Source organism: Podarcis melisellensis, assembly GCF_964234715.1.
Source record: "Podarcis melisellensis genome assembly, chromosome: 15".
NCBI lineage: Eukaryota > Metazoa > Chordata > Lepidosauria > Squamata > Lacertidae > Podarcis > Podarcis melisellensis.
In genome coordinates this window covers 1693376-1812012 of record NC_138532.1, presented here as the reverse complement: position 1 = coordinate 1812012, position 118637 = coordinate 1693376, and the positions used below count along the sequence as shown (strand labels likewise).

The following is a 118637-nucleotide window of genomic DNA, read 5'->3' as shown; positions in this document are numbered from 1 at the left end:
AGAGGCGCCTCGCACCTCGCGGGGAGGGAAAGCGCCCAGCTCTGGCTTTTGCTTAGAGCCCAGCCTGCTTTTTTAAAAAATAATATTTATTAACAGTTTAAAAGTTACAAAAAGAAGAAGAAAAAATTAAACAAGACAATACGATACATTACAAAAAACAAAAACACTACATAAAACATTGAATTAACAAAACAAAACAAAACAATTAAAAACACATCCAATAATTTCAAAATCTTATCTTTCATTCACTTGTTTCAGCGACCTCCTCACACCTCCCTTTTTGTATTGCACTTCAGTTAACTGTTTCAGCAATTCCTTTCCATTTTCCTCTATTTTCTGTCCTGTATTTATCTTAACATATTCTAAACTTATTTTTCCCTTTAATGCATTACAGTAACAATCTATTTGTACTTAATTCCTTATAACATTTCTGCTAAAGCCATATAACTTCATTCCAACATTTTTCTAACATTCATTGATTTTACAGTATTTCTGTAAATAATCTTTAATTTTTTCCAGTCTTCTTGCACCAACTCTTCTCCCTGGTCTCGGATTCTGCCAGTCATTTCTGCCAGTTCCATGTAGTCCATCACCTTCATCTGCCATTCTTCCCGGGTGGGTAAATCTTGTGTCTTCCAGTACTTCGCAATGAGTATTCTTGCTGCTGTTGTTGTATACATAAAAAGAGTTCTATCCTTCTTTGGCACCAATTGGCCGACCATACCCAGGAGAAAGGTCTCTGGTTTCTTCAGGAAGGTATATTTGAATATCTTTTTCATTTCATTATAAATCATCTCCCAGAATGTCTTAATCCTTGGGCATGTCCACCAAAGGTGAAAGAATGCACCTTCAGTCTCCTTACATTTCCAGCATTTATTGTCAGGTAAATTATAAATTTTTGCAAGCTTGACTGGTGTCATGTACCACCTATAAATCAGTTTCATTAAATTCTCTCTTAAGGCATTACATGCCGTAAATTTCATACCTGTAGTCCATAACTGTTCCCAGTCAGCCATTATAATGTTATGTCCAACATCTTGTGCCCATTTAATCATAGCTGATTTCACCGTTTCATCCTGAGTGTTCCATTTCAACAGCAAATTATACATTCTTGACAAGTTCTTAATTTTGGGATCTAACAATTCTGTTTCCAATTTTGATTTTTCCACCTGGAAGCCAACTTTTTTGTCCAAGTTATATGCCTCCATTATTTGATAGTAATGGAGCCAGAGCCCAGCCTGCTTTTACATCCCTGATGCCCTCCAGGTGTGTTTTTATGGAGGGAGAGAGAGAGAGATTTATATTATTATTATTATTATTATTATTATTATTATTATTATTATTATTATTATTACTATATTATATTATATGCATATAATTTTTTATTAAGTTTTTGAAAAATTTTATACATATAAAACAAAACCATTTCAAACATTAAAATACTATGGTACCTCGGGTTACATACGCTTCAGGTTACATACACTTGAGGTTGCAGACTCCACTAACCCAGAAATCGTGCTTCAGGTTAGGAACTTTGCTTCAGCATGAGAACAGAAATTGTGCTCTGGTGGGGCAGCGGGAGGCCCCATTAGCTAAAGTGGTACCTCAGATTAAGAACAGTTTCAGGTTAAGAACGGACCTTCGGAACGAATTAAGTTCTTAACCCGAGGTACCACTGTACAGCGTTCTTTCGAACCCTTAGACCTCCTTCCCTCCCTCCATGGTTCTATCTTTAAGATTAAATTTACTGAATCTTTTACCCTCATCTACCTATTATATAAGGACGCAGGTGGCGCTGTGGGTTAAAGCCTCAGCGCCTAGGACTTGCCGATCGAAAGGTTGGCGGTTCGAATCCCTGCGGCGGGGTGCGCTCCCGCTGCTCGGTCCCAGCGCCTGCCAACCTAGCAGTTCGAAAGCACCTCCGGGTGCAAGTAGATAAATAGGGACCGCTTACCAGCGGGAAGGTAAACGGCGTTTCCGTGTGCGGCTCTGGCTCGCCAGAGCAGCGATGTCACGCTGGCCACGTGACCCGGAAGTGTCTCCGGACAGCGCTGGCCCCTGGCCTCTTGAGTGAGATGGGCGCACAACCCCAGAGTCTGTCAAGACTGGCCCGTACGGGCAGGGGTACCTTTACCTTTTACCTATTATATAACCATAATTACCATTAAAAAGTTCACATTACAAGTGACTTTACACCCCTGCCAAAGATTTTAACTGTTTACAGTGGTCTTTTAAATAAATTACACATTTATTCCAGTCTTTAGAAAAGACTTGATCCTCCTGGTTTTGGCTCTTCCCCATCAGTCTCGCCATCTCTGCCTACTCCATCATTGTCACCTGCTATCCTTCTCTTGGTACTCTCCTTCCTTCCTTCCATCTCTGGGCTAGTAGCATTCTTGCTGCCATCATTGCATACATAAAAAGTCTTTTATCTTCTCTTGGTAACTCTTCACCTATTATACCTAGTAAAAAGGCTTCTAGTTTTTTTACAAGAGCCAATGGTATGACTTGGTATAAGGCAGATTCCTGTGTTCCCCTATGCAATATGGTGATCATTACTGACAGGGAAGTTTTTTAAATGTTTAATGTTTTATTATGTTTTTATGTATGTTGGAAACTGCCAAGTGTGGCTGGGGCAAACCCAGGAAGATGGGCAGGGTATAAATCATAAAATTATCATCATCATCATCATCATCATCATCGTTACGGAGTAGGATGTCCCTACTTGCATTGGAGTAACGTATGTTAGCTTCCTGTGACATGTGAACATGGGATTGGGGTTTAAGGCTGGTCTGGCTTGTTAGGAAGAAGCAAACCACCCATAGGGAGGGGTGGGAAATCAAGCTTAACTGTGGCTTCTTGGCTTGTTTCTCTGGCTTGCGCCAGAAGGGGAGCACAGCAGGAGCAATCAAGCAGTGTGCATCAGCTTCGTGGTGCTCTGGCTTTTTATGATGCGTGAAGGCAGCCATTGCATGCAGAACACTTTACATACCTCTAAGAGTGCCTCTAGACAGGCAGTGTATTGCAGGAGGGCTTCAACCGCATATCAGGAAATTCAGCTTTGCACAATTAAAGCAGACTAAAGTGTTTCATTCAATGGAAATTTTGAAGGTTAGGAATGGGACAGGAAAAGTATGGGATGAACAAATGGTTAATGGGAAGACATAAGCACCATGCAAGCAAACCTGGTTGAATGTTTATTGTCTGCCCCACAGACAAAGCAGAATAGCTGCACAATAAAGACTGGGTATAATCAAGCTCTGCGTAAGCTTTATGTAAGCAAACAGGATGGTGCCTCAATAAATAAGTTGTTTGGAGGAGCCGAAAGAGCTATATAAATGACGGGTGACATTATTAGTCCTTTGTGTTTGGGGTTTTCAGTAGGTGGCTCCCCCCACCCTTTATCCTTGCTATGAAGCAATGCCCTATAGTTCCCTGCCCATCTGGATTCTCAAGGCCCATCCCTAAAGCCAACATCATTTGCGCAACTCCATAGTTCAAGTTAATGCCAACCTACAGCTTGCAAAAGGTCTCCTTGTGTTTCCAGTGAACAGTGTGGGAGTGAGGCTGGGTTCCAGATAGCCAAGGCATTGAGCCAAAACATTGAAATCATTAACTGGAGACACACACAAACACACAGGGCTTGGTTCAGTCTGTCTGGTTATGAAATACTAATTTTGAGAGCTTACAGGCATCCAGACCTGTGCACTTAAACCCACATTTCATAAACAGACACATGCATGTATGGAAGGAGAGGAATTGTGATTGTTCTTAGATTGTTTAATTTTACAGTTAAAATGTAGATTGCAAATATTAAATCGTTTTTAAAAAATCAACATTCAGATACAACATAAATAATCCTGGAAGATATATGAAATCATTACACAGAAATTGTTGTAGACTGTCAATAGTGTCAGTATTAAGATCTTTACATTAAGCTTTTATACTCTCCTCACGCTTTTCATAATGCCCACAGGCAATGAAAAACATGAGGCAAAAGCCAGCAATATTCCTCCATGTTTGTAAAAACAATAAAATGATGCCATACTGCCAAAAATGATTCATTTCTACACTGGCCCTGCATCACCTTACACCTACGTCTTGGCTTCTCAAACAGTGATGCCTCCCAGGTCTTGTAGTATCAGGAATCTATAGGTATGCGCCTAGGAGCCTCCACCCACATAGGAGTATAAGACACAAAGACACATTATTTTAGGTTAATGGGCAAAATTAGGCCACAACTTTTATTGGTTACAGCATGTGAGTAGTATTGGCTTAGGCATTGCATTAGCAATACCCGACTCCATCCCGCACAGCCGGGAGTCATATGAGGGTTAGCAATCAGTGGGAGGAGCTTGTTGATGGAGATACAACTGGAAGCTCCCCCATGACGTCACCGGGGGTCGTGCCATGGCCCCAGCCACCAGCAGGGCACTGGACAGGATCCACAACCGCCAGATTCCTTCAATGGAATACCCAAAAGAGGAGGGGTAGATGATGGCGCATACCCAATCCTCCAACACAGCACACCTAGTCCAATGCCTAACCGCCAATACCAGAAAGTTGTGACGAGTTGCTACGAGGTAGGCGGAAAAACCAAGAGGCTGGTGCCAATTTGCAAATGGATAAAAAAGTCCTACCAGGCCCCTTGGGCAACCAAGGCAACCAAACGAAGTCCATAGCAAGGTTAATACACAAAAGAAGCAGCTGACCTAAGAGGGAGGGAGGGAGATCCGAAGAAAGCAGGAACAGACTGGGGGCAGAGCGCTGCCACGGCTATTTAAACGTGGCTAGCCCCACCCACCAGTCGGCCCTATTGGTCAGCTGGAAGGCTTGGCCGTGGCAGCTGAAACAGTCAGATGCCGGGAGTCATATATGCCGGGAGGCTGCTCCCGCTCACAACCCCTCCCCTCTGGGAGGAGGAGGCCTTATGCTAATTGGTCTCTTTAAATTTGAAGGTTCATTATTGTTCCACAAGATGTGGATGTCTTTAAGGGCCAGAGCAAATAACCTGACCTAGTTTTACAGCTGTGAAGCAGTATAGCAGGTGCTGTTAAGTTGTGTTAATTAAGCTGTGTCAGCAGTTGGGTATAGCATATAAAGAGCAGCCCCTGGCTCTCTCAGGGCCCTGGGGGTTGGTCGGTCGTGCTTATTGATATATTTAGTGTAAAGGAGTTTTTGTTTTTGTCATTAAAACCTAGCTAAAGTTATTTTGCCTTCCGTGTAATGTGTGGTCTCCCCAGCATGCTTTCTGCAGCGCAACTGATCTGCAAATAGCCAACACCTTATCCTAAGGAAGTCACACTACTGTTACAATAGCTGCTGATTAGAAATGACTTATCAGCTCCCTGCTCTTCAACTCTCTATCTTGCCACAGCCAACCAAAGACAACCAACCACGCCCTAAGCCACCCTGTGATGGCCTGGGAATCCGATTCAGAGGCTGAACCGGAGGAATCCCAGCCTGCACAGGAGTCCCCGCCTCCAGGGCCGGCTGAACTGGGGCAGGGCCTTGATTCTGAAATGCCTGCACCTGTGCCGGATCCTCAGGAGCAGGCACCAGGTGAATCCACTCTGGCTCCAGAGGTGGTTGAGGACTCAGTGCCTACAAGTGAGCCTCCCCCTGGGCCCAGTAACCCTTCAGCCTCTCCTGAACTGCAGAGGCTCAGGGCAGAGAGGCGGAGGGAACTGGTTTCTCCCAGGAGGAGGGCTCGCCTTAAGGCCAGGAGAGGCGGGTCTCCTGGGGGCCGGGGCTGCCCCTGGCCTCAGAGAAGATAAAGGCCAGTCAGCCTGGTCCCAGGTTGCAGGAGCAACGTCGTTGAAGAGCTGTTTCGGCCAGCATCCAGTCCTGTTTCCCCCAGAGTTCCTGTCCTTGCCCGGCTTCCTGCTGTGGACCCCGCTTCGCCCGAGGAGGACTGTCTGCTGACCCTCAACTCAGGTCCTGGACCTCGCCCCACGATAACCTCCCCCCTGGACCAGCACACCCCCCAACCTCTCTCACCACCAAGGAAATACAACAAGACAGCTCCCTTTTTCCGGGGGGGGGGGGTGACTGCATTACAGGAGGAGTTCCTGGACCTGTGTTACCCAGCAGTGGGCAGAGGGATGCCCAGCCGCATCATGCCCCCCAGTTGACCAATCGGGTTAGCTGGGGGGCATGGCTACTTGCCATTTAAACCACGGCACAGCTGGGGGCAGCCTTCCTTCGTCTACTTTGGCGGATCTCCCAGCCCACCCACCCGCTTTCTTGTGTTGCTTGACTATGGCCTTGCTATGACTAATGTCGGTTGTGGGGGCTGGGTGGGAATTTTTCCACTTGGCATTGGGTAAGCCTTGTTATGGGAGGGGAGGTTTTTGCCTCCGCCTGCCCCTTCGTGCTAAGGGTATCCCATATCTGGGGGTGTGGTTCCTGTCCGAAGTCTGGGCATGGGCCAGGGCCATGCCACGACCCCATCGGGGACCCTGGGGGAGCTCTTAATTGATGTATATCAGGCATAGGCAAACTCGGCCCTCCATTTGTTTTGGGACTACAACTCCCATCATCCCTGACCACTGGTCCTGTTAGCGAGGGATGATGGGAGTTGTAGTCCCAAAACATCTGGAGGGCCGAGTTTGCCTATGCCTGATGTATATCATAGGGCTCCCCCTATTGATGGTTGACGCTTTTGAGACTTCCTGCAGACGGGCAGGAGTCAGGATATAGTCTGGCTTCACCCAACTGCCTAAGCCAAACAGCTCACATCTGTAACCAATAAAGTTGTGGCCTAATTTATCACACTAACCCAACATGTTTGTGTTTGTGTGTTTATTTCTGTGGGAACTGCGAAGACCGGGGCCTTGCCACGCAAGAGAATAGTAAGAGAACCCATACAAGTAACGCTGAGACAACCCGCCCCCCGCTAAGTAGAATAATAGAAGCATAACCACCCAACCCACTCGCCATTCCCCCTCCCCCTTTTTTCTCTTCTTCCTAATTGTTTAAAAGCAATTCAAGAATCTATACATTGACCACTAATAATGAAACATATGTTGTAGATATTTTTCCACATTTATTATGCTATTTTTGTGATATACAAATGACATGAGAAAACTTGGTATACTTATTTGTATAACATTATCTTGTTTATAAAACCCAATAAAAATATTTAAAAACAACAACTCTCTATCTTGCCCTAAAAAAATAAAGTTAAGGGAACCAGTTGTGGAGAGAATTACATAGCCCATTGTGTAATAAAACTAATTGCATTATAAAAAACACCCAGGAATCCCACACTCCATGGCATCCCCACCACAAGTGAAGATATGTTCCAATAACCTGACACCCTCTTCAACACAGTGGAGTGGATCCTGGGCTGATAAGAGAGAGTTTTTGTAATGACAATTCCTTAATCCATGCTGAACTTGATTTTAAAAGGTTTATCCCAAAGTGAGATCCATCATCTATTTGTACTTTAAGATCTTGCTCCCAACTCATAGGAAGGTCATTTATTGAATGTTCCCCAAGGTTTATCAGTCGTTTGTAGATGTCTGAGACCAGGCGTTGTGTTACTCGTACTCTCCAACATAATGTACTTAAGCAAGGCAAGTCTCCTGTTGGCATCCTTATATATCTCAGGCTTCAACAGAAAGGAGCTCATCTGAACCCAAGAGAAGGAGGAATTGTGACATACACATTTTCACAGAAGTTTGCAAACAGAGAAGCACCACTTTGTGCATTTGTGCAGACGTGTGTAACTGCAAAGTGTGCCTGCTTGTACAAATCACACCTGGTGACAGAAATGCATGCATGTGCAAAAACACTTGGGACCAAAGAGGTAGCCATAATAAATACATGCAATCATACTTAAAAGAAAACATGTGACCAAATATACACCAATTATGCAGCATCCATGTGCAAGTTAAGTATGCTTACAGAGTTAAGGGCTGGTTCTCTTCACATCATTGCACAATTCTTGCTTTGTGGCTGACCATGTGCAAACTGTCTTCACTTTACCCCTAAACAATGTCAATCATTCTCCATCTGGGATGGGATAAGGCTTTCAGACATGCTGAAGCCCCAATGCAAGCCAGGTCCTTTAAGTGGCAGATTTCAGATGAGTAATGAATGTTCTGTCCCCCAACACACAAAATGCCCTCCCTCCCTCCCTCCTTGGGCCTTGGCTGATCTCCATAGTTTTGTTATCCCAGCTGAGAGATTCCCTGAACTGCACTCATGGAACAAATGAACAGAACAGGAATTGCCCGGGATGGTTGGCCAGGCTGTTATTCACAGCTAGTATTATCTCATCTTTCCCTTCTGTTCTCATTCCAGCTGACCCTGCCTTCAGAACGGAGGTGTTTGCAACAGGCAGTCCAAGTTAAACGTCCACGGGGCATTGAGCCAGGCAGCTAGACATTCTTGTGGATGCAGTGCACTGTTCTCTGGCTCTTGGCAGTGCTTCATGGATGCCCCACGCATGTTCCTGTGGAAAATAACGAGAGTTCTTCCTTTGCCAGAACCATCTTCACCAGAGCTAGAACACACAAGGACTCACCTCTTTAGTTTCAGCAGCCCAGGTTGTGCAGATGCTCCCATGGACTCTGCCTCTAATGCTCTCCTGCCACTGGTTTGCAAAGCCATTTACACACAACAATAACCAAAATCCTGTTGTTTCTTGAGAAATCCTGCAATTTGATGTTTTCACCCAAACCAGCTTAAATCTAATTTCAAAGCATAAGACACATGAAGATATGCAAGGCCTCTCTCTCTGCCCATGGTTGTGACAGATAGTGGGTGACTGGAAAACACATCTGGCCCCACTGCAGCGATGTGCAAATGACCTTTGAAATGCAGTGGTGGGAACCGGGTGGCTATATGTGATGCCCAGGATACTATTTGCTCCTGCAAAGGTTTAAGGGCAAATATACTGCTTTGTTTCCCATCAGTGCATGTGCTGTAACATCCTGCTGAAATCCTGTAACTGTTATATGCACGTCTGCATGCCCTCCAAGTGTCCCTATTTCCCCCGAGAGTGCTGCTGCCCCTGAGCTTGGGGAGGAGGCTGAGTGGAGCTGCAAGGGAATATTCCATTGCCTCTCCATGGCTGCTGCTCTCCCTCCCTTGGGCAGCTCATATTGGCTGCTGGAGAACAGGTGAGGAGGAGGGAGAGAAGCTTCTCCCCCCTCCCCCCCCCCCCGAGGGGCAGGCAGAGGGCAAGGCTGTCCTGGGCAGGAGGAAAGAGGGAGCAGAGTCGAGTGCAAGAAGTACAGATCTTTTTTTCTTTTTTTAAATGCTTCCTTCCTTAGAGGATTTTAAGCAGAGGGTGGATGGCCATTTGTTGTGGATGCTTTAGTTGAGATTCCTGCATTGCAGAGGGTTAGAATAGATGACCCCTGGGGCCCCTTCCAACTCTAAGCTTCTATGATTCTATGAACAGAGTGTAGGACCATAAGCTCAATATGCTGCAAACGTGTAAGGAAAGTTGAGAAGCAAGCGATGAACTATTAAACCACACATTACTCTATTTTTTGTTATGGATATTTTTTACCTTACAATGTTTACTATTTTTAAAGTCTGGTTCTTTATTACACCAAGCTTTGATTATGTACACATAGTGAAAATAACAATGTACGTTGCTGTATAATATGTTTCTTTCTTAAATTTATCTCTTATTTCAGTTTGGATGCACAACCTGTCTCCAGGCACCGCAGTTGCCTGCAAGGAATTCCCACATGGCGGGGCTGATGTGGCCAACCTTCATGCCACGTGGGCAGACATCTTTGTAACACAGAGTTGGTCTGCAATGGGCTTGGGGCCTGAAGCAGCTCTCCGTAGCACATGCTCTGGGGATCCTGCCATCTTCCAGGCTGCAGACATGACTAAGACAGCAGGAGTGCAAACAGGCTGGGATTGTGGGCCTGGGAGAGCACATCTTTGCAATGACGCTTCTGAATACCAGTTGTGGGGAACCGCAGGAGGACAGCGGGCTTTTCTAGATGGGGTCCCTCTTGCAGGCTTCCCAGAGGCTTCTAGTTGCCCCTGTGAGAACAGGATGCTGGACTAGATGGGCCAGGGGCTGGATCCAGCCGGGCTCCTCCTACCAATTCCCCACCCCCACCCCAGGCTCCACAAAGGCTCCAGCTCACCTTCCTCACCCACCCCTGGGCCAGGGCTTTCCCCCAGCTAGAATTCACAGGAACTCCATTCCGGCCCCCTCAGGAGGGTGCCATTGCCATTCTAAGAGGCACTCATCTCTTTTTCTAGAAATCAGCAAAGTGGGCGCAGCCTCTGAGTCTCTTCTAGCAGCAGCACCATCCTCCATGTCACGTTCCCTCCACTCTACTGTACTCTTCTTACATTGCAATAAAGTATTGAAGAACAGAGTGGCAAAAGCCCAACACGTCCCCTTACTGCTGGTTTGGTGCTGAGGTGCAGTCATCCACCCTCAAGAGCCCTCCCTTAACACTTGTGCCGTGGAGCACACTAGGTCTTCATGGGTTAGTCTATCCTCTATCCTCTCTCACAGGGTTGTTGTCAGGAGAATAAAATGGTGGGGGTAAAACCATGTGCGCCACCACTTTGAGCTATTTGGAGGAAGGGTGGGATTTTATTTTATTTTTTTAAAAAAAGATTCTAAATGTTCTTAAAGAGACTAGCACATCTTATGCTTTCAGGGAAAATCAAGACTCTGTAACCCTTATTTCCTGCCCACATTGCTCTGTCCATCATGTAAAGCACTTAGCTGTCCCCACAAAATCCTGGGAACTAGAGTTTCCCCTCATAGAGCTACATTTCCCAGCAGCCTTAACAAGCCGCAGTTCACAGGATCCTTTGAGAGAATCCATGTGTTTCGAACGAACGTTGTGGCTGTGACCTACTGTATTTTTTGCTCTATAAGACGCACCAGACCACAAGACGCACCTAGTTTTTGGAGGAGGAAAACAAGAGGGAAAAAATATTCTGAATCCCAGAAGCCAGAACAGCAAAAGGGATCGCGAAAGCAGCGATCCCTCTTGCTGTTCTGGCTTCTGGGATAGCTGCACAGTCTGCATTCGCTCCATAAGACGCACACACATTTCCCCTTACTTTTTAGGAGGGAAAAAGTGAGTCTTATAGAGCAAAAAATACGGTAATTCACTCCCCCTCAGCTGAGAGGTGATCTGATCTGCTACAAAGTGAGATAAGGGACAGATGAATTAGTATTTCATGGCTAAAGAATAAAGAAATGACAGAGCTCTTAATAACTTAATGGATTATGCCAGGGAGCATGGTTGCCAAATGCTAGAGAACATATTTAATGGAGAGAAAATGGGAAAAGGATGAATAACCTATGTCTAGCCTTAGGGACCGTCTACATCTGCTAGAAACTGCCTTTGGCCTTTGACCCTTTCCGATCCAATTTATGAAGACTGTGATTAGAGGTTGACAGTGATATGTAAGCAGGTGTCACTCCCCTTCTCTTTCTACTAGTCCCAGGACAACAAGGTCGTCTATGATGGGTGAGGGGAGGAAGAGGGGTATTAAGCTGTTTCACAGAGCCTAGGACTTGCCAGTCAGAAGGTCAGCGGTTCAAATCCCCACGACGGGGTGAGCTCCCGTTGCTCGGTCCCTGCTCCTGCCAACCTAGCAGTTTGAAAGCACGTCAAGGTGCAAGTAGATAAATAGGTACATTTTCCCCTAAAGAAATCTTGGATATTGGAATTCAGAGAGGAGGAGAGGGGATTAGGCATTTCTGATAAGCATTCAGTCACATGAATTTGTGTATTTTGAGTGAGTCTCAGGTTGTGTACACACCATACATTTAATGTGTTCATGAATCCTGGGAACTGTAATTTGTGAAGGGTGCTGGGAACTGTAGCTTTGTGAGTGGTAAACTAGAGTTCCCAGGATTGTTTAATCATAGAATTGTAGAGTCGGAAGGGACCTCAAGGGCCAACCCCCTGCAATGCAGGAAGGGAGGGGGGAAGGGGGAGGAAGGAGCTTTAAATGCCCCTTAAATGCAGAGTGTGTCCACATCCTCAGATGGAGGATTTACAATGACAGTCAGGCTTCCCTCCATTCTGCCAGGCCCCGCTCATGGCAATTTTGAGCAAGAGCAGAGACCATTTGGGGGGGGGGGTGCCAAGGCCCTGGGCAGGCTTGCATTTCCTGTGCAAAAGATACAGGGGAAAGTGAAATGGAAGAGCAAATAGGGACTGGCTCCCTTTTAGCCATGAAGGTGTTTGTACTGGAGGGTCGACCTTTAGAGGTTGGGGGGGGGCAAGGTGGAAGGTGGAAGGGAAGGAAACAAACAGTTCTTGGAAGAGAAAGGAAGCAAAACGGCAAGGGTAAGATGAGAAGGCTGCCTGGCAGTGATCTAGGCCAACAAAAGAAGCTGCCAGGAGTGTTTGCTTAACCTTTTAGCTGAAAAGCCCACAGCAGGTTTGGGAACTAGACAGAACAGGTTGAAGAACAAAGCTGATCTCTGTAACCAGGCCAGAGGAAAGAGAAGGCAGCCTGCACGCAGCCTCGTCCCTGTTCTCTTGTCTTCTTTTGCCCATGAACATTCTAGTGCCTTTGGGCACCTGCGGAGTCCCCCCCCCCCGCCATATTTCTTTTTAAAAGGGCTCCTGAGCACACCTGAGGGGAATGCCCCTTTTGCCCATCTGGGACCTGTCTAAGCATGCTGTGAAATCTGGTGTCTTGCACCACACTCTCATGCTGCCAGTCTGCTTGCTGAACCGTTGCCTGCATGGAAGGGAGCCTAAGGAGATGGTGAACTGTGAGAGTCACCACCGCCAGGGGCAACTTTGCTGCTCTTTGTTACAAATGCAGCCACCACCTTTGTGCGCATGCTCATCACGAGAAGAAAGCTTCTGGAGCATTACTTCCTCCCAATTCTGGCCGACGGTCCAAAGGATAAAATGCTGCTGGCCCAACGCCCTCCTGCTGGCACGGCCTCTGTGGCCCCAGGCTCCCCAACTGCCACCACCTCCTTAAGCAAGGCTTGTCCCCCTTTGGACAGAATGCTGAGAGTAGTTAGAGACCCCTCTGTTGGAGATAAGCAGTGTCCAGTGCACAGCGGAATGATGAAAAGTATGAGCCAACATGCTCTATACTACTTTATTTACAGTTCAAAGCTGGTAAGTTACAGAAAAACATTTTCCCTCTGCCGGAGCAGAGAAAGCGTCATCTCTCCTCTAAAGCACGGAGAGAATCACAACTGAAACTGCAAAGAACAGTGAAAAACAGGAAACCAGTGTTCGTCACATCCAGTCTCCCGTTCCCGTGGGAAAACCTCCAACAGTACATCCTGTGGAATGTAAACATTGTCTTGTGACAAGCACTTCGCTGCACAGAGAAGAAAGCAGAAACCAACATCCTCCCCCTTTCTGTGAACCTCTGGGCAGCGTGTTCGTACAATATCAGTACAAACCCAACTTCTGCACATAGGTACAGTGTTGATCCCTTGATACAATCTTGGACAATACATCAGCAGGAATTTCATTACCTGGCATATAGGACACCGTTACGAGTCCCTTCTGAATACGTTCCCTAGCATGTTGCAACTTCAATTGCAAGTGCTTCGTGCTTTGCTTACAACCTTCAGAATTCAGCAAAGCCAAACATGCTTTGTTGTCCTGGTAAACCTGGATTGGACATTTGACAGGAATTTTCATGTCTTTGCACAATTGTAACAACCATTCACAATCTTTAAGTGAATGAGACAGTGCATTCAGTTCAGCTTCACAAGTACTTAAGCTAACTGTTGTTTGCTTCTTGCATGACCAATCAAATAGACCCTGATTGTACTTATAGCAAACTCCAGACGTACTTTTCCTGTCTGTAGTGTCACTTCCAAAACTTGCATCTGCAAATATCTCAAGACCACCAGACTTCTGATTGTTAAATCTCAGTCTGTAATGCATAGTGCCTTTCAAATACCGCGCTATGCGTTTCAGAGCTTTCCAATCCTTAACAGTAGGATTGTTGACTTGTCTGCTTAGCACATTACAGCTAACAGCAATGTCTGGTCTTGAACATCTGGCTATGAAGTTTAGCTTGCCTAGCACACTTCTGTACAGTGTAGTGTCAGAAAATGCTTCTTCAGTGTCATCTACCTGATAACCTGTTATCATCGGTGTATCCACAGGGTTAGCATCCATCAGGTTTAGTTTGCTTAACACATCAGCAATTTTCCGTGACTGGTGTACTAGAATGTTACCATCTTGATCTCTCTCTATTTCCAGAGATAGGTAGTTGTTTACCTCACCAAGATCTTTCATGTCAAAGTGCTCTTTCAGTTGAGCTAGGGCGTTATTGTACATTGTGACATCCTTCCAAACGAATAAAAGATCATCAACATAAAACAAACAATACAGTTTCTTTTGCCCCTCCTCTTTGACAAATACACATGGATCAGATTTCCCTTGCTGAAAACCTAGAGAATACAATACTTCAGTGAGTTTTGTGTGCCAACACCGTGCACTTTGTTTGAGACCATAAATTGACTTTTTCAGAGCACAAACAAATCCCTGTTTTACCTGTATGCCATCAGGTGGAAGCATATAAAGTGATTCACCTAGAGATCCGTACAGAAAAGCTGTATTCACATCATGGTGACTAATGTGTAGATTTTCCTCTGCAGCTAGCTTGAGCATAAGCCTAATGCTCTCATACCTCACTGTGGGTGAGTAGGTCTCGTGATAGTCTTCACCTGGTACCTGTGCAAAACCTCTGGCTACCAACCTGGCTTTGTGTCTGACTATCTTGCCATTTTGATCAGTCTTCGCTTTGAAGACCCATTTGCTTCCAAGCAATTTCATTCCTGGAACTACTGGAACTAGGTCCCATGTTTTGTTCCTTTCCAAGGAATCAAGCTCAGCCTTCATGGCATTTAACCATGGCTCAGCTTCCTTTGAATCCAAATCCTGGATTTCTTGGAAACTTGAAGGTTCAAAAACCTTCTTGGAGCTTTTAACAGCTGTTACTGCTATGTTAGCAAACTCATCAGCAAATCTCTTTGGAGGTCTACCTTTTGTGGCTCTCTGTGACCTGCGAATTAGCCTTAAGTCTTCAACACTCTCCTCTTCCTTCTTAGGAGAAAAACGACCTATTGTGAACAATGGTTCCTCCAATTCTTGATCAGAGCTTTCAGAGGGTCGCATAGAGGCTTTCGCACTCTTGAAATCCTCTGAATCACCCGATTCAGTTTCAGACTCAGAATCAGAACCTTCATCAGTGGGTGTGGGTTGTTGCGGTTGCTTTTGACTATCCTCAGTCTCATCACTGTCATCAGGATAACATTGAAAAATTCCCACATTCTCCCCCCACTTGGCATTGTACTCAACACTTCTTGTGAGCTTAATTTCCTTAGAGTCAGTCATCATTATTCTGTAAGACCCTTTCTGATAACCTAGAAAGATACCATGCAAACCACGCTTGTCTAACTTGGAGTGTTGTGGTGAGTGAACCCACATGTCAGAACCAAAAATTTTCATGTGTTTGATGTATGGCTTCTTGCCAAACATCTTCTCATAGGGGGTACAACCAATCGCTGAAGATAACCTGCGATTATAACTGTAAGTGAAACATGAGAGAGCTTCGGCCCAATAACTCTCTGGAAGATTTGCATCATGCAGCAAGGTCTTTAACCCTTGAAGCAATGTCTGATTTGCTCGTTCCGCAAGTCCATTCTGCCATGGCGAGCGAGGACTAGACAAATCGTGTTGAATTCCTTTCTCAGCCAGAAAAGCTTCAAACTGCTGAGAAGTGAATTCTCCCCCCCGGTCAGTGAAAAGAATCTTTATCTTCTTACCATGCACATTTCCTAACCAAGCACAGAATTCCTTGAACCTAGGAAAAGCCTCTGATTTCTGCTTGAGATTGTACACATAAATATATCTGGAAAATGCATCAATGAGAACCATGAAGTACCTATTTCCACCCAAAGAGGGCGCTAGTGGTCCAACCAAATCAGCATGAATAATTTGGTATGGTTCTGTAGCTTGCCTACTAGACACCTTACCTTTCGCAGCCATTTTCACCTTGTTTGCTGCGCATGCCTTGCACTTCATGTGGTACCTGCAGGGTTTAATAGTCATACCTTCAACCAAGGCAGGCATTTTAGATACTGCCTCAAAATGCAAATGACCAAATTTTCGATGAAAATCGTGAATACATTCTGCATGCAAACTTTTGTTAGAACCTGCAATGCAACAAGTGTCATCTTGCACAACATCATCATAATACAAAAGAAACAAACGATCAACAAATTCAGCATACAATTGATAATCATTTTTCTTGGTGATGATGCATCTATTGTTTTTAAAGGAAACGTCAATCTTCTTCTCAATCAGCTGTCCAACGCTGAGCAGATTATGTTTCGCATCCGGCACGTAAAGAACATCCTGTATCGATAAGTCCAAACTGTGAAGAACAACAGTTCCGTAGCCTTTACTGGGGATAGTGTGGTCATCCGCCTGGTGAATTGCACCTTCCTGCGGTGTAAAAGACACGAACAGTCTCTTATCGTTGCACATGTGATGCGTCGCCGCTGAATCAACAACGAAGAAAGATCTAGACGTCTTCTGGACCTCTGCAACCTCTGCAACCTTTGGAGCGTAGCGTGAGACCATTGCCTTGTGCTGCGTTGTCCTGGACACCGGACCTTTGCCTTTGCTCTGGCCTTTTCCACGCAATGAGCTTCCACTGCGCTGCTCTGTCTTGGCCCTGGGATATTTGCATTCCCTCTTCATATGGCCTAGACGTCCACACGAGTAGCATTTCACTGCCTTCAAAGCTTTGGCGCCATCTGGTGGTTCCACTGCACTATGGGATGACGACTGTGAAGTCTCCCCCTTGTTGATGCAGCTAGCACCGCGGCGATCCGCTTCATTCTGAATCATGGCAGTATCACAAGCTACTGTGAGTTGAGCATTTGGCTGATCAGTGGTATCAAATTCCCCACTTTCCTTGTCCAGCCTTCTGCAGCTAGCCATCATGACTCTGGCATTTGCCTCTTGCGTCATCTATGCTGCTTTAAATCAAGCTGCTTTATACAAGCTGCGTTTGTGTACAGCTGCTTCAATCCAAAAGCAAAATCAAAACAGCCTCTGCCTATGAGCATGTGCCGCTCTTCTTATCTGCAGCTGCTTCAAACTGCATTCCAAAAGGCAAGTTCAATAGCGAAAGTTCTCAAGTGCTTTCTCTACTGCCCTTTAATTCTTGCTGCGTCATGTCTGCAGCTGCTTTGAAACTGCAGCATTTGTAAAAGTTACTTTCACTTTCCCAGCCATCCAAGCCACTACGCTTGTGCCGTGGAAAACGGCTTTAAAAGTTCAAAGTCCAGCCTTAAAGCCATTAATTAGAAGCTTGCAGGCTGCCCGGAGCAGTATCACATACCTTCATCAATCATCTTGACGCGCAGAGCAGATACCGTGCGTTCCGTCTCTCTGCCGCTGTTCCGATGCTTTGCGTTTTTCTGGGCCCGAAACCATATGTTGGAGATAAGCAGTGTCCAGTGCACAGCGGAATGATGAAAAGTATGAGCCAACATGCTCTATACTACTTTATTTACAGTTCAAAGCTGGTAAGTTACAGAAAAACATTTTCCCTCTGCCGGAGCAGAGAAAGCGTCATCTCTCCTCTAAAGCACGGAGAGAATCACAACTGAAACTGCAAAGAACAGTGAAAAACAGGAAACCAGTGTACGTCACATCCAGTCTCCCGTTCCCGTGGGAAAACCTCCAACAGTACATCCTGTGGAATGTAAACATTGTCTTGTGACAAGCACTTCGCTGCACAGAGAAGAAAGCAGAAACCAACACCCTCCTCTCACAGAGCTGCAATTTCCAGCACCCTTAACAAACTACATTTCCCAGGATCCTTTGGGGAGATGCCATGACTGTTAAAGTGGTATCAGGGTGCTTTAAATGTAGGGTGCAGATGTGAGTTGGATTAAGGGGTTAAATAAACCACATTAGTTCCCTTTGAGTTTGCACACCTAAAGAGATGACGCAAGGAAGCACTGAAAACTTGCCATATCCTTTGGGCCAAAGGTTTTCTTTTTGGTTTGTTGGTCAGGTTGAAAAATAGAAATTGCTGTTCAATCAATCAAATACCTTTATTGGCCTCACAGCATAAAACATTTCAAGTAACTGAAATAACTAAAAAGACAAGGGTGAAGCGATCAAGGGTTATAAGGTCACGCTACGGCCGTGTGCATTTGGATATTCTGCTACGCCCAGTCTATTTCCCGAAAGGATAGTTCGTTGGGAACCCTGCTGAGTAAAATTGTGGCTAAAAAGGAAGCTACTAAAGCAGTACAGTCATACCTCGGGTTGAATGTGCTTCGGGATGAGCGCTTTCAAGTTGCGCTCCGAGGCAACCTGGAAGTAACAGAGCGTGTTACTTCTGGGTTTCGTGGCCTGCGCATGCGCAGATGGTCAAAATGACATCACACACATGCGCAGAAGCGACAAAAAGCGACGTGCGCGTGCACAGATGTGCAGTCACTGGTTACATTTGCTTCTAGATGCGAACGGGGCTCCGGAATGGATCCAGTTCGCATCTAGAGGTACCGATCTACCAGGAGAAACCTTAATTGGCTTCTTCTTGGAGCTGTGGGCCAGATGTCGAAGATTTTGCTCAGCATCAGTTGGCGAGGTCTGCTGTGTAAAGGGCAATTAAGAGAATGTGGTCCATTGAATTGGGTACTTCTTGATTGCAGGCACACAAACGGGCTTGAAATGGAATGTGTGAGAATCTGCCTTTGGTCACTGGAGAGGGGAAAGCATTTAGCCTCGCAAGCATAAAGGCTCTTTGATGGGAAGGGAGTAGTAGATCCTTTAGATAATTGGCACAGGTTCCGTAGGGTGTTGTGAAACCTAAGGCCTCTGGAGAACGAGATCTCGGAGTATGAGGTAACAAGTGCTGTCTTTCGTGGTCATAGTGCTGCTGCTTGATTAATTGGAATGTGTGATTTTCGTCACATACTTTGAGGCTCTCGAGGGCAATGGATTTTGTCTTGAATTGCTCTGTACCATCTGGATAAAATACGGTCTTCAAGCGTAGAGGTTAAGAAAAGTTAGGTGTTACTCTAACCCAAAACTTGCCATATCCTTTGGGCTAAAGGTTTTCTTTTTGGTTTTTTGGTCAGGTTGAAAAACAGAAATTGCTGTTTAACATAGGACAATCCACTGGGGACCTTTCCGATGCAAGGCCCATTGAAACTGATAGGAAGCCTGCAGCACAGCAGTCTCAGCGGACGGTGGTGTCCTCATTTCATCCACCTTGTAAGCAGATCCCTGCCTCCTTCCACTGGCACGGCAACCTTTTGTTTTCTGCTTGCTTCCTAGAACTTGCAATATGACTCACATGGACTTTAGCCTTTGTGTCTGAAACACAAACTGCCAACCACGCCAGCGTCAATTAGGTAAGGCTGATCCAACTACAGGCAGAAAAGGGGAAAGGAAAGGACTTTAGTCAAGCCTTCTTGCCAGGAATAGTTCCAGGGTTAAGCTTTGCCTTTGTGAGAGGCCTCAGACAGGCTTCCCAGGGATGCAAGGAGGAGAATGTCTCAACAGAAGGGGGGAAACTCTCTGCCGTTTGGTGATAAACCATGGATTTCTCAAACTGTCTCCTTGAAAAGTCCAGGAGTTTCTGTGGAAGAACTCCCTGCGCTTCCATGAGAAAATGTCAGCATTCCCTTGCAATGTGCAGGGGGTGCCATTGTTTTTTGGACCCTGGGTAGGTTTCTAATTTTAGGTGAGTTCACCCGGGTGACTTCCTTCTCCCAGGGAGGGGGAGAAGGTCACTGAAAGCAGGCAGGTGTGCAGAAAAACACACATACCCGCCCCTGCCCCCAATATTCATTTCTTAACCATGGAATCTGGGTAAAAGTCAGATTCCATAGAATTAAATAGAATCTGCTTGAATTTGTATGATTTTTACACCCCACACCCAATAAAATTAAAACATACCTTGGTAGACTGCAAGGAGGGGGCGTCCCAGAGGCAGCACTTGCCAGCAGCAGAAAAACATGGATCCAAATAAAGGATCCACTTTAACCTTTAAGATTTTTGCCCAGGCAATGACAATAAAACCTCCAATAAATCACAGAACACACCTGATGGTGGTTGTGAGGGAATCCGTTGTAAAGGTTAAGAGGATCAATAAGGATCCATGTCTCGGATCTCTGCTTTTACAGCACAGCCATGCAAGAAAGCACAGGATCTCTCATTGTTTACCACTAATTTGAAGGAGATAGATATAATCTGTGGTCTGAGTTTGTTTTTTAAGGAGAGTAGGCAGGTTAAGGAGTACAGTGGTACCTCAGGTTACAGACACTTCAGGTTACAGACTCCGCTAACCCAGAAATAGTACCTCGGGTTAAGAACTTTGCTTCAGGATGAGAACAGAAATTGTGCTCCAGCGGCGTGGCGGCAGCGGGAGGCCCCATTAGCTAAAGTGGTGCTTCAGGTTAAGAACAGTTTCAGGTTAAGTACGGACTTCCGGAAAGAATTAAGTACTTAACCTGAGGTACCACTGTATTTATTTCACTGGATCAGATGTAGGGGTGTAGGAGCGTGTGTGCATGCACACGAACATGCATGGGCACAGACGACTCTTTTGCTGGCTCCCCACGACCATCTCCCTTCCTCTCCCACCCTCTCAGCCCCTACTTCCCCTTCACAGCTGCTCAGATGCTGCACAGAGCCTTAAAAAGGGCATAAAACTGAAAGCAGCAGAAGGAAAGCTGCTCTTCTTACTCCTTCAGCTCTCTCTCCTTCTTGGTGGGGAAATAAGGTGACTAACCTCACCTCCTCATGAGAAAGGGGGCAGTAAGCAAGGGGTGGGCTCAGAGGCTCTGCTCATACCAGAGGAAGCTACTGAGGCACACACTGGTCACCCCATTCTAGGCTCCACTCTAAAGAGGGTCTCCCAAAGTGGTCAGTGTTGTCCCTCTGGCCCCGGGGTCAATGGGACTGTGCAGGGGATGGTAAATAAAGGCCTATGGGTAGAAAAGGAGTTTACGAGGTATAGTGCAAGAAAAGTAATTAGGAACTATGGGCCTCATAAATAAAGGGAATGGACATGTACAGAGTGCACCTCCCTTGCCAGTGAGAACCCTCTGTATTTAACAAGGGTGTTCCATAATACAATGGTATTCTCAGTAGTCCCAGACCAAGCTGCTTCATTGCTAAAAATCTGTATACAAGTGTGGAGTTTGATACTTTTTAAAAACTATCAACAGTGTCAAAAAGAATAATACGAACACCCCTCTTTTCAGTGCTGGGCCATTTTGCCACTTGAGGCAACCCCCCCCCAAAGAAAAGTACTGTGCCCTCCCCAAGGGCATGTCGCGCTGCTCTCCCACATCTTCCTCTGCAGGCCTGACATGCCAACACCATCCCCCCCCCTTTGAAGTGAATGGTCCAAGATAAATATTTCAACAAAACATTTTAAAATGGCAGTTTCATGCTTGCTGTCCTGCCATGTGATACCCAAAATCTTTCTGAGGCAGCACATGTGGAAGGCACAGAGGTGTCACTCCTGATGGTTGTAAGTTGCCCATGACTCACTTCCACAAAGCAGCATGCCTGGGAGACCTCCTTTTTGGGATTAGACCTAGCATCCCATTCTCCCACATCCTTCTGGAGAGGCCAGCCATTGCCGGAGCTGCCTTGCCACTAGGTTTGTCCAGCTCAACATCAATGCGCCTTGTGGAATCCCCTGCAGACAACTGCATTCCTGGAGACAGACCATCAGGACGTGTCTCCACTGCAGTGATCAGGAGAGGAATGAGCGCAGAGAGAAGACATGCCATGGTGCCTCTGCAGCAGCACAAGCGGCCACGCTCCTTTGCCCCAGGTGAGGCAAAACCTGTCTCCTTCCAATAGTTAGACTTCATCCTGAATGGCGCACTCCTCCATGGTCTCCCGAGGCAGATGGATGCCACCAACATTTTATACTATTAAGAGCATGCGCGCCTCCTTGCCCCCCCCAATTGAGGGGGCCTAGAGCCACGCAACTTCAGCACACCCCACAGCAGGCACGCATGACACCAGCATGCTCCAAGGTGTGCTGACATCACTTGCGCACGGTGCAAGGCATGCTGACGTGTGGCCGCCCGTGGCTTGCCAATGTAGAACTCTGGGGAGGCTCATCCATTTCATCAGAAATACTGGTGAGGGGCCCTGGGCCCCCTGCTCCTCAGCACCTGCAATTCAGAAGCAAAAGCGCCCAGCACTCAGGTCGCGTGGTCTAAGAAGACGTCTTACACTTGTTCTGAGAAGCACTGCCAGGGTGGACAGTTAGCTCAGTTGGCTAGTGTGTGGTACTGATAACACCAAGGTTGTGGGTGGAATCCCCATATGGGCCACCTGCATATGCCTGCATTGCAGGAGGTTGGACTAGTTGACCGTTGGGGTCCCTTCCAACTCCCCGATTCTATTATGGGATTGCCTTTTTGAGCATGTAGCCTAGCCTAGCGCAGCCTAGTCCAACAGGGAGTGGCTTTCCTTCTCTCACCTGTTCTGTCTTCTGTTTCCTTAAATGCACTCCATTGATTAGCTCTTCTCACACTTCATCTTCAAGGCATCACCGCCACCTGCTGGTGATATTTTAGTATTGCTGCTGTGGGCTCCAAAGGTATCTGTTGCCTTCAGGCACAGTGAATTAACCATGCAGTGCCCTTCAAGAACAATTCAGCCTCCCTCCCTCTTCTTGGGGCTCTTTACTGAGCATTCATCATCTATGCCTTGTCTTTATGGAGCCCTGCAATGAATCTGAATTGTGGTTTCAGACAGGAACACTTGAGAAACTGCTGCAAGAGCAGTCGACAACCTGCAGCACGGAACTTCTTAGGAACTGGTTAGGTTGGATGGTAAGAAATGCAGCATCCTCAAAGGCATCTTTTGCAGCAGCAGCAGCAGCCGCCACCCCCGCCTAACCTGGCTACTTCTCTGGAACATATAGTTTCAGATGCGGTCATTAGTCCAGAGCAAATCAGACCATTGCTGTCCACTGCTGGAAGATGGAGATAATCTTTATCCAAGACATGAGTCTATGGCTGTCAATCAACTACTAGAGCAAAAAAGCCTAGCTAGCTGTCCTGCATCTAGAAAAGCAAGGTAAGTTGCCATTCCCCACCCCACCTACTTAAAATAAGAAAAAACTCTCTCATCTAAAATGAATATCCATTAAAAATTCACAGGTCTCACCCTTTAACCTGCTCTCACCTCCACCCCAGGCCTAACCAATTACCACCATTTTACGTCTCAGGCCTGCCAATCAAGCTTATTCTCTTCTACTGGCCAGCAGGGCCGAACCAAGGCAGTTTGGCACTCCTGGTGCAATGAGAAGAAAAAATAATAATAAAATGGTGACCCTTTCTCAATAATTGTGGGCAATTTGTGGAACCCAGACACATTCTCAAATAGACATGCATAGGGCATCAACTTTAATTTGTACAGGACTGTGGTGAGGCCAGCCCCCCTTAGAATTATACCCCAGAACACTTTGCAATGCACAGGCGTTCTTCAGCAGAGAAATCAAATGGGCACCCAGGCGAGAAGGAGGCATTCTGCTGCATCCAGACATTCTATTTGCTATCCACCTTTCAGCCCTGACTGGTGTAGACTGTCTTGAGGGAGGAGAAGGGAATCAATTTAGCATGGTTTGTACTGAGTTCCTACTAATTCTTGCAGGGGTGTTCCATTGAGAAGACATCAAAACAAACCAAGCCACGGTTTGGGTATCTATTCAGCAGGTGTGCCAACTGCATTTGCAATTTTTACAAAGTTGACTGAGGGTAGAACTTTTTATGTTTTGGTAATTAGTGCCTCATTTCTCAACTGGTCCACTACTACTTTAACTATGTGACCCAGACAAAGAGAACTTCAAAACAAGGCAGGAAGTGCAGTCTGCCATGTACCATCAAAGGATATTCCTGCTACCCCTGAAGAAGTCAGAAATATAAAAAGGGTTCAGAGCCTTCTTTGCAAACGTCTGAAGTGCGCTGCCACTCAAGAACTCCCAAAAAGGACACCGGAGCCAAACAACTGTCATTTAATTTTTAACTCCCCCCCTTAAAGATGACTTTCCAATTTACAGTAAGACAGTTCTAACAAATTCATTCCTTGTTCACAAAAGAGAAATTATATTTAATAATTTCTGCCAATAAATAACATTTTTTCACCATTCTTCTTTAAACGCAACTAAAAAAAGAGCAAGAAAAGAAAGGAGTCAGCCTCCAGACAATGGGCAAACACGACTTCAGAATCAAGAACCTCAGTCCTCACCCACACCTTTCCTGGGGTTTGTGATTCCACCTTTTCTGGGATGGAGCCAAGCTGGCACGAGGCTCTGGTAGCAGAATCAAGATTAGCTAAACTGGGGAGGTGCAAGCAGGCTGCGGCACCGTGACAGGGCAGGTTCTCTTCAATCAGGTGAAAGCACCTTTGTCCTGAAGTTTGGAAGACCCACTGTAGACTCCCCTCCTTGTTACATGCACCTTGCTTTTTCTTGCTTTTTTAAATCATGCAAGACAATTTTTATTTTTTAAAAAAGGGTGCTTATAGGCAACCTCACAGTAAGGGGGCAGCACACACAGCCTTTAATACACTGAAGTCCCATGGGCTGGCGGGCTTTCTTGGCTTTTAAAATGTTTCTTTTTCTGCTTTCGTTGCTCATGATTGTCCCTGAAATTAAAAAGCAAAACAACAATGACAGTGGAGTGGTGGAGAATGGGTGGGATGATGAGCAGAGGCAAGGCATCTTGAGGCATTCACGGCTCTAAGACAGATTCGCTGCTGGTTTTTCAGGTGGGATGGGGCAGCTGGCCCAGGAGCATTTCCCCAGTATTTGGGTGTGGGGGGAATTAGAGAGGGCCATCTCATATTTAAGCGCCCCTCCCGCCCTGCAACCCACCATTGCTCTGGTCAGTAATCCCCACTCCCCCATGTAAAGCTATAGCACTGGACAGCTGGAATTGCCTGCGGGGACGTCACGTTTTCATGTGGTTAATGGCTGCTCCTTTCAGAGTATGGCTTCTTAGGTTGTCATCTTCTGACCACGGATACCTCCAAGGGTGCTGTGGGTGCAACATTCCCTACCTCTCAACCACTTGCCACCTCACATGCATAGTTCAAGGCAGGGGTGAAGAACCTGTGCCCCTCCTGATGATGTTAGGATTTTAAAAGCCCTATTGTTCCTTACCACGGACTGATGGGAGCTGGGGTCCAAGAACATTTGGTTTAAGGGTTAAGTGGGTCTCCAGCGTTTATTATGGTTCTCATCTGGGTTCTCATCAACTTCACATTTTTGGTTAAGAGGGAGCCCTGGCTGAGATCAAGGAATGTCTCCTTGGCACTGGGCCTTAGAGAAGCTGGTGCTACGTCCATGCCAGAAAGGGGTGGTAGCCTTTCCCAAGTCAAGAGGAGAGAGGGGAAGCGCAAGGCTTCAGTGCTGCTTTCCACACTGCATTTCAAACTCTAGTTTGCTAGCACAGGGGTGGGGGGAAAAGAAGCAGCAAGGATCTCCAGGGGAGAAAGGGTGGATTTCAGCACACAAGACACTGTGCCTGTCTGTGTCTTCAGGGTACCAGGAATTTAGCTCACTCTTTCCATGAAAACTTGGGGAAGCTAGCTGAGAGCATGTTACAGAAGGCGCATGAGCTAGTGGGGGGGGGGGTAAATTAACACCCACTCTCCCCTCCAGCTCCCCACCCCTGAACGCTGCATGCTGTGAGGAGGAAGCAAAGAGGCCCCAGAGCCAGCGTTCCCTTGGCAACCAGAGCATAGGCTTGGCCTGACAGCCAGCAAGTCATGTCTTTGTACATGGAACAGGGAATACATTTTTCTTTAGTGTCAAAGCAACCCTGAAGGAACAGGAAAGACCCCCAAGTGGGCCCTCCTGCCTCAGAGTTGCCCCTCCTTGGGACAGTTGCCCAGCCTGGCTGCTTCAGCAGCCTCCCTTTCCTCCAAGAGCAAATGGAATCCTGTCAGAACTCTGGGGGCATAAGGGGCACCAAATGGACATATTTTTAAGACTATTATTTCACCTGAGAGGAGAAAAATCAAAACAGGGAACAAAGAGATGCAGGAGGAAGTGAAGGAAGGACATACCTGGCTATTTTGCAAGAATCAGCCAAGAGAAGGGCCCAAATATTTCTTGCTTTAACAAATCAGCAGTCCAAGCGCAACATTTCAACTGTGTCTAGTGAGAGAAGAGGGGCCATGTATTGTTGCCATGAATTTAAACTTCCAAAAGCTGATGAATGGGAGAAGCATGATGGCTGTTATCTTCCCAAGAGAGAGAGATAGGATTGTGCTAGCCAAGCTTTATTCTTGTTACACCAAAGGGCCCAGAAATTGTCCTGTGACACCAGAGCTCCCAGCGGTGCTTTCCACATGGCTCCCTGGGCTATATAGAGACTTCTGTTCACATAGCTGGGCTTGCTTGCATATTCACTCAACATGTATGTAATGCTCACCTCGCTTGGAAGGTCTATCATATGCACACATGCAAGGAAGCCCAACCACATGGGTGGAAGTTTTTGTATGTTCCTGGGAACATCATGAGAGCAGCCAGCAGCAGCAACAACCACGTCAAGCCAGGTAGATGCAAAGGTGTTAATTCCCTTTGAATCGTAAGAATCTGCAGTTCTTAAACTGAAGACACTCCACTTAAAGCCAGATTGTCTGCATCCTACCAAGCAGCAAACATGAGATCTCTCTAGAAGAGTTTGCTATCAGTGTTGTTCTGAAAGAGTAAGTGCCATGGTTTTCTCCAACAGAAGCCATAAGAGGTGTGCATAGCTTTAACATAAATAAAATCCCTTCATCTTCAAGAGGAACAAATGTTTGCACTGTTTCAAAGCACCCATTCATGTAAAAAGGATAGTCATGAGTACATAATCCCAAAGTTGCATCTGCTCCAAAATGCAAACAAAGCCGTTTCATAATTCTCAACCAAGATGTGAAATAATTATGAACGGAGAAAGCCTATGTTCAAAGTGAAAAATAGTCAGCAGCACTGTGATTAAGAGGCATCCTTTTATGCAACACCTCTATGCTGTCTGATTGTGTCATTTGCTTAAGTCCCTAAGTTACAAGAGGGCAGAAGAAAGAATGGCCCTGTGGAAGACTGCTTCACAAACAGTGCCTGGAAGGGTAATGGCTGAACTCCAGGAGGAAGGTATCTGCACCACTTTCCAATGAATTACCAAGTTTGGCTTAAATAATAATAATACAATTGCCACCAACACCTGGCTTCCATCAGAGTCAGGATAAAAAAAACTAAACAGGCTCAATTCTACACACAGGGTTCCCTTCTTCCAAGCACATCTGTTTGGTTGCTATTCTTTGGCACATTAGAACACAATCCCCTTGCTTCCAACTCTGACTTGAATAATATCCCTCAAAGAATGAAGACCTCAGGCTCAAGCTGCTGACTAAACAGTTTCTCCTCAAAAACCCCACTCAGTTCTACCGAAGTTTCTCCATACAATGTAATTTGGCTATTCACTCACACTAAAAAGAGCCAAAAGGATTGCATCTTCTCTCTTAAGATTTCTCCCTCTCACCAATCTGTAAAGCCGACCTGCCTGTGACTTCCTTTCTGGCAGTATGAGAAAACGTACTGCTTTCATTACAAAACGGGCACAGTACATTACCCCTATACTCACAGGTCACCTATCCAGCTTGCAGTAAACATTTTGCACACATCTGTAGAGCCCTCAGTGGTTTTTGCAACACTTGGCAGAGAACAAGACTGACGCATTCTGTCAAACAATCAATCATGTTATTATTATACTTCAAGAGAAGTGCTAAGGAATCTGCCCAAAGGTCTCCTGCCCTTTGCAAAAATTACAGGTTTAGGGTTTCCAGATGCAAACCTGGGAGCTGCACATTTTACATGGCATAAGTGCTTGCCACAAGTATGCCAGAATTTTCCATAGTAAACACAAAGTTATGATGGCCGGTGGGCACCGTGAAGCTCCCTAGCATGTGTTGTGGCCCATCAGGGCTCCTGGCCACGAGTGAGCCTCCTTGCAAACACCCTTTCCACATATAGCTACCCTTGGTCGTCCCATTTAAGGTTTTGGGGTAATGAGGAAGAAGGAAGCAGTAGTGTCTCCTGTTACAAAGCTGAAACAACCTGCCTCTTCACTCATGCTGCCTCTTAAAAGGAGCACAATGAGGTTGTACCCTAAGCTAGTCACACTCGATGAGTAGAGCCACTTAAATTAATGGACATGACTAACTTAGGTCCATTAATTTCAGTGGGTCTATTCTGAGCAGAATTAAACTGAATACAGCCTGGCATTGACCAGACAAGAGTGGGATTAGGCACTCCCAGAACCATGAGCCAATGCTGATGGGAAATGCTTTGATTGTGAAAATTTGGCCCAAAACGCTGTTGATCACAAAACGCTGTAGCATCCCTTTGACGCTAATTACAGGGGCTGGAGTATCAGCCGTTCATTGCTGGCTGTGCCCTTGAGATCACCGAGAAGCCCTTTATAGTCAGCTCAGGAGAGCTTTGCCAGTTGTACGCAGGAGCCAAACGTGCCCATTATGCCCATTCCCCCCTCAAGGGAGACTCCCAAGTGAGCACCCATTTATAACCACTGTGGGTTTTTCTACTTGTCCCACATAGGATACACAAAGACAAAGGAAGCAGTGCTGCTGATGTGCAGAACTCTGCACACAACTTTACCTTTCCTCCTACACCTCACGTTTCCCACACTATCCAGGTAGAGCTAAAGCCATGAATTGGAAATGAAGCGGGTTCCTGGGGGACATATCACAGAGAGATTTTGTGCTGGAGCTCACATCATGGAGCGTGGGAGAGGAATATTATGTGGGAAGAAGGGAAAGTATCTCACTCCTAAAATACTAATTTTGTACAGTTTTTTTACATTAAGAATATGAGTCCATGACAATCTGTGGAGGTTAGTTTCCTGTCAGAGAAAATCACATAAATCCCACCTGTGTGATGTCAAATATGGTTATGTTCATGGAACGACATGAGCAACCAGCTGGGTGAACTCAAGATGAATGGAGACTGCAAGATCACATTCATCAAAGCCCACCTACTGGTTTATTCCAAGAGAATTCATTTCTCTCCTGAAAGGGAAATCAATGGCAACATCTGAAGGGGCAGAGGCAGGATTAGGATTCTCCAGTTCCAGACATTCACCTGGAGCTGATCTGCGCATGTCAACATTTGCCTTGTGACACAGGATTCCAAAAAGGAAAAAGTTTACCAATTGCCCTATGCAACATGCCTTTAATGGAAGTCAACTGCTGGAGCATCAGATGCAGTGTGAAATAGAAGAAACACAGCAAAATCTGGGAGGAGAAAAATGTTGCTTTCAAATGAAAGTTGCCACTTTTAAAAAACAAGGATAACTTGAAACGGTTCCATTATAAAATCAGATCCCAGAGCTGCCCTGGGTTGTTTCTGCTTCCCTTCCTCCCACCCCACCCAGCCACACGCACAGGCTCCTTCCCTCCTGGCAGGGACAGGCAATCTGTACAAAACAACACTTTATATATGTACTAGTATTTAGACCCATTCCTAAATTAAAAAAAGATGACTTTTTATATATTGAACATAAAATTTTAAAAACTTACAAAATGGTCACCTCTCTTACAGAATGGATGCAAACTGGATTATGGATGTGCCTCCAGGCTAAGTTGGTTTCTCCCCCCCCCCTTGCCCTCCCCCTTCATAATAAATAAATAGAATTCATTAAGTTTTGGATCCTTTAGTGAGACAGAGTGGGCGGCGCCTGAACTGTTACTGGGCTTTCTTCCCCATCCCGTTCTTTTCCGCAGAGTTTGTGGAGGTTAAGTTCACCGGCCCGTCGGGGTGCTTGGAATCCTTGCGTGGCGGCATGCGCTCATTGACACGGTCCAGTCCCCTTGCTTCTTCAAAGCTGCGGATCTTGTGCTGTGGCGAAAATCCACGGATGGCTAGAGTGGAGGAGAAAGAGCGAGAAAAAGGAATCAGAGCAAGTTTCCAAGCCTGGTTGCTCAAATGTGCACACATACCATCCTGCAGTTACTATGCAGAGCTGTGACTATGGAGCATGCGTCTGACTTGGGGGAGGTGGTATGGGTTTTTTTTTACACCGGACAGGACAAACTATTATGCCCATGATGTGAAAAGACGTCTCTTTAAGTAAGGCTGGAAATATTTTCCTCTCAGAGCTGAAGATATTATGAAAGAAGGATTTCTGTTCACAGTGTGTACATTCATTCCACTGGTCACTGTTCAAAAACACATTCAGTTGGTTTTTGCACTGCTTCAAAAGCCTGCTGCATCTGTTTGAGTAGACGTGAAAATGAGACAAAAATATATATACCGTATTTTTCCCTCTATAACAAGCAGATTTTTTTCTCCTAAAAAGGAAGGGGAAATGTCTGTGCATGTTATAGAGCGAGTGTGTGGTCCCTGGAGCAGAAAAATCAGGCAAAAATCAAATCGCGTTTCACGGAGAAGGGAAACCTGAAAAGAGGAAGTGGCTGCTTTCCTGCATTCTGCCTCAGGGTCTTACTGCCCACCCACTCTGTTTCGTTGCTGTGTTTGCTGAAACGGAACAAAGAGCAGGGAAAGCCCCTCCCCTCCAGGCAAGCAGAGGGGAAAGTGTCCTCTCTGTGCTCCGTACTGCTGGGGGAGAGGGAGAGAGCGAGGGGAGGGAGGGAGAGAGAGAGAGAGAAGGAGGGAGAGAGAGAGAGAGAGAGAGAGAGAGAGAGAGAGAGAGGGAGGGAGGGAGGGAGGGAGGGGGGGAGAGAGAGAGAGAGAGAGAGAGAGAGAGAGAGGGAGGGAGGGAGGGAGGGAGGGGGGGAGAGAGAGAGAGAGAGAGAGAGAGAGAGGGAGGGAGGGAGGGAGGGAGGGAGGGAGGGAGAGGGGGGGGAGAGAGAGAGAGAGAGAGAGAGAGAGAGAGAGAGAGAGAGAGAGAGAGATGGCTGGCTGGCTGGCTGGCTGGCTTGGGTGGGGAAAAACTTTTGCCTTTCTTTCCTCCCTCCTGTTAAATCCCTCTCCTGCATTCCTCCCCTCCAGGCAAGCAGAGGGGAAAGGGTCGTCTCTGTGTCTCTGTGCTCCGGTACTGCTGGGGGAGAGGGAGAGAGAGTGGGGGGGGGAGAGAGGGGGGGAGGGAGAGAGAGAGGGGGGGAGGGAGAGAGAGAGAGATGGCTGGCTTGGGTGGGGGGAAACTTTTGCCTTTCTTTCCTCCCTCCCGTTAAATCCCTCTCCTGCATTCTTAGCCAGCTGCTTCTCTGCACACCCCTCTCATGTCCCTTCTTTGTTTTTCCTTAGCTCCCCACTTAAAATGTGGTTACAAAGCACGATCTTTGCATTGGGTCACTCCAAATTCACCATCAGATCACATAGCATGTCCATGGCTACAGCCTGCACCAAAAAAATCACGCACCCACTGTTGCCTGGGGCTGCAATGGTGCAAAAACGTGGTTACAAAGCATGGATCCACAGGGATCCTCAGGATTTTTGCATTGGGTCACCCCAAATTCACCATCAGATCACATGTCTGTGGCCACAGCATGAAGCACAAAACTGATACATCCACTGTTTCATTCAGAATGTTTTTTCCCTTGTTTTCCTCCTCTAAAAACGATGTGCGTGTTATGGTCAGGTGCGTGTTATAGAGTGAAAAATACAGTACATGTATACACTGTAGGAACAGATGCCCTCTCAAACAACATTCAATGCTCTTAAAACTGACTCTCCAGCCTAAACTCCTAGGCAAAATTACCCCTGTAAGGGACTTTCATTAGTATTGCTTTTTTCTCAGTACAATTCCTGGCCTAATCTTGGAAGAAACAAAGAATCAAGTCAGATATGTGCTCAATAATCGAGGCATTAGTGCAGTGAAACAGCAGCATAGTTTTGAAAACTGAAAAACATAAAATCAAAAATAATAGTGAGGACTAAATCAAAGTCACATACTTCAGTACAACACCACACACTCACAACACAACAAAGAATGGGAGAATGAAACTAATCTTTGGATAAAAAAGGCAGTAGATATATTTTTTAAATCTTGCATGACCAAGAAGGGAATGCCAAGAAAAGCCTCAAGTGTGACAAGGCGCACATGTGGAAGAGTCTTGTTCTCTCCATCAGTTCCAGAGCAGAGCACATTTCCTTTTGCACACTGTTTCTGAAAAAGCAAAGAGCTAGAGGAATTTAGAATGGTTATTTTTTCTGCAAAGCACAAATTCCTTTAAAGATTGGGGAAAATTGTGTCTGCAGATCACAGAGGTACTTGCCACATGACTGTGGTAAATGAGAAAGTAAGGAGACAGAGCCATTTGACGATTACAGCTCTGACAAGCCTACCCACAGGGAAGGCCAAAGGTGGTTACTGGACAGCAATATGTCCTGAACAACTTCATGCTCTGCAAGAAGAGTCACAAAGATGCACATTCTATGGCTTTGTTCAGGACCAGTTGGAAGCACTTTGCTGCCCTATTCATGGTGGTGATTTTGAGAGTGCAGAGGATTCTGCACCACATTCCTAGAGCTCAGCTGGAGAGGGCCTGCTCTGCATGCCCAAAGGTCCTGGGCTCAATCACTGGCATCTCAAGGAAAAGGATCTGGGGCGATTGCTGGAGTGAAATATACTGGATCCATTGCCAGTTTGAGAAGGTAATACTGGGCTAGATGGACGGGGCAGGACAGATAAGCCAGCCTTGCCCAACAAACTGGCTACTCTCAAGATGTTTCAGATTACAACTTCCATCAGCCGCTGATACAAACCTTTCGAGAGGAACACCAAAAACACAACTTGCATGCTGCTTCTGGCAAGGCAGGAGCCCCACTGGAGTTGTGCCACTCTAGGCAGCTGCCAAGTCTGCCTACCATGGTTGAGCCAGCTGCAATACTCTTGCTGTAACTCAGCACAGCTAGAAGTCTCAAGGGATGGGTCCAATTCCACACCGTAGCCCTGAAGCCAACATAGAATGGTAGGCTTTGTTCATCTAAAATAAAAATAATGTCACAGTATGGAGCATTATATCTCCATGGCTGTTTGAGCCTACCCAGTTCTAACGCTATGATGAAGACCATGTAGGAGAGATTATAGAAGCAGGGTAGAGAGTTTGACGGATGCCTCTGTGAATCCTCCCCATGTGGATGGACCCCAGGGGTGGGAGGTGTGCCAGGCCATGTCCCTCTCCCCTTCTCTCCCTTCTGGTGATGCAAGAGTAAAAAGCGTTCGTACTGCTGCTGAGAATAAAGCTCTTGGCGGGGGGGGGGGGATCAGCAGACACACAAACCATCACGCTTCTTGCAAGATTCTAGCCATACCTTCCCGTGCCTCTACCGCTTCTACTGTGGCTGTAATACAGAAGGAACAGTGGCATGCAAAAATGAAGACAGAAAAGAGTGAGTGAACTTTAACATAACCATGGTTGTTAGAGATCTACAACCCTCCCAGTCCCAACCGAGGAGGATTGTGAAGACAACCAGTGGAAGAGGATGGTGGCAATAGGGCAGAGAGACAGAGGGGAGTTATAGTTTTCTTCCTTAAACCTAATTATCCCAAGCTCCAAGGGGAAAAAGAACAGAGAATGGCAGGACTGGTTTTTCAAAACCAGGAGTCCAACGGATGTCGTGGAGGTAGCTTCTTCCATGACTGATAGGACCAGGCAGCAACATATCCCCATTGGTGCACACAGCTGCATTTAATAGCCACAGCTGCAATCAACAGCACATGGCTGGAACCAACACATATTTTCCCCAGAAAAGAGTATAATAGAAGGGATACTTGCTTGTTCCATGCTTCAGCCCCAGACTTAACCTGCTTTGTTTAACACCAGATCAATCCCACCTCCCAAAATGGTTTCATAACTATGTCATATCATTTCCTATGAACAAAGATCCTCTGCTTTTGCCATCAAAAAGCACCCACTCTACCTTTGCACTGGGATTTCCAATAAGGCAAGCAGCTCTCTATAGAATAGAAACTTTAATCTGCACAGTGTTCCTGCATGCCCCTTCAAATAGCTGGTTTGGTTGTGGCCCCTGCCTTTGGAACCAGCTGCCCTCAGACAGCCGCAAAGAGATCTGCGGCAGTTGTTTCAGAAACAATACAGAACAATTCTTATTTAGGAGCACTTTAGCAACATGTATTTTGCTGAGCTTTGATGCTCTAGCTTTGATTTGTATTTTCAGAGCATTCTAGCACAACATACAACAAATTAACTTTTAAAATAAATAAAACAGATCATGTCTGAGCAATGTCAGGGGGCCATTCTTGCATGTTGGCCTGTGTGGTTCCAAACTGCCAGAGATGACTACTGTAAAGTGTGTTTTGCCATGACAGTTCATGTTTCTTTAAATATATATTCATGTTACCTTCTCACTTTGCCTGGGAGTTTCTAAAGCAGGCATAGGCAAACTCAGCCCTCCAGATGTTTTGGGACTACAATGCCCATCATTCCTGACCACTGGTCCTGTTAGCTAGGGATGATGGGAGTTGGAGGGCCGGGTTTGCCTATGTCTGTCCAAAGATACATGACAGATTGCCAATGGATAGAATTCTAAACACACTGAGAGTCCCAGTAACTCAGATCATCCACTAACAAGACCAAATTGCGTATAAAAGTGTGTACTAAATTCCCATTTAAACAAAATAACCATACAACAGATAACCACAGCATACACATATATCAATATCATGAAACCACAATGGAGCACTGGTTAAAATCCAGTTCAGTTGAATGTGGCCTTTATCGAATCTATGTGAAACAGAAGTCCTAAGTTGTTGGGAAAGAGATTTGTGGTGGTGCCACAGTATCGCTTCAAAAAGAATGGTGCTTTGGGGTGATGCAACAGCTGTGACAATAGGCCCTTGGTGAAAGCACACCATGGCAAAAGGGCCATGCTTCCTGGCTGGCTGTTGCGCACACATGCACTATGTAATGGTGGGGACCTTTCTGATACATGACTAGAGCACAGCTCCCATGTTTTCAAGATCTGGCATATCCAGGCACTATCTTCAAAGGCTTTGATGGCATCAAACGTTTTTTTCAAGTGTTGAGAGTTCATACTGGAACTCTCTGATATGAAATACATGGATTGATCTGAGTTGCACCTCAGTGCTGGAACTGCTGGTGATAAAGCATCCCTGTTGAGGCTCTTCATTTTGGGGGGCATAACGAAGAGGTCTTGGTTTCTGTGCTGGGCTGGAGCTGGATTAAAACATTACCTGACAGCCACAGCATGCAAGTTTGTGAAGACCAAGACAAAGTTCAGGATCTCTGATCCAGGAAACAAGTCCTGTTTTTCATGCAACAAATGACACATTAAAGGAGACTGGATGCCTCCCTGAACACAGTGCTGGACCTTAGTGAAAACCACTGCTCAGCCATCCACAAATCCCTCTATGCAGCCTTGGCTAAAGTTGCCAGCTCTCAGCCTCAGGCTTGCATGGGAGAGCACAACCTTAAAAAACAGGTGTGCTAAGACATTGTTACTGATGGAACACTGGTCTCAGATTCTAGAAGGAGATAATTTAGCTTATATTAGCTAAGTAGCTATTTTTTAAAAAAAGGTGGAATGAATGGAGGTATGAAACTGGCTCGGATACGGGCCTGAGTAGAGCTGATGCTCTGATGTACAAAGGGAGAGTTTTCAGGCAATGAGGACAAAGGCAGGGAAATGTAAAGCCAGGGATTGGTTGGGAGATGAGGAAGGAGAAACTGCATGCAGAAAACAAAGTATGTGTGAAGATTAAATGTGACAGAGAAACAGGAGGAAATGAGCAGGAGAATGTGTTCTCTTTACTGAAGCTCAAAACAGATCCTGTAAAGTTACAATGCTCATAAAATTCATATGCTTAATTTCAGTGTGATGACGCTTCAGTGGAAGCTTTTAGATGCTTATGTTTGGAGGTTTCCATGAAGTTTAAAAATCCGATGTAGCAATAGTTAAAAACAGTCAGCCAAGTTATTAGACTCCTAGTCAGTTTTTAAAGCACATGGTTCAGCCTGATTTATTGCAGAGCTCAAGAAAGGGAGTTCTTGACACCTACACCTTCCTCTGCCAACTTCCTATTCCATTAGAGAGAAAAAACATGTTCAACTATCTGGAAAATTAAGTCTAGCCTTCCCCTGCAAGAAAGAAGGGAACTCACCACCTCCTTTGACCATGGAAGATTCTGCTACAATATTCTTCCATGTGAGAAATTTAAAATCTAGGCTAGCAAGTGCCAAAGCAAGCCTCTTTCCAGTACACCAGGAAGTCATCCAACATTGATGAGAAATAAAATCACCTGGCTCAATGCCAAACATGAAGGCTGGCAGCAGAAAAGGATTAAAACGCTAGATCACGGGGTTCCCAGAGAATGGGTGGGCAAACTAAGGCCTGGGCCAATCGCCTTCTAAATCCAGCCCACGGACGGTCTGGGAATCGGCGTGTTTTTACATGAGTAGAATGTGTCCTTTTATTTAAAATGCATCTCTGGGTTATTTGTGGGGCATAGGAATTCATTAATTCCCCCCCCCAAAAAATATAGTCCGGCCCCCCACAAGGTCTGAGGGACAGTGGACCGGCCCCCCTGCTGAAAAAGTTTGCTGACCCCTGCTCTAGAGAGACATGTTGCTATAACTCATTTGCTGACCTCACAACCAGTCATGATTGCCCACAAAGCTTGACCTTCAGTACTATCTGCAGTAGATTAACAAAATTTAACACAATATCACCTTAATGTAGGAAAAAGCAAGTGTGCTGTTCTGGAAGAGTGTACATGTGACAAAACAGGAAGTATACACTGGAGCTGAAAAAATATTTGCAAATATTCACAATTTCCCAACACTTCAGATTTTGGGTGTGCAATTTTATCTCAACATTAAGAAAGCTGAGTTCTTAGATTTGCTGGGATCTCTTGATTGCTTTGGTTTTGGCAGGTGTGAAAAAACCCCAGAACTGTATCAGCTATTGACAGTCACAATACTAAATGCCATTGAAAAAGAATGGCCTTCTCTAAAACTTTTTCTTATGGGGAAGTGTGTACAGGCAAACAATGATGCATGAAGAAGACTCCCTAAAGATGCATCCAGACTGGTAGGTTTTGGGGTTGCTGCTTGTATGATCTGCCACGGATATTCACAAAAGGAAGGGACAAATTCCAACACTGCACAACATGATGAGTCACTATTTGTACACGTGTTTGTGTACAAATGCTTTTACCTCAATTCAGGAGGTATAAGCTTGTATGTCAGTTTCAGGGCAGGATGAAGCAAAGGCCAAGCAAGAGCAAGGAAGTTGTAGCCCAAAGCCAACAGAGAGCAGTAAGAGCTGGATCTCCTACTGGGCAGACCTGTGAGCAAGTCTGACCAGGAAGCCTATATAGGGATTTGGGAGTACTATCCAAGCTGCACTGACCTGATGGTGCACATGGGCCTCCTTGCAGACACATTTGGCCAAAGCTGGCTGGCTGGTTGCTTGCAAGCAGAATCTCAGATTCACATCTCATAAGTTGCCTGTTTAAGATCAACTGTGCGTGTGCTAGAGTCCTAAAATGCTGAGCTAATTAATCTCAACCCAAGTCTTGTGATGTCTTTCTCTTCCTGGTATTTGCTCGTACCCCTTGCCTAGATTCTTTCTTTCTTTTTAAATAGTTGTTTGTGGATTTGTCCTATTGCACTCATCCACCTAATTTCATCAGTTTATCTCTTTCAGTAGATGCTAAACCTGGCTGTGGCACTATACTAGAGGGTAGGAAAGAATGATCTACAACCAGAAACAGCTTAATAGTTTTAACATCTGGTATACAGCTGGGATGCAGGTGGCGCTGTGGGTTAAAGCCTCAGCGCCTAGGACTTGCGGTTCGAATCCCTGCTGCGGGGTGCGCTCCCGCTGCTCGGTCCCAGCGCCTGCCAACCTAGCAGTTCGAAAGCACCTCCGGGTGCAAGTAGATAAATAGGGACCGCTTACCAGCGGGAAGGTAAATGGCGTTTCCGTGTGCAGCTCTGGCTCGCCAGAGCAGCGATGTCACGCTGGCCATGTGACCCGGAAGTGTCTCCGGACAGCGCTGGCCCCTAGCCTCTTAAGTGAGATGGGCGCACAACCCCAGAGTCTGTCAAGACTGGCCCGTACGGGCAGGGGTACCTTTACCTTTACCTTTATACAGCTATGAGAGTGCCTCAGTGCAACAGTGTAAACTTAAGTTTTGTTTTCTCTTCATCAAAACTGCAATGGGTGTATATGGAGCTGGCAATTGTGCACAGATTAGTTCCAGTCCATGAAGGACAAGAATGAAATGACATAAAAAGCCAAGGAAAAAGTGGTCTGGGTGCCTGTGGCCCAGCCCAAGTTGTCTGAGAAGGACACACAAGTTGAAACACCAGCATAAATGTCCATATTAAAAACCTACCCAGAAAGAGAATCTCAAACTCACAGCTGTTCGTTTTCAATGTGAGCACTGAGAACAGATGGGCTTAGTACAGGAGGGAACAAAAAAGCAGGCTGATGGCATTTGTACATGCTCTTACACAGCAGCAGAAGTCTAAAGGGCAACTGCTGTTAAAGAGATGAAATCTGAATAGTTGTTCAAAGAACAGATTCCAGAACACTATGCAAGTTTCAAGTCTCTATTCCCAGCAAGATCACCAGCTATGACAACATCATACAAATGCCTTGGACGAAATCCTTCCCTCAAGTCCCATTGCCAGGTTTCTATTAAATAGTCCAAGTGTTCTCAGCCTCTCCTATTATTCTCCTCTAAGCTTCATTCACAGAATAATAGAATAAAAGAACTGTAGAGTTGGAAGGGATAACAAGGGTCATCTAGTCCAACCCCCTGCAATGCCGGGATCTTTTGCCCAACGTGGGGCTCAAATACAGAACCCTGAGATTAAGAGTCCCATGCTCCACCAACTGAGCTTCTCCCCCCCCCCCCATTCAGTGCCAGAGTTAAAGGCCTGTAAGCTTATGGGGACATCTAAAGCCCATCTTTTCTGGTGACAGAACTGCAGATACTGTGAAGGGGAAGGGGAAGGGGAGGCAGCAGTGGAAATATCAGTGACTCCCCCACAAAACCTAGATGATCCTTAACACGTCACACCTGGTCTTATCCTGCACATATACTAGGAGTGCCAGCTTGGCCCCGCAACCATCAGTGCCCAGGGCTGTGGGTGCCATGCAGCGTGCATGGCCCTGGCACCAAAATTTGTGGATGCCCAGGCCCTTCATGGGAAATTTTGTGGGTGCTTGGGCACCCAGGGCCCCAGGGAGTTGGCACCTATGACATATACATACCCGTCTGTAGAGTCTGTTTCCCCCCTGAGAGGACTCCCAGGGGCAGAGTACCTGTAGGAGTCAGTCCTTTGAGCATCAGAACACTCTCACTCTCCTCCCTGCAAGAAAAAGAGGCAAAGTGACCAATTATATCTGATCCCACCTCTTAGGTTTCCTCAGCTGCACACTCAAGATCTTTTTAGGGAACTGCTAAACATTTTAATGTGCGTGAAATTGTTACGTTTGTAAATATGTGAGCCATAAAGCTGCATTTAGATCTGGGATTGGATACACCTCCCTGTTGAGCACATATTTGCTGGCCTGTAGACAGGGCAGCAACAGAGCATGATTTGCATGCAGGTCCCCAATTCCATCTCTGGCATCGCCCATAAAAACAGAAGTGAGGAACCTCTGGCCTGTGGACCAAGTTTGGCTCACCTTGGGTCCCAATTTAGCCCCAAAGGCCTTTTTCCTCAAACCTCAGCCACCTGTCCCACACCTGACAACAGGTGTAGAGCAGGAAGAGACCCAGCTGAATCGGTTCCATGACTGAGTTCTCTGTGGGAAGCTCCATCAGACAGTCAACCCCTGCATAAAGCAGCTTTGCCAGCTTCACTCTGCCCTTCCCAAGCACGCGACAATGAGCTGGCTGTCAGGCACTCAGAAGATGCTGGGCAAGGGACCTTTGACAGGTATGCAGGCACATCCACCTGTCCTTCGTCTGTCCTTATATCTTCATAATTGAATCAGGTGACTGACAGGTGGGTTAATCCCACCAATATGTTGAAGTTGGCCCATGAGGGTAGGGACAGATAACAGTCTGGTCCACTGGGCCAAAAATATTCCCCACCTCTGAATTAAAAGAATCAATTTCACATGATGGGAAAGACCTTTGCCTTGAGACTCTGGACAGACAATACTGGGCTAGAGAGAAACAATTTTACACTGTACAAGGCAGCTTCCAATCATGTGTAAAACAGCACTTAAGAATCAAATCTTGGGGGGGTTTTGGGGGGGGGTTGGAATCTATTGATCAAAACAAACACCCAAAGTCCACAAAGGTCTTGTACCCCCTCCCCAATTATGATAGAAGGTGGAATATGAATGTACTAAGAAAAAAATCCCTGAACAATCCCTACTGACACTTTACATCTCCAACAGCCCTGCAATGGGAGCAGCTTGGCTGTAACATTTACAAGACCACCACTGTGTAGGGTCTTTCCCACAGAATTGACTCCCTGCCGGGAGAGTGCAAATTCCAGGTGATAGTCCCACACGAATCAGTCCTGTAGCAGTGGACTTTTAAACATTTAACATGCACTGGTCCAAGACTTGCCAACCTTTCATTCTCTGCCCTGGAGCAGCCAGGGCAATCTGGCAAAATGATATTCCCTCTCTCTCAAGCTGAGATTCACCAAAGTGAGCAAACTTACCGAAGAACTGAAAAGACTCGTGCCATCTTCCCAATGGCTCTGATCTTATTCCTGATGATCTCTTTACGGGCAGTGGTGCCTCCTTAGGAAAAAAAATCAAAAAGGGTTTAAAAGAATGAGGGAGGAAAACAACTAAGGCTCAGGCAATGCCAGTATGAAGCATCTGCTTGGCTCTAGGAAAGAGAAATCCGATTACAACTTTACAGCTAAATTCCATAGAATGGTAATGAACTGAATGAAAGGGGCAGCAAGTGATGGACAGAATGACACACAAAGATGAAGTCCAAACAGGGGGAAGTAGGAGCACCAGAAGTAGTAGGACAAGTGTTGATCAGAGCAGCAGACCTCTTTGCCTGCCCAGACATGTTTGACCACAGTACACATGAGATGTAACACGAATGACTCAGCCATTGAGACACAGTTTTGCAAGGCAAGAACACAACTACAAGCCCAAGTGAGGGTGAAGACATCAGGATGCTGGGCTGTGCTTGCAGAAGGGAGAGCGGTCACACAAGCACCACCTTTGGCATAGACGCAGACAAAGGAATGGCTGGAATCTTGTGGTTTTGCTTGAGTCCTCAACGAATACAATGTGCTAGGGATAAGTACACTCCCTTTTACTACACAGACCAAACATGGACTGAAAAGCATGGAGGTTCTGGGAGCTCAACTGTACACTGAATGATAAATACATCTCCTCTAAGCTAAGATCTTCTTTTTTAATTGCCCGACTATGCATTAAGAACAGGACAAGCCAAACTGGAGAACTGACATGCACCAATGGATCAGCCATGCACAAGGTGGCTGCATTCAAACGTCAAAGAGAAACGTGACCCCCATCGCTCTGGTTCCTGGTGGAACACAACAGGGTTGGAAAAAAGAAACAAAAACCAAATGCACCACGTTCATGTTAAAACTGATGGGGAAGAAGGGGGAAATGGCGAGACTGTTCAACTAGTCAGCTATTCAAAATCCACTCCAAGGAAATCTGGTGGCACAGGCAGTGAGAATTAAGCTTTTAGCAAATTCTAGCTGGGTACCTTTCGGATAGCTTGAAATGTAGTTATCTTCAGGGAGAGGAGACACCAAGTAACAAGGAGATGAAGACAGAGATAGAAGAAACAAATTTAAATTTCCATGGGAGGGAGGGAGGGAATAACATTTCTTTTTTAAGTGCAATGGGACACGAAGGTTAGCGCTGGGTCAGCTGGTAGTTCTCTTCTGCACCTGTGTCATGCTCACTTGGCTGTCAGACTCCAGGCGGACAAATCAATTTTCCTTCTGTCTCTCAGATGCATAAGACTCTTAATCTCCGGGGCAGAGGTATGAGCCCCACACTGGGCAGAAGATTCCTGCATTGCAGGGGGGTGGACTAGACGGCCCTCGTGGTCCTTTACAACTCTACAATACTATAAACTACTAGCAAGGGCCAAAAAGGAGGAGGTTGGATCTATTTCTGCAGATTGTGCAAAGGATGGAAAGGCCAATCCAATGACCAATGATCAAAAGAACTGATCTAGCAGTGCAAAATGCCAGTATTTTTTAAACAATTAAGCAGCAAAGGAAGACAGCAAAAATTCCTATAATTGTAATAATATCAGAAAAGTAGTCTTCAGTTTTCCTGCATACTTAGTTGTCACTAGTTGAACACTGCACACTGTTGGGTAGCCTTCCAGAGAGTTGGCATCATAGAGATGCCCTTGCCTGTTCAGTCTTTGTGCCCCCTCTCGCAGCATTAACTAGTTATGTGGGTTTCTCGAGCACTTCAGGCTGAACCTTGGGAAAGCCAAAAGCCCCCAGAAGCATGACCAGTAGTTTTGCAAAAATACATGTGTACATTTTGTTGCAACTGTCACAGATGCATACGAAAGAGGGCCCATGATGATCAGCTGCTCCGCCACCCACAGGCTCAGAATATTTCTGGAACTGAGGGATTTTTTTTTTAATCTTATAAAAGATGGGTGCATATCTACAAATGTACTTATGCAGTTAAAAATGTGCAATTTCTTTCAGGAGTGAAACTGAGTGGACTGGAAGTTGATTATTATATCTGGACAAGCCAATTTCACAACTCCATCCATCTCTATTGGGGCGTAAGGAGCAGCAGCAGATGTAAATGAAAACTGAACAAGGCAGCTGCTCAGGCTGGTCAGGCTTCCTCTTCCTAACTCTCCTTTCCTCCTTCATTCCATCTGAACAAATACCAAGTTACTGCTGCTGCTGGATCAAGTGGGAGGTGGGAGGGAGGGCGCAGAGTGGCTCTTATTATGCTAGAGAAATAATTGTCTGTAAAACAGCCAAAGACAGTGAGCTTAAACTATGAATGAAAAAGATGGCAACAAAAAGGTGCTAAGAACAAGGCAGCTTTGAATGAGATCCAGCTTTGAATGTCATTTCATCCAAAAGTGCTTGAAAGCAACCCAACCTAACCCGCCCTGGAAAAGTAAAAAGGTTTTGTTACCGTCCAACGCTTCATCTCCATCTGAAATGAGCTCATCATCAGAGCAGATGTTAAGGATGTTAACCAGCATCTCTGTAACTGCAGGAAATAATGAGAAATGGGCAAGAGATTAGAGATTTTGTGTGTGCGCGTGTTTATGTGTGTATCTGTATCTGCCACAGCATGTGAATGGGCTTGTTCACATATGATGATACATCATGGATTATTACGTGAACAAACCTTGTGCTTGTATTCTTCCTATTCCTCAAACACGCTCTGTTTCAATGCCTGCCAAAGTAGGATTGGAAACCAACTTCAAACTGTTATTTGCAATGCTGTCTTGGAGGGCAAACATACACTGTTTGCTGGTTCAGATGCTGAAAGCAAACTAGGCCTTGCGCTTAAAAAGTTCTGTTTTATCCCTGAACACCATTTTCTCTGGTTATGGTGCTTCTTAAACTCCTTCAAGCTACAACCTAAAGTCCACAAATAATTTTCCCCATCAGAACTCCCAATTCCCAATTCATTATTGGAGAACAGTAGAACCAGAGACAGTGTACAAGCAGGACTGCTTACACAGCAAACAAAGCAATACAGTTTGGTGTTAGGTGTGAACCATGCCAATATGACATTACGTGTATAAAAATGCAGGCTGGGGAGCACATAACACACACATATATAAAATACTCAACTGAAATTAAATTTCAGTTACATAAAACCTAACAAATGTTAGAACAGCTACTTAATCCTTCTACTCCTCTCAGCTGAAACAAAGGTTATGCATGTACAACTACATCTACACAGATTTATCTCCCATTATTTGCATTTTATAAACTGATTTTCAAATATTTTATTTATTATACCCCTCCCTCCCAAGGTAGCCAAGCAGTTGTTTTGTTGTTTTGTTATTGATTTTAATATTCACCATAAACTATTTATTACATTTTTGTTCAATCTTTGTTCCAAGGAGTCTGATGCAGCACATACCATGCGCCCTCCGTTTTAATAATAATAATAATAATAAATTTTATTTATACCCTGCCCTCCCCAGCCATGACTGGGCTCAGGGCAGCTAACACCCGATATAAAACAATTGATTGAAATACAACTTAAAAAACAAGATTAAAATACAACATTAAAACATTAAAATGCAGCCTCCTTTCAGTGGAAACTGAAATCAAAAACTTTTGGGGGGATAAAAACGTCAATTCTTCACCAAGCCTATCTTCACAACAACCGGAGAGAGTACAACTGGTCTAAGATTACCTAGTCAGCTTCATGTCTGAATGGGGATTTAAGGATTTTTAAAGCTGAAAACAGTACATAAATGCTGTAAACACACAAGTACCCTGATTTTTTAACCTGAGACAATATATTTTGAAAATTTCCTATGACAAAATAATGGCCACTAACATGCTTATTTTTTATTATATATATATATATTTTAAAAATAGAAGGTTGAGTGCCTGAAGGCCAAATTTTGCAGAATTTTCTAAATTCTTTGCTTCAGGAGTGAGCAAGCTAGCAAAATCCACAAATGTCTCTCCTTTATGGCAGCAACAGACCGCCCAAGGCTACATCCAGCCTAGTCAATCCTATTGCATCAGGAGGATCTGTTTTCCTGCTCCTTTGATAATTGCTTTGCTTATCAATAATTTTATTGGGCAATCTCCTTCTTACCCTTTTCCCCTACGAAAGGCAAAGACCATGTGAAAACATCCATGAAGTTTGGAAGCCAGTAAGGGTGTGGAGAACAGTTGAACTGCCTGATGTTCATCACATTGTTTTCATATTTCAGCACAGCAGCTAGAAGAAAAGAAGGAGAAAGAGAAATTACAAGAGTGCTGATTTTATCTTTGTCCTCCAGGGTTACACAACTTAGGAAATGCAATTATACAGCTGTGTAAAGAAATCCCTATGAAAATCAGACACCCTCTATGAGAGAGGCAGTAAGGAATGTCAAAATATCCATCAGACATCAGGTGAAATTTACTGTTACAAGTGTTGTTTTTCTTCTGATAAAAGTTTTAAAAGTGAATTTCATATGTTGTTTTTAAATTTTGGAATGTGTATTAAATGTTGTTACCTATCCTGCAGTCTTCTGAAGAAGGATGGGGAGAAATCATATAAATAAAATTTATTTTATTATTAAGTTAACACTAGCCTATGCTTTAATGCCACATGACTTTAAGGCCTCAGACTCATACACTGTCGCTTCCCCTCAGCACAGCTGCGATCAATAGATTGGAAGTACTTCCTTCAGTAGTCAACAAATGCTTGCTTGTAATTTCATCTGAAGCAGGACAAGCTGTTTAGTGTGATCTTGATGTTTTTATTATTTTTTTTGATATGTTGTAAGCTGCCCAGAGTGGCTGGGGAAAATAATAATAATTATTATTACTATGGTTTGCTGAAACAAGCACAATTCAGACGACGGTCCACAAGTCTGCATTTCTTGGACAGATTGGGGCTTCCACATGCTGTAGAACAGCACAGCCAGTGTTGAGGGTTGATAGAGGTTATACTCTAGGGGGTCACGGTATGTTAAACTAACTGCAGTTATTGGATGACAAACCGCAGTTAGCTGAAAATGGAAGCAGGTGCTTCCTCTCTCCTCCCCATGGCCACTGGAGGAGTGGGGAGCAGCCTCGTGCACTTTACACTAAACTATGGGTTAGTGTTAAATCCAAACTAGGTCAGTAACTACTTTAGAACAAAAACTATTTCTAACATACAAGCTTCAGAGGAATTGCATTTAATTGATTCTGGTTCAGTCCTTCCAAGATTGTATTTATCACATTTACACCCACTCTTCTTCCAAAGAGCTGAGGGTTACATGAATTGTTTCCTCATTGATAGTAAGATAGCTAAGTAGGGGGGCCGCTGGGGGCGCCTTGGAAGATGGCCGACAATATCATCTACCTGGCTCGCACGAGGTAATTAGAGGCTGATTATGGGGAGTAAAATCAGTCTCCCTCGTCTTCCCAGGGGGTGGGAAGATGCTGCCTCGCCCGCGATTGCCCATAAATCACCCCTGAGTTCGAAAGAAGCAGGGGGTGGGGGCACTGGGCGGATAGCTCTCGTGCGTGCTCAGAGCTCCCGGATGCCGCTTTCAAGAGCAAAACTGGTTGCGTTGCTTAAAAGGAAAAAAAATTGGAGAAGTAAACGCACATGCTTCGAGCGAGGTCAGGAGGGTATTATCTGCTAAATAATTCTACCACTGAGACGATGAATGATGGGACGGAAGGAACAGAAGACAGCATCAAAGAACTACAGACATTTCGGTATGTTAAACGGAACGGAAAGGGGGAAAAACTTTCTTCTTTTTTAATATGATTACCTAACAACCCTCCCCCTTAGAAGAACCGTCACAACAACTACTTGCAAATGAGATGAAAAATAAACTGTGTGGGAAAGAAAAAAATATAAAAGGTTTTACTTCGTGAAAAGATCTGGAAAGAAGAGAGGGTTTCTTTGTGGCGTAGTTACAAAAGTGATCCACCATTGAGAGGCAGACCTCGTTGTAAGATTTGTAGTCTTAGGGAGGATGAGCCGCTGTTTTGGTGTCAGGTTTGGATCGTAAATTCGAAAGGGCGATCACCCTCCTGGAAAGACTGATTTATGATACAATGGGTCTGAGAAAATTAACGAGCGGACATTTAGACTGTATTTCATCGGAACTGAATAAGATGGCGACGGCTGCTCGAATGGGACTTCTGGACTATTGGATCTATGTGAGATGAATTACGGGAGAGCATTACAAAGTTCACACAGAAATATAAACAAGACTGTTTCTTTCAACTCACTTGTGGAGATAACTCGGAGATGACTGAGAAGAAAAAGGGTAACAACAAGGAGATGAGAGGATGGGACTGTGAACATCAAAGCAGCAGAAAATATAAGATGATTGGACTTCTACTGATCTCGAAGCATGGGTACCCCCCACAAAAATTTATAATTTGGCAAAATAATTGGATTTGGATTTTATGATTTGTATTGGTATGATTTGGAATAATGAATATGATTTTGGTATGGTATATGGAAACTTAATAAAAATTATTTGGGGAAAAAAGATAGTAAGATAGCTAAGTAAGGTTGAGCCACACAGTAAACTTCTGAATGAGCAATGATTTGAATGCAGACACCGCTGCTCCAAATCCCAACCATCCCTCTCAGATGACACATCTTCTGTACCCCACTTACATGGAATTGTTCCTGCAAATCTGTGGGGACCCAACATTTCTGGCAGAATGCCCAAGCACAAACCACGTCCATTTTAAGAAACCAAGTATTAAGAAGCAAAAGATAAGGTAAGCAAGAGCTAGAGATTCTATTAAAAGTGGACACATCAAGACATCAGGAAAGAATTCATAATAACCTCACATTGGCATCCTGGGCACAGTCAAAATCTTACCCTTGTTGTTATAGACATCTAGATAATTTGGTGCAGAAAAGATTGTGATTAGGGATGGAAAGCCCGTAGTCTGGCTCTTTCTGTACATTCGGTACCTGGAAAAGTGAGCAGAAGATAGGCAGGCTTTTGCAAAATACATAAAGACAACAAAGCTGTTGAACACAGCACCAGAATAGTGACTCTGAACTTACCCAGCATCCTGGGCTTCATGTGCTCGAATCACAGATAACAAATTATTATTTTGCAAAAATTCACAAATTGCAGGGTAACTGAAAAAGAAGTTTTAAAAAGCAATATTAACACATGCTGAAGGCAGTCATCATCACATTTGTTTTCTGTCTTTTTCCCAAGAGGGATGAGGATATACAAGTTAGGAATATTCCACTTTTGCCCCAAATTATTCTAATCACCTTGCAAAGATAGGTTAGGTTGAAAGAATTGAAGATAGGTTGTGGCTCAATAGGGATTTGAACCTACATCTCCACAGTCCAACTCCAACTTTCTACACAGCCTGAGGGAGGGTGAGGGCTGCAACAAAACTTTTTTAAAAAATAAAATTTAATGCTGGAGATGCGAACTTAGTACATATTCTGATTAACTGCCCAATAAGATCATTTTGGTGCGAGGCGAGGATATTTATAGCAAGAGTTATAAAAATAAATTGTTATTTAGGGGAACTGAATTTAATTCTAAATTATATTCCAGAAACATGGGAGATTTCAAGGGGTCAAAAAAATGGATGTACTGTGCTATATCAGAAGCAAAAAAAAAACTTGTTTTGATGAAATGGAAGAGCCACAAAAAGATTCCATTGAGCACATGGATTGATAATATGGACATACGAACAAATTGCATGTCGTCGCAAAATAAGAATGGATAAATATGAAGAAATTTGGAACAAATATTTAAGCGATAAGGCGATAAGTGGTGAGAAGTGGGGGAAGGAGAGAGAGAGGTGGGAAAATATTGTTTAAAAAGGGGTAGTCATGGGTATATCAGTGTATTCAAATCTGAATTGTCAAATTGTGTTATTATTGTTATTATGGTTTTTGGTGTATGTGTCTTTTGTGGTTGATGTTTGTATTGAAAAAATTAGGGCTACAACAAAACTTGACTCCTTGTTAGGGCTGCTAAGCACCTAGAAATCAAACTAACATTTATGGATACTGGGAATTTGTGGTGATCCTGAGGCCATCCAAATAAACATTCAGAGGGACTTGTGAAGCAAATAACATTCAGATTCAAGATATATTGCTTTGCTAAATAAAACTTGCTTGGCAAGTTTTAAAGTTCTGATAAGTCCACACAAACTTGTTCTAGTATTTCTGAAATCCTTCAGGCACATCTTTGACCTTGTAAACAACTCAGAAAGCCACAAACGAATGGCTTTTCGGTTTTACAAGAGGGAAAAGTCATAGGGAATTCAGTAGTAATACAAGTTGTATTTTTAAGACAGCAACAATCACAAGCGGGACAGAGTCCCACTCAAAGCCCTGGAACAGAGTGGTTTGAGCACAGCAACTGGGACTTCACACTACTACCTTTTCACTTAACCAAGGGTTATGTTTGAAATGTTTCCTACCTGTAGAAATAGGAGCAACCTCGAACAGTGTTGTGGGTAAAATGTTCCAGTGTCTTCTCATTGCCATAATCCTCTGATGGATCAGACCACAGCAGGTCACACATTGGACCAAAGGCTGGAGGCTCCTTAAACCTGTCTAACTGAAAGGCACACACACAGAAAAGCCAAAAAAAAAGATAATTGATATATACAGAATTAAGGGAACTCATTATTAAGAGCATGCCAAAATACAGTGCATGAGAAAAAACCCTCAATTCATCTGTGCTAGATAAACATAGTTTATGATGTCACATCTCAGAAACAAACATTGCCTATATGAGCGCTGATTTCTAAGTGTGGAAGACTTACGAATAGGGAATCCACTTCCCCCCTCAAGATATAAGAAAATTTTAATCATTCAATCTCTGTAAGGATTAGCAATGTTTCTCAAACTTGGGCCTCCATCTGCTTCCAGACTACAACTCCCACCATCCCTGGCCACTGGTTCTGCTAGCTAGGGATGATGGGAGTTGTAGTCCAAAAACAGCTGGAGACTCAAGTTTGAGAAACCCTGGATTAAAGGCAACACACATTTCTTTTTCCAACTGCTTAATTTGTCTTTGAAGGAGAACAAAGAAGTTCCAATCCAAATCTTTATGATGTTCATAAACCAGCATACACAAAGAAGTTCAATCCTTAGAGGCCTAGCAAGGTCAGGTGGTACCAAGTGCATTTTTTTTTGTCAAACCCCCGACCACCACCACCGATGGCTCGGGGTAGGCTTGGGAGTCATGGCGTGTGTCATGCCGAATGTCACCCCCCTCAGCGATGACACCCTGGGCGGTCTGCCCCCCCCACTCCTCTGGCCTTGACCATGCTAATAAAAGACGACATATATAATGCATAAATTAAAATGCACAAGCATCTGAGAAAGTCACGCTCACAGACACTGTCAAAGGAGTGGGGTTTGGGCATAATAAGGGCGAGAAGGCCGTGACTGTTAAAGTTTGTTCATGTTTATTGTGATCATTTCCCACCCCCACCCCCAAAATCAGTACATTGAATTAGTGTGTATGCTTTAGTTGGGATTCTGGCTACAATAGAGTGTTGGACTAAATGACCCTCGGGGTCTCTTCCAATTATATAATTCTACGAAGACCGCAATTTTATTTAATTCATCCTGAAAATTAAACCACCTCCCTCACTGTTTCTCCAGGGCTTGGCACTTTGCTTTCCCGAGTCCCTGCAAGTCTCCTTCTGCTACCTTCAGGAATCTCCCCATTATGTAACACCCTTCTTTGCTTTATACATAGAAGGGGGGACGGGGACGGGACATAAGGCAGACACCAGAAAATAACAGAACTGCATATATCTCACCAGGGCATGAAAAAGGGTGCATGGAGGAAAAAAAACCAGAGAGTAAGCCTCAGCTTGCCAGGAAGGAGGGCGAATGCCGCGAACGCACACAAGTTCCCTGTTGGCACCTTTCCTCTTTTGACTCAGTGGCGGAAAAAGCCGCTCGGGCACCTGGGGTGAGCCGCCCACGGGGCAGGGCGGGGCACACCATGGGGCCTCCAGAGTCTGCCTGCCTCCTCCCACTCAGCCACCCTACAGCTGGGGGGGGGGAAGCTGGCGGACCGTTTGGGCAGAGCAGAGCCTGCATGCGCCCAAGCCACCGCATCTCTCCCAGGAGAGATGCGTGGCTCGGGCATTCTGCAGGCCCCGCAGTGAGTGCCACCCAGCATTTTGTCACCCCCTCAGTGGTGACACCCAGGGTGGCCCGCCCCCACCCACCCCCTTCCTCCACCACTGTCAACCCTACAGAACTTCAGCCTGGAATCAGAGAGAAGTGTACATGTCTTCATGCCTGGCAGCCCCTTCAACAAGTCTTAGGTAGCCTTAAAAGAAAAGGTGGTGGGGAAACATACCCTGGAGTGGAACCTTGTCAGAATGGGGGCAGGTAAGCCTACAAGAAGACCCTGACTGGAACTACGATACCTGTGCTGTTTTATGGAGGGGAGAGGCACCACTTACTTTCCTAATATCATCTAGACATGTGATTTCAGGAGACAGCCCTCCATGCACGCACAGAAACTGCTGGTTCAAAAGGGCAGCAAGAGGAAGACAGTCAAAGGTATCCATGCATGCATCGTACACCCGCTCAGAGTACTTGATTCGACCTGCAGGAAACAGAAGCAAGAGAACTGCAAGGACTTATGCAAACTATAAAAGATAAAAAATAAAAAGGCTCCCAGAAAACTGCCAGTCATCTGGACTTAAGAAATACAATTGCCTTGCCTCTTCCTCTCTCTAAGCCAGGACTTTTCCTCCTTTCCTGCTTCAGAGACTTTCCACACCAACATGTCTGCCAAGGAACTGCAGTACATCGCCTGTAGACTCCTTGTCCATTGCAGAAGATTCTTGGACATGTTCTATGGTGTACATGTAGTTCACATAGAATTGTAGCCATCTAGGCTAGGCTTCACCATAGAGTTGCTATATTTCAAACAGTGAATATCTAGACAGAAAACTGTATGTCCTGGAAATTTCGGACTCCGAACTGGGAGTGAACAACAGAATGTACTCTCTAGCACGGGTACCAACTTGAACAGAATATTTGGGGGGGGCAGGTAAGCCCCACATAATCAATCAATCAATCAATCAATCAATCAATGATACAGCACACACACACCATTTGAATGGCAATGCCCATCAACTTGGGGGGGGGGTGCCTGGCCCCCTCAAACATTTTACTGGGTGGGCAAAGGGATCTTGACCCCTAAGTGTTAGCTCCTATGCTCTCTAGTCCTGCTTCTGCACATTGCAGGAGAAGATGGGACAAGCCATCTTCCAGGAAAACCTGCTTACCTGGACTGATTCTCCCACTGAGGAGCATCTGATGAGCTTCCAAGAAACAATTTCAAAACCACTGTCCTGAGCAAGGCTTTCCTGCAAAAAGCAACTATACATGGCAAGACTCTGGAAGTAGTTAGGGTTTTCTAGGCCTGCTCTAAGTTAGATATGTATTATACATCTCATATTACCTTTATACAACTGATTAGGTGAATTAGTATCTGTAATGGTTCTAGGGGTTGCTCGTGCGTAAGCCGGTGCTTATCTCCCCGGCTGGGTGCAAACACCTGGCTGGGTTGCCTAAGTGAACCTTTTCTGTCCGGACAGCCACTCACCCGTGGCTGACTCAATCGCTGGCAGAATCCGTCAGTGGGCGTTTTTTAAACTTCTTCCAGCAAAAAAGCTCTTTGACACCTAGTCTCCTCCTACTCTCTCTGCGCGAAAGCCTTCTGCGCAAGGAGGGCGTAGGCAGCGGAGGACCCCTACTCTCCCCGCTGGTCCCCAGCAAGGAGTCATGGGACCGCCTCACCGCTTCCCCCATCTGCCCCCCTCTCCACTGGTGCTACGCTGATTCTCTTCCCCAGAAGATGGGCTGCCTCTCCCGATCCCTGGACGCTCTCTGGAATCCCTCTGGCTTTTGCTCTCTTCCTCCGGCACTGATGGCAGTTCCCTGACAGTATCTTTAAAATTTGTCATGAAAAGCAGCCCTTGCAAAGACTGCAAATTTATTTAAAACATTTAGACACAGAGGCTTCCCAAGTGACTTACTGAAGTCAGTCCAGACACCAGTTATTCAACTTACAGCTCTTATAACACAAATCAATATATTGGTAGGGTTGCCATACGTCTGGAAATTCCTGAACACATCTGGAATACTGTAGTCGAAAGCTGTGTCCATGTGGAAATCACAAAAATGTCCGGGAAAATCCAGACATATGGCAACCCATGTTGGCAGTGCCCTTTTTGGAGATTGAAGATAGCTCAAAAGCTTCTCTCTTTTTTTGCGAATTTGCCAAAAAAGCTCAACAACTTTTTTGTCTGGATTTTCACTGTTTGAAATATATATTGGTATCATAAATAGTGTTAAAAGTGTTGTTTACTCTCTTTTGTAGACTATAGGACCCAGAAAGGCAACTAAAGCCAAGGGCAGCTGTCAAAACAAAGAAAGATTTCTTCCCATAAAGTACCTGGCTAATCAGCATAATGTATATATTAAAGTTTGTATATACTCTAGAAGCATAATGGTGATTGACAATACAAATCCAGATACCTGGGCTTGTATCTTTTGGTTATGGCATCATCCTTTTAGAAAATGCACTACTTCTTGAAAATTAAGCTTCTGAAGGATTAAAATAAGAATATGGACTATCTTTACAATTACTTCCAAAACATGAGGCTCTCTTGCACATATGGCCACTGTACTTCCAGCTTTTCCTGGAATAAGGCAAACTGTACATGGACTGGGTAAAAGCTAAAAGCAAACATGCACCTCAGATGTGGCATGGTATTAGGAGAGAGAAGGGAGAACAGAGCAAGTACAAGAAATATGAACAAGAAGTTCTACACAACAGCTGTTGATCTGTCTGCCAGTTGCCCCTTCCTCTTTCCTTTGACAGGAGCTGATGGAAGCCTGGAGCCAAAAGGAGCAGGGAAGTTCAAACAGGGGAACTTGTATTCCAAGGCAGAAAGGGCAAATGTGATAAGGAGGTACAAGGCAAGTAATGGATGACAGAGAAAAAGGATATACTGTTGTGGGTGGATGAGGGCCTTAAATGTAGAGTCTCAGACTTTGAAGTTGATACGGACAGTCAGAGAACCAGCACAACATATTTAATGAGAAGAGGAACTGTAATGAAGGGAGAAAAACTAACTTTTAGCACTGACATTCTGAAACTGAGAAGCAAAGTGACCAGGTCTCCCCTTTGCACCATCACCATTCAGTCTATAAAAAACTAACAAAGGTCTGCCCATTTAACTTCACACACACTTACATGAGGTGATTGGGTTTCACTCAATCTGTGTTAAAAAGGGAAAGCCCTCAATTTCCATCCAACTCTGATTCCAGCTGCACAATTTGGAACTGAAAGCTCTTGGCTATAATTACAGCATGTTGGATCCCTAAATTGATGGGAGTGGGAGGGACAACTTGCATGGAGTCAGACTGCTGGGGAGACAGTGACATAGGAACAGTGCTCACAGCCTCTCTGCTCTGTGGAATTTAAAACTCCCCTTCCATGCATATTGAAGGAGAGGAGGGCAAGGACATACTGGATGCTTTCACACCAACATCCATAGCTTTTCCTAACCAGATGCACAGCCTACCCCAGTCATCCCATACTTACATTCTTGTTTAAAGGTGAAGTATTCTGTGAGGTGCCTGCACTCGTGGTTCCCTCGGAGCAGGAAAAGTGTTTTGGGGTGGTTTATCTTTAAACTCCATAAATACAGCACACACTACAAGAGAGTGATTGAAGGTAGCATATTAGAAAATTCATTTGCAGAGAATTGCACTTTGGAACTTTCTGGAAATAAGCCCAAGGAGCTCGATTCCACAAGGTCCTGCTGCAAAGAGCTCACAGTGGAAACATAGAAAGCTGCCTTATACTGGTCAGACATTTTGTCCATCTAGCCAGGTAGACTTACCTTTGTCTCAGAGAAAGGTCCTTCATATCACTGGCTACCTGATCCTTCTAACTGGAGACACCAGGGACTGAAACAAGGACCTTCAATATCCAACTGCATGGCCACCTTTTTTGGCAAGTGTGCCAACAAGAGATCATAAAATCACAGTATTGTAGAGTTGGAAAGGACCACGAGGGTCATCTGGCCCAACCTCCTGCAATGCACAAATATTTTGCCCAGTGTGAGGCTTGAAACCCTGACCCTGAGATTCAGAGTCTAATGTTCTGCCAACCAAGCTATAACAGTGTCCTCCTAAGTCAGCTTTGCCTCTAGCTCCAGCCCATGCAGATTTGTCCCCACCTCCAATATCCTGGGGTGGCCTGTCCTCCTAATTCACTGAGCCACCAAGTTGGCACAGCAGTGCAGCACAGGAATGGCAAGCAGGACTGTACATCTAACTGTGCCAAAGCCAAGTCCAGCGATCCTCCCCCCCAGGTAGGCCACAAACTCTTGCTGCCTCTGCTAACCTGTGGCATCCATGCTTCAGGGAGGACATCCAACACATACTTTTAAAAACAAACAAAGAATGCTCACGGTCACTTAAATCCTGCAAGTTTGCTTAATTTGCAGCAACCTTCTCAATTTGGCACTGTTAATTTCAGCTGGGCTATTCTGAAGAACATTTTAGCAAAATAGAATGGTGGTAGTATGGCAAACAGAATCAACAAGGCACAATAGGTGAAACTAGAAATCAGGAAAGTAGCCATGCAAACACAGAGATGGCCACCTCTAAAAAAATAAAAGCCTCCAGTAGAAGCTACCTGAATGTTTTCAAACATTTTTCAAGTTCTGTACTGTTCTGACTTTCCCTCACTTTAAAAAATTTGTGCTGGATAAGATTAGTCATGCCATGTTCTCACATGAAGGGATAAGAAATGCATCCTTTTGTACAGGTTGGTAACATAACAAAGCAGAAGCAGACTCTTGATTTATTTCCAGGAGATGTGCCCCTACCCCCATAAGCCCCTTCCTTAGCACCAGGAGGAAACTAAGAGAACCAGAGATCTCTTTCATTCATGGAGAATGGTTGTAGAACAGTGGCAGAACACCTGCTTTGCATGCACAAAATTTCAGGCTAAATCCACAGCATCTCCAGGAGGAGTTGGGAGTATCCCCTGCCTGTAGCCCTGGTAAGTGGCTGCCAATCAGTGTCAACGATACTGAACTGGTTGAACCAACAGTCTAACTGGTTTTTTAAAAGTATTTATAACCTGCCCTTAATTGAGCATTTTCAATCCCAGAGTGGAGATTGAATACTAAAAGATGTACAGAAAATATATATACAAACATTACAACATCATAAAGACAGGTCCAATAAACAACAAAAAATTAACAGCTCCATCACAAAGCAAACAAAGCTAAAGTACACTGAGGACAACAATTAAAGTTTCCACTTCAATAAATATCTGGGTAAAAACAAACGGAACTTTCCACGGAATGAACCATAGGCTTGTCCAAGCAACAGCTCCTCCTCCATTTCACATCTAGGGCTGCCCACTGCCCCCCTCTCTCTCACAGGGTCAACCGTCTGTGACTTTTGAGCAACTTAACTTCTTTCACCTCCATTCTCCAACCCACCCAGGCGCTCACCCCTGGTGGTAACTGGCTATAAGGCAGATTCATTCATAGGTTTCAACTGAACAATACACATTCCAATACACATACCAGGCAAAGAGTATAATACAGATTAAGTGTCTGTTTTACTTGTTCCATTTACTTGTTCCATTTCCTGTTCCTGTTTTATTGTTGTTAGCCGCCCTGGGCCCGGCTTCGGCTGGGGAGGGCGGGATATAAATAAAATTTATTATTATTATTATTTATTATTCCAATATAAAGATACAGCACACATAAAGATATGAGTATTAATAAGGATCTGAAAAAGTCAAGTGTGAAATAGACTTTTAACAAGCTTGCCACTGGAGTTTTTATTCTCCCACCTTCTTAAACCCAGAGAGTTCTCATACTTTCCCCCACTTCTCCTCTACTTGCAGTGCTCTCAGGTCACGTACAGACTGAAAGACAATGAACACCATGGAATGGACAGAGAACGACTCACAAGGCCAGGGCTTCTCTGACCTTTCAAATGAGAATAGTATAAAAGTCTCACTAAGGGTCAACCTGGGTCTGGACTGTAACACTTTAGATTGCAGGTGGGGACTAGCATGACTGAATACTGCTACACCCATGTACAGGCATGTGCACATGCATACACAAATTCAACCACAAAGAAAATCAGCAGGCCAGGGAGAAAAGTTCTAGTCTAGCTTTAAATGTTTTTTCTTTTTCTGGGCAGGAGAAGCATTCAGCCAAGTCTGCCCCCATTTTCAATCTGAAGTGGCACAACCCATATGCAAGTTGATCATGTCAGTGAGCATTAAGCTCATGATCTAGTAAGAATCTGTTAATATCTTAAAAATAGTTTTGAGTGTTACCTTCCACTAAATTTCACCTCTGTTGCATTGACTGATTCAAAACTAACAGAATGGGAGTAAGAAAATTCCTGTAGGGGGTTGGACTAGATGACCCCTGGGATCTCTTCCAATTCTGCAATTCTTTGATTCTATGGAAATAAGCAAAATACGAAAAACAAATTCTTCAAATCTGGAAACAAAGTTTCCAGTGACATCAGCAAGCTCATGGGATGTTTCTGTTCTGAAAGGATTCCTCAAGTCTCTGAAAATGTGTTGGTGGAAAGGATAGGGAAAACATGGAATAAGGAGAATTTGACAATCTGTGGTAGGAGACTGGGATGAAAAACTAGAGTGATTTAATGACATTCACAGGCGGGTGACATTCAGTTCTTACTGATCTGCAAAAAAATCCTTTATCCAGATTTTCTAAAGATTTGTGGCATGGAATTGATACTAGATACTGCCATTCCCAAACAGCGACTATTCAGGTTACCAGATTTAAAGCTGATGTCTCCTTTTCTTTTTCCTTAATTTTATAACCAAAACCCAAAAACTTCTTCCTTTAAAAGTTCACTTCTATTATACATCTAGGAAGTAAAGGTGTAAAAACCCAATTTTGTAAAGGAATGGACAAAAGCTGCTGGAACTCTTGAGCAACATCTCTTTAGAATCAAACATAGCTGCAAACAATGACCCACAGATATTTCTTCTCTGTCATAACTCTTAGAATGCAGACACCAATGCAGATAAAGAGTACAGGCAACTTTTGGGTAATGGTAAACGAAAGATAGGTGGGTTCTGATTATCAAGTTTAACAGACCCTCTAAAGAAAGAAAGAAAGAAAGAAAGAAAGAAAGAAAGAAAGAAAGAAAGAAAGAAAGAAAGAAAGAAAGAAAGGGCATGCAGCTTCATTAAAGGACTGGAAGCAGGAATGGCCACTTTGCTCCTCTTATAATCAGAGATGGAGTTCTCTCTGTATGGACTACAGTCCACATTCAGACCCTCCATTGGTCCCTATTTTCCAGGGACAGTCCCAGATTTACAGAAGCCATCCTGGTTTCTGATTTGATCCCAGGATATCCTGCTTTTCCTTAGGACATTCCAATTTTCATTGGAGAAATGTTGGAGGGTATGGAGTTATGCGATTCCTGAGCTAAGGAGATACCGTAATTTTCGCTCCAAAACACGCACTCTTTTGCTCCTAGAAAGTAAGGAAACGTGCCTGTGCGTGTTACGGAGCGAAAGCACTCATGGCTGCCGTCAGTCAAGCAAAGCGGGAGCCGCTTGCAGGGCTCCTGTCCCGCTCTAGCTTTGCTTGCTTTACAGCCAGGAGGAGGGGGAGGAGCCGGGGAGGAGGGAGGGAAGGAGAGCCATGGCAGCAAAGCGGGCAGCAGCCGCTTACACGGGAGAAGGGACAGACGGGAGCCATAGCGAGCCGGAAAAAGCGCCGCGTAGCCAGCCTCAGCTAGCAAAGGTCCGTGCGCTCTCTAAACGGAGCAATGAGGCTGCAGAGGGACGGCAGAGCACAGGAGGGCTCTGAGCCACAAGCGCAGTGAAAACCAGTAAAAAAGTTTTTTAAAAGGCTGCTGGGGACAGGAGGGCACGGGATGAGGGAGAGGGGGAAATTACGATTCTCCCAGCGTCTCAGCTTATCCGCTGAGCAGGACTTGGGTTGCAGGGGATTCGCCATTAGCTGCGTAAAGCAGCAAAAAGGGAGAGAAGGAGCAAAGCAGGAGAGGAAAGGAGCTGTTTACACTGCTGTAAGTGGTTGCTGTCCGGTTGGCTCCTTTAAAGCAACAGTGCTCTTTCCCTCTCCCCTCCCCACTCAGCTTGCCAAAAAGCTCCTTTTCCACACACCCCACCCGAGCTCCTTCTCCCCTTAAACCCCTTGCCTGCATTATTAGCAGCATCCTTCTCCACACACCCCATGCGTGCTCCTTGTCCCTTGAATGCTTTTCCTTCCCTCCCCACTTAAAACGTGGTTACAAAGCATGGATCCACATGGATCCTCAGGATTTTTACATTGGGCTACCCCAAACTCACCGTCAGATCATGTCTGTGGCCACAGCATGAACCACAAAAATCATTCATCCACTGTTTCATTTAGAATATTTTTTCTTGTTTTCCTCCTCTAAAAACTACGTGCGTGTTATGGTCAGGTGCGTGTTATAGAGCGAAAATTTTTAATGTTTAATGTTTTATTGTGCTTTTATATATGTTGGAAGCCACCCAGAGTGGTTGGGGCAACCCAGTCAGGTGGGTGGTGTATAAATAATGGAATAATAATAATAATTGAATAGGATGTCCCTGATGGAGGTTATGCACATCTGCTCTGTTTTAGACAGATTAATGGAGAAGATGAATTCTGAATTCTGAAAGCTAGGGTTCCAGGGCCTTTGAGGACAAAACACAGGCAGAAACAGGAAAGGGGAAAAGTATCTTACACTTCCTCCAAAATAGTGGAGAGGCCCTTCTTTGGCCATGTTTTGAATGGGAAAAGGGCAACCGTGTTTACAGACCAGATTTCCTGTTTAATTTTGAAGTTTTGATGACCTCACTTTAGAGTAGTAACCTTGGCAGCTACTCACAGAAGACAAAATAAAACGCAGGATTCCATTGATGCAGCGATTTAGGGGCATCATGTTCTCCTGCTCTACAAAAAAGTAGAAATGAGTGCACAGTGCTTTTTTGAGCCAGAGCGCAGTGGACACTGCAAGAGCCTTGACCTGCTGCCGCCACTCCTATCCAGGTTTCCACACACCCTCGCCTTGCTCCACTTTGCTGTTTGCCTCCCTCCCTCTCTGGCTTCCTCCTCTTATTTATTTATTTATTTATTTAGGTTTGGTTTTGGTTTCCTTCCTGTGAGGTGCTTGTGAGATGTTCTGCTCTAGGTTCAACTACCCCTTTGTCCTCCCCTCCCTCCTATTTTATTCCCCCACTTTCTATGCTTCCCCTTCTCTTTCCGCCTCCCTCAGAGGTTGGCTGGCTCCAACCAGGTGGCCTCTGCCCACTCCCCTCTGCTGATGGCACCACTGGACACTGATCACTGCAAGGGGTAGAAGTGGCTATACTATTTCTGTCCAGGAGGAGTCATGTTGATGGAAAGCCACAGATATCACTTGGGCATTCAAAGACAGAGCCAGATCTAATAATATGTTCAAGCTGCAAATCTGATCTTTTGGAAGGGTAGGGGTGGGCAATCCAAAACAGGCTGAAAAATACATCCCAGCTTCATTGAACTACCTGCAACAGAATATCTGCAGTCAGCTGCCTTGGCCACTGGGTAAGATGCTTCATTTGTAAGTTGTATGTCTATGTTTAGTACTGGCTATGAAGTAAACAATACTAGATTACGGGTATATGGACCAGTGATCTGACTAAGCATAAAGCACTTAATACACTCATATATGTTCAGAACAATATACATGCCAACAGAGTTGATTGTTAAGCCAAACAAAGGCAGAGACACTGGTCCAAGGCCACCGAGAGAGGTTCATGGCCAAGAGGGATTTGAACCTGAGTCCTCCAGGTGCAAGTCCAACTATCAGAGCATGATACCCCTACTATAAATGTTCATAGCAGTGCAGGTAACTCCTTCGCATTGACAACACTGGTCTTGCCCCTCCCTCCCTCCCAGCTCTGCATCCTGCTTCCTGGCTGCCTGCATCAGGGTGCAATTATAAAAATTACATCCTGTTTTATTTTGTTTGGTCATTAACATCAACTGCTCAGGCAGATGCTCCCTAATATCCCCAACCCAGTTGTACAAACTCAAACTGCGATATCCAAGGCCCATGGAAGCTCTCTCTCACACACCACCCATGTTGCAAAGTGGAACAAGCAACAGCAGGAGCCAAGTATAACAGAAACTCTTGAAAATCTGTGATAAGAGATCATGCCTGTCCACAAAAATGAGGTTCTTCCATATCTGAGATTGCCCCAGCTAGTTTCTTTTCTTTCTTTCAGGCAGTTAGGTCCTGTTATTACAAGCCTTGACAAAAACTGTAAATACTTAGGTAATGTTGCCAATACATTTTCTCTCTTCCAAGCCTACTGTCTGGCTTCCATCTCAATATTAGAAGCCAGTGCTAAACACACCTAAGCAGAAAATCTTTCATTCAAGGCAGAGAGAAGTTATTTTGCAGGATGCAGGAGGAAAAGGCATATCTCCATGCACAGAAGTGAAGTAAAGCTTCTCAATTCCATTTTATCAAGTGACATTTGGAGCAGCCCCCGCATGTACTAATCAAAGCCCACCTTGCTTTGTGAAAGATGAATACCTGCTTGGTAGAAAAGGAACAAGCCTTTCACAGCTCTCTCTCCATTCTGGGCTGGGGGGGAGGAGGAGGGCCAAGAATAGCATGAAAGGGCCGCATGCTGACAGCGTACAAAGGATGGCGATTTCAAGCAACTCCCAAGGATTCCAAATACTAGTTTGTGCAGCATGTCCCTGTAATATTTCCTTGTACCATACTGCATATAATTTCCAAGTGGCACTTCAAACAATCATCTCAGCACAATCATCTCCACCCCCTCCACAAATCCCAACAGCTCAGCACAATTTTATCTCCCTCACCACCACCCCTCCAAAGTTCCTAGCAGCTCCTTAAAGCCACCTTCTCTCACTAAATACAGAGGTAGGAAACACGAAGGTTTCCTCAGAGGACCTTTGTGAAGCCTACAGCTCCCTTTGAAACTTGAGAATTCCAGCTTTCAATTCTTTAAAAAAAAAAGTTCTAAAAGTCACAAATGGTGTTGCCAATGAAATTGTGCATAAAACAAAATTTGAGGCAAATAAATGATGATGATGATGATAATAATAATAATAATAATAATAATAATAATAATAATAATATTTTATTTATATCCCACCCTCCCCAGCCAAATCCGGGCTCAGGGCAGCTAACAACAATAAAATAATACAACATTCTAAAACTGAGATCTGAGAGAAATTCTGAGGAAAGTCAGTGAGGACAAGTGTGATAGCACTGTCTCTGTCCTGTTGTCTCTTCCATCAATCTTCACTTGTGGAAAGCGCCACCAGGAAAGCTTCCTGCCATCCATGGAGTTTCCCTGTGCATTTTAAAACTCTGGAAAATCAGTGTTCCAAAACATGCAGGTAGCCTCAAGGGATACCAGACACTCCTCACTTCAAAGTGTTGCCCTCTGTGACTTGAGAGCAGAGCTATCCTGCTTGTCCTCAAGGCCTCCTTCATGTTCTTCATACACTGGATTGCTAATGCCTGAAGAGTGTACATTAATTTCAACAAAGCGCAAGCGTACAGGTGGGGGTTACGTTCCCAGGTACCGTGCACATATGTGAAATCGTGCTTAGTGGGAACATGATCTAAATAGCCTGTAAACACCCTCTAAATCACTTGTTGCTTCTTGGGTTTCTCAGCGCCTGGGAAGATGGTGATGCCTTGCGTTTGGGTGTCATCTCAAAAAAAAATCCTCCTAAAACTCCCTCCAAACCTCATGGGACTGCAAACACAAAGGCAAGATGTTTTCCTGCTCTTTTTAGGCCATTTTTGCTATTTTCACACTTTTCTGGAGTTTAAATCAATTTATTTAATTATTTCCCAGCATCACACACAAGTTGAATATGCATAAGTGGGGAGACACCTGTAAGTCAAAACTATAGGTTGCTAAAAGTTACGACAGAGTGGACATCTTTTTCTGTGAAGGGCTGCATTCTTCATGGAGTTGGAGGCAAATGTCTTGCTAATTAACTAAATCAGATACACAGACCACCTTGCCTCAATTTTTTCCATAGTTACCTCAGACTGCAATTCCCAATCGTATGCAGGTCTCTTCAGGAGTTAGTATCACCGTATTAAATGGGATTACTCTCAAATATACCAGGATTTTTTTAGTTCAACAGACCAATACAGCTATGGTTCTAGAAAGCAAGTAAAAGTAATTCCTTTCTGACATCAGTGTGATATATGCACACACACATGGCAGAAGCCTACTGATTTGTTCACAGACAGCTCTAGGGAGAGTTCTAAAAAAAGCAACACATATTTTATCAAATTAAATAGAGTGGCTGGGGAAACCCAGCCAGATGGTTATTATTATTATTATTATTATTATTATTATTAATAATAATAATACTGCCTCTTCCAATTATCCTGAAACTAGACAGAAAGGGGAGATTATTTAAAAAGCTAAGAAAAATGAGGAAGAAACTAAAGGAAAGTAGGAATTCTGATGGGATGGAAGAACAGGGCTGTCTCAGGGGCTCCATCAAATGAGGTCAGGAACTTCAGACTGTCCACCTGTGACTTGAGTCAAGGACATGACAGCAGCTCTTCCAATATTTTGAACTTATCTTAAACTCCAACGATACCAGTGTTCAGACTTTTCAGACATCTGCTGGATTTAATTGCTCAGTGAAGGAAAATATCAAACCAACAACTACTTTAGTGGTGTTGTTCATTGTTACTGTAACTTTTAAAATTGCTAAATTGTTAATTGCTTCAAATTGTTTCATTAGCCTTTTGAGCTGATTGAGGAAAACTCTAGTAGAAATACAGTGGTACCTTGGTTTTCGAGCATCTTGGAAACCAAACGTTTCGGTTTTCAAATGCCGAAAACCCGGAAGTAATTGTTTCCATTTTGAACGCTCCTCAGAAGTTGAACGGCTTCCACTGCGTGTTTTTCCATTTTTCCAATTAAACTTGCAGCCAGCTCTTTGCGCCTCAGTTTTTGACGGCTTTGGAAGTCAAACGGTCTTCCAAAACAGAGTACGTTAGAGAACTGAGGTACCACTGTATTTAAATGAATAAAGCTAAATGCCTGTAGCCTGTCACCAATCACCTTCTTATATTTATTAACTGTACACCTCACTTTTCCATTAGTATGCTAAAGGCAGGCTGCAAAATAAAAAATGCAACTATGAGATCATAAAGAAGTTAGCAAGCTTTTGAGGCAGCTGAATTTCTTGCTTCCTATGAAGGTAAAGCGTCATAAAGACCATCGCACAGAAAATTTCAGATGCTTTCTAAGTGTTATTATATATCATTAACTAGTTAACAATTAGCCTAAATCCCATCCTCATCAAAGTTGTATAAAGTAATTACTAGGTAAAGAGACCCCTGACCTTTAGGTCCGGTCGTGGCCGACTCTGGGGTTGCGGCGCTCATCTCGCTTTATTGGCTGAGGGAGCCAGTGTACAGCTTCCGGGTCATGTGGCCAGCATGACTAAGCTGCTTCTAGTGAACCAGAGCAGCGCACGGAAACGCCGTTTACCTTCCCGCTGGAGCGGTACCTACTGTATTTTTTGCTCTATAGGACACACTTTTTCCCCTCCAAAAATGAAGGCTGCGCTCCGAAGGCTTGCGGATAGCCGCCTAAAGCCTGGAGAATGAGAGGGGTCGGTGCACACCGATCCCTCTTGCTCTCCAGGCTTCGCTTCGCTGGAGAGGCGCTGCACAGTTTTCCCTCTCTGCGCAGCGCCCCTTCAGCGAAGCGGGAGGAGAAATGGAATGGGCTCCGTTTCTCCTGCCACTTCGCTGAAGGGCCGCTGAGCAGAGAGGGGGAGATTTCCCCCCCTGTTCTCCCCCTCCTATGGTCCGGTGCGTCCTACAGAGTGAAAAATACGGTATTTATCTACTTGCACTTTGAAGTGCTTTCAAACTGCTAGGTTGGCAGGAGCAGGGACCGAGCAACGGGAACTCACCCTGTCGCGGGGATTCGAACCACCGACCTTCTGATCTGCAAGTCCTAGGCTCTGTGGTTTCATAAAGTAATTACTAAAATGATACAAAATGGGAAGTGGGGGGCTGGTACTCCCCCTTTGATGCTGCCAATTGTTATTCTGAGTGATGGCACATGGAGGTGGCTGTCTTTGCTCATTGATGTGCTCTGTATCAATAGCAGAAGTGGCCAAGGGAGGCTAATCCTTGTTCTCTCAATGCTCAAACTATGCAACTGAAATCTAAAAATTAACATAAAACATAACAGAGCCATGATTCCACAGAATTCCTCCTCGACAAAGGAGAAACTTTCTCAAAAGGTTGTTGGGATAGATTATGAATATTAGCCTATTAACAACTGAAAGTAGCAACCTCTCTACCCTCACAATTTTTCCACACTATAACTCCTGAATTAACACTACAGCAGTGGTCCACTAGGTCCATGCTCAGAATCCCGGCCTTTAACATGTGATCATGTCTTGTAATTCTTCATCCTCTGTTTCCCTCATGCAGAATGCATAGAACTCAGAGTCTTGTGGCACGGTTACAGCCTAACAAATTAATTGTACCATCAAACACTCAGGGACCAGATTTCATGGGCCTACAAAGCTTTTGCCATCCCAGTTGTGCATTAAAATCCCACAAGACACTTTGCTATTTCTGCTGTGAGAGTCAAACATGGCTAGCCCTAGAAGTGACAAAGAAAGCATTGGATGGAATCAGAAAAGGTGACTATGCTACCTTGTTAAACAGTTTACTGCGTCCTCCTCTGGATTACTGAAACTCCATTCTCCTGCGACTTTCATAGACTGTCACCAGTTCCTCAGTTTTTCTGGATCTGACCATTCCGTTCCATTTGGTGCCCTTTCACTTTTACATCTTTCATTAATTGAAATGGCTTCCGAAATCCATTCCTCTACCTTTGTGAAACAACGCCTATGTAACCCTGCCATGTGGTATCCCCTTTGGAAATTTTCAAGTGTCACAGCAGAGACTATAACATTTGGGGGGGGGACCTACATGTACTTGCCAACTTCATTTCACCCAAAGATCACAACCACTTAGGGGATCTGCAACATTTACTAGTAGGAGACATTTCCTCATCCACTAATCATACTAGCTGGCAGGAATACCCCACACAATGGTAGTAGCCACACACTGGCTCCACTTAACAGAAAGCTAGCAGCCAAAATAATTAAGGGTCAAGTCCAATTCTTTCCAATCACCAAATACCCCAAATATACCCCTAACTCATTTTACCACTCACAATTGCTAAGGTGAAAAGAGGGATATCATTGTAGAGCAGTGGGAGGGAGTTTGGAAACGTCCTCAATACATTTAAAACAAAACATGTATTTTCCTCTTCTGGGCCAAGCTTTGGAAGGGAAAAAATGTTTCTGCAAGCTTGCAGCAAACACTTGCTGTAAATGCTGTCATATGGCTAGCATTACTGGAGTTCACTAACCTGACCCCCCCTACTCCTTCCCAATAGTTCTGCAACTTTAAAAAATGTTTCCCTTTAATTTAAAAAAGAACAACACAAAGGATGAAAGCAAACATACACATGCCACTTTAAAAGAAGGCAAGCAGCCATCTGAACAGCTGACCCAGCATTCAAGCTGATAAACAGCAGACTTCAGATGACGCTAAAAAACTGTAAACGTGGATCAAGGCATCTGGGCACATTGGGATCCTCTGTTGAATAGGACACCCTCATAGTTCCCTGGCTATCACAATTTCCCACCCAATAGGAGCCAGTCTGAATGCAATTAAGGATCCATTCCTGTACAACCCTTCAGAATGCCAGCTGGTAGTAAGAGCAGAAGTATTATTTCCATCTGAATGATAAGTGAGTTTCCTCCTCTGCTCACCCCTCCCTAGCTAATTATCCATTTTTGTAGGATTGTTTTAGCAGACTGGAGTCAACTATGAATTCTGAATATATGTTGTCTGGCCTGTGGGACCCCAAAAAAGCACAGAAGCATTTAGGCAGTGAAATATTAATAAACTGTATTTAAGCCCAGATTAACCTGAAGATGCATTAGGGCAACTAGAGCTCATAAAGATGTCCAGGTGAGAAAAGAAGAGGTAAACTTTTATTTTGTTTAGCTATCACACATTTTTACACAACTGAAGCAGTCCATAATGGTATTCAGATGTCTACAGCTTATCATTTTTATTGTATTCTGTAGTTGGGACACCTTTTGGTTGAAAATTGGCCTATATATTTTAATAGAAATAACATGCAAAGAAAGCAACAAGTTTCAACACAGACTACTTTATTTGTCCTTAGCAAACTGACAGGTCAGTTGCTCTTGTGCATCATAATTTATTTTTATTTGTGGGAAGGGGGAGGAACATGGTAGCATTTGGAATGAGGCTTGGCAGACCTGAACCCATAATGTCCTGCACTGCAATCTAGCCGCTTCGCCATCATGATTCCTGACCAACATAAAAATAAATTTGTACTGATTTAAAGATAAGCCTTGTTGCATATTAACTCTCTGTAATTGTACTAGACTGCATAAACTACCAAAGCGGAAGAAGAAAAGGTTCCATAGGCTCAGCCCAAACTTTAAAGTGTAATCCCCAAAGGCTCAGTTGAATTGTCACCTCTATACTGAAGTAGCCTCTGTCCACGTAGTCTCCCAGGAAGAGGTAGCGTGTGTTATTGGGTGATCCTCCAACTTCAAACAACTTCATCAGGTCAAAGAACTGCCCATGAATGTCACCACACACTAGGGGAGGAAGGACAGCAAAAAGAGGGACAGGATTACATGCTAAGAAGATAAAGGTCACAGAACCAATAGGGAACATGGTTTTGCTTCAGTCTAAATTGTTGGATTATACTGAACTCCTGTACTCAAATCTCCAATCTACAAAAACACTTCTTCCCCTTGGAGGTATAGAAAGCTTTCTGATCTTGAGCACACTTCAGTGGAAAGAACATGCAACAGGAAACCTGCTGGCTTTAGCAGCCAGTCATTCCAGATGAGCCTCAGAAAACAACAAGCCACAAAATAAAGCATTCTCTGACCTGTGATTGGAGCCTCAACTTCAATCATGGTCTTCTCATGCCTCAGAATGGAGGCTCCATCATTGATTATCTTCAGCGCTGCATCCTCCTCCAGACGCCCTTCTTTCACCAAGTGGTTTCTTAAGACCTCCAGCCTGGGTTTCCCATCCTCAAAAACTTCTTTCAGGGTTAACCGCTGCGTAGGAGGGAAAGGGACAGCTGGAGAGAGACAGAAACACACAAACATTAAGAAGGGAGTTCCTTCAAAGACCAATAAATCTTATAATCGGATTTCAGCAAAGGTTTCTCTAACCTGGGCAACAAGAGAGAGAATGATCAGTTAAGGACCATACTGAAAATTGCTCAGATCTAGATGGAGTTTGAAGAAACGTAACATGCAGTATATTTTGAATACAAGTACGAAATGCATCATGAGGATATTCAAGGCAGGAAAAAATAATTTCAAATGCCAAGCACCAGATACAAATTCCTGTAATCCATCATCAGAGTTTTTAAATATATATTTTTAAGACAGCAGCCCTAGACATAGCTAAACAAATATTTCAAATTCCTAGTGCAAGCATCACATTTCATCACATCAAATACTCATCCTTCTTAAATTACATACTGAATGGATTTACAACGCCTATTTCAAAAGAATTTGCTATGGTGGCTTTACAAACACATGACAAAATGCTGTCAATAGAGATTCAATACCAATAAAAGATTCAGCATATAAAAGTGACAGAGATATGGATCTTTCCCATGTGGGACACACATATGCACCCCAAACAGGTTTTCTATTTCCTATCCAAAACTGAACATCAACCAATTAATTATCCTAAACTGACAGGCTTTGAAGTCCTGGGTAACTCAGCACTAATGCATAGTTTTTATATAATTTTTCTCTCTTAAAGATTACGAACAAGTAATTTCATTGGTTCCCCACTGTTTAATTCAGCCTTGGGACACGATAGTGTCACAGCTATGTTTCAAAGTTAGCCGTGGAAGCAACTTAGCCTCTCCCTTCAGCAATCCTCATCTTTCTCATTCACACATTACATTAAAGCTATAAGGTAGGTAAAGATAAAGGGACCCCTGACCGTTAGGTCCAGTTGCGGACGACAAGTTGCGGCGCTCATCTCACTTTACTGGCCGAGGGAGCTGGCGTACAGCTTCCGGGTCATGTGGCCAGCATGACTAAGCCGCTTCTGCCGAGCCAGAGCAGCGCATGGAAACGCCATTTACCTTCCCGCCGGAGTGGTACCTATTTATCTACTTGCACTTTGATGCGCTTTCGAACTGCTAGGTGGGCAGGAGCAGGGACCAAGCAACGGGAGCTCACCCCATCACGGGGATTCAAACTGCCGACCTTCCAGTTGTGCCACCCGCGTCCCTAAAGCTATACAGTAGTTAAAATAAACTAGTGTTTAATGTGAACACATAGTGCACAGGTGCACACTGCTGAAATCACAGTCACTTCACTTCTTCACTGCTCTTGCCATGCTGCCAGGAAACAAGCTGACTTATGCAAGAATTCAGGTTTATGGTTGGTTTCTGCCAAAATATGATAGACAATTGGCTTGATATGTATAATCAGCTGTATTTTGGGTTATATAGCTCAGTGGTAGAAAACATGTGCTGCCTGCAGAAGGTTCCAGGTTCAATTCTAGGCATCTCCAGGGCGGCCTGAGAAAAATCCTTTCTGAAGTGCTAGAGCACCTCTGTCAATCATTGTAGACAATACTGAGCTCGAAAGACCAGTGGCCTGACTCTGTATAAAGCATGTAATTCCTTTCACCAGTTTAAGAGAGATAAGCATGAGATAATGACTCTTGTAATTTGTAACAGCAAATATATTCTGTAGTAAACCTGATATGAATTAACTGTACACCTGCTTGCAATTTTATACCTGTTTGCAGAGAAGAAGATAAGTGAAACAAGGTTATTTCCATTGCCTATGCAGAGAGATCAATTGGCTTTCGTCCTCTCTCAACTGTCACCCAATGAGAGCCATACTATCAGGCTTTCTGAACTGTTTCCATCCCAGCTGGTGCCTGAATTTGTGTCTCTCTCCTTCTTTCCCCATCCTCTTTTCCTTCTTTTAGATTGTAAGTCTGTGAACAGAGACTGGCTCATCAAATTTGCAGGATGACATCAAACTGGGAGGTGTAGCTAATGCCGCAGAAGACAGAAGCAGAATTCAAAATGACCTTGGAGAACTGGGCACAAGCTAACAAATTTCAATAGGGCAAATGTAAGGTTCTGCACTTAGGCGGGAAGAACCAGATGCACAAATATAGGATGGGGGACACCTGGCTTACTAGCAGTACATGTGAAAAGGATCTAGGAGTCTTAGTGGACCACAAGCTTAACATAAGTCAACAGTGTGCTACAGCTGCAAAAAAAAGCTAACACTATTCTAGGCTGCATCAACAGAAGTCTAGTGTCCAGATCAAAGGAAGTAACAGCACTACTCTATTCTGCCTTGGTCACACCACACCTGGAATACTGTTAACAAGCTGGAACATGCATAGAGGAGGGCAACCAGGATGATAAAGGGTCTAGAAACTAAGCCTTATGAGGAGTACTTGAGGGAGCTGGGTATGTTTAGCCTGGAAAAGAGGAGCCTGAGAGAACATATGATAGCCATCTTCAAATATCTTAAGGGCTGTCACATGGAAGAGGAAGCAATTTTGTTTTCTCCTGCTCTGGAGGGGAGGACTTGAACCAATGGCTTCAAGTTACAAGAAAATAGATTCTAACTAAACATTTGAAAAAACTTTCTGACAGTAAGACCTGTTCAGCAGTGGAACAGGTCCCATGGGAGGTGGTGGACTCTCCTTCCTTGGAGGTTTTTAAGCAGAGGTTGGATGGCCATCTGTCATGGATGCTTTAGCTGAGATTCCTGCATTGCAGAGCGTTGGACTAGATGACCCTTGGGAACTTCCAACTCTATGATTCTATGATTTTATGTCCTACTACTAATTTAAGCTGCTCTAGTAACCTTTTGGCAAAATAGTGGGACAAAATGCTTTAAACAAGCAAACCCTAAAAGAAATGTACTGGGGATAATAAATTCCTGGCACTAAGAGTTTTCCAGCCCTGGGAACACTATGTAGAATATTGACTAAGGCTATAGGTTTCGCATCAAAACACTGCATGAATGAACATAAGATTGTTCATCAGGATTCTAGCCTTTACTAAAATCCACTAAATCCATAAACCTCCTTTAATACATTGGAGCTTAATTTGCACTTCTCATATTTTCATCTACCAGAAGACACAGGGGAACTAAGTGACAACATAAATCAATATAAGATAAATTTTTACATACACCCACAGGATGACCCAATGTGGCTCTTCAAACATCAACTCAACTGTAATAGTTTAGGAAAGTGAAGAGAAGAAGTTAATGAACATGATGGGACACAGGGATTGTGGGAGGAGCAAGAATCAGCATGTGCAAGGGTGTTTCAAAGTAAGGATGTGCAAGCAATCACAGGACAGGACAGGGATGCAAGGTTAGTGTCTATGGTTGAAAGGTGTTAAGTGGAAGGACAGGTAGAATCAACAAGTGAGACAACAGGATGCCTCTTGAAACTCTTGAACATATGAAGATCTTGAAAGGTGACTTTCAGACTTAAAGAACATTAAAAGGTAAAGGGCTCTGACAGTTAAGTCCAGTCGCAGATGACTCTGGGGTTGCAGCGCTCATCTTGCTTTACAGGCCGAGGAAGCTGGCGTTTGTCCGCAGACAGTTTTTCCGGGTCATGTGGCCAGCATGACTAAGCTGCTTCTGGTAAAACCAGAGCAGCACACAGAAACACCATTTACCTTCCTGCCGGAAGCACTGGCGTGCTTTCGAACTGCTATGTTGGCAGAAGCTGGGACCCAGCAACAGGAGCTCACCCTGTCGCAGGGATTCGAACCGCCGACCTTCTGATTGGCAAGCCCAAGAGGCTCAGTGGTTTAGACCACAGCACCACCTGCGTCCTTTAAAGAACTTTAGTTACTCCTAATATCTATTCCTGAAGGTACTTGCTTATCTTACATTTTCAGTATTATTATTTCTGAGCATGCTGGTGACACCACACAGGAGCCAATTTAAATGTTAGTACTGATTCATAGTATAGTCCTGCAAGGCACTGTAGCGCCTCTACAATTTAAAGGTGGCAAAGCCTGCGCAGGACTGGGTCACACGTCTCGCTCTACATTTGGATCGGCTCTATGAAACTTACATAAGTCACCTTATGGACCAACTAAGTTTGTTCTTGGTATGAGCTTTCGTGTGCATGCACACTTCATCAGATACCAATTTTACATAAGCCATTTTATTGACAAGAATTCCTGTAGCATTTTTACTAAGGAGAATATTTTACAACTCAGGTGGGAAGGTTAAGCACTTCACAGGTATTTACTAGTATTCATAGAGCAATGCTAAGTCCAAAGCACTTCGCACATTGTTTCAGAAATTCTTAAAACACTGTAAGACAAGGACAAGGAATCTGTAGGCCCACAGATGTTGTTAGCTTGCAACTCCCATCATGACTACCACCAGCAAATCTTTTCAGTCATGAATTATACCCAAAGTGACTTATAGGGATAAAACTTAAAAAATCAGTTGGTTGCTAGATATGCAAAGAGGTCTAATATGATCCCAGACCATCGAGTCATGCTGGCTGGGGCAGACCTCTGAAAGGGCACAGCTTCTCCATCCCTCCTCTAAGTATTATCACCCCTTTTTGAAGGACAGGAGAAGGAGTAAAGAGAAAGCTGAGATATTGTAGTTTATCTAAAGCCACGTAAGATTTCATACCTGAAAGAAAGACTCAAAATGGGAACATGCCAGCTTTCACACCAAGGGCCTACCTACATGTGTAGGTCATGCTTCCCCCACCAGGTTTCAAACATGACAATGTGTTAATATTAGTACAATGGTACCTTGGTTTTCAAAAGTAATGGGGAACAAATGGGGAAAATACAAGAACACTATTTCCTCATCAACCCAGAGCCTTAGGATGTAAATAGCTTAGAGAGTGTGATATTCTTGTACAGGTAAAAAAGTTAAGCAGTCTTTTTCAGCCTTCTGTTCAGATGTACCGTATTTTTCCGTCTATAAGATGCCCCCATGTATAAGACACCCCCTATTTTTGAGGACTCAGATTTAAGAAAATGGGGGGGGGGAGATGTATTCATATATAAGACGCCCCCTAAATTTTGACATTATTTTAAAGGAAAAAAACCTAGTCTTATACATGCAAAAATATGGTAATCTTGTTCAGGTCACTACAAATTTTAAAAGGAAAAATATGGAGCCATGACTCATGAAATTCTACAGAACATGTAGTTTGAGTCTGAGGGTAGAGCAATCCCAGGGAAAGGAAGTCTGTATTTTGGAGATGCTACTTAGGTTTAGCCAGAAAACGAAGAACAGCAACAGTTAGAGAATGCCTTTATTGTGTGGAACCCACCATAGATGCAAACTCCACACTAACTTACTTGACTAATTGCTCCATTCTCACTCACTATACAAAGGCAAAATCTGCTACATGTTGTGCGTTAGAAGGCATGTGCCAAATTCATTTGCTTGTCCCTCATTCTATCCTCTTTATCAGATACATCTACTTTTTTTTCTAGTGCTTTTCTAAAACAGTTCCCTAGACTGTACAAGTGAGGAAACTACTGCTGCTTGCCTGAACAGATGGCTGTTCTCTGCAAGAAAAGTAGCACTGCAAGTCATCACACAGAACAGCTAGTACAAATCAAAAAGGAACTGAATCCTGAGATTTCTTCCTTTTCCAAACATTCCAGCTTTCATTCCACCAATCAACAGTTGAAATAATCTTTTTAAACTTGCTGAAACATAGTAACCCAAACCCCACACCTCAATTTGCACTGAAATGATGACAAAAGTCCCTTGCAGTTTTGGCAGTAGCGTAAAGTCTTAGTAGCACACAAAGCCACAATATTGATCAAGTACTTTGATGGCAAGTTTTGGTACAACAGTTTGACAGAGTTAACATTTCCATTACGAGCTAGTATTTATAGAGTACAGTGGTACCTTGGGTTACAAACACTTCAGGTTACAGACTCCACTAACCCATAAATAGTACCTCGCGTTAAGAACTTTACTTCAGGGTGAGAACAGAAATTGTGTGGTGGCAGTGCGGCGGCCCCATTAGCTAAAGTGCTACTCAGGTTAATAACTGTTTCAGGTTAAGAACAGACCTCTGGAACAAATTAAGTTGGTAACCAGAGGCACCACTGTATTTATAGAGTGGCGATGATTTTCACTCTCTCAGCGGTCACATGAGACCGTTTACTCTTATGCCCATTTTATAGGCAGGGATCTGAGTCAACGCTAAACAATGTATATTGTTAAATATACATAAACAATATATTCCCTTATTTTCATACACCACCATTTTTAATATCTACTAAAACAAGACTTTCTAGCCATCTTACTTCTCTGAATACCAGTACAGTCATACCTTGGCTCCCGAACACCTTGGGAATTGAACATTTCAGCTACTGAACAACTGAAAACCAGAAGGGAGTGTTCTGGTTTTCGAACTTTTTTTGGAAGCCAAATGTCTGGTGCAGCTTCCACTATTGTTTCCAGTGAGCCTGTGCAATTAGAAACCAATCAGAAGCCGTGGCTTGGTTTCCGAACATTTCGGAAGTCGAATGGACTTCTGGAACGGATTTCATTCGACTTCCGAGGTACGACTGTAACTGTCACCGATTCATCGTCCTTTGTTTGGAAGCATTATACTTGTAATGGCAGTTGTTGGGGAACAAACAATAAGGGAGGGCTGTTACTCAACTAGTAATTCTCTTGAAGGCATCTGACTAGCTACTTCGGACAGCCAAACAACTGTAGTTGTGAGGATTGTTCCTTGAAAGCTATGATGGAAAAAGGCTTACGCCACCTCCCTCCATCTTCTGTAGCTTAACAGGTAGGCTGCATGACAACTTCTGTTCCTGTGCACAAGTTTCATCTAGATAGGCATGCAGGCAGTGGTGAGGAACAGCAAGCTGTTGCACTGGAACCCATGACATGGGGAAATGTATGGTCTGGCAAAAGATTGCTAGGTTGGAAGTTGAAATCCAGAACTTCCAAGGTGGCTTTTTCAGAAAGGCTACCTGTTATCCGTCCAGGCAGAGCAGAGGGCTCTCTATGCATGGATTAGACCGCAGGATGGGAAAGATAAAAATTTATCAGGCATCGAGGAATGTTTTGGGGCAGGTTGGTCACATACAAAAGAAACAAGCTGCATATGAACCAAAAGAGAATCATGCTCCTGGCACTTTATTTAATTAATATCCCACTGTTTCTCCCAAGAACTGAAGGTAGCGTACATTTTTCTCCTCCTTTTCATTTAATCCTGGCAACTACCTTGTGAGGTAGGTTAGGCAGAGAGGCAGTGACTGATTCAGGGTCACCCAGTGAGCTTCATGGCTGAGTGAAGATTTGAACCCAGGTCTCCCTGGTCCTAGTCAGACACTCTCTGTATGCGCCAATCAGATGGACACAGGAGGATTTACAAGACAGGAATTTTAAATCTGCGAGGAACATCAAGTGGGATTTTGCCAGGGGAAACTCCCAAGTCATGCCTCAGATACAGTGAAAAGTTAAAGGTTTAAACCCAAGCTCAATTTGGCCAAGATGGAGGACCTTTTTTGGTCCAAGCACCACATGCCCCTCTGGACAACCACCTGGAAGCCAAATGCCCAGGGGTGGGAGTGACAAGAAGCAAAAGCAGGCAGAACCTTTCTGACTATTGCAACTCTGAGGACACATGCTTAGATAAACCAGCTGGATTTCATTCTCTTTATACTGAAAGCGTAGCTTACTTCAAGCTACTAATTTGAGCTGTTACTTGTGAATATTAAATATTGTAATATTTTAAACTCTGTAAATAAAAAAATGGAAAAACAGCAACAGGTGAACAGTGCAATTCTATGCATGTCTACTCAGAATTTCCATGAAGTTCACTATAGGATTACATCCTAAAAGCTATGTGTAACAGGCTGATTGAAAAAAAAGCAACAAAGTGCTTTCTAACAGGCTGTTCTTCAACTGATTCAGACAATAGCTTGACAAGGCCTACAGGCTAAAGCAGAACTTGAAACCATGCTAAATTCTTTAGAGCTGCCAGATTGAATGAATGACTTGAATCCAGTCTGACCCTGAACATTTAAGCTGGTCATATTCAAACCTGTGTTTAATTTGCTGCTGTATTTATAGCTAAAGTCCCCTATCCCAAGAATAAACTTTACCTTCTGAAGCAACCGTTAGTCCATGGTGTCATAAGACGTTCTACCCACTTCCCAACTCATTAATGGCTTTCCATTTCATCTAGGGCTTTGAAGAATAGCGCTATTAACACATGCCCATCAGTCCAAGAACTATACATGTATTTGTAGTTGTGTAAGTTGGTTTGACTGATAAATGCATTAAATGCATAAATAATGTCAAGATGCAAATCTAGAGCTCCACATGCAGCACTTTATTCCTTTTTCTTGATGTTTCTTTACCTTGTAACTTTTATGTTTCATATGAGGTAAAATCTGCTTATGGAAATCTAGTGGAATCTAGTGAAAGTTATGTCCATGTTAACTGCTTCCAGAAAAAAATATGTTTGCCACTCCGTTAACATGGAAAAACATGGTAAGAAATTTGGGGTGTATTCTGGCCTACAGTCGTTTCCCCCCCCCCCCCGTTTTCATGGGTGAATCATGGGGAAGCAGAAGACGCTTGTTGTTGTTGGTATCCATCCATCTTAGGAGACCATGGAGGAGTGCGCCTTTGGGAGTGAAGTCAAACCTCTGGACAGCTACAGCGCCTGCTGGGGTTGTGGAGTGATAAGGGAGAGACATGTTTTGTTGCAGCTGGGACAGATGAAGGAGTCTGCTTTTGTTGTTGCACCATGACATTTCTTCTCTCTGTGCGCCTCCTAGTGGTCATTTCTCCTCTGGTCACTGCTGTGGATACACAACCTGACTGTCTGTCTCCAGGCACTACAATCAACTGCAAGGGATTCCCACATGGCAGCAGAAGCACGCGTTGTGTCACACCATGCCCACTAGTGTGAATGAAATTTAGGGCAACATGGCAATACAGCAACTCCCCATTTACGCAGGGCTGGCATTCTGAGGCACTGCATGCATTGGCAGGATGTGTGTAAGCCCATTCCATTCCGCCTCACTCCTTTGCAGTGCTGAAAATGGCACACACATCAGAAGTCATACGCGTGCCAATCACACGCAAATGGGGAGTTGCCTGTATATTGATGAAAAATCCATAGTTCCATAATGTAACAGGTAATGCAGTATTAAAAGGAATGTTAGAAACTGGAACAGAGGCACTAGCATTATAACCAGGAAAACTAATGCAATAATCCCCTATCATGTACCCTAGATTTCTTCACCTCAGTGTACAACCTATAATCTCAGATACACATTATGGAAGAGACTTGTCATATAAAATGTGCCATGAAGGAATGCAGGGACACTCTGCCTGGCCACAGCTTTTGTTAACCTTAAGTGTAGCTATACAGGTCCATAAGAGTCTGCAGCCATTTAGGGAAACTTGATGGGCTGAAAGTGTGTGGGGGGGGGGGGAGAGATTCTTTACCTGATAGCCTAGAGCAGGTTCTTACTTGCCTCAGGTGACTGAGAAAACAGCTATTTCCAAATCTGTTTTTAATCCTCATGGCTGCACTGTGGAAAGTAACTCGACAATGACAGGAACTGCATGCCATTAATTCAGAAAGCATGCTTTTTAAAAGTATTAAGCCAATCTTGCACTTTGAGGCCCTCCAACTGATGGCTTTTGAACCACCTGAAACTGATAAAAGCAAGGCACTTGCCCTCCAGTAGGCTGTAATGCAGCAATTAAGATCCACCTACAAGCCAGATCCTCCCATCACTCTTTATTTGGGTATAAATAATCCCTGCCAGCAGCAACAACCTTCGTTGAAAGTCTTAATCCCTTGCCAAGTCTTTCTTCTGCCTAGAACATTAAGTGACACTAAGATCCTCCCCACACCCCTAAAGCCAAGGAATTCTGTACAACAGCTATGTCAAGTATATACTGAAATATAAATTGCTCATGTGCAGCGGATATATTGCATTTCAGTGTAAACATGACAGTAACCACGTGAAGCAGAAGGCAAATTTTTGGTGAGTAAAATGCATCAGCAGCCCAATCTAGTATTAAGTGGTAAAGTTAATACATACTCACAATTTTTGCAAAATTCAATTAAGAATATGACTAGAATGAAAAATTGGCACACTACTTCAAAATACCAATTACAAATTGGAGGGGAGAAAAAGAAGAAGAAATGTGATCAGTAAATTGGAGTGGAGTTTGAGAAGTGGAAAGCAGGCTACCCTTATCCGGACAGCAAAGATTCAGCCTCTTCACAGAACTCCAAAGATCAGTTTCCTGTGCATTTTGATTAGTCCAAGAGTAAGAGCATGAGTCTATAGTCCTCCCTACTCTCCAAAAATGCTGTGAGGCTTATTTTATTGCTGGCCCTTTGATTTTACTGCTGATTTTACTGTTGGTTCTACTGCTTTTCTTATTCATTGGTATGTGTTAAATTTCAAGGAATTTTATTATTCTGGAATAAGGCAAGGTATCAACAGAATAAAACTTAAAAGGATTCTTAGCTAAAGTTTAACCAGAAAGTGTGCACTGAAATACTGTGGGTTATCGACTTCCGGAGGCGGCGCGAAACAGCAATGGCGGTCCTCTTCGCGCTGTGAAGAGGGGCTCCGCGGAAAAGGGTCGTCCGCTACGGCAAAGCGGAGACCCGTTAAGAAAAACCACAGGTAGAGTGAGCCTGTGGTCGTGGGACTCGGCGGGCACCAAGAGCGACCTCGGAAACGAAGAAGGGACCCCGTAAGGGGCTCCGGAACGTGGAGGGGGTAGCGGTGCTGTGAGTTCATCGCTCTTTCCGCGGGAGTGAAGCCGCGCGGCTGCTGCTGATGAGCGCTGACCTTTCTTCCTTGAACATTCGATTGGAATCAACTTACTCGTGAGTAAGGTTTTTGAGATTTGGGACTCTAAATTTCTGAAATTTGGCTGAAAGCGGGAGACGTTAAAAAGGAAGTCCGTCTTCCGGCTCTGTTTAAACACCAAGCAAAGAGCTATAAATCTGAAGCGCTGAGAGGGACTTTTAAGAAGTTGGAGTACACCTTGCAAATTCGAATTAAAGTGCATGGAAAGTTAAGAAAAGTTGAGAATTTCTTTTTTACAAGAGGATATAGGCAGCAACCTCTTCCTTTCTCTTTTGTGTGGATTACAAAGTTTCAAAACAGCTCTCGGGCTGTCTGGATACAAAAATCATCAGACTGCGGTAACTGTATATAAGACTTTAAAGTTACTTTGGGGCTACTTTTGTGGTTACAAATAAGGAACTGTGCATGCACCACTGTAAAGAACACGTACTCTCTGCTAGTTTAAATGAACTTTTGAAGGTTCTACCCCTTGGTTTTCGGTTTTTCTTTAACTTTTGGAACTTTTTGGAACTTTTAAAGAGGGGAATTTAATGGTGGAAACTTTTCACCTTTTTTTTTTTCTCTTAACTTTTGGGGAGCTCCCCCTACTGGATTGTGGAATATATAGTCTCTGGGAACTGCAGGGTTTTTTGTAAAGCTTCTGCCTGGATGTTTACCTTTCGGTTTGTCTTTCCCATGGGATTTACAATTTGACCTTGCTACATGGACAGCTGTGGAATGAGTGGAGCCGCAAAAACAAGAGCTGCCAAAAAAGCAAAACAATCTGAGCTAATACAAACAACCTTGCCGGTGCAGCCTCGCAGATCATCAGTTCCAATAGTTACAGGTCTGCAAGAAGGAGAAATTAAACAGCCAGCTTTTCGGGACATGGCTGCAGGAGGACTAGATCCTGTATCTAAGGAAATTTTGGAACAGCTGGCAGCGTTAAATAAAAAGGCAGATGAGCAGGCCTCTAAGTTTGATCAGGTGACAGCCACAATCAACAAATTGACTGACCAAGTTTCTAAAAATTTAGAGGCCATTGGAAATTTGCAGGCAACAACAGCAGAAAATCGTAAATTAGCCGAAGAAGCAAATTTAAAGGCAGACCAAAATAAAAAGAGGATAGAGGAAGTAAGAGGAGAAGTAAGACCACTGAGCAGACAGCTTAATGAACAGCAAGCCTACCTGTCCATGGCAGAATTGAAAAACCGGGAAAGCAACCTTAGGATTAGGAATATACCAGAACTTGAGAAAGAAGATTTGATCAGCTACCTGACGGCAGAAATATCAAAGTTCTGGGGTATCGCAGAAGACAAGGACTTTAAAATTGTCACCGCCTTCAGGCTGGGAAGAGTAGCAAAGAAGGATAAACCAAGAGATTGCTTGGTCATTTTGAGATCTAAGCAAGAAAAAGATAACATACTCGGCCTTCATTTTAAAAATACATTGGTGATTCAGGGAAGAACTGCAGAAATCTTCAGAGACATTCCGAAACAGCTGTTGGATTTAAGAATTGCATATAAAGACCTCGCAAGCTTACTGAGAAACAACACAATCCCTTATAGGTGGGAATTCCCTCAAGGACTATCCTTCAGCATTAAAGGGAAAAAAGTGAGAATTAGATCAGCAGAAGACCAAGAAAAATTTTTGAACGACTACGGGGAGGACCTTCGGAAAGGAGTAGCAGGTGCCTGGCCACCACCTCCGCCTGGTGCATTACCTCCAGATCTTGACAGCAAGAAAGACACTCCTACTGGCTAACAATTTGATTCAAGATGTCTCTGCAGCTATTTAGTTGGAACATTCATGGTGCAAATTCCCCTGAGAAAAGGAAAAAGATTTTTCACATATTGAGAAAGGAACAATTGGACATCATATGCCTACAAGAAACACATGTGACTAGGCTCCATAGGAGAGTTTTAATTAACAAAAAATTAGGCCAAGAATTTGTTTCCTCAGACAAAGTTAAGAAAAGAGGAGTAGTGATTTATGCAAAAGAGAACCTAGCACCAAAGTTGATATTTAAAGATGAACAAGGAAGAATTTTGGCGATTGAAATCCAAACACAAGGAGAAAAATTTTTGATAGTAGGAGTATATGCACCAAATGAGGGGAAAGCGGAATTTTACAAAAAGCTGCATGAGATAATGTTGGATCATATAGACTACACTAACATCATTTTGATGGGAGATATGAATGGAGTCGTCTCTACACATATGGATAAGTCACAAAACCAAAATTTGACTAAAGATGGCAGACTACCTAAATCTTTTTTTGAACTGACAGACAATATGGACTTGATTGACATTTGGAGGACCAAAAACCCACTAGGTAAAGAAGGGACTTTCTTTTCTGAGGCTCACCTATCATGGACAAGAATTGACCAAATTTGGATAACTAGAGGGCTGGCCCCTAAGACAAAAAAAATAGAGATCTGCCCTAAAACCTGCTCCGACCATAACGCATTGAAAATGGATCTGAGACTTGTGCCAGCTGGATCCTTCAGATGGAGAATGAATGACACTTTGTTCAGAGATCAGGAGATTGTGAAGAAGGCCCAAAAAACGTTGAAGGATTATTTTGAAATCAATATGAATACCCCGGTGGACAAGAGAACAATCTGGGACGCAAGCAAAGCTGTAATGAGGGGGTTTCTGATTCAACAAAATTCTATTAAGAAAAAACTCTGGAATGGGAAAAGAGATAAGATTTTAGAGAAGATACGAGAGGGTGAAAAAAGACTTAGACTTAACCCAAAGTCAAAAGAAGTGTTAAGAGAAATTAAGTTCCATCAAGCACAATATGCCAAATTGATAAACCAAGAAGTAGAATGGAAAATTAAACAAATGAAACAAAGATCTTTTGAATCAGCAAACAAATGTGGAAAATTATTAGCATGGCAGCTGAAAAAGAGACACAAATTGAATTCTATTACCAACTTGGAGGTTGATGGAGAAAGTATTCAGAAACCAGAAGAAATTAGAAAGTGTTTCCAGAGATATTTCAAAAAACTGTTTACTCAAGGTCCACAGGCGGAGGAGGAGATTATTCAATTTTTAAAAAGTAACGGATTGAAAAAATTATCCCAAGATAAACAAACAACCCTGAATTACAGAATAACACAGCAGGAAATAGAAAGTGCCATTCAGAACATGCAATTGGGGAAATCCCCAGGCCCAGATGGACTCACCTCCAAATATTACAAGGTTTTAAAAGATTATTTGATTCAACCATTAGTGGAGGTGTGTAACCAAATTATGGAGGGGAAGGGGGCTCCGGAATCGTGGAAAGAAGCATTCATCACTTTGATACCAAAATTGGAATCTGAAAAGACTCAACTCAAGAATTATCGTCCTATTTCACTCCTGAATGTGGATTACAAAATTTTTGCTGACATTCTGGCAAGTAGATTTAAAAAAGTTCTGAATGAAGTAATTCATAAAGACCAAGCAGGCTTTCTCCCTGGTAGACATCTGTCTGACAACACTAGGAACATTATAGATGTTCTGGAGCTACTACAGACAAATTTGAACACAAGAGCTGTATTAATTTTTATAGATGCAGAGAAGGCCTTTGACAATATATCTTGGAAATTTATGAAGAGAAATTTGGAAGGGATGGGAGTGGGAGGGGCGTTTCAAAATGGTATAGAAGCAATCTATTCAGAGCAAAAAGCTAAATTGATAGTGAATAATGTGGTGACAGAAGAGTTCAGAATTGAAAAAGGAACACGACAGGGGTGCCCCCTTTCACCCCTGCTATTTATCTCGGTCCTGGAGGTATTGCTGAATTTGATTAGGAAGGATCGGGAGGTACAAGGAATACAGGTCGGAGGTAAACAATACAAGTTGAAGGCCTTTGCAGATGATTTGGTTTTAACACTACAGGAGCCAGAATCTAGTACTAAAAGAGCTTTAGAATTAATTTATGAGTTTGGTCAGGTGGCAGGATTCAAGTTGAACAAACAAAAAACAAAGGTTTTGGCGAAAAATCTGACTTCTTTAGAAATAGATGAGTTTCAGAAAGAAACGGAGTTAAATGTGGCTAAAAAAGTGAAATACCTGGGGGTGAATTTGACCGGGAAAAATTTGAACTTATTTAAAGATAATTATGAAAAATGCTGGATTGAAATTAAAAAGGATTTAGAAATCTGGTCAAGACTAAAACTTACCTTGTCGGGAAGAATTGCAGCTGTAAAGATGAATGTATTGCCAAAGATGTTATTCTTGTTTCAAACCCTGCAGATCGTGGATAGAGTGGAGTGTTTTGGAAAGTGGCAGAAGGACATTACGAAATTTGTCTGGCAGGGCAAAAGGCCCCGGATAAAACTTAAAATACTAACAGATGCTAAAGAAAGAGGGGGGTTTGCCCTGCCGGACTTAAGGTTATACTATGAGGCAGCATCCTTCTGCTGGCTGAAGGATTGGTTTCTACTAGAAAACACTGATGTCCTAGATCTGGAAGGGTTTAACAATGCTTTTGGATGGCATGCATATTTGTGGTACGACAAGGTAAAGGTACATAAATTGTTCAAGAGCCATATTGTCAGGAAAGCTTTGTTTAATGTCTGGACTAGATACAAGGACTTATTTGAAAATAAGACACCGAGGTGGTTGTCACCAACGGAGGCGAAGACCACCAAAGTACTTAACATGGAGAGTGGTTGGGCTAAATATTGTGAGATAATAGAAAAAGTTGGAGATAATTGGAAGCTGCAGAGTTTAGAAAAAATAAAGGACAAGGTGCGAGACTGGTTTCTCTATGCCCAAATTCAAGAGATGTTTAAAAAAGATAAAAAGATTGGTTTCCAGGTGGAAAAATCAAAATTAGAGACAGAACTACTTGAACCTAAGACGAAAGTGCTCTCAAGAATGTATAACTTGCTGCTTAAATGGAATACACAAGATGAGTTAGTTAAATCAGCTATGATTAAATGGGCTCAAGACATTGGTTACAACATCATGTTTGAAGACTGGGAAAGGTTATGGAACACCGATATGAAATTCACGGCATGTAGTGCCTTGAAAGAAAACATTATGAAAATGATATATAGGTGGTACATGACCCCAGTCAAACTTGCAAAGATTTACCATTTGTCTGATAAAAGGTGTTGGAAGTGTAAGGAAGCTGAAGGAACGTTCTTTCACCTCTGGTGGACATGCCCGAAGGTGAAGGCATTCTGGGAAATGGTTTATAATGAGTTGAAAAAGGTATTTAAGTATACCTTTACTAAGAAACCAGAGGCCTTTCTCCTGGGCATTGTGGGCCAGAGAGTGACAAAGAAGGATAGAACTTTCTTTTTATATGCAACTACAGCAGCAAGAATTCTATTGGCTAAATATTGGAAGGTACAGGAGCTACCCACGCTGGAAGAGTGGCATACGCAGCTGATGGACTATATGGAGCTGGCCGAAATGACTGGCAGAATCCGAGACCTGGGAGAAGAGGCAGTGGAAGAGGACTGGAAAAAATTTAAGGACTATTTACAAAAACATTATAAGTTATGTGAATGTTGAGAATTTGTTAAGTTTTTAGACAACAAGCTTCAGATTTCAAATTTTTGATATTGCTGAATTTAAGTTCTGATGATGAAATGACTAAAGTCTAGGGTAAAGTTTCTATATTGAGGACTGTTGGAATTGTGAACTAACAATATTTCCCCTAAACCTAATATACAATTGAGGAAAGTACAAAACACAGGAAACAAGGTATTAATTTGCTGTAACTTTATTTTATTGAAAAAGATGCAGGGGATGGAAGATGTGGGGAAGTCCAGTAGATCATGAAAAATTGTTTTGTAAAGTAAGATCTCTTTTTTGCTTATAACCTTTTTCCTTTTCTTTCTGTAAAACTGCCTTTGTTGAATAACTGACGATGTATCTGACCTTGGAAAAAAGCAAATAAAAACATTATTATAAAAAAAAAAAAATGAAATACTGTGGGTTATCATATTTAAGTTTTATTTCTGAAGTCCTGAATTCTCTTGTTCAATTTCTCCAGGTTTCCAAATGGGCTTTCTGCTTCTCTAGGAACCTTTCAGTACTGCCAGACACCAATGCTACATTGTATTTTACCTTCAATTTAGAAGTGCTTTCTACTGTGCCCCAAAGTGCTTCTTTTGGCTTCATCACACTTCAGATGTTCAAAACTGTTTTCTGTTGGGATTGCTTTGGACATAACTTGATAGTTGCTTTCTAGACCAGGAAGTAATAGCAGTGCAGTGCGACTACAGTTTGCAGCCTAACAGACTCAATCCCATTCCCCTCTGGTCCTATAAAAGTTCCCACCAACAATTTCCATTACCATCTCATTATGCAGAAATATAGGAAGCACTTGCCTATCATCTGGTTGAGATTAGATGTGCTGTATCCCCGTGATACTGTACTCAATTGTATCTCCACTGACTCTCACAGCCACCACAGATGAAGAAAAAAACTTAAGCTATGTATGTAGCCTCCTTCATGGATCACTGCCTTGTCGTGGCAAAGGGGCTTGAATAACTCAGAGAAGCTATGAGCTATGCCGTGCAGGGCCACCCAAGACAGACAGGTCCTAGTGGAGAGTTTTAACTAAACGTGATCCACCTGGAGCAGGAACCGGCAAGCCACTCCAGTATCCCTGCCAAGAAAACTCCATGGACAAAGACAACAGACATATAAAAGTTATGACGCTGGAAGATGAGCCCCTCAGGTCGGAAGGCGTCCAACATGCTACTGAGGAAGAGCGGAGGACAAGTACAAGTAGATTCAGAGCTGATGAAGCGGCTGGGCCAAAGCCGAAAGGACGCTCAGTTGTGGTTATGCCTGGAAGCGAAAGGAAAGTACAATGCTGTAAGAAAGATACTGCATAGGAAACTGGGATGTAAGAACCATGAACCTTGGTAAATTGGATGTGGTCAAAAATGAGATGGCAAGAATAAATATTGACATCCTGGGCATCAGTGAACTAAAATGGACGGGAATGAGCGAATTCAGTTCGGATGATCATCATATCTACCACTGTGGGCAAGAAACCCGCAAAAGAAATGGAGTGGCCCTCATAGTCAACAAAAGAGTGGCAAAAGCTGTACTGGGATGCAATCTCAAAAAGGACAGAATGATCTCGATACGAACCCAAGGCAGACCTTTTAACATCACAGTAATCCAAGTTTATGCACCAACTACCAGTGCTGAAGAAACTGAAATTGACCAATTCTATGAAGACTTACAACACCTTCTAGAAATGACACCAAAGAAGGATGTTCTTCTCATTATAGGGGATTGGAATGCTAAAGCAGTGAGTCAAGAGATAAAAGGAACAACTAGCAAGTTTGGCTTTGGAGTTCAAAACGAAGCAGGGCAAAGGCTAATAGAGTTCTGTCAAGAGAACAAGCTGGTCATCACACTCTTTTCCAACAACACAAGAGATGACTCTACACATGGACATCACCAGATAGGCAGCATCGAAATCAGACTGATAATTTTCTCTGCAGCCAAAGACGGAGAAGCTCTATAAAGTCAGCAAAAACAAGATCTGGAGCTGACTGTGGCTCAGATCATCAGCTTCTTATAGCAAAATTCAAGCTTAAACTGAAGAAAGTAGGGAAAACCACTGGGCCGGTAAGATACAATCTACGTCAAATCCCTTATGAATACACAGTGGAAGTGAGGAACAGTTTTAAGGATTTAGATTTGGTGGACAGAGTGCCTGAAGAACTATGGATGAAGGCTCATAACATTATACAGGAGGCAGCAACGAAAACCATACACTCAGTACGCCAGCAAGTTTGGAAAACTCAGCAGTGGCCAGAGGATTGGAGAAGATCAGTCTACATCCCAATCCCAACGAAGGGCAGTGCCAAAGAATGCTCCAACTACCGCACAATTGCACTCATTTCACACACTAGCAAGGTTATGCTTAAAATTCTACAAGGCAGGCTCAAGCAGTATGTGGACCAAGAACTCCCAGAAGCGCAAGCTGGATTTTGAAGGGGCAGAGGAATCAGAGACCAAATTGCAAACATGCGCTGGATTATGGAGAAAGCTAGAGAGTTCCAGAAAGACATCTACTTCTCTCTCCACACTTGTGGGAAAGGAAACAAATAATATTCCCCAATAGCTTCCTCATACTCTGGCTTGTCCACCTCTTGAATTTATGAAAGCTTGGTTGTCGGGACATGCCCAAAACACACAACATGTAAAGCTTCTTTCTCTCTTGAAGGGAAGACTCCAAAAGGCCTGAAACACAGCTAAAGGGACATGTATACTTGGTAATAAAAAAAATTCTCTCCATCAGGAAAACCCATTTTGGTGATCTGAAAAACTTCAGCTACAGAAAAGCACATCTTCCACAGGGCTAGTTCCTTTGTATGTTGCAGCAAAAACACATACACAAAAAAGAGCCTTGAGGCACCCTAAAGACCAACAGCATTTTGTGGCAGAAACACAAGTACATATGTTTGAAGAAAGCAGAAAATGCTTAGCAAGGACTGGGGAGACTGGAAGGAAAGAAAAGCCTAGGAAGTGGGAGACAGGTGAGCAGCAAGGTCAGGAAAAAGCAACACAGGAGGGTGTGGCAGGAGACATAGAGGCACTTGAAGCCCCTGCCTGCTGATACTTGCTGTTCTGGCATTAGAAATCCAAGGAGAAGTAAAAGGGAAACATGAAGGAGTCAGTGTGCTGGTGTGCTTAGAGTACGATGAAGACTGAAGAGGTCTAGGTTAAAATCCCCATTCAGCTATGAAACTCACTGGGTGACCTTGGACCAGAACCGTGTATACAAAATTAAGCTCCTTAGAAGAAAACACAAAATATAAATTTTATTAATCAATACAGAAGATTTTTATTTTGTCTCATATTTTTTAATACTCTAAGTAGCTTAAAGAATACCATTCTAACCTTTTGGACAAAGCTTTCTTAGTAAATGGTAAGATTCTGCCCGTGCTGAATATGTTATCAGAAAACCTTGACTGTGATCTCAAACTGCCACATACCCTGAAGAAACAGCCAAGGAAAACCTGATGTGTAGCTTTTAAATGATCTTTGAGACTGCACAGGTGCCAAGACCTTTTCGCAGTTAAAAATATACTGCTCACGCTAAAACAATCACTCAACAGTGTGCCAACCAGTATCAGTGTCAGATCCGTCATCTTCCTTTCATCAGTTTGATCAGATTGGATGTTTGCCCCACCCAACTCTTCTAACCTTGGTCTTGGTGCGTGCGTGCGTGCGTGTGTGTGTGTGTGTGTGTGCACACGTGCAGGAAGAGGTGGAAAGGTATAGTGCCCAATGCTTACAGCAAACAGCTGCACCTAATTTATAAAAGGGAGCTAGCCAAAGGATAGGAGTGGGGGATTCCTAGATGTCAGCAGGCAGAGAAACTCACCACCTGTTATCATAGGGTTAGCAAGGTGACTGCTAGTCCAATAATAGATTGTGTGTGTGAATATATATGTGACATGTATTAAAACAACAGTGGGGACATTTTGTTGCCTTAAATGAGTTTCCCCACCTGCTAAAAAATGCAATTCTGGCTCTCACAGCAGCTGAGTTGGAAAGGGACGGGGATGTGGAAAATAGAGAGCACTTTTTAAAGAAGGTATTTTAAGTGAAGATGATTTTGCACATAATGTACTTGCCATAAAAGCCAAGCCAGCTTGAAGACATACACTGACCCGTTCTGTACAAAAAACCTAAACAAAGCAATAGTCAACAGCATGCACTTCGGAGATCAGTGCCAAATCTGAGACAAGGAGGCAGGGACCAGTCAACAAGCCTTGAAGGAAGAGTTGCGAAGAACAAGTGGCACAGAGTGCTTCCACTAACCATTTCTGAATATGCAGCATATCCAAGGCAGACATCCCAATTTCTCTCCCTCTTGTACAGAGGCTGCCAGTGTGTGAAATAGCAAGACTGGGCAAATCTGCTTGCTTGTAAAAACCTCAGAAGTTTTCAAATTAGCTGTCCACATTTTCTTGGCACTGAAAGCAAGGTATTCCTTGAGATCCTTTCAAATCTAGTAATATAATTTATCTACTGTATTCTTTTGGTATTACATACTTTGAATACGCATGCAGGTGAACACTGAGAAAATATTGGCTGCTTCACTCGTATCCTGCTCCTGCTGGTGCCATGTTAACAGGAACCAAGTCAAACCACAAACCCAGATTCAGACACAATGCTAAGCCAAACCATCACTGACCTCCTCCTAGCAGGACAGCAGCAGAGAAGAGAGGAATAATACTGCCACAATTTTCTCACTGTGTTCCAGCACACTTGCTCATTCACACAAAGCCACAATTTGGGTTTAGTGTTATGTGCAAACAAGGCCAATATTTGACACGATTGCCAATGTGTGGTTCTTTTGGACCCAGAAGAGGAAAGAACGGGGGCAGAATGAGGATGGAGTGGAATGGGGTAGGGTAGAACAGGGCAGGATGCGCTTACACAAGCTCCACAGACGCGCATGGGAGCTGGGAACAGAATCCCATTGCAAAATGACTGTCTCCTGTACAAAAAACGTGAAAAAATTCAAAGCAGAGAAGTCTATTCATAATTACTAGTCACAATAGCTAAATAGGACCCTCTGGGTCCAGTGGCAGTGAATGCTATCTGGCAAGGGGTAAGCAACAAAGGTGGGCTGTTGGCTTTGTACAAACATCTGGTTGGTATTGCTTGCAAACAGGATGCTGGACCCTTGGCCCAATCTTGCAGAGAGCTTATGTTGTTCTTCTACATGCCCAGTATGGTAGCTCATCCTCGGATGCCTTCCCTATGAAGTGTGGTGTGAAACGGGACTCAATCTCTCTTTGGCATATTCTTCTCTCTGTTGTTCTCCTATGCCTTCAGCTTGACTAAAGACGGTGTGTACTAAGGAGCATTCAAGGAGCAACAGGGGTTGGTTCACCCTGGCATGTCTCCATGCCAAAACAAAAGTGTAGCGGGTGCTTATTCAAGATATGTTGCTTGCAGATGTCACAGTCCTGACAAGATCCAAGGAAGCTCTACATAGACTTCTCAACCATTTTGCTCATGCTGCACCATCAGCCTGATGAAGACCAACATCCTAGCTGTTGCCAGCACTCCATACAGAGAATAAAAGCCACGGTGCAACTGTAGCAGCAAAACTGGATGCCTTCATCTGCTCCACCTACAAGAAAACATGTTTCTTCCTTATCAATCTCTACAGCCCCAGCAGGTGCTGTAACTTTCCAGTGGTTTGACTTCACCCCTGAAGGCGCACTCTTCCATTGTCTCTCAAGAAAGATGGATGCAAACAACAAGATGCCCCAGTATTTTATTAACATCCTGCTCACTCCAAGGTCATTGAAGTTGCAAGGTATACTCAGTCTATACTCAGTCTCTGCCCAAAGGAATGCTTATGCTCTCTGCCCAAAGAAACTAGCATACAACGTATGAGAAATAATGACTAAGTGAACAACCAATTATTTGTAATTGGGACAAAGAAAAGGGGTGAGGCAGAACCCCTGATTGTAGGGATCTTCACTGTACATTTGATGTTTGCTCTCCAGAAAGACCTTGAACATATAAAAGGAAAAACAGGGCCTAAGTTAAAAGACTCAGGTCTGGGTAAATGAACAAGTGAGACAGCATTTAAGATAACTAACATTCACCAGTGGAACCATGAGGAGTACAGCAACCTCTAGTCTAGCATTCTAGTAGGAGACGAAAAAGTTACTAGACACGTCAGGGAATTACTACCCTTCAGTGACTGGAAAACAGAAGAGCAATCTAGATGGCACAAGGAACGCTCCCGCCCACCACTTGTTAAAGAATTTAAGAACAGCAGAGAAGTGTTTTATCTTTCCTCCCCTCAACTTCTGCCACATCCTTTGCGATCTTCTGCCCACATTAAATTCCCTCCCACTTGTGCTTTTTATCTTGCTATCCCACCAAGCTTTGGCTTGCCTGCCAGAGGCCTCCACTGCAGTGCAAGCAAGCAGTGCACACCCCTCCCCTTTGGTACCCCTGCAACAATCTTTGCCTGCACAGTCTTCAACACTGGGCCATCAGTCTGGCCCTGCAGAAAGGGAATGCATTATAAACTAATGCTGCTGCTGCTGCTGCTGCTGCCACCTTAACATAGGCTGATCCTTTTGCTTCAGCTGCTTAATCAATACCTAATGTCATTATTATTCGAGACCTTGCTGAATAACTAGAAAACATAGCTGGCAGCAGCCAACACTCCTGGGTGAACTGGAAACTCTTCAACAGGAAGCAAGCCAGGGATAAACCCAGGCCTTCACTGTACTGGTCTGTTAGCTAATATCTTTAGATTAGCATACAGCTCTACCCCCACAATGACTCCAGGATTTACCTAAATAGATCAGTTCATCATAAACACAGGCCAGTCTTCAAGACTATTTTAAGCCAGCACCCTGCCCTACTTCCTACAGGTTCATTTCCTAAGCCAGGAGCCTTCCTTCCTTCTTGCTTTCAACAGAAGCAGCTAAATATGGACCAGCTAAAAACTAATAAACCTCCACTTAGTTGCCCCATGCACAGTGACTTTTGCCATAAAAACAGGTGGTAGGATTGATTTGGCACTGGGTTGTATAATACAGTGGTACCTCGGGTTAACAACTTAATTCGTTCCGGAGGTCTGTTCTTAACCTGAGGTACCACTTTAGCTAATGGGGCCTCCTGCTGCCGCCGCGCCGCCGCTGTATGATTTTTGTTCTCATCCTGAAGCAAAGTTCTTAATCCGAGGTACTATTTCTGGGTTAGCGGAGTCTGTAACCTGAAGCATATGTAACCCAAGGTACCACTGTAATAATAATATAATTTATTATTTATACCCCACCCATCTGGCTGGGTTTCCCCAGCCACTCTGGGCGGCTGTACTTTTTTTTTTAAACACTTAATGAGAATGCACATTTTACAAGACAAAAAGAGCAAGGTCACAAGTATTCATTCCTCACATACATTGTAGTGTTTAAACAAGGCAAACACCATGAATTACATCAGTTGCAGCATGCCACATGTAAAAAGCTTCAGTGAAATGACTTAAGACCTCATTTTTACACCAATTACAAGTGAGCAGAAAACACTGCAACATGGTTGTTTGTGCGGTGTGCAGATCATTCATCATTTATGCATCTTTTCTCTTGATGATCAGAGGTCCCACATTGTCTCCCATTTCATCATTATGGTTTGTATGAGACCCATCGGACAATGGAAGCTTCTTAGACCTCCAACACCAGCAGTACACAGCTTTCTCCCCCAAATCTTCCATATCAAATGCATGAACTACTTTTGGGTTATCTTTCTGGATATGGAGATTTACCATCGATATGGCAATGGCACCCACCTAAGAGGTGCTAGAACTGAGTTCTGGTGAGTTCCAGCAGAAAAAAGCCCTGGTTCCACCACTCAAATGTTCTATCCTTTGTAGCAGTCGACAAGCTCCCTCATCAAGAGGTCTTCAACACCACCTAGCTTTCTAAGCAAGATTGCTCTGTGTTAGGTCGACCGGGCCCTTTTTTTTCTGCTGGAACTCATCAGAACTCAGTTCCAGCACCTCTCAAGTGGGCGCCATTGCCATTCTAAGAGAACAAGGGAGGTGTTGATGGGGAGTTCTGGAACCTCTTTTTCTATAAAAATAGCACTGGGTGGAACCTTTATTCAACAAATCCCTGCCTTGAAAGATTTATCAAACCTGTTTGTTGTTGGTCTTTACAAAGTCAGTCTAGTTTCCATGAGCATTTAGAAGGAGGTTATATCTTCTTTTTAAGACATATACCTCAAAGATGCCTTAGGGTGGTATAGAAATAAATAAATAAATAAATAAATAAATAAATAAATAAATAAAATATTTTATTAAGGTTTCAGTGGGAAATTGTTGCTGCCGGGGACTTTTACAACCATGTATACAAGGTATATGTTTTACCTAGATATATGGTATTTTACTACTGCAAACTTCATATGAATGCTATATTCTGTAGGTTATCCTGAGAGATTTTGGGAGCAATACTGGTGGGGTATAAATTCACAAAACAAACAAATATTTTTGCTTCTTATCTGCAAGCACCCCATTTGTGTGAACTAAAACATTAGAAACTGTACTGCAATTTCAGTCATGAAGGCCTTTCTAGCTATAAAGTAGAAAAAATATTTCATCATTTTGTTTTCAAGAAACATCAATTAATTTATAGCTGATACACAAGATATGGAAGTCACACACTTACAGAAAAATTATATACTGATTTTTATGTTCTATGTTTTATGTTTATGTTCTATGTTTTATGTATTTTACTGCCACTGTATTTCCTCTTTTCTCAAGCCAGAAACCAGTTTGGACACACACATCATCCCTCTTGGTCACTTTGGATTTTTACAACTCCACCTATATATGCAGTTGGCACTAGCTATGCAGTATATATCTATTCCAATACGTGACCCTTTAGAATACACTGGCTATCATGTGACCTTATTGCTTCTGCGGAATGCATTTTAATTTTTTGGCCAATTTTTTTCACAATACTGTAAGAAGAGCGAGAAAGGAGCTTCTTAAAATTATTGGCAGCACTAGGAAGGAATCTTCAAACACTTCCGGGCCATGCAGAACATGTAAGAAGTTTGCCCTTTAGCTGCCAAACAACTGTTAAGGGATGCCTTGTCTTCCTCAGAAGTGAAAGATCATGTCAGAGCACAATCAAAGTCCCTCCCATCAGCCACTGAACTGAGGGCTTGAGCTGGAGCAGTCAAAAGATCCTGCTCTGCAGACCAGGCAACAGCAGAAAGCAAGACTCCTGGATTCCACACCTGTCTTGGCCAAACTAGAGACATCCAACCACGTGCCAATAAATGACATTAATGGTGCCCAGTCCTATTTCCTTCTATGTGTGAAGAGCCTGAGCATTCACACAGTCCTAGCTCACTAAAACAGCCAGTGTGGTGTAATGTTAGTGTGTCAAACTAGAATGGGGGAGACTTAGGTTCAAGTCTTCACTAAGCCATAAAGTGAATTGGAAGACTTTGGACTAGTCAATACCTCTCAACCTAACCTACATCACAGGGTTGCTCTGAGGGTAAATATGGGGAGAAGGAAGCATACGCTGCTTTGGGATCCTTGAAAGAAAGGCAGGATATAAATGTACGGTAATAAAAACAATGTAAAAAAGTAAAATGTAAAAAACAAATGGTTAAAAAAAACCTCCCTGGTCCTGAATGGGGTAACTGTGCCCCTGAAGGACCAGGTGCGCAGCCTGGGAGTCATTTTGGACTCACAGCTGTCCATGGAGACACAGACTGCCTCACCAGAGTGGTGCATGCTCTAGTTATCTCTCGCTTGGACTACTGCAACATGCTCTATGTGGGGCTACCTTTGAAAGTGACCCGGAAACTACAACTAATCCAGAAAGCAGCAGCTAGACTGGTGACTGGGAGCGGCCACCGAGACCACATAACACCAGACTTGAAATACCTACACTGGCTCCCAGTACGTTTCCGAGCACAATTCAAAGTGTTGGTGCTGACCTTTAAAGCCCTGAATGGCCTTGGTCCAGTATTCCTGAAGGAGCGTCTCCACCTCCATCGTTCTGCCCAGACACCGAGGTCCAGCGCTGAGGGCCTTCTGGCGGTTCCCTCGCTGTGAGAAGCCAAGTTACAGGGAACCAGGCAGAGGGCCTTCTCGGTAGTGGCACCTGCCCTATGGAACACCCTCCCACCAGATGTCAAAGAGAAAAATAACTACCAGACTTTTAGAAGACATCTGAAGCCAGTCCTGTTTAGGGAAGCTTTTAATGTTTAATAGACTATTGTATTTTAATATTCTGTTGGAAGCAGACCAGAGTGGCTGAGGAAATCCAGCCAGATGGGCGGGGTAGAAATAATAAATTGTTGTTGTTGTTTTTGTTACTACATACAGTTAAATAGCCTAGGAGATTCCCCAACTAAATCTTATGGTCTCTGACATAGTGGATTTTAAATGCATTAAAATGCATATCTCCTTCAAACCACCAACAGTTTTCTTTTGTCCATCATGAAAAATGTCTTGATAATCAGCCATTGATTATATCGTGCAAGAGCAGTTTGTGAAACATGCTAGCTATTACTAAAAACTACTGCATGGGTCTTAGGAAGCACTTCCAGCTGGCTTAAAACATGGCAGCGGACAGCCTGACTTCTTTAATGGTCTCATCAAGCATGGGCACAAGCACTAGCCATAGCTGTTAACTTTTCCCTTTTCTTGTGAGGAATCCTATTCGGAATAAGGGAATTTCCCTTAAAAAAAGGGAAACGTTGACAGCTATGGCACTAGCTAAAACAAGCTGGCTGTTAAAACACAGTTTACTATTGTGGGCCCCATGCACACACTGCGCTAAAACTGAATGCTGTACTACTTTCAAGCCTCTCTTCAGCTGGGGGGGGGGGGCAGGGAGCTGACCCTTCAGGATTTAGGGAAGGCCACACATGTGCCTTCCAGATGCCCTACTGGCAACTAATGTGTTAAGAGCAGACACTCTCTTGGTCTGTAAATCAGTCTCACCACTTTCCTTCTCAGCACAGGCCTTGGTATCAGCCCTGCTAGCTAGCCTCTGCCTACATGGTGTCCTCCAAAGACAGCAGGATTACAACTCCACCATCCCCGACCAATAGCTATGCTAACTGGGACTGGTGGGGAGTTGGGAGTTCAAAACATCTGAAAAGTTCCACTTGGAAGAAATCTGTTGTACACATTTACATTCAGATCTATCATTATTCATGCTGGCATTCTATGTTGTACAGAAGAAGAAGAAGAAGAAGAAGAAGAAGAAGAAGAAGAGGAGGAGGAGGAGGAGGAGGAGTAGTAGTAGTTTGGATTTGATATCCCGCCTTTCACTCCCTTTAAGGAGTCTCAAAGCGGCTAACAATCTCCCTTTCCTTCCTCCCCCACAACAAACACTCTGGGAGGTGAGCGGGGCTGAGAGACTTCAGAGAAGTGTGACTGGCCCCAAGGTCACCCAGCAGCTGCAGGTGGAGGAGCGGGGAAGCGAACTCGGTTCCCCAGATTACGAGACTACCGCTCTTAACCACTACACCACACTGGCTCTCAAAGGTACACTTGTACCTTGGAAGTCAAACAGCTTAGGTCCTGAATGTTTTGGCTCCCAAACGTCGCTAACCCGGAAGTGACTGTTCCAGTTTGCTATTTTTGGAAGCCGAACGTCCAATGGGGCTTTCAATTGGCTGCAGAAACTTCCTGCAGCCAATCAGAAGCCATGCTTTGGTTTTCGAACATTTTGGAAGTCGAACGGACTTCTGGAATGGATCCCGTTTGACTTCCAAGATACAACTGTAGTTGAAAAAAATCACGTTTGTGTTCACACAGCTATCAGAGTCCCGCCAATACACCAGCCTTCTTGATCAAGTAGCACCAATTCAAGCAAACCATATCTCATTTCACTACCACTGAAACTGACCATACAACTTGGTTCTCTGTTTCACAAACAGAACAGTAAATATACAAATATTAATCCAGTATAGATAAATTTAATATTTACAGAGCTTGGCTCGTTACTCCAACATTCCTAAAAACTAAAAATCAAGCCAGTCACCAGTTCTATACTACACTTGTGGTACACTAATTAATATACTGCATATAGATATGATAAAAAGTTATTACAAATGTTTAAGGCCATCATTAAATGGCACTCAATTATTTTGATACACGAAGCTCACACAAATCTGTCTGCTTTTGTGTTCCTTCTTATTTTTCTATCTAATCTGTTAGCTTCACCACTGCAACAATAATCTTGTTTCCTATTCAGTGCTGATGCTTTCCAGTTTTCAACAAACATGAAACTGTCTTTTTATACCAGTTAAATTTGTTAGAAAACTGAGTATCAGTGTCTTCTACTGCCTGTTTTGGATTTATGATATGTTTAGTTACAAAATCACATCAAGTTACCTATCCAGGAATATATCCCAATTTCAGGACTTTCTTTTTATATCCCTTGTTTAACATTAAAACTCTAGTAAGATTAAACTTCTCCTTCATACATTAATTTGTGAACATTAATCCAAATCCTGATTCATGTTTTTACCAAAGCTGTAGATTTTCTAAACCCTTTTCAGCTAACCTTCCAGTTCCTCAAAGTTTTTCCCCTGATATGTCCTTGCCCATACCTTTCACATTTACACAGCGCTTTAGCCTTAAAAAAAATGAAGCAAGCATTAAATTTAATTTCCCCTGCCCTTTCTTTATTATTTATTATTACTTACTGTTGTTAATAATAATACTCTATAAATAGACTTCTTCCTACATGGCAATATCACCCAGGAAATTTATTTATTTCACTCCTGAATAGAGAAGGTGTATTCTGGGCTCACCCTAACATTCCAAGTCTTTGAAACAACAGTTCTACAAAGATTCCAGTTTATTCAGTATTTAGGGCTGAATATACTGTTTCCAACAACTTTGACATAATAGTTGTGAATATTTTTGGTTTGTTCTTAAATTTTGTATTGCTTTTATTGTTCTTTTGTTGCTGCCTTCGGGTCCTTCAGTGGAAGAGTAGGATAAAACCTAATTTAATTAATAAATCTATCCAACCTTTTTTCTTCTTTTGATAGCCCAGTATAATCTCAGACTGTTTTTGTTCCAACATCAGCCTGTTCTACCCCATTCTGACAGGGTACCAGCCTTGCCGTCTGATGATCGGTGCAAATATTGGGTAAGCCCATAGCTCTTTATTACTGGAATATTTTTAAGTTTATACTCTGCCTTTATTACACCATGTTTGTGGAATTCTTATAGACATCAAAATCAGTGTTATCTGCAAACAAAAAACCTGCGGCTTTCAGTTTTCCCTGGGGGCATTTCCTACTCCTTTTCTTCTCAGCAGCTGAAGTGGGTTACTTGGGCTTCCCTTTTCCTTCAGCTAAGGAAAGATTAGAGCTGCTTGCCCTTTTGGCATTTTCTTTTCAGCTCACCAAGCATCACTAGATACAGTTTAGAACAGCCTTCCCAAGCCTGGCATCTCCTGGTGTTTTGTATTCCAACTCCCACCACCCTAGTCAACACATCCAATGATTAGGGATGGTATTCCAACACACTTGGCGGGCATCAGGTTTGGGAAGGCTATGTTAGAAGCTTCCAATTTCTACCCGATACGTTTTCCAGGAAATGCTAAATTCAAGGCATCATGCAGAAATTCTTTCTTACTTTGGCTTCACAGTGCAAGTAAAAAATCTCTTTTCTGGACCCAGGATAATAATCTGAAGCACACTGGGAAGCATGTCAAGTAGTCAGAGGTGGTGGTGATGAGGAGTTTTAATGTACTACACATAAATATATCAAATATCAAAATAATAATAATAAGTGGGGGGGACCCAACACAGACATTTTGTTAAAAACTGAAGTGTAAGCAAAACTTTCTTATCAAACCACAACTACTACTTTAAGTAGTAACTGAGGTATCAAATAAAATTGTACTGTGTGGTATATTTATGAAATTTAAAAGTAAAACTACATTCAAATAATGACTAAATATATACCCAGTGTTAGAGATAGAGCTGCAAACTGCTGTGGTTTAAAGATAATCCAATGATGCCTTTGTTTTTGCCAGCTGGGAAAATAGAGGGGGGGGGATGATGGTTTCTATTGTCATCTTTTAAGATAGCAAACAAAAGGAAAGTTTTATTATCCAGAATTCAAAGCATCACAGAAATAGTCCTTCACAGTTAAGGAAGTCTAGTGGGGTTTTTTTAAAGTGAGTTGTCTCCTCCATCTCCTCAATCACTGCCCTCCACCTGAGTCGCCATACGACATTTTGCTTATAGAACTTCTTGGTTTCAAAAAAATTCTAAAAGCATTATGTCATATGGCACAGGAACTTGTATCCCAAGGAATTTGTAAAACATAAAAAAGAAATCAGAACTAAAGCAGCTTTTTGGATTTTCAGTACCCTCAACATTATTTAATGGAAACAGAAAACCCCCAGAAATAAACAAGGTTTTCATGCAATTGAGTAGCAATATATCCATGGATATTTGGTTAAGTTTTATCACCACTGACCTCTTCAATACTAGATAAGCATACACAGCAAATGTCATTAACTAGACAAAATAGTGTATCCTGAAGCCATTTTTTATTTATATCCCAATCCATCTCATTACATATTATCAATCATCGCCAAAACTTTTTTATTCTGTTCATTGTCACAGATATATTTATCTTGCTCCTCTTTCAATAACTTGTGGTTCTCTCCATTATCATTTTATTTTCATAAGCATTCTAGTTTGGGCTGAGAGAGAGTGACAGATTATTAATTTCCCACCATTCCTCCAAAAGGATTTTGTTATAAGCAATAAAAAACAAACAAACACAAAAAATCTTAAGAATAATTCAGTACAGATGCAGACTGGGAAAAGATCACAGCTTAAAAGGCTTGTTGGAAGAGGAAGGTCTTTAGGAGGCACTGAAAAGACAACACAGACGGAACATTCCTTCAAGGCGAAGGAATCCCAAAGGGTAGATGCCACAACACTAATGGACTGATTCTAACCTTGTGCAGAACAGACCTTCTTATAAGATGGCACCGGCAAGAGGCCTTTATTTTAGAATGCAGTGATCAACTGAATATGTTCGGGGTGAATGAAACAACATTTCAGGTATCTGGTGCCAAGATGTGTAGGGCTTTATACACCAAAACCAATACCTTGAACTAACTGGTAGCCAATGCAATTCTTTCGACAGCAGGGTAGCATGTTGGTTATATCCTTGCCATTGCAATTGAGCCATTGCCTGACGGGACCAAATACACAAAGTTGTTCTGTATTTTGCAACATTTATATGTAATTTTCCAACTTCAAGCCCTAAAAGTACTGCTTGTTATTAATTTAGTCATATATAATCGCAATTCTGTCCTCATTTCGAGCTATAAATCTAGGGTCTAAGATCTGCACCAGGGTGAATGGTTAACAATGTGATGTAAAAACATTGCTATAGAAACAGTTTGGCCACAGTGACACATGCCTTAGTTATATCCAGTTAGAATTACTGAAACACACTCTACCTGGGGCTGCCTTAGAAAAGTGCTCAGAAACTTCAAGTGGCTCAAAAAACTGCAGCCAGATTGTTAGCCAGGGCTGGCTGTAGGCAGCATCCCAGTCACTCAGTACAACAGCTCCCCTGGCTACTGGTCTGCTTCCAGGAACAATTTAAAGTGCTGGTTATGACACTGACCACTTATAAATGCCATCTCCAACTCCTCAAAAAATTCCATCCATGGGGTCTCTGGAAAAAATTATATATCACTTGGGAAGACAGGCAAACTAATGTCAGTGTAGTGGAAAAAGCAAAGAACACCAGTGTTGAAGCAATGATTCTTCAACATCAACTTTGTTGGACTGCTCATGTTGTTTGGATGCCTGATTATCGCCTTCCAAAGCAACTACAGTCATACCTTGGAAGGCAAACAGAATCCATTCCGGAAGTCAGTTCAACTTCCAAAACGTTCGAAAACCAAAGCGCAGCTTCTGAGTGGCTGAAGGAAGCTCCTGGGTACAACTGCATTCTGTTCTGAACTTAAGAATGGAAAGTGAAATGCTGGAGGACAGCAAAAGAGGTTTAAAGACACTACCAAGTGTCCTTAAATAAAAATAAATCTTTAAAACTGAAGTATAAGCACAGATAATTGGGTGGGAAACACTGGCCTGTGAGTGCTCCAATTGGAGAACAGCCTCTACCAAAGGCATCATGGACTTTGAAGAAGCACAAATTCAGGACCAAAGGAAGAAAGGAGCTCAGATGAAGGCACCTCTGTCCCCACTGTGGAAGGACATGTGGATCCAGAATTGGCCTCCACAGTCACATGCGGACACACCGTTAAGACTGTGTTCATAGAAGACAATCTTACTCGGCTACAAGTGATCACCAGAGAAAAAGAAGAATACAGCGTAGGCCCAGGCTATTTGAAAGAGCTTATTTCCTCATATGATCCTGCCTGGGCTCTGAGATCTTCCAGGGAGGCCCTTCTCTCAGTCCCACCACTCTCACAGTCACACTTGGTAGGGATGCAGGAGAGGGCCTTCTCGGTGGCTGCTCCAAAGGAGGGACTTTGGAGTTCCCTCCATAGAGAAGTTTGATGGGCTCCCTCCTTGTTGTCTTTCCACTAGCAGGTAAAGACTTTCTTGTTCCAAAAGGCTTTTTGGAACTGACTGCTTTTAATGAAAGGGCTGGTAATTACCGTATGTATATGTTTTAATAGATCTGATAGATAGATAGATAGATAGATAGATAGATAGATAGATAGATAGATAGATAGATATAGATAGATAGATATAGATAGATCTAATAGATAGATGATTTTAATTTTATTAATGTTTAAATGTTTGTTAATGATTGTTCCCCTTCCCTCTGTCATAGCTATTCCTATTTTTTTCTGTAAGCCACATTGAGTCCCTGTCAGGGGAAAAGGCAGGAAATGGGCCTTTGGGCATCCCTTTTGATTTTCAATGACCCTCAGTTTGGCACCACTAACCGGTATCACAAAATGTTTCAGTTTTGCCACAATGTTCCTAGAAAGGGTGGTCTAGCACTATAGCATTCTAAATTATGAAGCAAAAGTAGAGTAGAAGTAGAGTCTAAATCTGATTTATACAGTGGTACCTCGCGTTAAGAACTTGATTCGTTCTGGAGGTCTGTTCTTAACCTGAAACTGTTCTTAATCTGAGGTACCACTTTAGCTAATGGGGCCTCCCGCTGCCGCCACGCCCCCGGAGCACGATTTCTGTTCTCATCTTGAAGCAAAGTTCTTAACCCGAGGTACTATTTCTGGGTTAGCGGAGTCTGTAACCTGAAACGTCTGTAACCTGAAGCATCTGCAACCCAAGGTACCACTGTACCTGTAAATCCCTTTGTGTTGTGCCTAGATTATACACTCAAGACCATACGTCTATTTATTGATCATTGTTAAGGCTCTTTTTGGACTGAAGACCTGTGTATATATACTTCAAATAAATCAAACAATAAAAAGATTCCAGCTCTGTGCTGAGCAGCTGGGTGACTAGATGATCTCCAATATCTCTTCTGACTATGATTCTTTGATTGGTTCTAATATCTGGGACTCCCAACCCTCTCCCAACTCAATCAAGAGCCCCTCACTGGTTATTTGAAATGACAGCAAATGGAAACTTGGTGTTATTGCTCAATCAAGTATGCTCCAAAAAAGCCATTTTTAAGCTCCATTGTAATATGGAACTATATTTTAGGTGACCAATTTGCTCACTAAAGGTCTGCTGCATTACAGAAAAAGGCCGTCAGAAAAGCTTAAAAACTAAAACTCACTAGCTAAGCAGTGGCACTTGGAATAATTTTGGTTTCAAACGTAATTGTTACAGTAGATGTCTTATAACATCAATTTATGATACAGCGTTTGCCTATAGCAGCCAAATTCCAGTGTTTTACAATTAATTACTGGAAGCCTACTATAACTGATAAAGAATCAAGCCTTTCATATTTCGATCATTAAGCTATGACCAAGCAAAACCCAATACTTTTACAAGTTTACAAAACTTACAAGTAAAACTGCTTTGAGATGTTGCAGCATGGATGGAATTTCAATCTTCTCTCATCCGCTTTTGCACAATTGCATATGAAAACCAATACCATGAGTAATCTAATTTGCAGAATATATCTCATGTTTTATAAGTGAAGGAGTTATACACAAAAGTGCCCTTTTACGGTAAAGGGTAAAGGGACCCCTGACCATTAGGTCCAGTCGTGGACGACTCTGGGGTTGTGGTGCTCAGCTCGCTTTACTGGCCGAGGGAGCTGATGTACAGCTTCCGGGTCATGTGGCCAGCAGGACTAAGCCACTTCTGGCGAACCAGTGACTATGTTTGCATGTCACTGTAAACCATAGTTAGTGCCAAGATGGCTCCTGCTTTGCTCCTCCCCTAACAGACCACAATTCCTAACTTAGTATTACAGTACATCTGAAATGAAGATCATGGTTTCTTTCCTTCTAAACAAACCATTATGCGAAGCCAGGGGTTGTTCTGGGGTTTTCAATTGTGGTTTCAGTGCAACAAACCACAATTCCCAGGTTGGATGTAATGCTTATTGCTCTATCTTGTGCTCTTGTCCACCTTGTATGTAAATGTCTCCTCATGCAATCATCTCTGATTTGCAGACAGTTGGGTCAAGGACAATGCCTGTAGAAACACATGAAAAGTCAAACGGATTAAACCCTACCCTTTCAGACAGTTTCGCTGTGCACCAATGTGGCTGGAATTCAGCACACACTAACCTAAAACCATGGCTATCATACACTGAAAACAAAAAAAAAATTCCTTCCAGTAGCACCTTAAAGACCAACTAAGTCAGTTCTTGGTATGAGCTTTCGTGTGCATGCACACTTCTTCAGATACACACGAAAATTTTTTTGTTTTGACTATGGCAGACCAACACGGCTACCTATCTGTAACTATCATACACTGAGATTGTCATAAGACAATCCATAAGGAGATGTTCTTTTCTCACCTGGAGGAGGGCAGTTATCAACTGGGGAGGAAACTCCATACTCATGGTCTATTCAGTTTTTAAGCCCCATGTTTGAAATGAATGGATGGATGGATGGATGGATGAATGAATGAATGAATGAATGAATGAATGAATGAATGAAGACAGTGGCTTTATCATCTGGCATTACTAAACTTATTTTAACTTGGCTTACATATGTTGCTAGTCCTTTGCATTTGCAAGTTTCTGCAACGGTGCTAAGGTTCCACCAAATTTTACAAATGATTTGGATGTATAAATAGATTTAGGTGTCCACAGGACTAATGGCAGGAAGGGAGAAATCAGCATTAAGTTTCTTATTGAGCTGCTTTCTTCTATTCAGTGTTCAGCAAGTCAGATATTCTTAGTGTCAAGTTTGCAAGAATTACATCAAGGTTGTAGTATCAGTTCTGTAAGAGTCAGATCCCAAAAACCTCCTCAGAGATATTCCTTCATATTTTTTAAAATAAAGACAATGGTAAAACAAGATACTGATCCTCAGCATGGAATTTTCTAAGGTCAGTGCTTGGAATGAGAAATGTGAAAAGGGGCCCAAGTAAATTGATGGGGGAAGTGTTGGTTTTCATAAAGGATAGAAATAGCATAGCTTAAAGAAGATCTAATGTTTGCAAAGTCACTTGCAAAAATTAATATATGGAGCAAATACAGTCTTGTATATTTAATAAGACGGACATTTTCAGTCCAGAAAGTGATCAAAGTCTGGATTTCTCCCCAGAACTCAAATATAAGTTTAGCAGATACAGTAAATTACCTTGCAATCATTTTGCCTTAAAAGAAATAGAGCCCCAGGCATCCAAAATTACTTCAAATAGGGTCTGCTGCCAACACTGGAAGGAAGGAGTGTGAACCAAAACACTCATCACATTGGAACTCATGATGAAGACAGAAAAAACATTAAGATGCTTCTATATCTCAAATGCTGCTTCACTCATTCCGCACTGTACACTTGTATAGTGATTTTTTTCTCACTGAATTCTGGAACTACTTAATATACTAGATCGGGTCGGCAAACTATGGTCCCCGGGCTGGATCAGGCCCAGCAGGGTTCTAAATCTGGCGTTCCGGCAATTGCCCAGGTGCTACAGAGGAGTGAGCAGCGGGGGTGCAATCGTTTTGGCTCAGGCGGCTCCATGTGGTATGCAGCCTCGCTGTGGAGTCAGGAATTACTCAAAGTCAGGAATTACTCAGGGCGGGGAGGGCCTTTCCTGGGAGGGGCTGCGGTGCCAGAGACCCCAAGTCCCTTTCCGTTGCAGGAAACATTGCAGGCACCGCCACTCTAGCTGTTGCCGTCTCAGGAAGCGGAGATGTGCGTACGGCTTCTCAGGTTGGGATCCCTTAGCTGGGAAGGGAGGCTTTACGCTGCCTATCAGAGCAGCCCCAATCGCATTCCTACTTGTGTGCAAGCAGGAGGGGGTGGGGATCTCTCTCCTGGGGCTTTTTTAAAAGCACCTTCCCATGTGTGCCTCAAGCTTCACCTGGCTGCTCTCTCACCCTCATCTACTTTTTGCAGAAGGAGCTGTGCAGTCCCATGTTGCAGCAGCTTTAAAGAAGTCCTAGTTTTTTCCTTCCTTTTTCTGAGTGTGTAAAGGTCAGGGGTGGATATGGTCAAAGGGGTCTCTGGGGGACTTGGGAGTCTGCCTCCCTTTTTGCAAGAAGGCACCTGTATTGGTGGTGGCTCAGGGCTTACCCAGCGCCAAAGTCCAGTCACACACACCTGGTGCTGCTTCTCCGGAGCTGCCACCTCTCCTTAGCCTCAGCCGTTCATTCCCCTCCCCCCAAAAATATAGTCCGGCCCCCTGCTGAAAACGTTTGCTGACCCCTGCATTAGACATATATCAGGCCACAACTGGTCACAAACTTATTGACTAAAGTTAATTATACTGCAGTCTATTTCCTTCTCCATTTTCCTTTTACAAGCAGTTAGGCCAAGAGTTGTCGACTAACCCAGACCACCAAGCGGGTAAGTGGGTGGGGATTTGAACACATCTCTGGTCCAAGTCCAAAATTCTGTCTCCCCAACACCACAAGAGACTTCTCAGCTCCAAGTTCACATCCTTAGAGCTCAATCCTGTGCATGCTAACTTTGAAGTGACCTCTATTGCATTCACTGACACTTATTTCCAAGCAGGAATGCATAGGACCAGTCTATCAGGTATTATATTCTCCTATGGTCTTACACAAAACAGTTCTCAGAGTCACATCAAAGCAATTACCGTACTTTTCCGTGTATAAGACTATGTTTTATTCTTTAAAAATCATGCTAAAAAGTGGGGGTTGTCTTATACATAAATGGTGCATAGGCTGGACGTTTGATTGGTTGCTGCCACGGCTGTCAGCGGCTATTGTGTGTGTTATTGGTTGCTGCGTCAGCGACAGACAGGAGGCGGATTTAGCAACGTGTGCGGGTGAGCGATTTTCGGCAATCCCCCCTTAAAAAAGCTCAACAACCCTGGGTAATCCCCCTCAAAAAAAGCTCAACAACTCTGGGCAATCCTCTACAAAAAAGTTCAACAACTCTGTGCCATCTCTCCCCATTTTCTTAAATTTGAGTCCCCCCAAATAGGGGCGTCTTATACATGGGGTGCCTGATAGACGGAAAAGTACGGTAGTTAGTTCTTGCCACTCTTAAGCCATCCTCTGTTTATACAAGCAAGGTGAATACAACAAGGCTCAATGGTAGTATTTCTCTTTCTCCCCACCTCTAAATTCTTTCAATGAATGTTGAAGTGAGAGCTCCAAATTCTATGGTAAGAACAAATGAACATACTCAAGATTAGTCTTGAATTTCTACTACTCACTCATCAGCAGCACAAAAAGTAAAGTGTAAAAAAGTGTAAAAAAATCTTCATAAGCATATGATAGGAAGGGGGGAAGGAGGGGAGACTGGGGATCAGAAATAAAAGTGGAATGGGGGGGTCCTTTATCTGGAATTCTGCACCTATTGGCCAACTACAGCATTACTGCAAGACCCCATCAGCTCAATAACAATCAACTATCTTTCAAAATACTGTTTACCAGAGGTGAACACCTTGTATACAATACAAGCATTCAAACTGGGACTTGAAAAACAGATAACAATAGGAGTCTTGGAATAATGAACCACAACACTTACAAGACAACATGGCAGAGATCTAGTTAACACCTGCAACAGAAGAGATCAAAGCTACACTGGCTGGTCATAACAATGATGTCCAACTTCTCCTAGTACCTGCATTGCTGAAGTTGTTTATCTTGAACAGCTAGCAGGGTGCAGCATGCACATTTAAACAAATGAGTGTATGAAAGATCTTTTCCCAATACGTGGGGTATGATAGCTGGCATCAGATTAATTAGGACAGCTAAATCTACATTGTAAAAGCCTCCCACTAATCCAACAGCTTCTCGATTAACATTTTGCCCTCCTGCTTATTAACTGTTTCCAGTATCACTGGCTATTTTAAAACAGCATGTACTGTTTCAGGCACACAAATGGGGGAGGGGGTTTAGGTGGTCACTGACCATTAAATTAAGAAGCATGCTGAAGAAAAGCTGGAAAGTTTAAAGAGTAACAGCAAAGAAAGGTTGCAGTATGCCTGTAAGCACCATAGTCAACTGGTCGTGGGGACCCGATGACCCCGCCTGAGCGCACGCACACACACCCATTCCAGCTGTTACCTGCCACACAGATTGTTTTCACATTTAGTTCCTATGTACCTATTTAACAGCTGCACAAACACCCCACAAGCACATGAAAAAGAAAAAGGTTGCTGTAAGTAGCACAGGGCTTTGAAATGCCACTGTCACACAAGGGTGTCACCACCAGCCCTCAGTCCGGTCTCCATGCAGCTCCCTAGTTCTGCATCAGCCCTTCCTGCCCCCTAATTCATGTCACAGCTCCACCTCCTTGTTCCTCCTCGCAGTGGACCACCTTGGACTCCCCAGAGGCAGGCAGTCTTTTCCCTCCAGCCAGCCCATTCCTCGGCCCCCTTGCCTGAGAGCGAAAGGACACCAGAGACCTCCCACCCCCGCATCTCTTTGCTTCGTGGCTTCGACAGATCAGCCCCATCCAGGATCCCCCACCCTGAGCTCTGTGGGGCGAGGGCCCGGCTGCCCTTCCGCCCCACCGCTATGGGGGGGGGTCTGGCAGCTGCCCCACAGCGCAGGCCGAGGGCCGCCCTTCCGCCCCCATCGCCACAGGATCCTGCAGCTCCTCCCGAGCGATTGTTGGGATTAATCCCGGCTTATTATTCCCATTCCCTCAAATGCCCCCCGGCAAAAACGGAGCGAGGAGGCGGCGAGTCCGCCCCCCCCGGAGCCCCCCCGGCCCCTCACCCTTCACGATGCGCTCCGTCGTGGACAGTTTGCCGCTCTGGGCGCGCCCGGACATGGTCCCGCCTGCCCCGTCGCGGCTCCCGGGACCTTCGTGCCTCCCCGCGGGAGGGGCCGGGACTCCGGCGGCGGCGGCGGCAACGGCAGCGGCTGAGCAGGCCCAGGCGGGCGGGCGGGCGGGCGGAGGGAGGGCGGCGCGGACGGGGGAATCCTCTCAGTGCCGCGGCGGCGGCGGCGGCGGCGGCTGTCTCCACCCGAGCCCCCCGAAGCTGCCCCTACCACGCATGCGCGCTCGCTCTCCCCCGCCCCTTCTACGGCACACAAGGCGCAAGCTGTCAAGGCCGCCGTCTCTCGGCGTCGGGCGCGCAGGCGCAGGCGACCCCCTCGCTCCTTCTGGCTCGCTCTCTCGCCCGCCCCCGCCAGCGCGCACCCAGCGCCGTTACGCATGCGCCCAGCCCCCCGGCCAGGCCCCGCCTGGGCCCGCCGCCCCCGTTCCGATTGGCCTCGCTCGCGCCTGCGCGGCGGCCGGAGCGGGTTCCTTGGGTCACGTGACGAAGCTGCGGCGCCGGGTTTCCCCTCCCTCCGGCCGCCATTTTGAAGGGAAGCAGGGTTGCTAGGAGACGCGCCGCTGGAGCCGCGAGGAAAGCCGCGCTCGGAGGGCCTGGCCCGAAGCTCCAGGCTCCTGCTCGGCCGCCCGAGGTGTGTCTGCGAGAAACCCCGAGCTTTGCTCCGAGGACGGAGACCTGCGCGTGGAACTCGGTGGGGGAGCTGCAAATGGTTGTTCTACCTTGGTTCAAGGCTGCTGAGGATGCTGGCAATCCTGTTTGATAGAGGCTCGGGGAGAGAGTTTCTGTATTACATATATAATTGCAGATATAAAGAAGCATGGGAGCCGACTCCTAGGGGTCTTCAGCCCCCCATAAAATATTTGAGGGTGCTGAGCCCCCCTTGATGTGTGTGCACCGTGTCATGTGGTCGGTTATGTGGGGCAGGAGTTACCTCCCCCCCCCCCATATTTTATTCAAGTTGATGCCCCTGTAAAGAAGCATGTTTAGTTTACAAATTACTGGTTTCTTGTGCTTTATTCATTGAATAGGCTGATGCAGCCATGGATGTGAGGTGCCCCATCCAGATCAGATTGAATCTGACTGCTACTGGTGGAGAGTGCTTCCGTATACATAACACAAAGGCACCAAATTGAGAATCAAATGCTGAGAAAACAGGATCTAGTCCACAAATGGGTGCCTGAATAAGTCTACTAAGCTGTGAAGTGGGCTGCAGTCCACCAAAGCTTATGCCGCAATAAATTCAAGTCTTTAAAGTGCCATGAGACTTCATTTCTTTTGCTGCCAGACTTAACGCTGCTGCCCCATGAAGATGCCTTTTGTGCTTGTGCTGTAACAGACTTAACAGGGCTACCCATCTGGAACATGGCTTTCCACTTATCTGCTCCTGCTGACATGTATCAGTGGTAATTCCTTGTAACCTCACAGAGGTGGCATCTGCCCAAATGGGCTCTGGCTTAGCAAAAGCTTACACCAGCAATATTACACTGTGAGCTGCCACAGACTGCTGCCATTTTCCCTACAGCAGACTAACAAGACTATCCTATTCGCCTCTGGCATGGGCCACATTGGAGGAAAAAACCCAGTATCGGTTTCATTTAACAAAATTCATTTTGTTGTTGCAGGGGGGAAACCTTCACCTTTCTATGTGCCTTATTCTGAAATTATGTTCTTGCCTGATAGGAATAGTTTATTCAAACTCCTCTTCTACCTTTTCCTTCCATTTCCGATCTGTTGTGTTTTTTGGCTTTTTAGCTTCTCAGCCTTAGGACGCAGCCTCTCTCTAAATAAAGAAATGTGAGCTGCTCTGGGAATCATAATATCTGTATGAAAAGTGAGATGGCAGATAAATTAATAAATGTAGTGGTTAAGAGCGGTAGTCTCGTAATCTGGGGAATTGGGTTCGCGTCTCCGCTCCTCCACCTGCAGCTGCTGGGTGACCTTGGGCCAGTCCCACTTCTCTGAAGTCTCTCAGCCCCACTCACCTCCCAGAGTGTTTGTTGTGGGGGAGGAAGGGAAAGGAGAATGTGGGCCGCTTTGAGACTTCTTTGGGTAGTGATAAAGCGGGATATCAAATCCAAACTCTTCTTCTTCTTCTAATAGTCATGCTGTCCTGGGCTTGATCCCTTCCCCATTCTTTTTTGTTGTGTACACACACTACATTTAAAACACATTCAAATAACATTCCCTCAAATAATTCTGGGTACTGTAGTTTGTTAATGTTGCTGGGAATTGTAAGAGTAGGTTTAAAATGTATAGTGTGTACACAGCCTTATTCTCGCTCCTTTGTTTGCCTTTGAAATAAGCCCTTTAAAAATAATTAGATTTAAACCTGAAGATAGCAGTCTCCACACTTAGTTCCCAAGGAATTATATATTGGGATGGAAAGTATGGAGTGACAGACATTTTATTTCTAACGCACATGCTTGTATGTGATACTCTGGGCCCATGTAGTGCATTTCATATATTGCAGCTAGCAAGGTTCATTCTGAGTTTTTGGCAACATCCCCAGGTAGGGCTGGAAAGGACTCCTGCCTGAATTCCTGGAAAGCCACTGCCAGTTAATGTAGACATTGCTGAGATGAATCAATACCTGGCTCCGAAATGTTCCTCCAAAACATCCCAGGTGATCTCAAGGTGTTGTGTGCCTCCAACTCCAATCAGCACCAGAGTAGCATGGCATAGGGTGGTGGTGTTTAGTCGTGTCTGACTCTTCGTGACCCCCTGGACCAGAGCACGCCAGGCACTCCAGGCTTCCACTGCCTCCCGCAGTTTGGTCAAACTCATGTTTGTAGCTTCGAGAACACTGTCCAGCCATCTTGTCCTTTGCCGTCCCCTTCTCCTTGTACCCTCAATCCTTCCCAACATCAGGGTCTTTTCCAGGGAGTCTTCTCTTCTCATGAGGTGGCCAAAGTATTGGAGCCTTGGCTTCAGGATCTGTCCTTCCAGTGACCACTCAGGGCTGATTTCCTTCAGAATGGATAGGTTTGATCTTCTTGCATTGGACTCTCCTCCAGCACCATAATTCAAAAGCATCAATTCTTTGGCAACCAGCCTTCTTTATGGTCCAGCTCTCACTTCCATACATCACTACTGGGAAAACCATAGCTTTAACTATACAGACCTTTGTCGGCAAGGTGATGTCTCTGCTTTTTAAGATGCTGTCTAGGTTTGTCATCGCTTTTCTCTCAAGAAGCAGGCGTCTTTTAATTTTGTGGCTGCTGTCACCATCTGCAGTGATCATGGAGCCCAAGAAAGTAAAATCTCTCACTGCTTCAATTTCTTCTCCGTCTATTTGCCAGGAGGTGATAGGACCTGTGGCCATGATCTTTGTTTTTTTGATGTTGAGCTTCAGACCATATTTTGTGCTCTCCTCTTTCACCCTCATTAAAAGGTTCTTTAATCCCTCCTCACTTTCTGCCATGAAGGTTGTGTCATCTGCATATCTGAGGTTGTTGATATTTCTTCCAGCAATCTTAATTCCAGCTTGGGATTCATCCAGTCCAGCCTTTCGCATGATGGATTCTGCATATAAGTTAAGCAGAGAGACAATATACACCTTGTCGTACTCCTGTCACAATTTTGAACCAATCAGTTGTTCCATATCAAGTTCTAACTGTAGCTTCTTGTCCCACATAGAGATTTCTCAGAAGACAGATGAGGTGATCAGGCACTCCCATTTCTTTAAGAACTTGCCATAGTTTGTTGTGGTCAACACAGTCAAAGGCTTTTGCGTAGTCAATGAAGCAGAAGTAGTTGTCTATCTGGAACTCTCTAGCTTTCTCCATAATCCAGCGCATGTTTGCAATTTGGTCTCTGGTTCCTCCACCCCTTTGAAATCCAGCTTGCACTTCTGGGAGTTCTCGGTCCACATACTGCTTAAGCCTGCCTTATAGAATTTTAAGCATAACTTTGCTAGCGTGTGAAATGAGTGCAATTGTGCGGTAGTTGGAGCATTCTTTGGCACTGCTCTTCTTTGGGATTGGGATGTAGACTGATCTTCTCCAATCCTCTGGCCACTGTTGAGTTTTCCAAACTTGCTGGCATATTGAGTGTAGCACCTTAACAGCATCATCTTTTAAAATTTTAAATAGTCCAGCTGGAATACCATCACTTCCACTGGCCTTGTTATTAGCAGTGCTTTCTAAGGCCCATTTGACCTCACTCTCCAGGAGTGATGGGAGTCTTCTTTATTTAGACAATTTCTGTTCTGCTTAATCTATAAAAGTGGTATACAGCAAACTGAAAGCAACAACAAATGTTACAACTATACACAACTATTAATACAAATTAATAAGTAATAAATGCTGATATAAATTCCTTCTTCTGACGTATTTCCCTTTTCCATATTACCCATCCAGCCTGGCTTCAACCCAGGGCCCAAACAAATTCACAGATATCTCTCTCTCTCTCTCTCTCTCTCACACACACACACACACACCGCCCCGAAATCTCACAACAAACTGGTTTCCTGGAACTACTGATACCACTCTAGTCTTTCCCTCTCTGAGGTGGAAGCAAGAGCATGTTTAGAGCAGGCCCCCCCATGTCCATTGTAAGAAGAGGGGCAATACCAGTACAAAAGAGCATTCCTCTTACTATCTGAAATGCTGGACAGTATCTGCTGGTTCCACTATATTGATGTAGCAGTTACCTGAAAATCTGGAAGCATCCTTAGAACAAGCAATTGGTATTCAATGTAATACTCTACCATCTGTTCAATATATAAAATACATGACACAAGTGTGCACATAAACAGCAATTCATTCTCAAAGGACATGGATTTTAAGACACAGCCATTGCTGCCATCTTTTGTTTAAACCATAGTACTACAACATAGTACTGCACACCTAGCAGTTCGAAAGCACCCCTAAGTCCAAGTAGATAAATAGGTACCGCTTTATAGTGGGAAGGTAAACGGTGTTTCCGTGTGCTGCGCTGGTGCTGGCTTCCCAGAGCAGCTTTGTCACGCTGGCCACGTGACCCGGAAGTGTCTCCGGACAGCGCTGGCCCCCGGCCTCTTAAGTGAGATGGGCGCACAACCCTAGAGTCGGACACGACTGGCCCGTACGGGCAGGGGTACCTTTACCTTACCACAACAAAAGCCAATTTCCTTATGGGCAGTAAATAGCTAATAATAAAGGCTGCAGAAATGGACTATTAAAGTTCTACCACTTTGTACACTCAGGTAATGCAAGACTGCTTGCTTCAGCACACTGGTTCCCTGTCAGTTTCTGAGCTCAGTTCAAAGCACTGGTGGTTAGGAACATTGAAAGCTGACTTACACTAGGTCTTATAAAGTAGTCCATCTAGCCTAGTATTGTCTACACTGATTGGCAGTGACTCTACAGGGTCTGAGGCAAGGGTAGTGATGTGTGGAACAATCTATTTCCGTCGCCAATGGAGGCAAAGGCTGGGAAAAGACTCAATATGGAGTCCAAATGGCCGAAATATTGGGAAATTCTGGAACAAGAAGGGGATAAATTGAAATTGCAGAGTTTTGAGAAATTAAAAGATAAAGTGAGAGACTGGCTTCATTATTATCAAATTATGGATGCTTACAAGTTGGAAAGGAAAATTGGCTTCCAGGTGGAAAAATCAAAATTGGAAACAGAATTGTTAGAACCCAAAACTAAGAATTTGTCAAAAATGTATAACTTGCTGTTGAAATGGAATACACAGGATGAAACGGTTAAATCAGCTATGATCAAGTGGGCACAAGATATTGGTCATAACATTATGTTTGCTGACTGGGAACAGTTGTGGACCACCAGTATGAAATTTACGGCATGTAATGCCTTAAAAGAAAATATTATGAAAATGATTTATAGGTGGTACATGACCCCAGTCAAGCTTGCAAAAATTTACTACTTGCCTGATAATAAATGCTGGAAATGTAAAGAGACTGAAGGTACATTCTTTCACCTTTGGTGGACATGCCGAAAGATTAAGGCTTTCTGGGAAATGATATATAATGAAATGAAAAAGGTATTTAAATATACCTTCCTGACGAAACCAGAGGCCTTTCTCCTGGGTATGGTCGGCCAATTGGTGCCAAAGAAGGATAGAACATTCTTTATGTATGCTACAACAGCAGCAAGAATACTCATCGCAAAGTATTGGAAGACACAAAATCTACCCACCTTGGAAGAATGGCAGATGAAGATGATAGACTACATGGGACTGGCAGAAATGACTGGCAGAATCCGAGACCAGGGAAGAGAGACAGCGGAAGAAGATTGGAAGAAATTTAAGGACTATCTTAGGAAACATTGCAAAATTAACGAATGTTAGAACAATGTTGGTTTAGAAATTAAGTGGTTTCCAGCTGTAATGATTAAGTAAAAAGAAAAGAAAGGCTAAAAATTAAATGAAAATCAAGGGAGAGGATTTGCTGAACTAAATAATTAGAAATTGGAATACAGAAAGGGGAGGTATGAGGTGGTCGGGGAAGTAAGTTATAAGAAAATAAGGGATTGAAATTGTACTTGGTTTTGTTTGTGTTTTGTTTGTATTATTGTTTTTTCTTTTATATAACTTTTGAAACTTCAATAAATATCTTTAAAACAACAACAACAAACAATCTATTTCCAGTTAATTGCAGTTCTGAATGTGCTCATATTTTTTTTAAAAAAAGATTTTTATTAAGATTTTCAAAAGTTATATAAAAACAAAACAAACAGTAATAAAAAACAGACAAAGAAAACAAGACAAAAGAAAAAATCCAAGTATAATTTCCTTCCTTTTTTTTCTTATACCTTACTTTCCCGACTTCCCCATACCTCCCATCTCTGTATTCCAATTTCTATTTTCTTAATTCAGCAAATCCTTTCCCTTAATTTTGTTTAGTTTTTAACCCTTCTTTTCTTACTACTTATCCAATCCGGCTGGAAACCACACAGTTTCTAGACCAACGTCATTCTCATAAGTCCATTCAGCCCTATTTCCCCATTAATATGCAGTGTTTTTTAAAAATCCATCCCCAAAAATGCATTTGTGAACTTATTTTATCTCAAAACATGCATTTTGACACATTCTTTGAGCTGAAAACTGCATTGCAAGATTTACACATTAGGAGGCACAGGTCAAAGTTTTTCCTGCATTGCTGTGGGTTGGACTAGATGACCCTTGGGATCCCTTCCAACTCGAAGATTATATGAGTCTATGAAAATCAGTTAATACTAGAATTTACAAAGACTGAATTCCTTAAGCCCCTCTAGGTAAAGGTCTTTGTTATCGGACCATTTTGACTGGAGTTTTGAAGTTTTGAGCCTGGTACATGTGATATACATGGCATCAGCTATGGTCCCTTCCACAATTCAGTACTGTAGTTGGATAATACTCCCAGCAGCAATCTGCATGCCCACCACGGTCACCATCTCCTACCTTCTGAAGCAAGTAGCAGCAGGGGAGACAGCTTTTTCCATTTGATGTCCTACTTTTGGAATACCCTCCCCAAAGAGGCTCACCTCTTCTTCAGTACCATTCAGACACCTTTTTATTCTCCCAGGCTTTTAAGATCTTATTTTGCCCCTTAAAACCACTGTAACATTTTCTGCTCTTCCTGGCTGTCTTCTGCCATTTTATTAAATGATTTTATTTTATTATTAGCCTTCCTGAGAATGTTTGTGCCAAAAATAAATAAATGTGAAATTAAAGAAACCCTTCAGGGAACTTGTTCATCACCAAATGCAACTTTCTAAATCTATTCTCTCAAGTGGGTATCTACAGGAATATTTTTCTCATTGTTCAGTAACAAAGCTGGGAAAATATTTTACATTTACAGGGACCAGAATCATCATTTTTAAGTGTCTAGGTAACAAAGCACCAATGACTTTCTTCCAGGCTTTTCCTCTGAGTAGATGTTTCGAAGCTGTGGCTGGGTGGTGACGTGGGAGCCGGTTGAAGCTAAATCCTTCGAAGACAGAGGTCCTTTGGCTGGGACGGGACGATATGGGATTGAGGGGGCAACTCCCATCTCTTGCAGGGATGCAATTAGTGCCAGCACCGTCCGTTAAGAGTTTGGGTGTAATCTTCGACACCCCCCTTTCCATGGAGGCGCAGATTGCAGCTATAACAAAGGTGGCATTTTTCCATCTCCGCCAAGCTAAGCAGTTGGAGAGCCAGTGTGGTGTAGTGGTTAAGAGCGGTAGTCTCGTAATCTGGGGAACCGGGTTCGCGTCTTGGGCTAGTCGCATTTCTTTGAAGTCTCTCAGCCCCACTCACCTCACAGAGTGTTTCTTGTGGGGGAGGAAGGGAAAGGAGAATGTGAGCCGTTTTGAGATTCCTTAAAGGGAGTGAAAGGCGGGATATCAAATCCAAACTCTTCTTCTCTTCTTCTTCTTGGCTCCTTACCTCTCTCGCACTGACCTAGCCACTGTGATCCACGCGACGGTCACCTCCAGACGGGATTATTGTAACTCGCTCTATGTGGGGCTGCCCTTGAGACTGACCCAGAAACTCCAGCGGATGTAGAATGCTGCAGCGAGACTCCTTACGGGGTCTTCGCTGCGGGATCACATTCACCCGGTGCTATACCAGCTGTACTGACTCCCGGTGGAGTACAGGATCAGGTTTAAGGTGCTGGTTTTAACCTTCATAGCCCTATACGGCCTAGGACCCTCGTACCTACAGGACCGCCTCTCCTAGTATGTCCCACAGAGAAACTTACGGTCTTCAAACAAAAACATCTTGGAGGTCCCAGGCCACAGGGAGGTTAGGCTGGCCTCAACTAGAGCCAGGGCTTTTTCGGCTGTGGCTTCGATCTGGTGGAACACTCTGTCACATGAGGCTAGGGCCCTGTGGGACTTGACATCTTTCCGCAGGGCCTGCAAGACAGAGTTGTTCCATCAGGCCTTTGGTCAGGGCGCAGCCTGACTCCCTCCTTCGGCAATCTTCGTGGAGCTCTGGCCCAATGGTTGCCATCGCAATTGGTTTGATTTGAATTAATTTTATAATGAATGATTTTAGAGTGTTGTGTTGTACTGTTGTACTGTTTTATTGTTGTTAGCCGCCCTGAGCCCGGCTTCGGCTGGGGAGGGTGGGATATAAATAATTATTATTATTATTATTATTATCTGGGGGGACGGGACACACTTCACAATATCATTACATAATATAGTTTATTTATGGAATTTACAAATAACTTTACAAGTCATGTGTCATAAGTTATGTTCTTTGTTTCCACAAACTTTCTTACAACTCCTGAGTTATTCAAATTCTGAGATGGGAAAATTATGTTAGAAAACCAAGCACATTAAAGAAACAAATACAAATTGAAGTTTGGTCAGTTTTGCTTTCTCTCCTCTCAAACCTTTCCCCTCAAAGGTCAAATTATTCTGGCATAACTTACAGACATGGTACCTTCTCTTTCCATTCTTCAAAATTACATGTACAGTAATGGCATCCACAGCCTCCTTAAGGTCCGTAGGAGTTAAGGCTGCAGTTCTACACACACTTCCCTGAGAGCAGGCCCTACTGAACTCAGGAGGACCAACTTCTGAGGATCCAGCTGCACATGATCTCACAATTACTTTCATATACTGTTCCAGCTGTCAAGAGCAGACCAACACCCCTTTGCTACAAAATGAATTTAATTAGCTCCACACAGAAAGTAGGCTAGAGGCTACAGAAACAACTGAATTAAACAGCGAAAAGCTGCTGCAAAGGGGAATCTATTATTGTTGAGATGAAGATACTGGACAGAGATACTATCCAGATTAAATACTGGACTGATCTCGGGAGGAACCTTAACATGCATACTATTGCATTTAGGGATGTCAAAACTATCTTAATGGCTAGAAAATCACCTCCCTGCTACTAGTCTGAAAAAAATTGTTGTATTTGTTCAAAGCAGTTAATTCCTGGATGAAAACCATGAAGAAAGATGTTGGAATGATCACTTCAGACCTCATAAATTTGCTGTCAAGAAAAAAATAGGGAACTGTAAAGTGGGTACTGGGCAATTCATTTCTGACTTTTTAAGGAACAAAGGGGGACCTTCATTTTGGTCTGATTTTTTTAAAAATGTACCACGGAGGGGAGGAATCCAACCCCACCAGGAGGTCTGGACGAGCGTTTCCCTGTTCACAGTGACTCACACACAGACAAGTCAAAACTAAAAAGTGATGATCAAAAAGATTTTATCCTATAACAATCATAAATATATATATAAGGTGCCTTAGAAATAATAATGTGGCAGCAATAAGGGGGAAATAGTATTATTGAATTAAATGGAACTAATGGATTGTTGAATGAAATGTTGCTAATGCCTTTTAGCAACGCAAGATGGTTCAAGACATAATGACTATTTGATCATGCAGGTATATTGTAAAGTTCTGTTCTACATCTGTTTTTTTCAAAATAACCACAAGGGTCACAGCAGAGTAGTAAACATTACTTTCTTTGTGCAGGAAACTGTAACTCATTATTATATTACGGCCAGTTGTCCTAATAAAAAAATAAATACACAATGCCTCTAAAAGCTAATGCAGCATTATGCAATAGAACTCCATGGGAAAACTCAAATTGGTGCCCCCCCTAACTATGACAATAAGCAATGCCCCAGCAAATGCTCTCCATATTGTGCTATCATGGGCCTCAACTTTTAGGCATGCTCCAAGTTTGAACAGCAATTTTAATCAATAGTTACATTTGCAGAATCACAAAAAGTACTGCAAAAACATCAAAATCCATAGTATTAAAATGTTATATAACAGAAAGAGGGAATCTACTCCTCTTCTCCAAGCTCATTGGCACAAACAACAAACCAAGAGCTATTAAGCCCTGAGAAGCAGCCTTCAAAACATGGTGGGTGTTTGAGCCCTCATCACAGCCGAGCGTTCAAAAGGCCGGGGGTGGGGAGAGAGACATCCTTAGCAGTCACTTCCCCCCTCTGCCCAATGACAGTGCAAATGATTCTGCCTGCCGGTTAGAGCTGCCAAGCCTGGTTGGCATAGTAAACCCACCCCTTACTGGAAATGCAAAAGCTATATTCT

The 118637-nt window shown here is 43.7% G+C and overlaps 1 protein-coding gene and 1 long non-coding RNA gene across 5 annotated transcripts; both read right to left on the bottom strand.

The window, feature by feature from the left end:
* Positions 1-5197: 5197 nt before the first annotated feature.
* LOC309357334 lies at positions 5198-6029 on the bottom strand. The gene is made up of 2 exons (XR_014163101.1): positions 5976-6029; positions 5198-5402 (listed from the first exon to the last, which is right to left on the bottom strand). It is a non-coding gene; the product is annotated as an uncharacterized lncRNA (long non-coding RNA).
* A 23207-nt stretch (positions 6030-29236) lies between these two features.
* Positions 29237-107738, bottom strand: PPP3CC (protein phosphatase 3 catalytic subunit gamma). Of its 4 annotated transcripts, XM_081890987.1 has the most exons (15): positions 107579-107738; positions 67766-67963; positions 67342-67466; positions 54278-54389; positions 51117-51262; positions 49104-49243; positions 47713-47790; positions 47522-47616; positions 44788-44913; positions 43129-43206; positions 41708-41734; positions 40668-40749; positions 39256-39353; positions 33301-33330; positions 29237-29945 (listed from the first exon to the last, which is right to left on the bottom strand). In XM_081890987.1, the coding sequence occupies exons 1-15, from the start codon at positions 107631-107633 to the stop codon at positions 29770-29772; spliced, it is 1566 nt and encodes a 521-aa protein (XP_081747113.1). In that variant the 5' UTR covers positions 107634-107738; the 3' UTR covers positions 29237-29769. The 4 variants fall into 4 exon arrangements, with proteins under 4 accessions (XP_081747113.1, XP_081747115.1, XP_081747114.1 ...); XM_081890989.1 differs by lacking the exon at positions 33301-33330; XM_081890988.1 differs by lacking the exon at positions 41708-41734.
* Positions 107739-118637: the final 10899 nt, after the last annotated feature.

Excerpts from the sequence above, each read along its gene's own strand:
- PPP3CC (XM_081890987.1), bottom strand. The coding sequence starts at position 107,633 with ATGTCCGGGCGCGCCCAGAGCGGCAAACTGTCCACGACGGAGCGCATC. Across the intron at positions 67,964-107,578 it reads GACGGAGCGCATCGTGAAGG|CTGTCCCTTTCCCTCCTACG; the intron begins GTGAGGGGCCGG and ends GTCTCTCTCCAG. Across the intron at positions 67,467-67,765 it reads AGTTGAGGCTCCAATCACAG|TGTGTGGTGACATTCATGGG; the intron begins GTCAGAGAATGC and ends TTCCTCCCCTAG.